A 142641-nucleotide genomic window follows, 5' to 3' on the forward strand; every position below is an offset into this window, starting at 1 on the left:
TATTACTCATGTCTACCACCGTGAAGAGTGATGTGAAGTAATTGCTCAGCCATTTCCTTGTTCCCCACTACTGTCTCTCCAGAATCATTTTCCAGCAGCCCATTGTTCACTTTTGTTTTTCTTTTGCCCTTCATATATCAAAAGAAACTCTTACAGTCTTCCTTTATATTCTTCAATTCCTGTGTGGCTGTTGGCGCACTTCAGGTGTCTGTTTACTTTTCTCAGTGGCTTTAACTTCTAAAGTTTTAGGTGTACAAGGCACACCATTTGTCATTGTCTTTTCCTAATGTGACTGAATGTTCAGAGGTATTCTCCATAAAGGCCCAATCTACCCCAGATGCTTCATTCACTGTTCTGCCTTCAGCTATATCTAGGTCAGTTCTGAAGAAGGATCACTGGACCAGAAACATTAAGGTAAAAGCAATGACTGCAGATGCTGGAAATCAGATTCTGGATTAGTGGTGCTGGAAGAGCACAGCAGTTCAGGCAGCATCCGAGGAGCAGTAAAATCGACATTTCGGGCAAAAGCCTTTCATCAGGAATACACATTAACTCTGATTTCTCTCTACAGATGCTGCCAGACTAGAATTCTTTCAGGAAGTAACAAGAGTTTTTCCTGCTCTTTCTGATCTTATATCCAGGTCAGTATTTGGCACAGTTATTTGTGGATCTTTATCTAATTTCCTTCCTAGTAAATTCATAATCATAAGAAATGGAGAGCATGGAAAAAATCCCCTCAGTCCAACTCGTCCTTGCCAAACAGATATCCTAAATTAATCTAGTCCCATTTGCCAGCATTTGACTTATATCCCTCTAAACCCTTCCTATTCACATTTTCATCCAGACGCCTTTTAAATATGTAATTGTACCAGCCTCCACTACTTCCTCTGGTAGCTCACTCCATACAAGCACCACCCTTTGCTTGAAAAGGTTGCTCCTTAGGCCCTTTTTAAATCTTTTCCCTCTCACTTTAAACCTATACCTTCCAGGTTTAGACTTCCCTAAACTGTGGAAAAAACCTTGACTGTTCACCGTGTCCATGTCCCTTATGGTTTTATCAACTTCTATAATATCATCCCTCAGCCTCTGACGCTCCAGGGAAAACAGCCCCAGCCTATTCGGCTTCTTACTATAATTCAAACCCTCCAAGCCCAGCAACATCCTTGTAAGTCTTTTCTGCAGCTTTTTAAGTTTAACAACATCTTTCCCATAGCTGGGAGACAGAGATTACTAACAGAAAGGAACATAGACTTAAAGAAAGCGCTGGAAATAGCAGTCTCAATGAAACCAGCAGCCAAGGGAGCTCAACAGCTCAAGCATGAAAGTTCACAAAATAGCACTTGAGAAATGAACACTGACACAGGCTAAAACTGCCATCAATATGGAAAAACAGGTCATGCAGCAGCAATTGCCAGGAAAAGGATATTTTAGTCTCAGGGAGAAATAAGAAAGAACATCTTCACAATTTAGAAGTTACTCTGCAGAGATTTGAAGATGATGGCCTAAGAGTGAAGAAAGACAAATGAGAACTTTTAAAATCTTCTGTCCAATATGCAGGCCATGTCATTAACACTGAGGGACTACACTAATCACCTTTGAATATAAAAGCTAGAATTAAAGCAGCAGCACATGAAAATATAAACCAGCATCAGTCATTTTTGGGGGCTTGCTAAATTGTAATGGCAGGTTTGTCCAAAATCTTACAACCATTCTCAAGCCATTGCACAATATAGTATGTCAAATCAAACACTGGAAATGGGGGAAGATCAAGATAAAACAGTCTTCATACAGGACAAAGAGGCTTTACTAAAGTCAAAAGTTTTTACTTATTTCAACCCAAAGATATCACTGAAACATGTGCTGCATCATTGTATGGTGTGGGTGCAGTTGTTTCTCACATATTACCCAATGGTGAAGAGAAGCCAATAGCAGGATTGTTGCCCAAAGCAGAAACGAACTATGCACAGATAAAGTAAGGTACTCTAGGAATCATTTTTGGCATTAGACAATTCTGCCAATACCTGTATGGCTGAGAATTTACCTATTAATAGACCACTAACCACATTTAGGCCTCAAATAGGGGTATCTTCTCTCGCAATGAGCCAATGTGCAGGGGTAGATGTTGCTGCTATCAGCTCATATTTACATAGTGAAGTATCAGCAGTGCAACTTAGATGGGAATGCTGATGGGGTCTACAGATTCGGTGGGTTAGGTTTGGGTTAGTTCTTATGTAGACATTTTAAACTTTAAACAAGTAGAGAACAATGCAGTAGTGGCAGGAGAAGTTAAAAAGTACTCTAGAAATGATTCACTACTGTCAAAGGATCACAGAACAACCACAGAAGTGAAGCCATATACCAATGGAAGGTGTTGGTGAAAAATAGTTCTGTAGGACCCTTTTGACCCTTTTGTAGGTTCATAAGTTTTCAAACCTGGCTCATCTGGATGAATCAGACTCCTCAGGAGATTGAAATTTCTTTTCCATAATACTCGGAGTGCAGGGATGACTATCTCTGCTTCAATTTTGTTAGCTGAAACAAAATAATGGAATCTCTCAGTGTAGGAATTCTCACTCTCTGTTTTCATCAATAGGGTCCAATGCCACCAAAATGTCCTCCTTTTTAAATGTAAATGGAAGGGCCTGCACAGCATGATGCACCACATGAAAAACTTTAGCACAATCTTGCTTATTCTTGATTAGAATAAAGTATTCCTGAGGTTGGTGTTATGAAGGTGTACTGTACCTTTAAGACAGAGAGGAAGCTAGCAAGGACTGACTGAAAGCACAGTGTGTGCTGAACAGTTTAAAAATGTAATACTTGGCTGAAACAAATAGCTGGAGTTGTGTTGCCATGGAACAAAAAACAAATTCAAATTTAGCCAATCAGTTTAAATTATGCTCTATATACCAAAATCCAATTGAATTTGAATTTTACTGTTTGGGATGACATCAAACCAACGAAATGATCTGATGTTTTGCGGTATAAAACTGGACATTTTGAACAGTCTGGGGGAGAACTGCCAAGCACTAACAAGTACACACTGCTATCCAAATAGCTCTCTGTAAGGAACCTATCCATAAAAAAAGTAATGCAGCAGAATAGCAAACAAGAGATGACCCAGGCAAACCTACAGAGGAAAATTGACAAAGCTGACTGGTTTTGAAATGTGATTTTATTTTGTAAATCTTAATTGGGGTTTTTATTGGACCAGTATTGAAGAGTGGGAGGTAAAAGATAGATTTAAGAGAAAATAGCTGTAAATATATATTTAATGCTCTCCTTTGGACTTAAAGAATAAGATTGTTAATTTTTCCTTTAAATTATGAAATCTGGGATAGTTCTGTGCCTCTCAAAATTTAACAGATTACAGCACAAGGTGACCTTCTCTGTCTGTTGGGTTTAAATTAGCAGAGGGGTTTACCCCATGTCATAACACTGGCTGTTTCTTTCCCAGTCTACACCCTAGTTCAAAACTTTTCCTTCCATTTAGGATACTTGTTACTTGTTAGGATATCTCTTAAGGGTTTAGCACATGGCATGTTTTTGCACTGTTCACTTCTCTTTTTTTTTGTTGATTGCATCTTCCTTGGTGCAGCAATGGTATCTTTTGGTTCCTTCTTTGTATCAAAGCTCCTCCAAGATCTGCAGTGATGACCATGACTTTTTTTGATGAATCAGTGAATTGATGTGGTGGATCACAAAACTGTCTTTATCCAGTCCTCACCACCATGTTTCTTGTCTAAATTTCCAAAACGTGACCAGGAGGCTGAAGGGTTAAATAAAAGAAGCTTCATTGCTGAGGTGCCTACATTCCACGCAACAAGGTTGGACTAAGCTGTTTCCCACCCAAAATGGCTGATGATGACATTATTCCCTCACATGATCAGACTCTTAAAGTGACAGTCCACAGTACTTACAAAAACACAACAATGGCGAGCCCATATCTTTTGGGTCCACACACAGATTTTCTCTGAATTTCTTGATGGGCCATATTCTTTCTCTAGTTATTCTCTTGCTGTTTGTATATTTCTTTTTGAAAAATCTTATTGTATTTCCTTTATTCTGCACCAATACTTTCGTATTTCTTTCCTTTCCTAATTTCCTTTTCAAATTCCCCCCTGCACTTTTTATTCTCCTCTAGGGAAGCTGCCAATTTGAGCCTTCAGTATTTGCCATAGGCTACTGTTTTCTTCTTAATCTTAACCTTTAGTTCCATCAACATCCAGGTCTTCCTCCCACCCTTTGTTGTTATGGGATTCTACTTCCTCTAAACCCTCCCTATTTACTCTTTGAATGCTTTCCACTGCTCTGACACAATTTTATCTGTGCCCAGATCAGCCCTTCATCAAGGCTTATGCCCAAAATATCGATTTTCCTGCTTCTTGGATGCTGCCTGACCAGCTGTGCTTTCCCAGCAACATATTCTCGACTCTGATCTCCAGCATCTACTGTCCTCACTTTTTCTCATGATTAACCTTGCCCCAATTTAGAATATTTATTCCTGGTTTGGTCCATCTTTATCCTTGTCCATTGGGATCAGATCACTTTTTATCAGGTATTATAGCAGTTGGCATTGTTGGAGTAACAGCAATAGATGAATAAAGCTAAGGAATGCCTGAGGAACAGTTACAAAGAGTTTCAGATGCAACTTGAAATCATTAGCTGATAGATTGCCTAAAGTAGAGCAGCAGGGCTTTCAAAGCAATGCGTAATGCAGAATTTGGAAGATGATATTAATGATCAGTTTGAAGGCATTATACTAAAAAAAACTTTAGTCTTGTAATTACTAATTTACTTAATTGTGCCATACTGGAGTGTAGTTGCACTTTGACAGTGTATGGATGAGTAGGAAGGATCAACTTGTGGTCAGTAGTGTAAAAGTTCCATTTAGTTTGGGGATGACAATACATAGAGGTCCTTAAAAAGAGAAATGATTCCATGTAAGATTGTTGGAATAAGCTGTTTAATAGCATTGATGCCACCTCTGGTGAAATACTGTTGCTCCTAAGAAAGCCTTGCATGATACAGGCATAGATTAGAAAAGGGCATGGAACGTGATAAAACAATTGTTTTTGGAAAGTCAGTGGGTCTAGATCTGTAGTTTAACCCAATGAGATCATTATTGATTTGGAGATGCCAGTGTTGGACTGGGGTGGACAAAGTTAAAAAGATCATTATTGCGTCCTTTTAACAAAACATGACATTTGTGTTCAAAATGTGAAAGAAATGTAAATAGCATTGTTAGGAATGTAGTGGAATGGATTATCCATATTCATCATTTAATTTTAACACACAAGATTTTCATGGATGAAAAATGGATTGTAAAATGACAAACACTGACTTAACGTGGCCTCTGTGAATACCTGACTAAGTTGAACCATGTTCATCATAAAAAGACTGAGTCAAAATTAACATTGTTATTAAAAAAAACCGAAACACAGATCTGTATCTCCTAGTAGATAAAAGATTGCCTGTGTAATATTTAGATGGGGAATTTGAGTACACTCAGGAACGTTCAAATGGATCTTTATAACAGCAGCAGAAGACAGATAAGGAAAAATGGATCTGTGAACAAAAATTGGAAAACACACTCTCTATCCCTCAATCTTCAACCCAAGCTCAAAGTGCCTGGTGAAAAAGCAACATGAAACAGTAACCCATCACTGAGATCAAGGTTATCTCCATGCTTCACCACTCGAGAGGAAACAGGACAACAGCTGTTGTCGAGAGGAAAAACTGACATCCAGGTTTCACTCTCACAACTCAAAACAAAACTATTAACTGCAACTATCTTCACCTTTCTGTCTGGAGCAGATATTCCTTCCCTACCCCCTCCCATCCTTTGTAAGCTTATTGCAAGTACTTGTGTGTCTGTTTGTTGTTGTTTGTTTTGAAGTGGACAAAACTTAACTCTGCACTCAAAGAAAAATGTTTGGGATTGGTTCTCCTTAATTTTTGACCGGTTTAATTAAAGCTAATTGAAGTGTTATTGCTGCATGCTAGAAAAATTGAAAAGACAAATTGTTGTGACTGATCAAGAGAGGATTAAAGAGAGAAGGAAGCAGTGATCCTCCTCCTCACCCGTTTGTAACAAATCTGGGACTTGTGACAAACAAAAGAATTGGAGTGAGGAAATAGATTCTTCATTTAGCCCACAAACCCATCAATGCACTAAAACAGCAGCGAATGAACTTGAAAGATCCTATACAGACAATGAGCAAAACTAATGTCAATTATAAAATATCATGCAAGAACTGTAACAAACACTACATTGGACAAACAGACAGAAAACTAGCCACCAGGATACATGAACACCAACTAACCACAAAAAAAATGACCCTCTCTCACTAGTATCCGGATGAGGAAAGACACCACTTCGACTGGAACAACACGTCCATCCTAGGACAAGCAAGACAAAGACACGCATGAGAATTCCAAGAAGCTTGGCGTTCCAACCGGATCTCTATCAACAAACACATCGAGTTAGACCCCATCTACCACCCCCTGAGAAAAGGAACAGGAAGTGATTTCACCACAGGAAATAATATCACCACTGGAAATGACATCACCAACCCAAAGAAACCCAAACATATAAATAGAAAGCAGGAATTTTCAGCATTGCTTCGCCTGAGGCCCACTGAAGATATTACCTAGTAGGGTAACGAAACATCTGGAAATGACCCTTGCATGTCAGCAAGCAAACCTACATCCAAAGCCTGTTTCTGCTTTCCCAATAAATGCATATATTCAATTTCGAGAAAATGTTCATCCCAACTTTAGTGAAATATCACAATGATTTCATAGTAACATGGAAATACCAACTGTTGGAATGTGATTGTGTATCCTTTATCCCAGAAAGCAAACCACAAACCGATATAGTTCTGTGGATGTTACAAAAGTGAAACACAATATGACTTCATCACTCAGTAGATGCTGCAAATGAAACTTAGCTAGATACCCTGCAGCCTCTAGTTTCACAAGAATAAATGCTATATAGGAAATAAAATATGCATCAACTGTTTAATCTCGTACAACCTAAACAAAACCATGCCATTTCACTATAGTTTGATGTACCATTGACACAGTCCTGGAATGTTCCTGAAAGATCAATAACTTTCAATTCTCACATTCCTGCAGTTTCTTCTGTTGTGTGCATCAGTATGCTATAGGGAACTGACATCTATGTTCCTAGATTAGCATTGTGTTAGCTTGTTACACTCATAGAATCATACCTTACCGGCAATGTCCCACACGTTACTATAACCAACCCCAGCATTAGAACCCTCACTAATTTTTCATTAATTTTATTTTTATTTTATCAACTTTGAATTGTGATCTGGAAATAACTTGTTGACTTTAGGACAGCTTGCACTAAAAAGAAAATAACAGACCAAACAAGCATTGTTTGTGAGGCCAGGCCTGGAAGTTAATTGTAGGCTGAGCCTTGATTAAAAAGGTTCCAACAGATGGAGCAACCCTGGGGAAAAGTATTGTTTTAAACAAATAGCCGAAGTTGGCTATTAATGAGGTCAGCACCTGGGAATTGGTTCCAGCAAGTCTGGAAGAAGTCCTTTGTTCAAGCAGATGGCAGTTGTTGAATGATAATTAAGGTCTCGGGAAGAGTTGATCAGTCAATCAGGGCAGAACTAGAATTAAAGTTGTTTTCTTGAACTATGTTTTCTGAGAGATGGTTCTGGGCTGCTGCTAATACAGAATGAACATTTGAAAGTTCCATATCTAATCTAATACACCAGCTTCTGAAAGTCTCAAGAGTAGAAAGCTGAGTTAGGAGTATTGCTGCCTTTGCCTGAGTAAACAGGGAAAGTGATCTGAATGAACATTTCAGAAAAGCAGCCACAGAGTGAATGGTTAAAGCAGTGAAACAATAAATCATAAGTAATTTAAGGATTTAAGCAAAATTTCTTATTTTCTAATACTTATTGATTGACTGTGTTTGTTGGTTTGCCTGTTTTTTGTGTAAATGGGAGCTAAAAACAAATATTTCGGGTAAAGCACAGACATTAATCAGCCTAACATATTGCTAATTTTCTCTTGCTAAAGGTATTATATATTTAATAAATAATTAAGCCTTTTGTTTATCATATAAAGTTGGTGTCTAGAAATTAATTATTTGCAAACTGGGACAGGCTATTCAAAAGTCTGGTTAGGGACCATTGGAGTGATTATTTGGGGGTCTTTGAGGGTTAAATTTTACAGGTGTTGTAAATATGGAGGTGGAATGGCTGATTTGTTGCCTACTTCCATGTCGTAATATCCAGTTATGCTGTCCCACAGGCAAGACACACTCACAAGAGGTAGTCATAGAGTCATAGAGATGTACAGCACAGAAACAGACCCTTTGGTCAAACTCGTCCATGCTGACCAGAAATTTTAGATAAATCAATCCCATTCGCCAGCATTTGGCCCATATCCCTCTAAATTCTTCCTATTCATATACCCATCCAGATGCCTTTTAAATGTTGTAATTGTACCATCCTCCACCACTTCCTCTCGCAGCTCATTCCATACACTCAGCAACCTTTGCATGAAAATGCTGCCTCTTAGGTCCCTTCTCACCCTAAACCTACGCCCTCTAGTTTTGGACTCCCCCAACTCAGGGAAAATGCCTTGTCTATTTACCTTATCCATGCCCCTCATTATTTTGTAATTTGGAGATACTGGTGTTGGACTGGGTATACAAAGTTAAAAATCACACAACACCAGGTTATAGTCCAACAGGTTTAATTGGAAACACTAGCTTTCAGAGTGCTAACTATCAAGAATTGCATAAATCCCTGTGAGACTCATTTTTTAGATTAGAATCAGTCTAAACATTATGGCACAGACAGCAGCACACAGGGGGCTAACACCTTCAACATATTATTTGGGCTGACACCAATTGTTAAAGTTAACATGAGAATGTAACTTTTAAAAAACGTTTTGTAACTTACATATGAAAGAAGTGAAAGAACATGGTCATTCTAACAGATGAGAGACTTAACAAACAATCAAGGCACTTTTCAATGTATAATTTCAGTTACATCACACTGTAAACTTTTGCTATAAATTCTATGTCTTACGATTGTGTGCTCTATAACCCCCTGATGAAGGAGCAGCGCTCGGAAAGCTAGTGCTTCCAATTAAACCTGCTGGACTATAACCTGGTGTTGTGTGATTTTTAACTGTGATTTTATAAACCTCTATAAGGTCACCCTTCAGCCCCCGATGCTCCAGGGAAAACAACCCCAGCCTATTCAGCCTCTGCCTATAGTTCAAATCCTCCAACCCTGGCAACATCCTTGTAAATCTTTTCTGAACCCTTTCAAGTTTTACATCCTTTCTATATCAGGGAGACCAGATTGTGCACAGTATTCAAAAGTGGCCTAACCAATGTCCTGTACAGCTGCAACATGACCTCCCAATGCACTGACCAATAAAGGAAAGCATACCAAACGCTTTCCTCACTATCCTATCTACCTGTGACTCCACTCTCAAGGAACTATGAACCTGCACTCCAAGGTCTCTTTGTTCAGCAACACTACCCAGGACCTTACCATTTAAGTGTAAAAAGCCTGCTCTGATTTGTCTTTCCAAAATGTTTATCTAAATGAAACTCCATCTGCCACTTCTCAGCCCATTAGCCCATCTGATCAAGATCCTGTTATACTCAGATGTTACCTTCTTCACTGTCCACTACACCTCCTATTTTGGTGTCATCTGCAAACGTACTGACCATATCTCCTATGTTCATATCCAAATCATTTGCAAAAAATGACAAAAAGCAGTGCACCCACCAATGATCCTTGCGGCAAACCACTGGTCACATGCCTCCAGTCTGAAAAGCAACCCTCCACCACCATGCTCTGTCTTCTACTTTCTAGCCAGTTCGGTATCCAAATACATGTAGCTAGTTCTCCCTGTATTCCATGTGATCTAACCTTGCTAACCAGTCTATCATGGGGAACTTTGTTGATCGCCTTACTGAAGTCCATATAGATTATGTCCACCATTCTGCCCTCATCAATCCTCTTCATCACTTCTTCAAAAAACTTAATCAAGTTTGTGAGACATGATTTCCAACACACAAAGCCATGTCCTTGCCTTTCCAAATACATGCAAATCCTGTCCCTCCAGATTCCCTCTAACAACTTGCCCACCAACATGTCAGACTCACTGGTTTAATATTCACTGGATTTTCCTTACCACCTTTCATAAATAGTGGTACAGAGTTAGCCAACCTCCAGTTTTCTGGCACTTCACCAATGGCTATTGATGATACAAATATCTCAGTGATCACTTCCCTAGCGTTATGACGCAGAGGTCAAACCCCTTTGCTAATTAAAACCCAACACCCGACTTGGCAAGATGGCGGCGATTCTGTAGAACTACTGTGGACAGCTTTGCCTAACAGTCAAGGCAAACTGGTGTTTTTTGCCACCCCTGGCCAACTTATGTGGTGGAATTATTAGTTTAAAACCTTACAAAACACATATTTGTTCATATTTGGGAGTGGAAAGGATGCCAAAGGGAAAAGGAGTGAGCAAGCAGCAACAGCAGTCTGTCCTGAACCCCCTGGGGACCTGACAGACTCGCAGGAATCGGCTGCGGCGATAAACTAACCTTGAAAGTTGGGGCTGCGATTGAGGAGATCCGTGGGGAGATTCGTGCCCAGGTCCAACCTATCATATCCATGCTGCAGAAGCATGAGCAGGAGATCCAGGGCCTTGGGGAGAGGCTGGAGAAGGTGGAGGGTCGAACTAAGGGTTCAGAAGCTATGAATGGAGTCCAGTCGGATCCAGGTGCTGGAGCGAGAGATGTGGGCCTTGCGAGACCATTTCGATGACCTCGAAAATCGAGATCAGAGGATAAATCTCTGAATTGTCGGGCTCCCCGAAGGTGAGGAAGGTGAGCATCCAGTCAGCTTCTTTGAAAACTGGCTGCCGAAGCTTTTGGGCCTTCAATCGAGTCCAGCAGGCTGCAGATTGAAAGGGTTTATCGGGTTACATTGCACAGGTCAGGGCCGGTGCAGCGCCCCTGCCTGGTCTTAGTGTATTTCCACTCATATAAGGACAAGCAAAAGGTGATAGAAGCTTCTAGATTACTGTGAAATGATCTGAAGGCACTGCTATACAAGGGGTCAAAAATCATGTTTTTCAGGATTTCTCAGCAGCTCTAATTTGAAAGAGGAAGTCCTTTGATGAAGTTCAAAAGAGGCTGAGGAACCTGGGCATCCAGTACTCCATGAGATACCCAGCAGTGCTTCGTTTCAGCCACAAGGACTCAGTTTATACCTTTGACTCAGCGAATAAAGCTAAAAGCTTTGTAGACACTTTAAGTAGATGGACTGGCCTGAAGAATACTGTTAATGTTTGTTTTCTTTTCCTTCTTTCCCCAGGTTTTCCCTTCTTTTTTTTTATTCCTTTCTTTCTCCCTAATAATTTCTTTTTTGGAAAGGGGAAAAAGTCTTGGATTAATTGTTCCTTTTTTTATTAACTAGATTTTCTGATGGGAAATTTTATGGATGTTCTTTGTTGTCTCCCTTTTTTTTGTTTGTTCTGTTTCTCTTTTAGTCACAAGTCGGGGTGACATGAAACCAGGGATGGATGGAGTGCTCATCCTGACCTTGTCTTTTTTCTGTTGATTTAAGGATCATCTTCTTGTTTTTTTTCTGGCCTAAGGCTGGGGCACAGTCTGGGTTTGAAGGAGCTGTGAAGGAAGGGATGGGTAGGGTGAGTGCCCCCTATGGGCAGGGGCAAGAGTCTTCCAATCAAGGTTTTATAGTTAGTTTTCTTTGTAGTTTTTTGGTAGTAATAGTTGTTTATAGCTACGATAGAGTAGTTTTTGTATATATAGTTCTTCGACTCTATGAGTCTTTATTTACTTGTGTTCGGTGCTTCGTAAGCAGGGTTCTCGTTCCCAGGGGTTCAAGGGTCTCTGAAAGGGGATATGGCTAAGTGTCTTACTAAATTGTGCACCTGGAACATTAAGGGAAGTCATTCGCCTGTTAAAAGGAAAAATGTGCTTTCTAGCCTTAAGAGGGAAAGGATTGATATCACTTTGTTGCAGGAAACCCATCTTGATGATGGGGAACACCTGAAATTACAATGGGGGGTTATGACCAGGTATTCTTTTCATCCTTTACTACTAAAAGTAGGGGAGTGGTGGTACTTATCCAGAATAATCTTCCGTTCACATTGTGAGAGCAGGTGAAAGATGAGCAGGGATGGTTTGTGATACTTAAAGCCCTGATACATGGGAAAGAATATGGCATTTTAAATGTCTACTGTACTCCGGCACGTCCCCTCAAATTTTTGATTAATGCTTTCTCTAAGCTGAATGCTTTCAGAACATGGCACATTATTATAGGGGGGGATTTTAATTGTCTTTGGATATGACAGTGGACAGGATGCCTTGTGGGCCCCCAACTATTTCTTCCCAGGCCAAGTAGGTGGTTGACTTATGTGAGGAGTAGGGACTTCACCTTTTTTTCAAACCCACATAAATGTCACATGAGGATTGACCTCTTTCTGGCTCCCTCAGCCCTTCTGGATTCAATTATGGTTTGTAAAATTGGGAATATAGCTATCTCTGATCACGCGGCAGTATATTTGGAGGTTAAGGTCAAGAGTGAAGGGCTAGGTTTGCGGCACTGGCATTTGGACCCTTTTCTCCTTTAGGATTCCAAATTTGTGGAATACCTTTTGAAGGAGTTTCAGGAAGTCTTGACTATCAACTCAGGCACGATTAGTAGTCTGTCCATGCTATGGGAGACTGCTAAGATCTTTGCTAGGGGATTAGCTATTTCCTATTCGGCTAGCCGGAAATGACAGAAGGAGGGTTCAAACTATGGGCAGCGAGAGGAATTTCTAGTTTGGGAGATTTGTTTGAGGGGGAGCTTATGATGTCTTTTGAGCAATTGAGCCACAAATATGGGTTACCCAGCAGAGGTCTTTTCCGCTTTTTTCAGGTTAGGGATTTCATCCAGAAGAAGACTGCACTCCTCACTAAGCCCTATAAACCCGATACTGAGAGGTTGTTGCTACGTTCCACAAACACCCTTTCGGTTAGTGCCCTCTATCGCTTGCTGGGTGGCAGGGCTTGGCAGGATATTAACCGGTTATGTGAGGTCAGGGAGCAAGAGCTAGGAGTGAAGGTTTCCTCTGAAACATGGGAGAATGCCTGAAAGATCTCAATCTATAATAGGACATATGCTATGCAGTTAAAAGTTCTGCACAGGGCTCATCTGGCACCAGACTGTCTGGCGATGTTTAAAAAAAGGGGCATCTTCAGTGTGCCCCAAATGTAAAATAAGTGTAGGTACTCTTACCCATTGCTTTTGGATATGGCACAAGCTCCGAGTTTATTGGAGCACCGTGGCGGGAGAGATAGGGAGGGTATTGAGGACTGAAGTGAAAGTAGACCTGATATCTCTCCTCTTAGGTTTACTGAATTTACCATCTTTAGATGGGCATGGGAAGAAACTATTTAATATTCTGTGCACGGAAGAAACTGTGAACTGGGTGTCTGAGAACCTGTCGGGCTTGCTGGGTTGGCAGAAATTAATTATGGAGCACATTCCCTTGGACTTTTTTACAAACAACAGACCATTTTTATAAGAGATGGCAGCCCTACTTGAGTTATTTGGATATAGATTTGTCAGCTATCTTAACTAGGGCATTTGTTTCACCAGGATGTTTAGGTTTGTCAAGCCCTGGGCCCTGGAGGAGGTCTTCTGAGTTAATGCGGGTATATGTACAATGCTCCCGTTCCTTTGTTTGGGAGCTTTGTGCCGAGCATAGCTGTTCTGTATTTTGTGGGGTTTTTTTGTTTTTTTTTTGCTTTTCTTTCTTTTTTTTGATCTATTAGTTATTTACTTATTTATTGGTGTCGCTTTGCACAGTGTTAAAGTTTGTTTTGTATTATAGGGTAGGTTAGCAGACAGTAGTTGTTTTGTAATTTGTGTTTTGTTTTCTTTTTATTATACTGATATTTGTTATTGAGTGTATTTTTCAATAATTTTATATGTTTGTAAAGTTTAAAAAATTTGCTAATAAATATATTTACAAAAAAACCCAACAGCCAGAAAAGCTCACCTTACATCACCTCATAATCTACTAACAGTGCGAGTAAAAGAGAACTCCTAATTTCCACTACTTAATGAAAAATAACAATTTACTTTCCTGACTCTAATAGTGAACACTAAACAAATACAATTAACAAATTTCTTAATTAGACCGAAGGGTCTGTTTCCATGCTGTACATCTCTATGACTTTATGACTCTAATTACTACCTGACCCCAATTTTATAAAAATGCTGCTTTAATAATACAATGATTAAACATTGCATTAACTTAATCTCAAATCTGCACAGTCTTTTATGCTGTCTTCCTTCTGGATTTCTGAATCTGTTACTTCTTTCTGGCCTTCCAAATCTGCTGTCTTCTCCCTGGGTTGTCTTCTTACTTTTTACTGCTTTTACAGGAAATTGTACTTTTTGATGGATAATGCCTTCTGAGATTTCTTTGAGAGCAAGATGTTTATTTCTTTGGATGACAGTGGCTCTCCAGCTCTGCAGCAGTTTCTCTGATCAGTTTTCAAAATGCCCTTGCACTTCATACCCCTCAATATTGTTCCCGGTCATTGATCCAATGTTGTCAATACAATTAATTCAAACTCAATTGGGTTTTAGTATCCTGGGCATAATTTAAGTTAATTGGTTAAATTTGAATTTTGTCCAAACAGCAACCAAAACTCAGGTATCCATTTAACAGCCATTTGTAACATGTCTCTGTTTTGAACTGTTCGACTCTTAGCTGTTCTGTATTTAAATTTGGTAAATAGGATTAAGGAAAATTCAAGAGCAGGAGGGTAGCTGGAGAATGGGTCCCCAGGACCTGATGGAATCTATTGGAGAATGTTACGGGAGGCACATGAGGAAATAAAAATCCAAAAGAACGGTGGATGCTGGAAATTAGAAACTAAAACAGAAATTGCTGGTAAAGTTTAGCAGGTCTGGCAGTATCTGTAAAGCAAAATCAGAGTTAATGTTTTAGATCCAGTGACCTTTCCTCAGAATGCAAGCACAGCCAATTTTCATCCTATCAGTCTGCTCTCGATCAGAAAATTGATAGAAATGGTTGTTGACTGTGCTGACAATTACACTCAGTCCGTGTTCCTGATATGCTTAATGTCCTCAACCCACCATCACCAGTTGCTTCATTAATTACCTTCCATTCAACATAAGGTTAGAATGGGGCTGTTTGCTGATGATTGTGAAATTGCCAGTATCATTCACAACTTTTCAAATAGTGAAGCTGCTCCTGGATATATTAAGCAAAACCGGGACTGGATTCGGACTTGAGCTGATAAGTGGCAAATAGAATCGTAGAATTCCTTCAGTGTGGAAGCAGACCATTTGGCTTCCTGAGTCCACACTGACCCTCCAAAGAGCATCACACCCAGATCCCCACTCTATCCCTATAACCCTACATTTCCCATTGCTAAACCACCTAGCCTGCACATCCCTGGATACTTTGGGTAATTTAGTTTGGCTAATTCACCCAAGCTTCACATCTTTGGGCTGTAGAAGGAAACTGGAGCAAACCTCCATGGACATGGAGAGAATATGCAAACTCCACACAGACAGTTGCCCAAGGCTGGAATTGAACCTGGGTCCTTGAGGGCTATGAGGTGGCAGTGCTGAACACTGTGCTACCCCATAACATTTGTGCATCACAAGCACAGGGGAATGATTATCTGTAAAAAGAGAGAATCTAACCATCTCCCCTTAATATGCAGCAGCGTTATTATCATAATCCCCCCACTTTAAGAGTTATCATCAGCCGGAAACTGAACTGGAATATCCATCTAGATGCTGTGGCTACAGGAGCAGATCAGATGCTGGGGATTCTATGAAGAGTTTCTTGACTCCTTAAAGCCTACCTGCCACTATCAACAAGAAACAAATTAAGAGTGTGATTAACATTTTTAAAATTTATTCATTTTTGTGGGATGTGAATGGCTGGTGAGCATTTATTGCCTGTCACTAACTGCCTTTTAGAAGGTGGTGGTGAGCTGCCATCTTGAACCGCTGCAATCCACCTGCTGTGGGTTGACCCACATTGCCATTAGGGAGGAACTTCCAGGATTTTTACCCAGCGACAGTGAAAGAATGGCAATATATTTCCAAGTCAGGATGGTGCGTGGCTTGGAGGGGTACTTGAGGATGGTGGTGTCCCCATGTATCTGTTGCCATTGTCCTTCTAGATGGATGTGGTTGTGGGTTTGGAAAGTACTTTAGCGACCTTCTGCAGTGCATCTTGTAGATAGTACACACTGCTGTTACTGAATATCTGTGGTGGCGGGTGTGGATGCTTGTGGATGTGGTGCCAGTCAAGTGGGTTGCTTTGTCTTATGATGATGTCAAGCTTCTTGAGTGTTATTGGGACTACATTCATCCAGGTAAGTGGAAATTATTCCGTCACGTTCCTGACCTATGACTTGCTGCAGTATTCCTAGCCTCTGACCTTCTCTTGTAGCCACTGCACTTATGTAGCATGTCTAGTTGAGTTTCTGATCAACGATAACTTCCAAGATGTTAATAGTGGGGAATCAGTGATGGTAACACCATCGAATGTCAAAGGGTGGTCGTTAGATTGTCTCTTGTTAGTGGTGGTCATAGCCTGGCATTTGTGTGGCACGAAGCTTACTTGCCACTTGTCAGCTCAAGACTGGGTATTGTCCAGATTTTGTTGCATTTGGACACTGACTATTTCAGCACCTGAGAAGATGCAACTCAGACTGAAATGACAACTCTGATCCTGAGACCATGTCTCCTGGTTCTTGAACCATCTCACCATCTCCCAACAAAAGAAAACATCCTTCCTACACCTGACCTTGTTAAGCCCTGGAAGAATTTTGTATGCTTCAGTGAGATCTCCTCTCCTTCACATAAAATTAAAGAATAGAGGCCCAGTCTCCTCAATCTCTCAAAATATTAGAGCATATCCTACCCTCAAATTGAGTTTCTCAGCTTGCTTTTTGGACTGATTAGTATCATAACCAATGTACCAGTCAGCTGCTCGACTTGTAACAGGCTGATCAATTCTGCAATAGTTTGAGGGAAAGAACTTTATTTGTTGTCTGTAGCACATTCAGTGAGGAGAGAGCATGCAAAACTGAAAACACAGATCACTTAATATCTATTTTAAAATGTGATTGAATGTATTCAGGATGGATTAATACTTCAAGAACATGCGTCCAATGCTCCAAGGGTAGAGATAAAACAAAATCAGCCAGGGCTTGATGATTGAGTCATTGGGGTCAATACATATTATAGAATTTTGTTTAATTTTGGGCTATGGAAAGAAATTTTGCAGGCTGTTTTCTTAAGCACCATTTAGATGGGTGAGAGGAGGGCAGTAGTAGACATGATATGTTATGGTATTTTAATGTTCTGTTTCTATTAATACTGAAATAAGTATAATCAGAAGGTACTTCCTCCACTTTCTCTTTCCTCGTTCTGTTGTTCAGACATCCATGGAAACCTTCATGATAAGTAAGTTAATATTCTTCTGATTCTTGGAGAATATTTTTCCCCCCAAAATACCATCTAAATATCAAGTTGGTTAGATGAAGTGGATTGGAAGGAAGCTTGAGTGGAACACAGTCACCAGCAAAATCCAGTTGGGCTGAATGGTCTATTTCTGTGTTGGAAATTCTATGTGAGTATTGACTAGCTGGTCCTCTGTTTTTGTTGTGGAATCTTACCGCATACAAAACAGTTGCTGCATTTGTCAAAATGATATCAGTCACTGCACATACTTACTTATGCACTTAAAAATTGCAGAAAAAAAATTGTCAAAGCTTTTCATCTTGACCTCATGAGGACAATTAACAAGCAATAACATGCACACATGCTGTGCCTTTTTTAACTCAGCAAAATAGCCATACGAGGGTTCATTTGTCAGGGCAATATCTTGACCAATCAGAGTCAACTTAGCTGATTTAAAAGTTGAACAAAACCTAGTAGTTGAGTGTCAATCACCATTAACTGGTGTATTATCCACAGCAACACCTCCACCAATCACAGTCGACTTGCCAACGAATCAACCCTCTCTTCTCCATCTGTGTAAAGGTTGATTTTCTCCTTATATTGGTTTTCTTGCAATTTGTCTTAATAATTGCAAGGTTAAAGCCTTCAAAAAAATCTCTTTTCAGCTACAGATATGTTCAGTACTACCAAACAACAACGGTGGCTCAGTGGTTACTACTGCTGCCTCACAGCGCCAGGAACCCAAGTTCGATTCCAGCCTTGGGCGACTGTCTGTGTGGAGTTTGCACATTCTCCCTGTGTCTGCATGGGTTTCCTCTGGGTGCTCCGGTTTCCTCCCACAGTCCAAAGATGTGCAGGTTAAGTGAATTAGCCATGCAAAATTGCCCATAGTGTTAGGTGCATTAATCAGAGGGAAATTGGTCTGGGTGGTTTACTGATCACAGAGTCGGTGTGGACTTGGTGGGCTGAAGGGCCTGTTTCCACACTATAGGTAGTCTAGTCTATTTACTTAGATGCAGTTCCTCCACTCCCTTGTGGGACAGTGGGCAACAAGCGCCACAATCTCCATCCATTGAAATCTCTATTCCTTCAGTCAGGTGGGCTTTTAAGATCAAATAAAAATATCATTTGCCAGGCCTTCTTTGACCACCTCCATGAGTGTTTTTCCCATCTAGTGTTTTCTATTCAATTTCCGCTCTGGCAGGGTATGCAGGACATCATGACAAAGAGGTGACTGACACTGGCTGGACATGTACTTCACCTCCTGGATAGCAATGCAGGGGGAGAAGTAATTAATTTAAATGTCTCAGCAAAACAAGGTGAGATTATGTTAATATTTGTGTGTGTCTCTTTAATATTCTATATGCCTGTCATGTCTCAAAGATACTTTCAAAACCAACTCCATACTTGAGTATTTTGCTTTTCTACAGGTAAAAGCTAATGTAGGCGATTTTACTAAAAGGTTGATGATTCTCTTTGTTTCCTCAATTCCCTGTAATTGTGTAGTGGTGTTATTTGTGGTTTTTAAACCAAAACTCTCCAAATTGCAGGATATATTCCGGGAAAAAAGGCAGGCTGTTTCTTTTCCAGAGGATCTTAATGGCTTCCAATAATTTCACATTGCTAACTTGTTTGTTAGGGTAGTAAAGTCATGTTTTCTTTCTCTCTTTCTGGTTGCTTTCACTTTTTCAAAGACAAAGAACAAGGAAAGTCAATTCCAAGAATTAGGCTTTTCTTCTGATTTTTTTAGAAGTCTTGTGCAAACAAACAAGAATTCCAAGAAGTCTAAATCCATGAAATGGTATTTTTCATAAGGCTGGATGGGAACTGAACCATGCTATTTAGTTATCACAGACTCTTACAATGAGGGTAACTCTGCAAAGAAGAAGGCTTTTCTTCCAAAAGCTGTTTTTAAAATTAAATTAGGCTTCTTGTAAACAAAACTTTAATAACCTCCAGCTGTGTTTTGACATGGAATGAATTATTTTGGCTTATTGGTCCAGAATAGGATGAATGCACCTAATGATAGGGATGGGTAAACTGTTTGGCCTAGTGATTAACCTATAGTGAGAGAATAGATTACATATGGAAGGGAGTGTCAGCCACGCCAGCTACATATTTGAATAGCATGACTTCCTGGCTGCTGTGCCATGACCTTGCTGGTAAGGGACAATGCCAAATTGCCAAAACATGTCCAGGTGAATAGTTGTGTCTCAAACATGGTGTGAGTGCCAGGAACACTGGGCTTTCAGCAGATATCCGTTGAGTGACAAGCTGCTCTGCAAATGACATATGGTAAGATGGGGTGGGAATCAGATGTGATGGATGCTATTGGGGCTGTTAATGAGGAGAGTTTGGTAAGATATGGTGAGAAAACTCACTAAACGTCATGGTAGAAATACCTCCAAACATCTTGACGCAGCTTGGATTTAGCCAAAAAAATGTAAAATTCAGCCAAAGGACATGCTAAACTGTGTGGAGTGGGGATGGGAGACTAAGGGCAAGTCAAAGTGTGGAAGACTGGAATAAATTTAAAAAATGTATTAACAGACTTGCAAAATGAGCACATAATTGCTAAATGAATTTCAGTGTCGATAGCTGGTCAGTGATGTATTTTGGTAAATAAGGTTACAAATTATGTAGAAAATAAGAGTCTAAATATTCTCATGCATCTAAAGAGACTGAAGAGTACAATATATAAATCATTAAAGGTAGTAATGCAGAGAAACAAAATTACAGCCAAATCAAACCAAAAACTAGCATTTATTTCAGAGGGTTAGAATTGATAAGTAGAGAAGTTGTGCTAAATTTGTCTTGAATGTTGGTTAGACCATACTTGGAGTATGATGCATTTCCAAAAACAGAGAAACTGGAAAGGATACAAGGAAGATGAATAAGGGTGATACCGGAACTATGTGATGCCTATTAGAAAATGATGAACAGCTTGAGTCTCTTTTCTATTGGAAAAAGCAGGCTGAGAGGTGACCTAATAAAGATTTCTAAAATTATGAAGGACTTTGCTCGAGTAGATATGGAGTGTTTCCCTTGTGGGGAGAGAGTGAAAACAGGTCAGTAATTAAAGAAAATCAAAATATTAAAATGGCAGTTCGGAAGGAACTTCTTTACGAAGATGGCGAGAATATGAAACTCGCTACCACAAGGAACAGTTGAAGCAAACAATATACAGTAGATTCATTTAAACTAAGTAAGTACAAGAGGAAGAAGGGAATAGAGGATTAGAGGAAGGAGTCATCATTTTTGTTTCAATGTTCACAGGCTGCATGAACGTCAGCTTCATATGATAAACTATATTCACAGCATCATACCACACAGAAGGCTCAAAACATGTCATAAAACTTAGAAATGTTCAGGTCTTGTATTTCTTTAATATTTTACTGAAGAAAACAGCTGGCAGTAAGCAGTGGGAGAAGCGGGGATCTATTGACAGCAACACAAGTGCCTCATGATATTAAACAGAAGAGACGTGTACAAAGTTAAAAATCACACAACACCAGGTCATAGTACAACAGGTTTATTTGGAAGCACTAGCTTTTGGAGTGCTGCTCCTTCATCAGGTGGTTGTGGAGTAAGGTGCAGTGCTCAAAACGTTAGTGCTTCCAAATAAACCTGTTGGACTATAATCTGGTGTTGTGAGGTTTTTAACTTTGTACACCTCAGTCCAACACCGGCATCTCCAAATCAGAAGAGACGTGGAGTGTAATGAAGAGTATAAATAGAGGTAAAACTGATTTAGCAGTGGCTATTTATAGAAAAACAGTACGCATAACCCTGATATCAAAATGACCTTCAAATGTGGGTAACAAAACCAGGAAACAGTCAGCCTGTCATTGCCTCAGGTATGCCAATATCATGTATACATCTTCAGTTATCCAATAATGTGTTACGTACTCCAATTCCCCACTGAACACTTGAAGGATAATACCACACTTATCAGAACCAGTTAAATGATCTCAACAGCTTAAAATTTGATGCTGCTGCAAATGTTTATTCGAAATAAGTTCTAAAAAGGCCAAGCACAGCATCAGTTCTAGTGACCAGTTAAATAAAGTGATACATTATCACATTGATAAAGAACAATTCCACACATCATTCAGAATTTATCAGTTAAGAATTAACAAAGGTGAAGATTAATATTTGATCTTCAGAGTCAGTTTCTATTCAGAAATATGCTAAATAACTTTGCTTAATAGCAGCTTCCAAACCATAAGATTGAACCAATTGGCAACAACTTTCCTCAGTACTCACTTCAGGCTTTATGCTCACATCACTAGTTTCTTTCTCTTTTCAGCATATTGAGTTGAAAGCAATGTTCTGAAATGCACTTTAATTGCGTTTCTACATGAAGTCCAGTATACAAGTCAGTGAGTGGTATAATATTTACTTTAGAAGCTAGTCTCTCACAAGGCCAAATCTTGTTGCTGCTTCAATGGCCCCTTCGGTATCCAAGTGGCAGTTCTGATTTGTCAAACCAGGGTCTCCATCTCTGCATTAGAATATCCAGGTTCAAGTCCCACTTGGTCCAGAGGTATGTCATACGTCTGAACAGATTGATTAAGAATATCTCTAAGTCAAGAAAGACAAGTCACAGATGCAGGTAGCATGGATGAGAACACTTGTTAATTCAGAATGGAAATCATTTCCAACATCAGATGCACAATGATGTACTGTTTTATCTGCCTTATTCTTTAACTCACTCATTGAAAGACACATATCCCAATCCACTGAAGATTTGTTGAATTAATGTATGTGAATTTCTGCTTGATGTTTGAGTCAGGGGTAAATATAGGGGAATGGGTCTGGGTGGGATACTGTTCGGAGGGTCGGTTTGGACTTGTTGGGCAGAAGGGCCTGTTTCCACACAGTAGGGATTCTAATTATAAGGTCAGGAAGAGGGAGATGTGATGCTGCTGTCTGAAACCAGTTTTTTTATCTCTCGAAAAAGACATGTCGCAAAGAATAATATTCATAGAATAGACTCATAGAATCACTACATTGCAGAAAGAGGACTCTGCACCAATATTCCAAAGAGCACCCCACCCAGACTCTTTCCCCCACCCTATCCCCATAACGCCAGGTTTATCATGGCTAATCCACTTAGCCTGCATATCCCTGAATACTCGGGGGCATCTTAGCAGGACCAATCCACCCTAACCTACACATCTTTGGACTCTGGAAGGAAATTGGAGCACCCATTGGGAAACTCACGTAGATATGGGGAGAAAGTACAAACTCCACACAGTCACCCAAGACTGGGTGGATTTGTTGTACAGGACCTCCTGACTAGATCTGATTCCTGTGATGAATGTTTGCAACTTTTCAGATGCTTTAGTGATCTTGAAAGATGAGCAGAACATTCAATATTATCTCTCTTTAATGAGATTACTGAATTGTAGAATGCTTGCTGGGGCATTTCAATTCACAGCCATTTTCTCCTATTGACTAATTCTGCTTTAAATATTGACAGTCAAGCTGCTTGACTGTCTGCAGGATCGGAGGGATTGAAGATATATCAAAGAACATATTATTAAGAACAGTGGATAACATTAAATTTAATTTTTATATTTTGTAATTTTGTATTAAGAAGATGGAGATGTGGTAAAGTTTAATGTTAGAGTGAGCTTGTGAGCTGATGCTGAACATTCTGGAGGCCTGTAGTAAAGTTTTAAACGCTTGAGGTGAACAGTTCACTGCATTAAAAAAAAAGAGACAAAGGTGCTGTTGGTTTGTGACAAGGGTCGAATGACACAAGAGACAGAACAATCCAGTAAGTCAGTCAATTTGTGTGTGCTTACACACTATAGAGCAGATAACTGAAATATTACCTGGACACTTTGCTCCAGAGCATGGTCACACTCTTCAGATTACTTAATACAAAATTGGCTTGTGATCAGGAACCCTGGGAGGCTGTGACTACTGGTAAGGGAAATATAAGGACTAAGGGGATTTAAATTAAGGAGCCTTGACCCTGCTTTTACAAGGTTCTTGCAAGCAATGTGATCATATTGGGGAGACTGCAAGGAGGATGAGCAAACTGGGTACAACATCTTGGTACAAGGAGCCATTCCAATGGGGAAAGGAAATAGGAAATAAGTTGTGGTAGAGCACATGAGCAGGAGAACTGAAGGCTGCGTTGCCTAGCCAGTGCCAAGGTGAGGGAATCTCCTTATAGCCGAAGAAATTCGAGAGGGAGAGGAGGAATCCAATAGTGTTGTCCATGTTGGTTCAAACAACATTACTAGGACTGGAGATTTAGCTGCAAGACTTTGAAAAGGAACAAAATCAAAAAGCAGAACTTCCAAGGTAATAATCTCTGGATTATTAGTTGAGCCATGGGCAAATGGCACAGGGTAAATAAAGTCAAAGAATTACATGTGTGGCTCAAATATTGGATGGAATGGGTTTCAATTTCTGGGGCATGAACACAGGGCCATGAGGGAGCTGTTTTGGTTGGATAGGCTTCACTTGAATCATCCTCAGACCAATGTCCTGGTGTTTCAAATAACTAGGGCTGTAGAGATGGCCTTAAACTAATTGGGGAGGGAAGGAGGAATTGGGAGAGGTGAAATGATAATACTCAGATTGGGACAGAGGATGCAGGTATAGAAAGACAGCAGTAAATAGGGTCAGCAGGGGGTCCAACACTAAGATTGATTCATTGGGTTACTTATCAACGGAACAAATTGAAAAGCTTTGACATTGTGGGCATTTCAAGGGAATGTGGATGTAGCTGACAAGACCTGAATTTATTGCCCATTCCTAACTGCCCTTGAGAAGATGCTGGTGAACTTATTTGAACCACTGTAGTCTTTTGAGTGTAGGAACACCCACAGTGCCTCAGGAAGTAACTGAGAAAAAAGAGACAGAGCTTTTCAGCTTTATTGAATTGCAGGCTGTTCCAAAGTTGAGCTTAGAATCATGTTTACCCAGGTTTCTTTGCAAGCTTCATTAGTAAATCTCCTCAAAAGGAAAGACTTCCATTCTTGAACATTCGATTGTGTGAGACGACATGCAAAGGGAGATTGGCTCAAAATTATCACAAGGTTTCATAATTCAATTCTTTTTGCAATCTCTAAGTAAGAAAATTATGTTAATGGATGGCTTCTAAGTGATAAAGCCAAATGCATGCTCAAAAAGATAGAATGTCCTTCCTAGTAGATCACTCCTTTCATGAACTGCTATTGATGTCATGGGCAAACAAGTGTCTGCTGTAGTTCAGTTTGCTTTACTTTTGAATCATAATGGACAAGTTTCAAGTTCCAAAACAAAAGTTGACCATGAAAATTTAGGTGGACACTCCGGTGCTATTTTGAGAGAATCCTAATGGAGATTTCACCTTCCAGACGAAATGTTAAACTACTCAGATCAATGTAAAAAAAATCCATGGCACTATGCTGAAGAGCAGGATGTCCCAGCCAATATTTGTCTGTCAATCAACATCACATAAAAAAAGAATAACTTGGTCATTATCACATTTGTGCCAATTAGCTGCCACCTACATCACATACACTTTAGAAAAGGAAATTGTTACTCTTACCTGGTCGGGGACAAAAAAAATCTACAGATGCTGGAATCCAAAGTAGACAAGCAGAAGGCTGGAAGAACACAGCAAGCCAAGCAGCATCAGGAGGTGGGAAATCAATGTAAGGGTTATACCCAAAAGATTGACTTCTCCACCTCCTGATGCTGCCTGGCTTGCTGTGCTCTTCTGGCCTCCTGCCTGCCTGCTCTTGCCTGGTATGGCCCTCATGTGATGTTAGATTTATAGAAATGTGGTTGACTCCTAATTGCCTTCTGAAATGGCCTAAAACAACTTTCAACTGTATAACTACTTCAAAGTTAAAGAAAATAATGAAACCAGATGGACCATGTGGCATCAACTAAGGCATCGGAAACTGTAATGGTAAACATGACTCTCTCAAACCTGTAAAATCTATGTTGCCTAGCTTTGGGGTTTACTGCCAAATTTTAAGAGCTGTGTCACAGACCAGTCAAGCAACTGTCTGATCTAGCCATTTTTATAGAATCATACCTTACAATGTCTCTAACAAAGTCATCTTCACAAATAATATCTTCCATTGTGATGTGGAGGATATCCTCATCACTTTGCTAAATGAGTTAGACTTCAAACAGATCTAGATATTTAAGACTGGACATTCAGGACGTGCTGTGCACCATTATCAGCAGCAGAACTATACCTCAATCCAATCTGTTTGTACGACAGAATCCCCCACTATACCATTACCCGCTAGCCAGGGGATCAGTCTGGTGTAATGCAGTGTGCAGGACAGAATGCCAGGAGCAGCACCAAACATATCTAAAAAAGAGGTATCAACCTGATGAGGTTACAAAACAGGACTAATGTGTACCAAACAGCAGAAGCAGCAAGTGATAGGCAGAGATAAGTGATTCCACAAACAATAGATCAGATCTAAGCTCTGCATTCCTGCCACATCCAGTCGTGAATGGTGGTGGACAATTAAATAACTCACTGGTGAAGTTCCACAAATTTCCCCATCCTCAATAATGAAAGAGCCCAACACAGTACAAAAGAAAAAGGTAAAGCATTCAAAATAATCTTCAGCCAGAAGTGCTGAGTAGATTATCCATTTCAGCCTCTTTCAGAGGTCCCCGGCATTGCCTTCAGCCAATTCAAATCAATCCATGTAATATCAAGATACAGCTGGTGCCCTTAGATATGGCCAAGCTGTTCCAGCATAACTATACCATTGGCATCTATCCAACAATGTGGAAAATTGCCAGGTATGTCCCATATACAAAAAGCAGGAGAAATCCAACTAGACCAATTATGCCCAGTCTACTCCGGGCTGAAAATTGACAAGTGACATTCACGCTGCACAAATGCCAGGCAATGACTATCTTCAAAAAGAGACAATCTAACCATTCCTGCTTGACATTCAATGGCATTACCATCACTGAATGCACCACTATCAAAATGGTATGGTTAGGTTGAGTAGAAAGTGAACTATGTTAACTATATAAATGCAGTGAGTACAAGAGGAGGTGAGAGGTTAGAAATACACCAGTGAGTCATTCACCTCCTGACTCTCCACAACCCGTCCACCATCTACAAGGTACAAGTGTGATATGAGTGCTGCTCCAACAACACTGAGAAAGCAGGACACCATCGAGGACAAAGCAGCCCACTTGATTGGCATCACATCCACAAACATTCACTCCCACCACTCCCAATGCTGAGTAGCAACAGTGTGTATCATCTACAAGCTGCACCACAGAGATTTTAGATTTCATTATCATATGTAGTTCAGTACAGATGTACAGGAGCTCAGTGAAAAGTGTATAATGTTGCTATAAGTACCAAAGTACCTAGGTACAAAGTAGTAAGAGAAATGAGTTAAAAAGTTAAGCATTATTTCATTGAATAATAGACAAATAAACAAATAAGTTATTAGTTTACGTTGAAGTCTTTCATAGTTTAAACTAGGGAAATAAAAGAATAAGCTAAAAGTTCACCAGTCTTCAATGACTCCTCTGCCCATCTCACTCTCTGGGAGACCTCAGCTGCCTGTTCTTGAAGAAGCTGCCGCAGATACCATTGTTGCTGCTGAAACTGCTGCCTATCCATTCTCCGCCGGTACCTCGGGAATATGCCCAGGCAGGATCCATTTACATGCTACCGGAGACACCACCAAGAGCTGCTAAGAGACAACCAGCATACTCTGAGAGACCAGGCCTGGGATCTGCCGCGAGCCACTGAGGGACCAGGCTGAGATCCGCCATGAACCACTGATACACCAGGTCAGAACCAAGCTCCTCTGACCGCACCATCTAGAAGGAGAAGGGCAACAATTACATAGCAACACCACTGCCGCAAGTTCTGCTCCATGCCACTCAGCATCCTGATTTGGAAATATACCGCCATTCTTTCAGTGTCCCTGGGCAAAATCCGTTATGCACTGCTTGTGTACCTACACTAAATGGACTGCAGTGGTTCAAAAAGGTAGCTCACTACCACATTCACAAGGGCAATTCGGAATGGACAGTAAATGCTAGCCCAGCCAACGAGGCCTGCATCCCATGAGTGAATAAAGAAAACAAAAATGACTACACTTTAAATCCAAGGAAGAACTTTGAGATGTTTGGTGGGTGTAAAAAATGCGCTATGATTATGAATCTTTCAAGTCATTATTTGATTAAAAAGTAGGAAAGGATTAGCCAATTCAATGACATCAATTAAAGCACAGAGAGTAGCTTTGGTAGTTTATGGGTTTTGCTGTTTTCAGCTGGTGCTTTGGAACATACAAATGGCCCTAGCTCTCAGGATGGAACAAACAGAAATAATTTAATGAAGAGTGGGGAAAAAAAGATGTATAAAGATTCACTAACTCCTGTCAATTTTAATACACTGGGGGTGCAATGTATGCTAAACAGTAACATAGGTGAGAGATTTTACATACCCATTCATTTTTCTTTTGCTACTCTGTGGTAAAGAAAGTCACGCCAAGTGTAAATGGAATACCCAATTGGCTATCACTCATTATTTGTATCTTCCCCATATGCTTTCAGTAAATGTTAATAAAAAATCTGCTTGATTTGACATCAGGATTTCTTTGGACTTCCAGTTCACTGATCCTCTGCTTGGCATATCTGAAATCAACTGTTAATCAATGATGGCATGGTGGCTCAGTGGTTAGTACTGCTGCCTCACAGCACCAGAGACCTGGGATTTGATTCCAGCTTCAGGTGACTGTCTGTGTGGGTTTCCTCCCATGGTTCAAAGATGTGCAGACCAGGGAGGTTAGCCATTGGAGACGAAGGGTTATAGGGGTAGTGTAGGATAGGTGGTGGGTCTGGGTGGGATGTTTTCAGAGATCAGTGTGGACTCAATGGGACAAGTAGCCTGCTTCCACACTGCAGAGATTCTAGAAACAAGCAGTCGGCTGGCACAACTCCCATGGTCATACCAATTACCATCATTCAGATAGAGATATTTAGGAATGCAGACTTGAGATCATAATCAGATCATCCATGACCTTATTAAAAAGTAAAGTGGGCTGAATGGCTAACTCTGACCCCTGATTTGTTTGCATGTGAATAGGGGAGAACAGAACACTTGATATGCTAATACAAAAGCAATGTACCATTTGCTGTATACATATGCTAGAAATTTGAAATTATAAATAACTATACTGAACACTCAGATCTGAAATGTTAACTTTGTTTTACACAGATTTTGGCATGACCTGCTGAGCATTTTCTCTTTTTAATTAAAAATCACCTGGGTATAGTCCAACAGGTTTATTTGGAAGTAAAAGCTTTCGGAGTGCTGCTCCTTCGTCAGGTAGCTAAAGGAGCAGGATCACAGGACACTGAGTTTATCGCAAAAGATCATAGTGTCATACAACTGATGCGATATATTAGGCAAAGCTAGATTGCTGTAAAGTCTTTCATCTTTTAGAATGTGTTACAGGTTTCATTAATTTGTAAATCCCAGAATTTCTTTCAAGTCAAACTTCCGAGATAACTTAAGGCTTTAATTTTTAATTACTCAGCCTACAATCTTCCAGATATTGGCTGCTACAAAGTATGGCTGTTGTCTCTCAAGAATTTAATGATCTGATTACTGAGTGTTCGATCAACCAATTTCTGTGACCAGTAAGGACAGAAATCCATGGAACTGGGCCAGCTGTAGTTCACTAACTTGATACTTCCTGTTGCAAGGACAGACAGCATCAAATACCAGGCTTTCAATCAGGATTTCTTTGGACTTCCAGTTCACTGATCCTCTGCTTGGCATATCTGAATCAACTGTTAATCAATGATGGCATGGTGGCTCAGTGGTTAGTACTGCTGCCTCACAGCACCAGAGACCTGGGATTTGATTCCAGCTGCAGGTGACTGTCTGTGTGGGTTTCCTCCCATGGTTCCCGCTATATCTGTGTGGGTTTCCTCCCACAGTTCAAAGATGTGCAGACCAGGGAGGTTAGCCATTGGAAACGCATCAGGAGTGTGAATAAGGCATAAAAAGAAAAACTTCATTTATATTGCACTTTTTATGACCACTGGATGTCTCAAAGCACTTTACAGCCAATAAACTATTTTTGAAATGGAACCACCATCATCACGTAGGAAACTATGACAATACTATAGCTTTAAGAGGTGCACTTTGTGTTTTCCTTTATGAAGAAAGGTTGAGACAGAGGTGTTGAGTGGTTTGCTCAAAGCCAGTAAACAGCTTCTGAAGGCCTGGGATTTTGTTTTAAAAGTTGGTAGGAGTAGTTTGGTTGAGCTTTTTGCAGTTGCTGGGTTCTTGAAGCTGAATGTGAAAGCTCTTCTCTCTCTGTTACAGCTAAAAGCTGGGGTTTTCTTCCTGCTGTTTGTTTCATGTGCAATTCAATCTATTTTACTGATTTGCCTTTGCCAAAGGTGTGTTTATGAAATGTTACTATTTTGGAAAAGTTAATTAATATATATTATTTTCTTTGGCATTTCGGATAAGTTACAGCGAAGCCAATTCTTTTCATTTTGTCTTTATTTTAACTGCAGTATAAAAATAGTGTGTTTGACTTATAGTCAAATAGTTTGACCAATTGAATTACATCTGCAAGCACTTACATTTACCTTTAAAATTAAAAAAATACATGGTCCAGGCTATCTTCTAAACATAGTTTGATGGGTTTGGTCTAGTCCATATCTAATTGGGGGCTCTTGTTGGGATCAAAATCCCTAATTCCACGTTGGTTAAGGCTCATTAGACTCGATGACAGCAAGTGGTGAGTGCTGTTTTTTTGGTATTTTCAGGTGTTGCATTAGGTTGGTTTAAAACTTATAATCATTGAGAAAAGAATAATTTGATTAGGGATAGTCAGCACTGTTTTGTGAAGGGTAGGTCGTGCCTCACAAACCTTACTGAGTTCTTTGAGAAGGTGACCAAACTGGTAGATGAGAGTAAACCGGTTGATGTGGTGTATATGGATTTCAGCAAGGCATTTGATAAGGTTCCCCACAGTAGGCTATTGTACAAAATGCGGAGGAATGGGATTGTGGGAGATATAGCAGTTTGGATCAGTAATTGGCTTGCTGAAAGAAGACAGAGGGTGGTGGTTGATGGGAAACGTTCATCCTGGAGTCCATTTACTTGCGGTGTACCGCAAGGGTCAGTGTGTTGGGTCCACTGCTGTTTGTCATTTTTATAAACGACCTGGATGAGGGCGTAGAAGGGTGGCTTAGTAAATTTGCAGACGACACTAAGGTTGGTGGAGTTGTGGATAGTGATGAAGGATGTTGTAGGTTACAGAGAGACATAGATAAGCTGCAAGCTGGGCTGAGAGGTGGCAAATGGAGTTTGATTCGGACAAGTGTGAGGTGATTCACTTTGGTCGAAGTAACCAGAATGCAAAGTACTGGGCTAATGGTAAGACTCTTGGTAGTGTAGATGAGCAGAGAGATCTCAGTGTCCATGTACATAGATCCTTGAAAGTTGCCACCCAGGTTAACAGGGTTGTTAAGAAGGCATACAGTGTTTTAGCTTTTATTAATAGAGGGATCGAGTTCTGGAACCATAAGGTTATGCTGCAGCTGTACAAAACTCTGTACGGCCGCCCTTGGAGTATTGTGTACAGTTCTGGTCACCGCATTATAAGAAGGATGTGGAAGCTTTGGAAAGGGTGCAGAGGAGATTTACTAGGATGTTGCCTGCTATGGACAGAAGGTCTTACGAGGAAAGGCTGAGGGACTTGAGGCTGTTCTCGTTAGAGAGAAGAAGGTTGAGAGGTGACTTAATAGAGACATATAAGATAATCAGAGGGTTAGATAGGGTGGACAGGGAGAGCCTTTTTCCAAGTATGGTGACGGCGAGCATGAGGGGGCATAGCTTTAAATTGAGGGGTGATCGATATAGGACAGATGTCAGAGGTAGTTTCTTTACTCAGAGAGTAGTAAGGGTATGGAATGCTTTGCTGCAACGGTAGTAGATTCGCCAACTTTAAGTACATTTAAGTTGTCGCTGGAAACCAGATTCTGGATTAGTGGTGTTGGAAGAGCACAGCAATTCAGGCAGCATCCAAGGAGCAGTGAAATCGACGTTTCGGTCAAAAGCCCTTCATCAGGAAACCTGATGAAGGGCTCTTGCCCAAAACATCGATTTCACTGCTCCTTGGATGCTGCCTGAACTGCTGTACTCTTCCAGCACCACTAAACCAGAATATGGACATACATAGAATAGTGTAGGTTAGATGGGCTTCAGATTGGTATGACAGGTCAGCGCAACATTGAAGGCCAAAGGGCCTGTCCTGCGCTGTAATGTTCTATAAAATAGGATGGGCTTGTGTAATAATGGCTCTTTCAGGCACTAAGCGATTCTTGCAGGTGGAAGAAGTCATTTAGGGAGTTTTGCAGAAATCGAGCAAGGCAAAACTTTTGGAATTGACATACAAGCGGGAGTTAGGGTTGCCTTTATCAGTGTGAAAAGGGGAGGTAATTGCAGCAATAGCTCAATGTTTACAATTGACAGGAATGTTTCATAATGATCAAAGCAGGAGTAGGCCATTTGGCCCAATGAGCCTCCTCTGCCTTTCATTAAGATCATGGCTGATCTATCATCATCTCAGCTTCTCCTACCCGAATTATTCACGTTTTCCTTAATTCCCGACCATACAAAAACCCATCCAATTGTGTCTTGAACATATTTAATGAAGCTGCCTCTACTGCTTCATGGGACACAGAGTACCATAGATTCACTACTCTCTGGGAAAAGCAGTTCCTCATCGCTGTCCTAAATCTATTCCCCCTAATCTTGAGGCAGTGTCCCCTACTCCTAGTCTCACCCACCGTGGAAACAACTTGCCTGCCTCTATCTTATCTATCCCTTTCATAATTTTATATGTTTCTATCAGATATCCCTTCTCATTCTTTTAAATTCTAGTCAATAGTCCCAGGTGGCTCAACCTCTCCTTATGGGGTAATCCCCTCAATTCCGGATTCAACCTGGTGAACCTCCTTCGCACTGCCTCCAAAGCTAGTATATCTTTCCTCAAGTAACATAGAACATTACAGCACAGTACAGGCCCTTTGGCCCTTGATGTTGCACCGACCTGTGAAAACAACCTGAAGCCCATCTAATCTACACTATTCCATCATCATCCATATGTTTATCCAATGACCATTTAAATTCCCTTAAATTTGGTGAGTCTACTAATGTTGCAGGCAGAGTGTTCCAGGCCCTTACTAGTATCTGACATCTATCCTATATACTGGGCGGCACGGTGGCACAGTGGTTAGCACTGCTGCCTCACAGCGCCAGAGACCCAGGTTCAATTCCCGACTCAGGCGACTTACTGTGTGGAGTTTGCACATTCTCCCCGTGTCTGCGTGGGTTTCCTCCCACAGTCCAAAGATGTGTGGGTCAGGTGAATTGGCCATGCTAAATTGCCCGTAGTGTTAGGTTGTAGGGGCATGGGTGGGTTGCGCTTCGGCGGGTTGGTGTGGACTTGTTGGGCCAAAGAGCCTGTTTCCACAATGTAAGTAATCTAATCTAATATCTACCACCCCTCAATTTAAAGCTATGTCCCCTCGTGCTAGCCATGTCCACCCTATCTAATCCTCTGATAATCTTGTATCTCTTTTAAGTCACTTCTCAACCTTCTTCTCTCTCATGAAAACAGCCCCAAGTCCCTCATAAGACCTTCCCTCCATACGAGGTAACATTCTGAGAAACCTCCTCTGCACCCTTTCCAATGCTTCAACATTCTTCCTATAATGTGGGAACCAGAACTGTATGCAATATTCCAAGTGCGGCCTCATCAACAACTTGTACAACTGCAGAACCTCCCTGCTCTTAAGTTCAATCCCTCCAGCCACAAAAGCCAATATTCCATTTGCCTTTCTGATTACATGTTGCACCTGCAAATCAACTTTTAGCGATTCATGTACGAGTACTCCCGAGTCCCTCTGCATAACAGCTTGCTGTAATCTTTCACCATTACAATAATATTCTGACCTATTTCTACTTCCAAAGTTGATAACCTCATCTGTTGATACCAACATTGCACTCCATTTGCCAGACCCTTTCCCACTCATTTAAACGATCTAAATCTCTTTGCAAACCCTCCACATCCTCTGAACAGTTTGCTTTCCACTCAACTTAGTGTCATCAGCAAACACAGATACATTAACACTCGGTCTCCTCTTCCAAATCATTTATATATACTATGAATAGTTGCGGGCCCAACACCGATCCCTGCACCACCCTGCTCACCTTTGATCTCCAATCAGAGAAACACCCATTTTATCCCAAATCTCTGCTTTCTATTGGTTAACCAGTCCTCTATCCAAGCTAGTACATTTCCCACAATTCCATGCATTATTATTTTATGGAGGAGTCTTTTATATGGCACCTTATCGAAAGCCTTCTGGAAATCCAAAGATACAACATCTATCTGTTCCTCTCCATCCAGTGTGCTTGTTACATCATCAAAGAACTCCAGTAAGTTTGTCAAACACGACCTTCCCTTCCTGAATCCATGTTGTATCCATTAAGATGCCTCACTATTTCTTCTTTAATAATAGCGTCCAGCATTTTCCCAACTACAGATGTTAAGCTGACTGGCCTATAGTTACCTGCCTTTTACCTACACTTTTTTTTAAAAAAACAGCAGTGTGGCATTCACTGTCTTCCAGTTCACCGGGACCTCCCTGGAGTCCAGTGAATTTTGGTAAATTACCACTAACGCATCTATTATAACTTCCACCTTTTCTTTCAGCATCCAGGGATGCACTCCATTAGGACCAGGGGACTTTTCTTCCTTTTGACCCTCATGTTTGCTCAACACTATTCCTTTAGTGATAGCAACTAAATTGAGGTCTCACCTGCCATCACATCCTGAATATCATTCTTTGGCATGTTAGGCACATCTTCTACTGAGAAGGCAATGCCATTGGAAATTGCTAAAACTCAACTACAAATAAAGCAGCTTTAACATGAAAATGACATGAACAAGTTTGAATTATGATTGAAAGCAGAGAAAAAAAAGCAGAAAGTGAGAATATCACAAGAGGAGGAAAAAGAAAAGGTAAGCATAACCCTGACAGAACAAAAAGAAAAAGGAAGGCCCTAGTAGAAAGGCAGAGTTTTTGAACTTCAGAGGTTGAAACTGAAAACTCAAAGTCAACTTAAGATGGAAGAGGTAGAGCTAAAAGGTAGGACAGTGACGGAGAACAATCCCAATGTAGTCAATATGTTTAAATATGTCTAAGCATTGCCAAAGTTTGATGAGAAGGATGGAGAAGTCTTTTCATTTCATTTGAGAAAGTGCTTAAACAAATGAAATGGCCAGTGGCGACATGCATATTGTTGATTCAAACAAAGGTAGAGTTAGTGGGGTATTTGCATCACTGTCACGGGAGGTATTTGACTATGATGAGATGAAAAAAGCCATTTTAAGTGCTTCTGAGATGGTACCAGAAGCCTTCAGATAACATTTGCGGATTTTAAACGATCAAACAAAGTAATTTTGAAAGGTGGATATAGGCATAGAGATGGTTATTTTGAAGGAGTTCAAAGTGAGAACTCATGGAAGAGCAGAGAGTTATGACTGCAAGATTAGCAGAAATGTCAGATGATTATGAGTTGGTTTTTAAATCAAAGTTTGGCTTCTGACATCAATTTTAGTCTGTGAGAGATAGAAATTGGGGTAAAAAGAAAACCACCCATGAGGGGTAAGAGAAGTCCAAAAGCTCAGGTGTTTTCATTGTAAGAAAATATGCCACATGAAGTCAGTATTTAGAAAAAGCACTGGGAAGACAGGTGTGGGAGAACAGGATAAGCCATTGAGCTTTGTTGAACTGGTAAAGTATAGTCAGGATTTGTTTGAGACAGAAGTGCCAGACATCTTTAAAGAATTTACTTGCAAGGGTAAAGTTTACTCATGTGCCAGAAGGAGTTAGGTAAACAAATTTTGATTTCAATGAAATGGGAGCAAATCAATCTTTTATGGTGAGAGATGAGGAGATATGTAATTCAGGAGGAGTGTTGCCAAAAAAAGTGGTAATATGTGGAATTCATGGTAAGAAGAGCAGTATTCCATTACATAAAGTGAGGTTGGGCTGTCAGGTGAAAAGTGGTGAATTGGTGGTATCCTTGGTAATGATATTGTTGAATTACAGGGAGTGGTGATGCCTCCTGCAATTGAAAAGCCAGTGGAAAAATCAATCCTGAGGTGTTAAAGGAAGTATATCCTGGGAATTTTCCTGATTGTATGGTAACAAGGTTCCAAAGTCACAGGTTGAAGTAAGAGGAGAAATCAAGGAGTAAATATAAGGAAATTGAAATTCTATTATCAGAGACTATTTTTCGATTAAATGGTTGAGAAAAAAAAACAAGAATAGGTGGAGGATAAAATGGATATTTTTAGTTCAGAGAAATTAGCTGAATTAAACAGAAAGATGAAAAACTAAAGCAGTTGTATCAAAAAAAGCATACACAGAAAAATCTGAACATATCCAAAAATGTTACTATCTTAAAAATGAGGTCTTGATGAGGAAATAAACATCATCACATATTCAAGCAGAGGAGTTATAGGCAGAAGTTCATCAAGTTGTACTACCGGTCAGTTATAGAAAGATGATATTGTGGGGTTAGAACATGAATTACCAGTCGGAGATCATTTGTTTGGAAGTGAAACTCAAGCCAAAATACAAAAACATTTTTATTGGTCTGAATTGCGTAAGAACATGGTTGACTTTTTCTGGACATCAGGTAATTGGAAAACCTTTAGCAGTGATAAAACCAGCACCCTTAATACCCATTCTTGCATTTGAGGATGGTTTTACAAGAGTCTTAATTTATTTTGAAGGAGCCCTACCTAAAACAAAAAAAGTGGGAAACACAATTCGTTGACCATAATAGATCTGTCTACTAGATTTCCAGAAACTATTCCATTACGCAGTATCATGGCTAAAAAGATTGCAGAAGAGCACTCAGGTTTTTTGCTGTTTTACCAGATATGAAATATTCACATAATTCAATTGGATTTTGTCAAATTTATTCAAAGAAGTTATGGTTATTTTACAAATAAAACATAAGTCCACTGCATACCATCCAGAATCGCAGGGAGCATTAGAACAGTGGCATCAAATTTTAAAGACCATGTTGAGGGCTTATAGTCAAGACTAACCAGAGGTTTGAAATAAACGAAATCCATTTGTACTTTTTGCATTCAGGATGATACCTAATTAATCAACTAAATTCAGACCATTTGAATTAGTTTCTGGGAGTGAGGTGAGAGCGCCACTGAAATTAATTAAGGAAAAATTGAGTCAAGAGACCACATATTTGAACTTTGTCAGATTTTAGGAAAAGATGAAACAAAGCAGGTGAGTTGGTAGACAGCATTTGAAAATATGATGAAACAGAAAGAGAAGAAGAAAGCAAAAATTTGTAATTTTGCTAATGGAGATAAAGTGTTAGTGTCACGCCCAGTGGTAGACAAACTTTTAAAGACAAGGTTTAGTGGGCCTCATCTAATCGGAAGGAAATTGAGTGAGGTGAATCATTTGATAACAATGGAAAGAAATCTCACACTGTGTCATGTGAATCTGCTCAAAGGACATTTTGATAGGGAAGAAAAGCAAAAGGAGAATGTGTTACTGGTTACAACACAGACTGAAGAACCAAGTTCAAATGATTCTGAATTGGACATTCTTCAAATTAAACAATGAGAAAGTTCTCAAAACTTTTTTGTGATAAACTATGGGTTACCTTCCAGAGGAAAGTCAAAATGATCTGAAAGAGTTATTACAACCACGAGGTGATATGTGAGAATAAGCTGAGAAGTACTAATGTGATTATGTATGATGTAGATACAAAGTCTGATTCAGATCCTATTCCATGTTTGCAAGACTGTATTGACAAGGTGGGAGAAGTCACTTGTATTTCAAAGCTGAATTTACTCAGACGATACTGGTAGGTAGCTTTATCAGAAAGATTGAAAGAAATTTCAGCTTTCACGACACTAAATATACCAGCTTAAAGTCTCTCCATTTGATATAAAAACACGCCAGCTACATTTCAAAGACCATCCAATAAAGTCATTTCAGGATTACCCAATTATGTAGTGTACAATTGACGACCTGGTGATTTTTATTCACATATGGAAAGAACGTTTGTAGCATCCATTGGAATTGTTTGATTGACTTTGAAGGCAGGACTAATGTTAAGTCTGGCTAAGAATGTGTTCACAAAAGCCCAGGTCACATTCTGGGCCTTGTCACTGGACATGGACAAACGACCCCATGGGATACGAAAACAAAGGTTATTGGGGACTTTTCCATACCGATGATGAAGGAAGTACTACAATTCCTGGGACTGACTGGGTTTTTTTTGGAAGGTCGCACTGAATTTTAGCAGTGTGATTGCTCCACTAGCTGACTTGTTGAAGTGCAGAAAATTTCAGTGAATAGAAGAGAATGTCAGAAGGCACTTGACAGCCTGAAAACTGTGCTAACCACTACCCGATATTAGCCACACTTAATTCTGCAAAGCCATTCAAGGTGGCTATTGATGCAAGTGATGTGGGTATCAGTGCTGTACTCTTGCAAGAACACAAGATGAAGATAGAAAGACCTCATGGGTACTTTTCCAGAAAATTGAATGCCCATTAACATAAATGTTCTACAATTGAGAAGGAGATATTGAGTTTAGTGTTGGCATTGCCACATTTATATTGCCAGTAATGTGTAGGAGACAATTGTACATACGGATCATAACTCCTTAAAGTTTTTGGAAAAAAATGAAGGATAAAAATTCCAAACTGTTTAGATGGAACTTTTTATTGCAGCTGTTCAATTTGAAAATTATATATATGGTGGGACGAGAGAACATAATTTCCGATGCATTGTCATGAACAAAGCCAGAGGTGTTGGATGGTGGGGAAAAAGGGAGGCTGAAATGGATTGTAGCACTGAATATTGTATGCTTACAGTTAATGTAATATATATGCATTATAGTGTATTAATAGTATCAGGCTAAAAATTTTTAAAAATGAGCCCATCTTTGGATATTGATGGGGGCAGGTGATGATACTATGGCTTGAGACATGCATTTTGTTGTGTTTTCTTTTTATGAAGAAAGGTTGAGACCAAGGTGCTGATTGGTTTGTTCAAAGCCAAAAAAGTCAACAGTTTTTGATGCCTTGAGGAGTTTTTTTTCCCAAGTAGGTTGGAACAATAGAAGCAGCCTCAATGTTTCTATGGGATTTTACTTGATTGGAACAGTTATATATATTAAAAAAATATATTATTTTATTCAGCATTTCGATAGATTACAGTTAAGCTAATTCTTTTCTTTTTTATTTTGTCTGTATTTTAATTGTATTGCAAAGATGAAGTGTGTTTTGCTTAATGTTGAGCAATATGACCAATTGAACTGCACCTGGAACACAATGACTTACACTTACCTTCAAAATGAGAAAAAGTTTGGGTCTCGGCTCCCCTAATATATTTTGAAAAGGTTTGGTCTAGTCTGGTCCATAACAAAACAATCTAGCCAATTTGCGCACAGCAAGCTACAATGGTCAGAACAACAGGGACACTCCTTTACACAGAGCTCTTTTGCATCTACATTAGCAGAATGGATGGGGTCTCAGTTTTGTATCTCATCTGAAAGGCACCAGGATCCCTCAGTACTGTATAGGAGTGTCAGCTTTAAGTTTTGTGGTTAAACTGTGGAGTGAAACTTGAGATGCTACTAAATGAACCATGGCATGGGTCTGTAGTAGGTACCAATGACGCTGCCTAAATTTTTCACTGATGTCTACAAGGTTCCTACAAACAAAATCTGTGCATTTGAGCCATGCCAGTCAGCTGCTTCATATCCTCAGACAGTGATCATAAAGCTAGCACATATCAGAATATTCTTATTTTCAGATGCGTACTCAAGAATTCTGGTTTTCAGGATTCAAAAGCCAAGTGCAATGTGACACTGCTTCTGCCTTCAGCAGTTCAGAGATAGGGGAGGAAAGAAAATTTCAGATTTACTTGTACAAATTGTTGACCAGTTGTTTCTGCTGGGAACACCTGTGCAAAGATATTAGATGATTATGAGAATGCCTTGAATTTCCCAAAACTCAGGGCACACCTGTGACACTATTTCCAGCTAAATATCAGTAGTTTCAGCAGGGAATTAAGCAAAAGTACAGAGGAAAAAGAAACAATTGCTCTACTGAAGACCACCAAATATCATCCTCCAAAAGAACACATGCACAAAGTAATTCAACAAAGATTATCGAAGGCAATGGTTTCAGAACATTTGTAATATATACTCAGAAAGTGGATTAGTAATAGCTTTGAAGATGACCTACAAAGACTCTTACATAATTACTAGTAAAATATATCAAATTATTTAATGTAAAGCCAGAATTAAAGCTGATCATGTGAAATTAATGGAAAAATAAATGCAGTTATAGTAGTCAAATGATTTGTGGGGCTCCTGAATTTGTTGCATGTCCTTTGTTGGACTTTCATTTCCTCGAGCAAAGTTTGTCGATTTCCTTCTCAACTTGTCACATTTGCATTGTTTTCAATTGACCCTCTGTATTTTCTCAGTTCTGAGGCTTTGAATATGTATGGATTTTTTGTGCATCCCATCCCATCCCATCTCAATCTTATTCAGACAGGATTTTGTTTTCCTGATTTTTGTGTTTCCTCTAAAGAAAAATCACTTAGGATGATTTTTATTTACCACAGCTAAATTCTGGCTCACAATATAAAATCTTACATTAAAAAAATCGTATCTGTTGTCTTATGCCAAAATTCAAAAAGTCAAACCCCAAGTTAAATGTGAGCACATCGTATTCTGGACACATGCGCAAAACTACAATAATGCTACTTGTCTGAAAGCCTAATTCACTGTCCCTTGTAAATGTCTTTGTTTGAGAAAACTTGAAGAGTACAATCATTTCACAGCTGCAACAGTTGATAGAAAAATCAGGAACATCCAAGGTCAATGCTACTGCATGGTTGCAAAGTATTAAAACAGATGCCCCAAATATTAATGGGCAGGCAAGCATCAAGAACCTATATATTTGTTAAGTATACATTTATTGTTTTGACATGAGCTTCTGGTTTCTTTTAATCTTTTCTTCTGTGATTTCTTGCTCTTTCTGTCCTTGCAGCTGTTTGCAGCATATGCACATGAACAACCATTTCTGGTTAATGGAAGATTTTGAAATTCTCCAGCTCTGCAGCTTTCTTCTAACTAATCAGCAGTGGTTCATAAACTGCAAAGTAACACAACTGCCAAACAATGACCATTTTTTAAACAGAGAGAATTCAATTATCACCCCATGACATTCAATGACAGTACCATATTTGAATTCCCCATTATCACCCTTCTGGGGGTTACCATTGACCAAGAAACTGAACCAGTTCCTCAAATAACGTGGCTACAAGAGCAAGTCAGAGGGTGGGAGTTCTTCAGTGAACAACTCTCTTCAAGACTTCACAAAGTTGTCCACCATCTACAAATCAGAATTGCGATGAAACATTCTCCACTTGCCTGGATGAATGTAGTTTCAACTCAAGAAATTCAACACCATCTGGGAAAAAGCAGTCTTCTTGGTTGGCATCTCATCTAATACCTTCAACTTCAATGACATCAGCGTGCACCAAGGCTCCTTAGACGCCTTTCAAATCTGTGACCTGTACCAAGTAAAAGGACAAAGGCAGCAGATACATGGGAACCCCACCACCAGCAAGTTCCCTTCTAAGCCACTCACCATTCTAACTTGAAAACTTATTATTGTTCCTTCACTCTAGGTCAAAACCTTGGACCTCATTCCTCAAAAATTCTGTGATACACCAACAGCAATTGGACAGCTGTCATTCAAGAAGGCAGTGCACCAACACCTTATCAAGGGCAGTAAATGTGGCCCAGCTAGTGAATTAGACATTCCCCACCATTGTTTTTGCAATTTGGTTAATCTTTAATTGCCCTCTGAAATGCACTAGGAAGCCATTCTGTTCACGGGCAATTGGGGTGAGCAACGAACACTTGTCAATGACACTCATTTCAAAAATGAAGTGCTGGAAAAAGTGTGAGAGAAGCACAAACATCGAGTGACCAGTTGAACCCACTGTTACCGACTTAGGAATTGATCTTTCATATATTTGGAGGCATCGTGAACAGCGGAAAAGATTACCTTAGATTACAACAGGATCTTGATCAGATGGGCCGAGAAGTGGCAGATGGAGTTTAATTCAGGTAAATGCGAGGTGCTGCATTTTGGGAAAGCAAATCTTAGCAGGACTTATACACTTCATGGTAAGGTCCTAGGGACTCCATATTAGAGTTGATCTTTCTCTGCACCTCCTCTGTGGCTGTAATACTATATTCTGCATTCTGTTCTATTATCCTAACGTCCTTATACAAGCTCTGACTTGTCTAGTTAGGATGCAAAACAATACTTTTCACTGTATCTCAGTACGTGATAATAATAAATCAAATGGTCTGTTTTCAATTTTACTATAATGTGACAGTGCTCGCTACTGGCTTTAACAAAACTACACTCAAAATTAGCAACCTTTGTGGCATGGATTCCAACTTCCCAGCTGCTATTTTGATTCTGCCAGCAACTAAACAGGATCACCAGCATCCACCAGCAGTAACATCACCCAGCAAACTAACAATGAATGACACTGAAGAACTCTTAGGCAGCAAGCCAGAAAACAAAGTGAAGATTATCTGCCATTTTCTAAATATTTTACCAAGAACAAAACATGCACTGGAGCATGCACAAGGGGAATCCAGTGATCGAAATCTCAAATAAAGATATTATTAATTGTATTAAAACTTATTAAACTTCATCATTGGGAAGACATTTTATAGAATTAGTTGTTTTCTAGGACTAGGGAGGGTGTTCAGAAATAATTAAGAATGCAGAGTTCTGCTAAAAACCAACTTACACCTCATTCCATAACGTTTAACTTTGTGGTGAGTTCTTTGCAGCAAAGCTTTAGTGTCAATCAACTATAGTGATTTCAAAAGATTCCCATCTGTTGAAACTTCAATAGTGCATTCTGTGGAGTAGGTAACCATTGATATCAACGTCTGAATTTTTACTTTTAACTACATGTGGACACCGGAAGTAGCTACCAAGTTGAGGTGTAATGAAAACAAACATTGACACCATCATCTGCAATGCTGTATCTACAAGCACAAAACTGAGGCCAAAGTTAGAAACCTCCTCCCAGCCTAATTTTGTCCTCTCAATTTGTATCTCGTTATTTGCTTAAAAGAATAAAAGTTTTTGATGATCACTCGATTTCTTAAAGCATTATAATGGACAAAAATATTTTTTGAAATGTGATTGCTATTGTACTGTCAAATGTAGCAGCCAATGTAAAAATTCATAAACAGCAATTAGCGAGTTTTGAGATTTATAGCTTAGGTTGAGGTTCTGGATGTAAGTTTTTTTGCTGAATTGGAAGGTTCATTTTCAGACATTTTATCACCATATTAGGTAACATCATCAGTGAGCCTCCGGTGAAGAACTGGCATTATGATCTGCTTTCCATTTATGTGTTTGGGTTTCCTTGGGTTGGTGACATCATTTTCCGATCTTTTTCTCATAGAATGGTAAATGGGATCCATGTCGATGTGTTTGTTGATAGTATTTCAACTAGAACTCTATGCCTCTAGGAATTCTCTGTTTGGCTTGTCCTATGGTGCATGTGTTATGCCAATCAAAGTTGTGTCGTTCCACATCTGTATGTAAGGATACTATTAGAGCGGGTCATATCTTTTTGTAGCTAGTTGATGTTCATGTACCCTGGTGCCTGTTTGACCAACAGGGTTTATTACAGTTCTTGCAAGGTATTTTGGTAAATGATGTTGTTTTGCTTGTTGTCTGTATTCGGTCTTTTAAGTTCATTAGATTCCTGTTTCAGTGTCTTGGTGGGTTTGTGGGCTATGATGTCAAGAGATCAGAGTAGTCTGGCAGTCATTTCTGAGATGTCTTTGATGTAGGGAAGAATGGCTAGGGTTGCTGGACACTTGTCTGCTTGTTTGGGTTTGTTGCTGAGAAATCGGTGGACTGTGTTCATTGGGTACCTATACACTGTATACGTGATTTTCCTCTGCGCTGCAGTGTGTGGTGGCTCATTGAAATAATGTTCTAATGCAACTTGGTTTGTGGGTGTTGGGATGATTGCTTCTGTAGTACAGTATTTGGTCCATACATGTTGTTTTCCTGTAGACGCTGGTTTAAAAGGTCTCCATTGGCTGTTCGCTCTACTGTGACATTTATGAACTGCAGTTTGTTGTTGAATTCCTCTTCATTTGTGAACTCTATGCTGGTAAGGATATTATTGACAGTTGTGAAGGTTTCCTCTAACTTACTTCGTTTAGTGATGACAAAGGTGTCATCCATGTACCAGACCCAAAGTTTGGATTGAATGGTTGGCAGATGTTTGAGTCTCTGCATTACTGATTCTGCTAAAATCCCGGATAGTGGAGATCATAGGGGCATTCAGTTGGTTGGTCTGTAAGTGTAGTTATTGAAAATGAAGTGGGTGGTTAAGGCATAGGTCCACTTTTTTGACGATGCTGTCTTTGTTGATGAAGTTGGTGGTGTCTGATGTGTTTCTTTGATTCTTCTAATAGTGTAGTCACCTGTTTCTTTGGCCAGGTTGATGTTGATGGTTGTGAACAGGGCTGTTATGTCAGAAATGACTACAACTACTCAGACCTCCTGGCATCATGGAAGCCCATAAATCCATCAACACACTAAAATAGCAGCTAATGAACTTAAAAATCAGACAAGCAAAACAAACATTTACAAAATACATTGCAAGAACTATAACAAACACGACACTGGACAATCAGGCATAAACTAGCGACCAGGATACACGATCAACTAACCATAAAAAGACATGACCCACTATCACAAGTATCCTTCATACAGATGAGGAAGGACACGACTTTGACTGGGACAACATCCTAGGACAAGCCAAACAGAGACACACATGAGAATTCCTAGAAGCATGGCATTCCAATCAGAACTCGATCAACAAACACATCGGCTTGGACCCCATTTACCGCGCTGAGCAAAAGAACAGGAAATTACATCACCACAGGAAAGAACATCACCAACCTCAGGAAAACCTGAACACAAATAGAAAGTGGGTCATAATGCCAATGCTTCACCGGAGGCTCACTGATGTTAGTTAGTTTGTCACCATACTATCTGAAAAGGAACCTGCCAGCTCAGTGAGCAAACACTTCCAGAAACAGCAACATATTGACTTATAAGCATTTAATTGAATGACAAATATTGGACTGAACACTGGGATAACCCGCTCGCTCTTCAAAATACTGCCACTGAATGTTTTACATTCACCAAAGCTGAAATATAGAGCTTTTTTGATCAAGTACCTCAAGAAGCGCAACAGTCCTTGTATACTCCTACACCAGAGTACGAGCGTAGATTTTTGTACACAAGCTCTGAAGTGGGACTTCAGCCAATGATTCAAAGGACTGTGCTACCAACTGAACTATGTCTGACACTCCTGCATCAAATGGTTCCTTAACGCAGACAAATTTGCTTTAACCAATTCATTTAGCAGGTCAGTTACGCACTGTCACAAGTCTGTGAAAAGAAGTTCCTCCAAATTGATTTAGTTAGTTTGAGAGTATCTATCACTTAAATGTTAGAGTGCAGGAGGATGTAATTTGGCCCATTGTGTCTGCACCTGCTCATTCAATGAGCAGTAACCTAATGCCAATCTCTTGGCTTTTCCATATACCACTGGACATCAGGTTTGTCTAAGTTATCACCCGTGCCCTCATGAATGCCTCAGTTGAACCAACCTCCATCACACTTCCAGGCAGTGCATTCTATACCAGTACTACTCACTAAGTGAAACATTTTTTCTCATTTCACCCTTGTTTCTGATTTATGCCCATGTGTTCAGGTCTCATCAACAAGTGTCATAGAGATGTACAGCATGGAAACAGACCCTTCGGTCCAACCCGTCCGTGCCAACCAGATATCCCAAACCAATCTAGTCCCACCTGCCAGCACCCAGCCCGTATCCCTCCAAACCCTTCCTATTCATATACCCATCCAAATGCCTCTTAAATGTTGCAATTGTACCAGCCTCCACCACTTCCTCTGGCAGCTCATTCCATACACGTACCACCCTCTGCGTGAAAATGTTCTCCCTTAGGTCTCTTTTATATCTTTCCCCTCTCACCCTAAACCTATGCCCTCTCGTTCTGTACTCCCCGAACCTAGGGTAAAGACTTTGTCTATTTACACCTATCCATGCCCCTCATAATTTTGTAAACCTCTATAAGGTCACCCCTCAGCCTCCGACGCTCCAGGGAAAACAGCCCAAACCTGTTCAGCCTCTCCCTATAGCTCCAATCCTGGCAACATCCTTGTAAATCTTTTCTGAACCCTTTCAAATTTCACAACATCTTTCCGATAGGAAGGAGACCAGAATTGCAAGCAATATTCCAACAGGCCTAACCAATGTCAATACTCTGACCAATAAAGGAAAGCATACCAAACGCCTTCTTCATAATCCTATCTACTTGCAACTTCACTTTCAAGGAGCTATGAACCTGCACTCCAAGGTCTCTTTGTTGAGCAAAACCCCCTAGGACCTTACCATTAAGAGTATATGTCCTGTAAGATTTGCTTTTCCAAAATGCAGCACCTCGCATTTATCTGAATTAAACTCCATCTGCCACTTCTCAGCCCATTGGCCCATCTGGTCCAGATCCTGTTTTAATCTGAGGTAACCCTCTTCGCTGTCCAATACACCTTCAATTTTGGTGTCATCAGCAAACCACGAACTGTACCTCATATGCTTGCATCCAAGTCATTTACATAAATGATGGAAAGTAGAGGACCCAGCAATAATCCTTGTGGCACTCCACTGGTCACAGGCCTCCAGTCTGAAAAACAACCCTCCATCATCACCCTCTGTCTGCTACCTTTGAGCCAGTTCTGTATCCAAATGGCTAGTTCTCCCTATATTTCATGAGATCTAACCTTGCTAATCAGTCTCCCATGGGGAACCTTGTCAAATGCCTTACTGAAGTCCATATAGATCACATTTACTGCTCTGCCCTCATCAATCCTCTTTGTTACTTGCTCAAAAAACTCAATCAAGTTTGACAGACATGATTTCCCACGCACAAAGCCATGTTGACGATCCCTAATCAGTCCTTGCCTTTCCAAATACACGTACATCCTGTCCCTCAGGATTCCCTCAAACAACTTGCCCACCACCAAGATCAGGCTCACTGGGCTATAGTTCCCTAGCTTGCCCTTACCACCCTTCTTAAACAGTGGCACCACGTTAACCAATCTCCAGTCTTCCAGCACCTCACTTGTGACTATCGATGATACAACTATCTCAGCAAGAGGCCCAGCAATCACTTCTCTAGCTTCCCACAGAGTTCTAGGGTACACCTGATCAAGTCCTGGGGATTTATCCACCTTTATGCATTTCAAGACATGCAGTACTTTCTCGTCTGTAATATGGACATTTTTCAAGGTGTCACCATCTACCTTCCTACAGTCTATATCTTCCATATCCTTTTCCACAGTAAATACTGAAGCAAAATACTAATTTAGTATCTCCCCCATTTTCTGCGGCTCCACATAAAGGTCACCTTGCTGATAAACTTTGAGGGGCCCTAATCTGTCCCTTGTTACCCTTTTGTCCTTAATGTATTTGTAAAAACCCTTTGGATTCTCCTTAATTCTATTTGCCAAAGCTATCTCATGTCCCCTTTTTTGCCCTCCTGATTTTCCTCTTAAGTATACTCCTACTTCCTTTATACTCTAAGGATTCACTCGATCGATCCTGTCCATACCTTAGATATGCTTCCTTCTTAACCAAACCCTGAATTTCTTGAGTCATCCAGCATTCCCTATACCTACTAGCATTTACTCAAACAAACCACTGAATGTTTTTTTGAAAGACCTCTGTTAAATCTGCTCTTCTTCTGTGAAAGAATCTGAGCTGATTGAATCACATCTGTGTCCTCTCAATGTCAGGCAATATTCTTGTGAATACATTCTACACTTTCCAAATTCAATACTTTGAGCAGAGACCATTTCATGTTCTGACAGATCCCTGCAGTTTCAATTTCCTGACAGTTTTGCTAAACTTAAACTGGACCTGGCTTTGGGGGTGGAAGAAATGTATGTAGAATTTCGCCATGGTATGCAGCCAACCCAAATTCCTCATCTCACAATCTCTTGATCTTCCAAAGCAGCTACAAATATCCTTTTTTCACTCATGGGTCTGTAACCCATTAAAAAATTTAAACAAGCTGCAGGAAAAGGTTTGCCAACTCTGGCTGAATATATTCTGGGAGATGCTATCACATAACCATGCACCTTCAATTCCATCACCCTCCCCCCCCAACCACCACCAAAAATGAACTCTTGCAACTGGTTAACGAACACATCAATCAGCACATGTCCCTGTTTACCAATGTATCCTGGTTTGGACCTGATCGTGCCGGTTCTCCGCAGCAACAATCCGACTTTTTCGGGTCCCCTGCTTTCCATGGAACTCTGCCAAAGTATTTCTCGCCCCACATTGCTGCTTAACTAACTCCCTTTCAGTGACCACAACCGACTCTTCAGAATCTATTTCCACCACACTCTTAGACGTCTTTTCCAGATCGTCAGCCACTCACTGCGAAATTACCAAAAAAAACCCCATTTTTTCCAACTTTGGCCGAGAACATCCACACGCCAGAAACAAATGGCAGACAGAAAATACGTTTCACTGAAAAATTAAGTTCTCGATGTCGGCTTATAGTTCAAACCGACCGCTTGGAAAAGACCGTTGCCCCCAGAAACACCTGGCTGGATATTTTCTACAATGGACGACCAGCAAAAGTCGTCTCATTTGAAGGCGAGTTTCCAGCCCTCACCAACGGTCGACTGTGGTGTATGCTGGGAAGGGCACGTGACGGTGGGAGGACCAGAGGAGTCCACCCTCAACACGACCATCGGAATCATGTGACCACGGGAGGCTTTGGGGTTTCAGCGCGTGACGGTAACGGTCGCAGTGATGGGGTCTGTGGTGGACATCAAGCTGAAACGGGCGAATAAAGTTTATCATGAGGGGGTGAGTGACTGAGTGCAACGTCTTGCTGCTTCTTACTGTATGCAATACTTGCCGTATTCCTTGGGTGAGTGAGGGAAGACCACTGCATCGTCAGTGGGGTATGTTTACTTTGGAGCTATGCAATAATCTAGTATGGAAGAGGCCACTCAGCCCATCGAGTCTGCATGGACAGTCTACGCTGAGTTTAGTCCACTCTGAATTTCTTCCGCTTCCACCCCCAGAAAAACCATTCCATTTTCATATCATGCATAGTGTCACTCTGTCTCAGGGATGGATGGAACACTGTGTCAAAGTGAGGGCTGTAGATGCTGGAAAGTCAGAGTCGAAAAGTGTGCTGGAAAAGCACAGCTGGTCAGGCAGCATCCGAGGAGCAGGAGAGTCGACTCTGACAAGGTGTACTGGGTACCTGCTGATAGATAGCTTACAGCCCTAGGCATTTGCGGGTTCTAAAAAAGTAAAAGTATTGCAGATACTGGAAATCTGACATCAAGAGGGAAACTTGGTAAGGTCTGGCAGCATCTATGGAGTGTGAAATAGAGTTAATGTGTTGGGTTCATGATGGTTTGGAACTATGATGCATCACATTGAGCTCTGAAATGTTAACTCTATTTCTCACTTCAGGGATGCTGTCATACCTATAGAGTTTCCCCAGCTCTTTTGTTTTATTGCTGAAACTGGAGTGGATGAGGTTGAAATGGTTTCCTCCTCTTCATCATTCCGAAGAAAGTTTTTACATTTAGCTGAGGCTCTGGGGAAAAATAGATTTGCATTTGTGTAATTCTTTCTCCCCACAGCCACTGAATGTCTTAACACTTTGTATTTGATGAAGTACGTTTTGAAGTATATTTGTTACTGTGTTGAAAATGGCAGCAATATGCATACATAGCAGTGTGATCACTGGACACTTTGTTTTTCAAATGATTTGAGGGAAAACTATTGACCAGTGAACTAAGGATAATTCATATTCTTCACAACATTTGAAATAGGGCAGAAAGCCCATCGACCCTGCTCCCCTATTCAACATGGTCTTGCCTGGTTGTCTATCTCTGTGATTCTCCTCCATAACTTGATGCCTTTTATATGTTTATTTCTTTTTGAATATATCCAGTGACGTCACCCCTTCACCCTTCTATAGTAGAAGTTTGCTGCTCCTGAGTGAAAATGTTTTTAATAGGAGATGGCAATGTAAAGTTTTTTTTACATTGTACCTGCAAGACAGAGAAACATACCCACCCACCTATCCCCGGGCATCCAATTTCTTGAAGGCCAGTGGAGCAAATTAACCCCTTAACATGTCAGTGAAGGAGAGCTGGAATGCACTGTAGGGATAGTTGAGATGGGACATCTCACAACCTTCGAACGAATATTTGGATAAGTATGCCATAACATTCAAAGTTACGGGATTACGGTAGACTTAGTGGCTTTGGTACAGACTAGATTAGCTGAAATACACCCTCAGTACAGTATAATTCTATGAATGGTGTATTTTCTGACTGTGGTCTTCATTTAACACTTTGTTAATATGGGTTATAGTGCGATTGAGTTGATCACCTCTCACAGTGCAGAAATCAAATTTATTAGAGCAGAAAGAGCTGAAAATTAAGTTAGCTTTAAACATCCAACAATGCAAGCTGAAATGTTTGAGCTGAGAAGTTGTTATTACGTAGGTCATTAGCTCAAGAAAAATAGTTTAGCAAGTAGATGCAGGGATCAGATGAACATAACTTTTTATTAAAATGCATGTCATTTTTTCTACCTGATAAAGGCTTGGTTGTTTGAATGTTAAATGTTTATATGTAAAAGTTATTGAATCATTTTGAAGAGATCAGTACAGCAGATTGGTGGGGATTGGGGAGAAGAGAGGTATTGGAGTGGAGCTGATGCATTTCAGAGTCGGTCATGTGATGTCATGCTTGAAATCGTGATTTGTTGGTGTTAAGTAAAACAGATGAAACTGAAGTTTAAACCTTTATATGTTCTTATGTTGTGAGAGCTGTGGTTCTGAAATGTTTGTTTTCCATTGACCACTTGTATCCTGCAGACCATCTGTGGATCATACCTCACCTGATTTGCTTGTCAGCCAGTGTGTTTTTTGTAGGAAGAACTATGCTTTTTGTGAGATATCAGGAAGGTGATTGTTGAGTGTCCTGTTCCAAATTAAAGCCTTAAATCTCAAATGGGCCTCCAAATTCTGCCAGTTCCTCTTGGTTCTCAGTGAAAATGAAATCTTGAGGCTATATGATCTAACATAAGTTTATATACTTGCTGCCATGCCTCAGGTCTGGGTTCACCTGTCCTGGAGTTGTCACAATATATCTGAGTGAGTTGATGAAAATAACTGAGACATACAAGGCTATGGGCCAAGTGCTGGAAATTGTGATTAAAATAGTTCGGCGGTTGTTTTTAGCCAACGCTGATGCAATTGGCTGAAGGAACTTTTTCCATGCTGCAGATCTCTGTAAACCACATCTTGCTTATATTGTTACACATTCTTTGACATAGAGAAATAATTAAAATAAACAATTTCAAGGTCAGCGTTTGTTGTTCATCTGTATTTGCTGATAAATTGAGTGGCTTGACAGGTTATTTCAGAGGGTGAAATTGCTATTGGTCTGGACCCATGTGGGCCATATCGGGTAAGGATGTCAGATTTCCTTCCCTAAAACACATTGGTAAACAGATGGCTTTTTAAAAATGACAATTGGTGTTATTTTCATGGTCACTAACACTGAGATGGGTTTTCAATTCCATAATTTATTTAATAAATTCAAAGTCCATCAGCTGCTCTACATTGAACATATAACAGTATGCTGTAGTTGGGCATTTTGATTATGTAGATTACTTACAATGTGGAAACAGGCCCTTCGGCCCAACAAGTCCACAACGACCCTCTGAAGAGCAACCCACCCAGACCCATTCCCCTATATTTACCCCTTCACCTAACACTACGGGCAATTTAGCATGGCCAATTCGCCTAACCTGCACATTTTTGGACTGTGGGAGGAAACCGGAGCACCCGGAGGAAATCCACGCAGACACTGGGAGAATGTCTCCACGCAGACAGTTGCCTGAGGTGGGAATGCAACCTGGGTCTCTGGCGCTGAGAGTCAGCAGTGCTAACCACTGTGCCACCGTGCCGCCCATGGAGTTGAGCCCTTGTCACTCGTCCAGTGATGTTGCACCACTGGTTTGTTCTATCATGTGGCGGAGCACTACACATCAGTGACTTGCATCTGTACCAGTCCATGGAGTACCTGGTGGACCCTTGCAGACCATCAGTGGTTCCCAGACCACACTTGGGGATTTACAGTGTTAGATGTAACGCTATAGCATATCTCTCCTTTCCCTACTCTTGACCTTTTATTATGTTTTACCACGTTAAAAACAAGTTATGCTTTTGGTAATATCATCCAGGGGTGATGAGACTGAGGGGTAAAAGTGATGAGGAACTATAAAAAAGATTATAATGTTATTCTACTCAAATTTATTCAAGAGGTTTTTAAAGATTCATTTGATGCAAGAGATTGAGAACCACCCAAATCTGATATTTAGGTATTGTAAACTCTTAATTTTTTAACTGGATTACTAATACATGCCAGAAAGATGGATTCTCCAGGGATACATTATTTGGAGGCCAAAGTGCACCAGTTAAGTCAAATCAGTTGGAGTCTTTTATTTGAATTTGATGACTGAGTCTGTAGCTGGGTTATTTTATCACTATTTTTGTACATTACAGTAAATTCTATCAGGGATCTTAACTCAGCTCAATCCTGCTTTCAGCTACATAATAGAAAGCAAAGAACTGAAAGTGCTGGAAAATCTGAATCAAAATCGGAAATTGCTGGAGAAACTATTGCTGCATCTGTGGAGAGAGAGAAATCGAGTGAATGTTTTTGAGTTCAATGACCCTGTTTCAGAACTGCTTTCACCTGATGTTTCCATGCTTGCACTTTCTGGAAGGAACTATTGAATACCAATTAGGAATGGGAGATTTAACTGTTTCCTGCTCCTTTCTAATCCAGAGATATTAAAGATAAGTGGTTTTGTAGCAATCTTCATACAGAGAAAACACATTGACACAGGCAAAGTTCTCAATGAGGATTGATAAGATCTGGTTGTTACTTTGTCAGCATCAAGGGTCTGACCATAAGAAATAGATACAGGAGTAGGCCATTCAGACCTCAAGCTTGCTCCACCATTCAACAGGATCATGGCTGATTTGGCACTCCAAGTTTCCAGTCCTTTCCTGATTACCCTACAGTTCAATAACCTCTATCTTCCTTGGCCTTAAATATACACAGGAAGTCTGTCCCCACAGCTCTGTAACAAAGATTCAGCCTTCTGTGAGAAGAAATTCCTCCTCATTTTAGGCCACTGTTGGAATATTGCTTGCAATTTTGGTCTCCTTCCTATCGGAAAGATGTTGTGCAACTTGAAAGGGTTCAGAATAGATTTACAAGGATGTTGCCAAGGTTGGAGGATTTGAACTACAGGGAGAGGCTGAACAGGCTGGGACTGTTTTCCCTGCAGCGTCGGAGGCTGAGGGGTGACCTTATAGAGGTTTACAAAATGATGAGGGACATGGATCAGGTAAATAGACAAAGTCTTTTCCCTGGGGTCGGGGAGTCTAGAACGAGAGGGCATAGGTTTAGGGTGAGAGGGGAAAGATATAAAAGAGACCTAAGGGGCAACGTTTTCACGCAGAGGGTGGTATGTGTATGGAATGAGCTGCCAGAGGAAGTGGTGGAGGCTGGTACAATTGCAACATTTAAGAGGCATTTGGATGGGTATATGAATAGGAAGGGTTTGGAGGGATATGGGCCGGGTGCTGGCAGGTGGGACTAGATTGGTTTGGGATATCTGATCAGCATGGACGGGTTGGACAGAAGTGTCTGTTTCCATGCTGTACATCTCTATGACTCTGTGACTCTATAAGACTGTTAATTCTGAAACTGTGCCTTCAGGTCCTGTACTCTCCCACGAGAGGGAACATCCTAACAGCATTCATTTTCTCAAGCCTCTTACAAGTCCTATATGTGGGCGGCACGGTGGCACAGTGGTTAGCACTGCTGCCTCACAGCGCCAGAGACCCGGGTTCAATTCCCGCCTCAGGCGACTGACTGTGTGGAGTTTGCACGTTCTCCCCTTGTCTGCGTGAGTTTCCTCCGGGTGTTCCGGTTTCCTCCCACAGTCCAAAGATGTGCAGGTCAGGTGAATTGGCCATGCTAAATTGCTAAGGGGTAAATGTAGGGGTATGGGTGGGTTGCGCTTCGGCGGGTCGGTGTGGACTTGTTGGGCCGAAGGGCCTGTTTCTACACTGTAGAACTTCTTCTAAAGTTCAGTGAGGAGAATCCCAACCTGTTTAACCTTCCCTGGTGAGACAATCCCTCTATGCTAAAGATCATCCTAGTGATCCTCCTCTGAATTGCCTCCAATACAATAACATCTCCCCTTAAATAAAGGGACCAATACTGCTGGTATTGGTTTATTCACCATAGGAAATTAATTTTGAAATTTTGACGGATTTTCAAATTTTTGTTCTGTAATTTAAAATCTACACACTGAATATATTTTTAACTTTCTAATTTTGAATTTTCAACCAATCTGATGAGGAAGGATTGTATGCTAGGAATGGCATAATACCAGCAGTTCTAACTCTTCTCTTTAATTATAACTATTATTGTTGTAAAATTAGTTAACAGGTAGGACTAGAAAGATGTGCAATCTTAAACTGTTTTGTAGTTGTAAATATTGAATGATCTGTGTTTATCACTAAAACAACTGCTTTATTATTTTACAGTGAGGAGATCCTGAATCCATGCTTCCATTACTTTTTTTGTTCTGCTATTTCAAATCCTTTGGTTGGAAGAATATTGAAGGACAACAAAAATAGGGTGCGTAGTTCTAAAGAGGGTGCATAAGTTCTTTAGAAGTTATCTGAAGGAGTACAGATGACTAGACAGGCAGAGATAGTAATTAATAAAGTTTAGTATTCTTGGCTTTAATAGGAGCACAGAGTACAAGAACAAGGGAGGTGGTAATGGTCTTGTACAAGACACTTGTTAATTCTGTGTACTTTGTAGGTGCCACATTGTAGGAAAGAATGGATTGGAGAGAGTGCAGAAGTGATTTACAAGAATTTACAAAAATCCAGGTGTGAGGAACTTGAGTTATGAGGATAGATTGAAGAAGTTGTGACTGTTCTCCTTGGAGAGAAGAAGGCTGACAGGAAGTCTGATAGAGGTTTTCAAAGACGGAGTACATAAGGCGAAGCTGTTCTCTCTTGTAAAAGGAACAAGAACGAGAGGACATACATTTTAAAGTGACGCACAAAAGAAGCAAGGGTGATGTGAAAAAAAGCTTTATTCACATACTGAGTTGTTAGAATAAGGAATGTAGTTCCTGGAAATGAGCTTGAGACCCATCAGCTGAGGCCTTCAAGAGATAGTGGATAAAAATTGAGTGACGAACAAAGGCTAAGCAGGTTGGGATTCCACTCACTGGAGTTATGAAAAATGTGAGGAGTCTCATTGAAATATTCAGAATTCTTAAGAGGCTTGACAAGGTAAAAGCTGAGAGGATGTTCCCCCCCCACTCATGGGAGAGTCTTGTACCAGAGGGCATTCTCTCAGAATAAAGGGGTGTCAATTTAAAATTTAGGTCAGCCATGGTTCTTTTGAATGGTGGAGCAGGTTCAAGGGAATAAATGGCTTACTCCTAACAGTAGTTAGCACTACTGCCTCTCAGTGCCAGGGATCTGGGTAACCTTCGATTACTATGTGTGAAGTTTCCATGTTCTGCATGGGTTTCCTCCAGGTGGTCCAGTTTCTTCCCACAGTCCGAAGATATGTAGGTTGGGTGGATAGGCCATGCTAAATTACCCTGGAGTGTCCAGAGATGTGGAGGCGAGGTAGATTAACCATGGTAAATGTGGGGTTACAGGATCTGTGTGGGATGCTGTTCAGAAGTGCAGACTCGATAGGCCAAATGGCCTCTATCTGAACTGAAGGGATTCTATGATTCTATTTAACTTGAAATGTTAAGCAAAACTACTTTTTGATTTTCATCCCTCAACAGAATGATCAACTATAAAGTTTGGTTTTCTCAGATATTTGAAGAACAACTGGCTCCTATCTTTGAACATCTTTTGAGGCAGTTTGCTCTTTGGGCATACCTTGTCAATGATTGTTTGATCTTTGGAGATTCAGTCATAATTCCTGTGGGTGACACTGTAATACTTGAGTACTCAGTCATTTTCTGTTGTGTCTGTTTTCCCCCACATAAGCTTTAGTCATGAGGATCTGAAATCTGAATACAGGCGGAGGTAACTAGTTGTTGTCAGGAGCAACTGCTTAACAGATGTTCTTAATAACTTAGGTGGCAATAAGATGGCTTCTCACTGCAAATAACATGACAAAATGGCTTCGAGGCTACAAATTGACAATTCTGCTAAAAGCTGCATAAAATGGCTTTTAAGTTACTAACTGTTAATTGTGCTATAGCTGAATAATTAACTAACCAGTCTGCTTCAATAGAGATTAGCAGACAATGCTCCCTTTACAGCATAGAAATAACAAGACTAGATAAGACATTACTGGCCATCCTAACTGACCTTCAGATCCAGGTGCAATGGCTCGGTTATTGAGATAAGGGTGGCCTGAGTGTTGGAAAACAAAGTTGGTTCCCAGGAAATATTATTGGACCAAGTAACTGTCAAATAAAGCAATATCGGGTATTGATTGGTAATTGTCTGAAGGTACTATATGATCGTAGCTTGTATCTTTAGAGTCATAGAGATGTACAGCACAGAAACAGACCCTTGGATGCAACCCGTCCATGCTGACCAGATATCCCCAACCCAGTCTCGTCCCACCTGCCAGCACCCAGCCCATATCCCTCCAAACCCTTCCTATTCATATACCCATCCAGATGCCTTTTAAATGTTGCAATTATACTAGCCTCCACCAGTTCCTCAGGCAGTTCATTCCATACACGTACCACCCTCTGAGTGAAAACGTTGCACCTTAGGTCTCTTTCATATCTTTGCCCTCTCACCCTAAACCTACGCCGTCTAGTTCTGGACTCCCCCGCACCAGGGAAAAGACTTTGTCTATTTATCCTATTCATGCCCCTCATAATTTTATAAACCTCTATAAGGTCACCCCTCAGCCTCCAACGCTTCAGGGAAAACAGCCCTAGCGTATTCAACATCTCCTTCAACCCTGACAACATCCTTGTAAATCTTTTCTGAACCCTTTCAAGTTTCACAACATCTTTCCAATAGGAAGGAGACCAGAATTGCATGCAATTGGTGTCCTAACCAATGTCCTGTACAGCCGCACCATGACCTCCCAACTCCTGTACTCAATACTCTGACCAATAAAGGAGAGCATACCATACACCACCTTCACTATCCCATCTACCTGCGCTTCGACTTTGAAGGAGCTATGAACCTGCACTCCAAGGTCTCTTCGTTCAGCAACACTCTCTTGGACCTTACCGTTAAGATTAGATTCCCTACAGTGTGGAAACAGGCCCTTCAGCCCAACAAGTCCACACCTATCCTCCGAAATGTATAAGTCCTGCTAAGATTTGCTTTCCCAAAATGTAGCACCTCGCATTTATCCAAATTAAACTCCATCTGCCACTTTTCAGCCCATTGGCCCATCTGATCAAGATCCTGTTGTATTCTGAGATAACCTTCTTCGCTGTCCACTATACTTCCAATTTTGGTGTCATCTGCAAACTTACTAACTATACCTACTGCTCATTCTGTAAGAAAAGTATAAAAATGTCTTTGTTTTGAGCTATGTGCACAGCTCCTCCAAGGAACAGGAAGTGTATAACTTCTGGCTTTAACCTGGCTAATGTGAAAGCTGTCAGGAAAAGTATTTCAGAAGTCTGGAAGAGCAAGAAAACAACAAAATGTTCTTTGAGCTTTAGCAATTGAAGTGGCAATTTCAGTTCAGATTTAAATCTCAGATATTTGTGGGAAACAAATGCTGAATATTTTAAAATAGGTTCTTCAAATGGAACTTCCCAAATAACACAGTCGGAATTACAGTGGCAACTTTGTTCGAACTCAACATTCTTTGAATTTGCAATATGAAGAGGGCCAATGAAGCCGAAACAATAATTGACAGAATTTAAACAGCTCAGCCTCAAGTTCCGATACTCTCCAGAAAAACGTAAAGCATCAAGCGAAAAAATATTTTGTGAACACTCTGCATTGAAAACATAGCAGCAAAGATATTTTAATACAATACTCTCATCTGGCTAAAGAATGACCCCTGACCCAACTGTTTTTTTTATTGAAACAGACATTGCAGAATTTGAAACAAATCAGGGGCTCAAGACACTCAATCAATTTGTTTTAAGGTTACCAGTTTAATAATTTTAAAAAGAATGTAATGTTGTACAATTTCAATGTAAAAACAAAATCTGCCCCATGACATAGCCCACAAAACACATGGAATTGAGATCCTGATTCAAATAAGGAAAAACAGTTATTTGAAAAGGATTTTCTGAACCAGCACTTTAACAAACCAAAATTTTGAAACATCAAACATTCAAACTTTCCCTTTTCAACCCAAGTATTAGTACTACCTTAGTTTCAGCGTTTCTCGTTTTTATTTTTTTGACCAGACCTAAACGTTGAAATTTTAAATTGGAGAAAGGCCAATTTTGATGGTATTAGGCAACAACTTTCAATAGCTCTTTGGGGGTAAATGTTCGCAGGTAAAGGGATGGCTGGAAAATGGGAAGCCTTCAGAAATGAGATAACGAGAGTTCAGAGAAAGTATATTCCTGTTGAGGTGAAAGGCAAGCTGGTAGGTATAGGGAATGCTGGATGACTAAAGAAATTGAGGGTTTGGTTCAGAAAAAGAAGGAAGCATATGTCAGGTTCTAGACCGGATAGATCAAGGGGAGCCTTCAAAGAATATATAGGCAGTAGGAGTATACTTGAGAGAAATCAAGAGGGCAAAAAGAGGACATGAGATAGCTTTGCAGAAAGAGTTAAGGAGAATCTAAAGGGTTTTTTATAAATACATTAAGGCCAAAACAGTAACGAGGGACAGAATAAGGCCCCGAAAAGATCAGCAAGTTGGCTTTTGTGTGGAGCTGAGGAGATGGGGGGAGATACTAAACGAGTTTTTTGCATCCGTATTTACTGTGGAAAAGGACATGGAAGATATAGAATGTAGGGAAATAGATGGTGACATCTTCAAAATGTCCATAGTACATAGGGGGAAGTGCTGGATGTCTTGAAACGCATAAAAGTGGATAAATTCTCAGGACCTGATCAGGTGTACCCTGGAATTCTCTGGGAAGCTAGGGAAATGATTGCTAGGCCTCTTGCTGAGATATTTGTATCATCGATAGTCACAAGTGAGGTGCTGGAAGACTGGAGATTGGCTAACGTGGTGCCACTGTTAAAGGTGGTAAGGACAAACCAGGGAACTATAGACCAGTGAGCCTGACGTTGGTTGTGGGCAAATTGTTGGAGGGAATCCTGAGGGACAGGATGTACATGTATTTGGAAAGGCAAGGACTGATTAGGGATAGTCAACATGGCTTTGTGTGTGGGAAATAATGTCTCTCAAACTTGATTGAGTTTTTTGAAGAAGTAATGAAGAGAATTGATGAGGGCAGAGCAGTAGATGTGATCTACATGGACTTCAGTAAGGTGTTCGACAAGGTTCCCCATGGGAGACTGGTGAGCAAAGTTAGATCTCATGACATACAGGGAGAACTAGCCATTTGGATATAGAACTGGCTCAAAGGTAGAAGACAGGGTGGTGGTGGAGGGTTGTTTTTCAGTTTGGAGGCCTGTGACCTGTGGAGTGCCACAAGGATCATTGCTGGGTCCACTACTTTTCATCATTTATGTAAATGACAATGTGAGCATAAGAGGTATGGTTAGTAAGTTTGCTCATGACACCAGAAATTGGAGGTGTAGTGGACAGCGAAGAAGATTGCCACAGATTACAACAGGATCTTGCTCAGATGGGCCAATGGGCTGAGAAGTGGCAGATGGAGTTTAATTCAGATATATGCGAGGTGCTGCATTTTGGGAAAGCAAATCTTAGCAGGACTTATCCACTTAATGGTACGGTCCTTGGGAGTGTTGCTGAACAAAGAGACCTTGGAGTGCAGGTTCATAGCTCCTTGAAAGTGGAGTCGCAGGTAGATAGGATAATGAAGAAGGCGTTTGGTATGCTTTCCTTTCTTGGTCAGAGTATTGAGTACAGGAGTTGGGAAGGGGCTAGTAATTTTTGTTATAATCATTGTATGCTATGTGTCAGTAACTTGGTTAAATGCTGGCTGTCAGTTTTATGAAAGCTCGTAATCCATCTGGGTGGTTATCATTGAAATGATAAAAGGAGGGAATGAGTGTTTATAGGGTATAAGCAGGCAGGGAAAGAGCTAAGTTCTGATTTCTATGAAACAGGTTGAGCTAAGCATGACTCAGATCAGGTCAGAACTTAGAGATAACAATGGGGTGCTGCAGGCAAGGGTAATAGGTTAACAAAGTAGAAAAGCATTCGTTATGTAGAGCCATTTAACACTATTGGAAGAACTCAGTATGTAATGTCAGTTAATAAGGTGAAAAGTATTCATTGTGTGAAGTCAGTTATTCATTGTGTAAAGTAGATGGCTTAATCTTTACTGTTAATACTTGTTGATTGTAATGGTCACCCAATTAATACACATGTTGCCTTATCTGGATGCTCCTCCTGTAAAATGACTATATAGTTCATTGAGAAACTGCTGTTCTAGAGGACACCATGAACTCTTGTCTCTATGCACATGGATAATCATTCTTTCTCCTTCCAGAACCTGGAATAAAGGTATGCTGTGTCTCTGAGCTTTTTCTTTCTACTGAGGGTGGAAACAGGAGGACAATATTTAAACTGTATACACATTCTCACCAGTGAAGTAAAACACAATCTTTCTGTATGTCAAATCTCATTACACATAGAGAATGGAGTTGTAAAGTTGGAGGATGACTCTGAATTGACTTCAGGTGTAAACTTGCAGTGTATTTTTAAGAGGGTATTAAAATTAACTATCAGTTGATTTTTTTCATGGCCTACAGATCAAGTATTGCACAGAAGAGTACAACCTTTCCTTAGGTAAGAGAGCAGAACTGTGCACTGTGTGTTGTCATCATAGCTCAGAAACAGAGTCTCTTTATATCTGTTAGCATTCCTGAATATCCGGGCACTCTGGCTGCTGTTCTCTTCGATCTCTGTGCTTTGTTTAGGTATTCCACATTACGTGAACAGATTGAAAGGCTAAGATTGTTCTGCTAGGTGATGAGAAGGTTGAGTGAAGTTTTGTTAGAATATTTGAGTGTAAACAGAAAACATAGAGAGAAAGTATTTCTGTTAGCATTATAGGTGTTGGGATGTCATGTTCATAGAATCATTGAATCCTTACAGTGTAAAAGCAGGCCATTTGGCCGATCAAATCCAGACCGACCCTCCAAGGACCATCCCATCCAGACCGCTCCCCCAATCCCTGTAACTTTGCATTTCCCATGGCAAATTCACCTAGCCTGCATATCACCAGACACTATGGGCAATTTGGCATTGCCAATCCACCTAACGTGTATGTCTTTGGACTCTGGGGGGGAAACCGGAGCACCTGGAGGAAACCCACACAGACACTGGGGGGAATGTGTAAACTCCAGAAAGACAGTTGTCTGAGAGGGGAATCAAACCAGAATCCTTGGTGCTGTGAGGTAGCAGTGCTAATCACTGAAGCACCTTGCCATCCTTAGGGTGCTTGGCAAACTCAATTGTGAATTTAGAAAGGGAATCATTCTCCTACACACTCTCAAATAATACATTCTTGAAAAATCATTTGCTATGAATATTTTTTCCTTCATGTCACAGTTAGTTCTTTCCACAATCACCTTTAATTGACATTGTTGTACAGGAGACTGAAAGTGAGGACTGCAGATGCTGGAGATCAGAGCTAAAAAATGTGTTGCTGGAAAAGCGCAGCAGGTCAGGCAGCATCGAAGGAGCAGGAGAATCAATGTTTGGGCATTCCTGCAGAAGGGCTTCTGCCCGAAATGTCGATTCTCCTGCTCCTTGGATGCTGCCTGACCTGCTGCACTTTTCCAGCAACACATTTTTCAGCAGGAGGTTGATGAGGCCACTTCGATGTACTGTGCACAGTCCTGGTCACCATCCTTTAGGAAGGATATTATGAAATTGGAGAAGGTTCAGAAAAGACTTACAAGGATATTGTCAGGACTGGAGGATTTGAGCTATAGGGAGAGGCTGAATAAGCTAGAACTCTCTTCCACTGGAGCATAAGTTGAGGGGTAAGCTTATTGAGTTTATAAAATCATGAGGGGCATAGATAAGGTGAATAGTAAAGATCTTTTCCCGAAGGTAGAGAAGTTCAAAACTAGGGGGCATATTTTGGAGGTGAGAGGAGAAAGATTTAAAAGGGACTTGAAGGGCAACTTTTTCTCATACAAGGTAGTTCATATGTTGAATGAACTGCCAGAGGAAGTGGTAGATCCAGGTATGGTTATAACATTTAAAAGATTTTTGAACAGGTACTTGAATGGGAAAAATGTACAAAGGTTTGGGCGAACTGCAGGCAAGTGGAACTCGTTTAGTTTGGGGAAACTTGGTCAGCATGGGTGAGTGGGACTGAAAGATCTATTTCCGTGCTCGATACTTTTATGGCTTTGAAAAAATGTCAATTAAGGTAATTGTTGAAAGAACTAACTGTGGCATGATGGAAAAGAATATTTACAGCAAGTGAATTTATCTGGGGTGTATTTCTTGTGTGTTGAAGAGAGATTTTATTGTGAATTTAGAAAGGGAATTAGCTAAGCGCCTGAAGGGAGAATTTATGGGGTTACACGGGAATGGTAGGAGAGACATTTATCTCCACATTCCTTGTTTTGCGATCACTTTTGAAGGAGCTGACAATAGGTTTGAGTATAATTGTCACAGATGATGGCCCTGCACTTTCACCTCAAGTAAGGTATCCCTTTCCTTTGTGCCTGAATCAATGCAAAGCTACATTGGGAGATTTGTGTATATTATAGTGGGTTGGAGAAGGAACTGATGTTGTGAGTGGGGAAGGCACTGCAGTAAAGATGAGCCAAATTTTAATTTCTTTGGATGTCACCAGATAAGAACAGGAAGCTGGCTGCTGGAGTTGGAGCTAATCTGGTAATTACAGACCAATTAATTTAACATCTGCAGTTTAGAATCTTTCATTACACCATATTTTAGGTAAATTTAGAAACAACCAGCATAAACTTCAAAAGATTTGACTGTGCTTAATGGGCCTCATATAATTGTTTGAATTGGTGCCAGACATAGCAGATAGGGGAAAAACAATGTACCTGGACTTTAGAAAAGCCTTTGACAAGATATGACTTGGGAGAATATTAGAGAGGATTATGGAGTAATGAGTAATTTTTTAAAAATTAGCAAACTAGATTAAAAATTAGCCGTGGACTTAAGGGAATATATTCAACTGTTGAAAATGGGTATTGGTATATCAATTGGTTCTGTTTCAGGAGCACTTCTATTCACTGTCTGTGAATGAGCTGAGTATATTCCTGGAGAATGGTATGAACATTTTTAGGTCATGGGAGAAAGGAGGTGTAGTTTACTCTTTAGAACCTAAAGAACATTTGAGTAGAATATTGCAGAAATGTGCAATATCTTGGGATAAAATGTGCATAAAAAACAAAGTGCTCAGACCTCAGCAGGTCTGGCAGCATCTGTAGAGCAAAAAACCGAGTTAATGTTTTGAGTTTGATATGACGCCTTCTCAGAACTGACTTGCTGGTGTGGTAGACAAATCCTGAGAGTGGAGGCCTTTAAAATAATAAACTGTGGAATGAGTGAAGAGAAACTGTTTCTAATGGCAGAAAGGTTGATAATCAGAGGAAGCAGATTTTATCTCTGGTTCGTTTGACAAATAGGGAGATATGAGGTGATCGAAGAATTATAAAAGAAATCAAGGCATTGGTTAGACTGGAAGATAATGTATGTCAAAGAGCATAAGGTAACAGGAGAATTGGATTTTGTGTGAGTTGACTGTATCTTAACAGATTTGGATGAGCTGAAGTTTATGAATGGTGGGAAGTTGGCAAGTGAGTTGGAGCCAGTGCTTAGAGACTAACATTTGTTAGGAAGTGCTGGAAACAATAGCTTCAATCTTCCTGATACTTCGTTGGAAAAATGTTAATTTGCTTCTGCATTAGAGATAAGCAGTGTGATAATTTTTAAACAGTAGAGGGTTCAATAGAAGTGATTGTAAGTTCGGCTATTTGGGTCATCAACATGTGTATGTGTAGAACCTGATGTTTTGTTTTTGGATGATGCTGCTGAGGCTGAGCATTTGAGTGAGAATTAGGAGCCAAGGATAAGTCCTTCACAATGCCACAGATGACAGGAGCAGGAAAATAATATGGAGACAGTCAGGACTGCAGATGCTCGAAGTCAGAGGCAATAAAAAAATGGAGCTGAAAAGGCACAGCAGGTCAGGCAACATCGGCGGAGCAGGTCAGGCAACATCAAATCGGTCTGGATTTGATCGGCCAAATGGCCTGCTTTTACACTGTAAGGATTCAATGATTCTATGAACATGACATCCCAACACCTATAATGCTAACAGAAAATTGGCGTTTCAGATTGGGGCCCTTCATCAGGTTCCTTTGATGTGGTTGACTCAGTTGTTTTATGATTTGATTTACTGCCGAGGATTTGTAGGAGCTTAAGAGTCAGGGATATCAGTCTTGAGATTTGTTGAGAGAAGGATTTATATCTCTATGTTGAGGAAATCTGTCAGCATGTTGTTGAGATCCAGCCGCTTACTGCATGGTGGCTCAGTGGTTAGCACTGCTGCCTGACGGTGCAAGGGACCTGGATTCAAATTCCGTCTTTGGTGACTGTGTGAAGTTTGACGTGCTCCTCATGTCTATGTGGGTTTCCTCCAGGTGCTCCAGTTTCCTCCCACAGTCGAAAGATGTACAGGTCAGGTCAATTGGCTGTGCTAAATTGCCCAAAGTGTTTGGTGCATTAGTTAGAGGGAAATGGGTCTGGGTGGGTTAGTGTTCGGAGGTGTGGACTTGTTGGGCCAAATGGCCTGTTTCCACACTGTAGGGAATCTAATCCAATGAATTTTGGCTTGGCCTCCCATCGATTCCTTTTATCTGTTGGTTAAGGTGATGCAGTTAATCCTGTGGCTACAGCAACATAAGAATGGAACCAACAACTTCAGTCTCACCATCGTGACAGTGGATAGACATTGAAGGAGGATTGATAGTAAACTGTGTCAAAGGTTGCAAACAGATGTAGAGCATTGCATTACCTTGACCTGAGCATGTAATTTGTGAATAAAAAACTGAAAGAACTGCAGATGCTGTAAATCAGAGACAAAAATAGAAATTGCTGGAAAAGCTCAGCAAGTCTGGCAGCATCTATGGAGAGAAATTAGAGTTAATGTTTTGAGTCGAGTGACCCTTCCTCAGAAATTTTCATTTCTTTCCACAATTGCTGCTAAACCTACTGAATTTTTCCAGCAATTTCTGTTATTGTCTCTGAAATTTATGACTTTGAGAAGAGTCGTTTCAGTATTGACGGAAGCAGTAACCTCATTGGATGGATTCAATCAAAACATCTTGGGAAGGGGGCATGTACATTTGCCAGGTAACGCACATTTGATGACTTTGGAGAGAAAAGAGAATTGGAGATCAGGATTTTGAATCTAACCTGGGACCCCAGTCCAAAATGGACAGCGGAGTTTAAAATTAAAAATATACTTTGTGGGCTGAATGGAAGATCAGCTGACCTGCATATTGCATGAAATGATACATGAATCAAGGGTTGACACCATTTATTTTTCTTATTTCTTAAATTAACTGTTTAAAAGACTGATACTTGATAATTTGCTTAGCTGTTGAATTTTGTTGGAAAGTTGCTTTATAATATCAATAAGTGGCAGATGCTAATTAGCAGAGCTGCTAATTAAAACAGAAGCAAGTCCTCATGAATCTGTCTGTAGCTTATGTAATGGGTGACGCTTACGGACTAGTATCACCTTGAAAATTACCCACTCCTGACATAACATTGCTTGCTTATCACTACTGCAGGACTAAGAAAATATTGAGTTTGGAACTGAAGAAAAATGCTTTGATCACCTGGGAGATTAATAATTGGGCAGAAACAAAAAAAAGCTTCACCCTGTGCAGCAAAATAAAATCCTTATTAAAGAAATCAACTGCATTTTGTACCAATCCTAACATAATCTTATTTGAATAGTTTTTGTGTTTCTGAATTGATCTAGTTTGCTGTGCAGTTAATAGTTTTAAATCTGTTTATAGAGTTGAAGCAGATACCACAGGTGAACTTTCTCATTTTTAAAAATGCAGCTTGCCATTCAGATAGCTCAAAAGGCTTACCTGTTAAGGAACTGAGCCATCCAGACTGCAATGGTTGTCAGTGTAACCTGCTCTGTGCCCATTTAACCAGTGTCAATAGACAATAACAGTACAAAGATTACCCTGGATGAGGTTGGATTCCCTCTCCTTCTCATCATTCAGGAAGTATGTGTCAACAAAACTGGTGAGTGTGGGACTGGACTCTGCTGTGATGATTTCCATGGATGAAATAGTACCCTGTTAAGCCTCGTGCTCTATGTAAAGTGAGCACATTGACAATGAACTAAATGTCTTGTGACGTCAGATTCTAAGTTGGAGGTGAAGAGAAAACATGGAAAACATTAAGCTGCATAAAACCAATGAGCCCCTCTGATGTTATGTTACTAATTCTGTGCAGGTAAAGTACTTTACATGGAGTTTATTTTTCCTTGCACCATGTAAGCTGTAAGGAAATGCAGGTTTTCGGTCTCTTGATGTTTTACCCTTGTCACACTCATTCATTTGCTGCAATGTGCATAAGTAATGAAAGATTAGACTTTCAGTTACATTGCGATGGGAAGTAGTGAGAAGAGACCCTTTGGGCTGTCAGGATAGTTTAAAACTCAGAACTCCTGTTCAATATTTGCATCAAGTCAGCTTCAGTCATGTGCTGAAGTTACTTTGCAAGAGGTTGCTGGATGCTTTGTCTTCTAAGGAATAATGGGATCACTTCCTTCCCCTTCCTTTGTCCCCATCTTGCACTCTTTCCTCAATTTCCTCCTTGACCTGAAATTAATGTGTTCTATTGAACAAGTGGGGAAGGGTTGGTGGAGTATTCGTGTGATCTCATGGGGACTGACAACCCTTTGTTACTGTGCCTCCTGTAAGTTGCCCTGTAGAAAGTTCTGAAGTTGATGAACGTTTTTGTACATTTAAAAAATAAATGACTTCTGTGTAAAGAAACTAATGGGCTTAAAATTAAAAAGTTTAGTAGGCATGTCTTTGCTGCCCTCTGGTGATAGGAAAATGCAATAACCACTTTGGTATGCAGCACTCCGAAAGCTCGTGCTTCCAAATAAACGTGTTGGGCTATAACAAACCTGGTGTTGTATGATTTTTAACTTTGTCCACTTTGCTATAGATAACCTTGGAAACTGGACCTGATCAGGCAGCAAATGATGCAAACTCAGGTTGGAAAATGTTCGGTTATTTCAGGATGGGAATCTTTCAAGATAACATTTCAACATATTTGGACTTTTGTGTTTCTAGTATCTATGGACCTATATTACTTGCAATTTTCTCCTATTTTATGGGTATTGTGTTGGAAAACTGAAGAATGCAAATCTGTGCCTTCTAAATGTTTCCTTTTGCCTTTGGATACTCCATTAACTGCCTTCTCCTAAGTATATCTTATAAAAACAGTTCTGATCTTCTGTCAATGAATTAAGTCTGATTCTTGTATCCGGTAGCTTGATTGACTTGGTGGCCGAAACACATTTCCATTGGTAGTCTTTCTTGGCTTTGCTACATTTATTTTTCATATTGCTGGTTCTTTGAAATCCAGTCGTTGGGAGCTAGTGCTGTTCACAGGTATGTTGTCGGGGTAAACAGCTGTAAATGATTTTACTGACCATGATTAGATACACATTGGCTACAACCACTGTGATGCTAAAGCATTTGGTTGTCAAGATTAGATTAGATTCCTTACAGCGTGCAAACAGGCCCTTTGGCCCAACCTGTCCACACTGACCCTCCGAAGAGTAACCCACCCAGACCCATTTCCCTCTGACTAATGCACCTAACACTGTGGGCAATTCACTGACCTGCATATTTTTGGACTGAGAGGAAACCGGAGCACCTGGAGGAAAACCCACACAGACACAGGGAAAACGTGTAAACTCCACACAGACAGTCACCCGAGGCTGGAATCGAACCTGGGACCCTGGTGCTATGAGGCTGCAGTGCTAACCACTGAGCCACCATGCCACCCAATCATTACTTTAGAGGTTTTAGGCCAAGCAAGTACTTGAATATTTATTCTCTTGTCTAAAGAACCTACCGAAATCAGAAGATAAACATGTTTATGATCAAGCAAACATACTCTTTTGACACAAGATTTTCAAGTTCTGGAGAAGTCATATTCGACTCAATATGAACTGTTTCCCTTTACTTAGATGCAGCCAGACCTGAGTTCCTCCAGCATTTTCTGTGTTTTTTTTTCTCAGATTTTCACTCTTGGATGTTGATCTTTCAGCTGCCATGCCCTTAGTTTCCCAAATTATTTCTGAAATCTAAATGTTTCTTTTCAAAATTTGCAACTCTTTAATTCAATTAGCCTGTCTTTGTTTTCTCATTCTTCCACAGGATGGGCTACTCTTTACAAAGAAGAAGAGAAATTGCTGGAAAGGCTCAGCAGGTCTGATAGCATCTGTGGAGAGAAATTAATTAACGTTGAGTGGCCTTTCCTCAGAGCTTTTCCAGTAATTTCTGTTTTTGTTTCTGATTTACAGCATCCGCAGTTCTTTCGGTTTTTATGGGCTACTCTTCATTCTCTTATACATATGGAATATATGCAAACATTCCCCTTCTTATGAGAGGTTCTGCAGGTGGTTCTGTTTGGCTTTTTCTTCATAATTCTAGTCCATATCTGTGGAAATTGAGTACCAGACTGAGATTCAGTGATGTAGAAGACTTGAACTTAAGCGAATCCTCAGGTGTGATTCTTTCTTGTGATAACCTGGTGGTGTAATGATGATTTGGAGATGCCGGTGTTGGACTGGGGTGTACAAAGTTAAAAATCACACAACACCAGGTTATAGTCCAACAGCAAATGCTGGAAGTAACTAGCAGATGAAGCAGCAACTGTGGGGAGAAGAGAATGCTAATATTTCAGATTGTATGCCCTTTCATAAAATTTACGTAAGCTATTTCCTCTGGGTGAATTCAAAACATTGGAGGTAACCCTTAAAACTGGAGCTGTTCTATTCAGGTGGTGGTGTCAAAAAGCATTCTTTCACCACAGGACACAGGAACAAAGCAAGCAATTCAGCCTATCAAGTCCACGACCTTACTTGATGAGATCAGGTTGAACTGATAATCTTCACTTGCACTTTCATGCCTTTTTTTGCAATGTCTAGCAGTATAAACACCGTCTGTCTCAGCTTTGAATATATTTAGCAGCCCAGTCTCAACCTTCTGTTGTAAAGAATTCTACAAATTCACTACCCTCGGAAGAAATTCTGACTCATTTCTGTTTTAAAAGAGTAATCACTTATTCTGCCTTCTGGTTCTAGACATTCCCACAAAGAGAATCGACCTTTCCACATCTACCTTGTATGATACAATGAAGTCACTTTTCATTCTTCTAGATTACAAAAAGTACAAGGTCAATCTGCTAAAGCTAAAACAGAAATTTCTGGAGAAACTCAACAGGGTTGGGTGCATTCATCCAGTGAAAGCAGACTCTGTTTTGGGTCTGACAACCCTTCCTCAAACTCCATCTGCTGAACCTGTCCTTATAAGGCAGGCCCTCTATATTTGGTATTAGTGTAGTGAACCTTCTCTGGACCGTCTCCATTGCCAGTATATCTTTGTTTTGATAAGGGGCCCAAAACTGCTGTAGTCTGACTTGTACCTTGTATAGCTTTAGTAAGATTGCCCTGTTTTTAATGTATCATTCTCTTTGAAATAACAGCCAATATTCTCTTTGCCTTCTATTATCTGCTAAACTTGTATACTAGCTTTTCTATGATTATACACAAGGACTTCCTCTGTGCTCCAGCTTTCTGCAGTCTTTCTGTATTTAAGTAATATTTAGCTCCTCTAACCTTTCTGCCAAAGTGCACAGCCTCATATTTTCTGATATTATATGGGAAAGTTTTATTTTCCCTATAGACTTAATCTGTCTATTGACTACCTGTATCATCCTCACAACTTGCCTTTACACTCATGTTTGTGACAGCTGCAAACTTAGCGGTAGTACATTCACTTCTGTCATCATAAGTCTTTAATATGTATTCAAAGTAATTGTGGCCCCAAGACTGATTCATGTGGTGTTCCATTCTTTACAGGTTGCTATCCTGAAAATGTCCGCTTATTCCAATTCTCCATCTATTATTAGATAACTGATATTCTACCCATGCTAATATACTACCTACAAAACCATGAGCTCTTATTTTATTCATTAGTCCACCTGGTAGTAATTTATCGAACTCTTGAAAATCCAAATATGACATTCTCTACTTGCCCTTTATCTATACTGTTTGTTACCGCCATAAGAAATGCTGACAAGTTTGTTAGGCATGATTTTTCCTTTGTTTGATCATGCATATTTCCAATTGCTCTGCTATTACATCCTTTTATAATAGACACCGATGTTTTTCAATAATGGATGTTAAACTCATTGGCATATGGTGGGGGGCTAACCTGTTTGTCTCCTTCCCTTTCTAAACAAGGGTGTAATAAATGCTGATACATTGGCAAATTGATCCATCAAGAATGTTCCATGGGCTTTTATTCCCATAGTTTTTGATTCCAAAAGCTTGCAATGCTGGGATATGTTCCTTTCTCCCTGCAGAGGACAGGTCCCTGCCTATGAATATATGTAATTTCTCAGAAGCATAAATGAACCAATTACAAGCTTGAATTTTAATGTTAAGTTGGTTGTTGTTGTAATTCCTGGCACATTCTAAGGGTGTCTGCTGAAAATTTTGTTGAAGGAAGATACATGCTGCCGATGCTTTTCCCATCGCACTCATCAGGACGGACACAAGAATTCCGGATGTCACAGGGAGCAAGAATTTATGCAAAATAAGTTTTAAAAAAAATGCTCATTAATTGGCATGTTGACTGATTAAATAATTAGACATAGTTTTGATTGGTCTTGAAAAGAACTTCTTTCAAGAACTTCTTTTAAGTTCATTGAAGAAGGTTGATGCAAGTGGCTTTATTCCGAATGATAATATGCAAAGAACTGAATTTTAATGATTGCGTTAACACGTTTATACTAATAGTGTGACTGGTTGAGTAGTGGGGCTTGATTATAAGTGATTTCCTCTGGTCAAGCTTTTAACAAAGGCAAGTGTCTTTAATTAACCTGTTCGGACATGTTATGACGCATCTAGGGCAAGTGGAATTTGAACCTGGACCTTCTGGTTCTGACAGAGGGACGTCAAACTGTGTCAAAGACTCTTAAATTATTGTTTAAACAACCAGTTTAGGTATGTTATATACCTGCTGGGGCAGTTCGGAATTGATCTTGGGTCTTCATTGTCTCTATAAATGTGAACATGGGTAGGTTCCCAATTAATTTTCATTATCTGAATAAAAGTAACAACACCCAATTGTTGTATACAATTTACAATGTTGTGATAATTAAACAGGTGACAAATCTCTGCATTCATTGAGCTGTCTTTCTATATGCCAGGAGAATTTTTTAGCACTTGTTTTTAAAAGAAGCGTACAATAAAATGGTTTGCTGATGGATGGGGCAAGTTAAATGGTGTGAAATGGAATAAATAACGGCAAGATTTTATGATCAGTGCTATGGCTCTATTGCAGGAAACTCTGTCTGGAGTCGTAATTTTATCCAGTAAAGAAGCCATTCAGCACCAGGGAATCACCTTGGCCATGGATGGAGTTGTTAGCCTGCAACTCAGTGCAAAGAGTGTTGGTGTATTTGAAGCTTTCTACAACTCTGTCAAGGTATGCAAGGTTGTCCCCACTTCTTTCCTCTTTAAATTAGCTAATGGTGACAATAAATTTTTGAAAAATTATATTTCTCTTGCTTGGTGTCTATTGGAATAACTGAACTAATATCGCAGCACTTAACTGGGAATGTTTACCATTTTTGGAGGAGAGCTGTACACCACTTTGCTTCTGCAATAACCTTCCAGTTTTGTGCTAGTTTGCTGTGCAATGCAAAGAACTAGATTACTAATGAGTGCAGACTTAGGGGATCACCTTCAATGTTTCCTTTCCAAGAAGAGACAACCAGCATATATTCAAAGGTCTGTTTGTTCCCCAAGTATGAAATGTGCATTATGTTTATTGTTTTACACAAAGATAAAAGAATGTGGAACATATAGAGTTCACAAAGATGTTTTACTTCTAGGATGGAGTGTGCTGTTCTGAGCTTGGATGTGTTGCAGGTTAATGAAATTTGCAATCTGTGTTCACTGCAATGGAACAGTATCACCCACCATTGGAGCTGAGTTCTGGGACTTCACCTTCTGCATTTGAACTGTGAATGTGAGATACACACATGTCTCACACTGAACCTTAGCATTTCAAGACTACTCCCCAAAACATTACAAACTTTGTGGCTTAACTTGTTTTGAAGTTTCAGCACTGACTTTTGCTCTTTCCCCAGCCGATCCAGCTCATCAGCAATAGCATAGAGGTAACCAAGGCGGGAAAGCTTCCAAGTGGCCGGACAGAAATTCCTTTTGAATTCCCACTGAAGGTTAAAGGCAGTAAAGTTATGTATGAGACATACCATGGAGTCTTTGTAAATATTCAGGTAAGTGACAGCAGTGTGTATTAGGTTTAGATCGTGTTCAATTAATTATTACAGTGTCATCATTTTTGCTGTAACTTAATTGGGGCTGGACTTGGATGAGTCAGAAGCGAGAATTTTCTTGTCTGACTTTTATAATGTTCCATTCCCCTTTGAGTCCACCAGAAGCTGCAATCTTTAGGAATAACTGGAACATTTATTGGAATATAAGGGATTATATTAGATTTACTATCCATTAAGCATCTTGTCTAAATTTGCTTTCTGTTAACCTCAGCCTCCTATGATTTACAAGTGGTGCACTTTAGCTTACTGGTATTTTAAACTCTGAAATGTTGAGATTTAGGGGAATAAAAGCAAGCTGAAAGGTTCTCTTCCAAAAAAAATTGAGAATAAAGAATAAATGCTTCTAACAAAATGCAGTAAGCCATCGCAAGATATGAGTTGCTGTGATATGAGATGCAGTAATAGATCAGCATAATACAGCTTTAAGTAAAGTGGTGGTCAGAAGTTCAGAAGTGGTCTTCGACTCTAGCTACTTGTAAATATAAAGCAATCATTGCATTTATAATGTGCCTTCGATGACATTTGAATGTGCCAAACCCTGTCACATTTGAAGTACCTGAAATGAAATAAATTTAAAGTGTTAAAAGGGAAGGAAAAGTTGCTGACTCTACATTTTATTGGCATAACTCAGAAAATTGTGTACAAATTTATTTTCATAACTTTTGAAAGCTTAAAATGGCTGACTCTTGCTGTTTTCTTCAGATTTTTTTGCTCTTTGGCATCTAACTGCGCACTTGGTTGATGCAAATTTTCACTCTTGTTTGTAGTAACTGCGCAGTCTGCTCGTTCTGAGCCTTACTGCTGTTTTCTTTCTCCATATTGCCACACTCCTCCTTTCTCACTCTCTTCCTCTTTTGTCATCCTAATCATCATCTCTTTATGCTCCTTGTCCCTCACTAACCTTGCAGCCCATTTTCCTTTCCCGGCCTCCTCACCATTCTTCTCCCAATACCACTACCCTCCCTGCAGCTCATCACCTGCCTCTTTTGCTGCTGCTACCCTCCTTGTCCTTTCACCCCAGTACCTTGTGTGCTCCAATTTGCTTTCCCATTGCAAACGCAATCAAATTCAAAACTAATTAAATGCAATAAGAATGAAGGGTCAGGTGGTGTGTTGTTTCTGCATAGTGTGGGAGCAGGTGGATCCCGCTGTGGTTCCCAGTGACCTTGTTTGTAGTAGATGTTGGTTGCTGGAAGAACTCTGGCTCAAGGTTGATGAGCTGGAGTCCGAGCTCCAAACACTGCGATACATCAGGAAGGGGAGGAGTTACCTGGATATTGTGTTTCAGGAGACAGTCTTAGACTAAATAACTTGAATTTGGCTAATGGTCAGGGACAGAAGGGTGTGGCAGTGCGTGAGGCAGGGAGAGGGATCCAGGAGGTACAGTTGCAGGAGCCTCAGCCCCTGTCCTTGTCCAACAAGTTCAAGAGTTTTGTTCCCTGTATGGACAGGAATGGGGACTGCAGAGAGGATGAGCTGGCTGACTGCAACACTATGGTACAGGGAGTCATTCAAGTGGGGGTGGGAGGGGAGAAGAGAAATATTGTCGTAATTAGGGATAATATAGTTAGAGGCATAGACACTGTTCTTTGTGACCAGGATCGAGAGTCCCAAAGGTTGTGTTGACTGCCTGGTGCTCTGTTTTGGGATTTCTCATCTAGGCTGCAGAGGAACTTCGAGTACAAGAGTAAAGATTCAGTAGTCTTGGTCCATGTAGGTACCAACGACGTAAATAAAACTAGGGCAGAGGTTCTGCTAAGGGAGCATGAACAACTTGGAGCTAAATTTAGAAAGCCAAATCAAAAAGGTAATCTCAGGATCGCTACCTGAGCCACAAGCTAATTGGCACAGAGTCAATAAGATTAAGCAGGTAAATGCATGGTGCAAAGATTTATGTGGGAGAAATGGGTTCGAATTTATGGCACATTGGCACCAGTACTGGGGAAGAAGGGAACTGTTCCGATGGAGCAGTCTTCATCTGAACTGTGCTGACACCAGATCCTAGCGAATCACATAATTAGGGCTATTGGCAGGGCTTTAAACTAAATGTGTGTTGGGGGGGGGTGTGGGGTAGGATGGGATATGATTGGATGATTTAGTTATTGGGGAAATTAGAAAACTTTAATGCAAGAAGGAGGTAAGAGTGTAGAATTCAAGAGGGCTTCTTAAAATCTCCAGCAAAACACAAATAGGATAGTGTTTGGAAAGGGTTAGCAATCCAACTTCAAGCACACTTGACAAACGAATGACCACGAGAAGAGGAATGGTTAATACAGGACTGAAGATGTTCTATCTGAATCCACACAGTATAAGGAATAAGGTAAAAGCTTGTGGCGCAGGTTAAAATTGGCAAATATGACATGGTCGAGTGTGTGGTGCTGGAAAAGCACAGCAGGTCAGGCAGCATCCGAGGAACAGGAGAATCGATGTTTCGGGCATAAGCCCTTCATCAGGAATGAGGCTTGTGGGTTGAGGGGCTGAGTGGTAAATGGGAGGGAGTTGGGGCCTTGTAGAGAAAGGAGGAGAACTTCTTCAAGGTAGGCATCCACTCCTCCTCCCATTTACCTCTCAGCTCCCCAGCCCATAAGCCTCATTCCTGATGACGGGCTTATGCCTGAAACGTTGATTCTCCTGCTTCTGGGATGCTGCATGACCTGTGCTTTTCCAGCACCACACTCTCGATTCTGATCTCCAGTATCTGCAGTCCTCACTTTCTCCAAGGTATGACATTGTGGGCATCATGGAGATGCGGCTGCAAGGGGTTCAGGATTGGTAGCTGAATATTTAAGGATATGCATTCTATCGAAAATACAGAGGGGTGGGTTTGCCTTATTAGTAAGAAACAAATTAGGGTCAGATTGTGTAGAATCTGGGTGGGTAGAATTGAGGAATCGCTCAATAGTTGGAGTTATATACAGGCCTTCAAACAGTAGTCAGGAGCTGGGACTCAAGATACACTAGGATATAGAAAAGATGTGCAGGAAAGGAAAAGTTACAGTGAACATGGAGTTCAATCTGCAGGTGGACTGGAAAAATCAGATTGCTGGTGGATTGCAAGAAAACAAATTTAAGAAATGTCGGTATGATGGCTTTTTGGAGCAGCTTGTGGTGGAGTCCCACTAAGGAACAGGCAATACTGGCTTTAGCGTTGTGCAGTGAGGCAGACTTGATAAGGGATCTTAAGGTGAAGGAACTGTTTGGAGGCATTGATCATAATATGATTGAATTTACCCTGCAATTTAAGAGGGAGGAGATAGAGGTAATGATATTACAGCTGAATAAAGGCAACTACAGAGGCATGAGGGAGGAGCTGGGTAGAATTGACAGGGAGAGGAGCCGAGCAGGAAAAACAGTGGAACAGCAATAGCGGGAGTTTCTGGGAGTAATTCAGGAGCCACAGCAGAGATTCATCTTAAGGAAAAAGAAACATGGTACAGGGAGGATGAGGCAACCCTGGCTGACTAGGGAGGTCAGGGATAGCATAAAAGCAAAGAGAAAGCTTATAATTTGGTGTAGGGTAGTGGGAAACCAGAGGGTTGGGAAGCTTACAAAGACCAGCAGAGGGCAATTATTAAATATGAGGGTAAGCTAGCCAGTAATATAAAGGAAGACTCTAAGAGTTTCTTTAGATATATAAATGGTAAAACAGAGGCAAAAGTGAACATTGGACCATGGGAAAATGACGCTGGAGAGATAGTAATGTGGAACAAGTAAATGGCTGAGGAATGGAATAATTTAGTCTTCACAGTAGAAGACGCGAGTAATATCTCTATTCAAGAGAGTGAGGGGGCAGAGCTGAGTATGGTGGCCACCACCAAGGAGAAGGTGCTAGAAAAACTGAATGGTCTGAAGATGGATAAATCCCCTGTGTAACATCCCAGAGTTCTAATGGAGGTAGCTGAAGAGATAGTGGAAGCATTAGTGGTGATATTTCAGGAATCACTAGAAACAGGGAGGGTCCCAGAGGACTGGAAAATTACTAATGTGCCACCCCTATTTAAAAAGATTATAAGGCAAAAGACAAAAAATTACAGACCTATTAGCTAACCTTGGTCATGAGTAAGATCCTGGAATCCATTGTGAAGGATAAGATTTCCGAATCCTTGGAAGTGTATTGTAAAATAGGCCAAAGTCAGCATGGTTTCATCAAGGGGAGGTCAAGTCTGACAAATCTGCTAGAACTCTTTGAAGAAGTAACGAGTAGGTTAGACCAAGGAGAGCCAATGGTTGTTACCTACCTGGACTTCAAGAAGGCCTTTGACAAGTTGCCGCATGGGAGGCTACTGAGTAAGATAAGGTCCCATGGTGTTAGAGACAAGTTGCTAGCATGGACAGGAGCTTGGCTGTCTGACAGAAAGCAGAGGGTGGGGATAAAAGGGCCTTTCTCAGTGACAAGTGGTGTTCCGCAAGGCTGTGTTGGGACCACACCTCTTCACTTTATACATTAATGATCTAGATGAAGGAACTGAGGGTATTCTGGCCAAGTTTGCAGATGGTACAAAGATAGGTAGAGGGACAAGTAACATTGAGGAGGGGGGATGCTGGAGAAGTATTTGGACAGGTTAGGAGAGTGGGCAAAGAAGTGGCAAATGGAGTGCAACATGGGAAAGTGTGAGACCATACACTTTGATAAGAATAGAGGCATAGACTATTTTCTAAATGGGGAGAAAATTCAGAAGTCTGAAGTGCAAAGAGACTTGGGAGTTCTTGTCCAAGATTCTTTCAAGGTAATCTTGCAGGTTGAGTCAGGAAGGCAAATGAAATGAAGGCATTTATTTTGAAAGGACTTGAATATAAAAGCTTTTGAGGCTCTCTGAGGCTCTGGTCAGGTCACGTTTGGAGTATTGTGTGCAGTTTTGGGCCCCATATCTCAGGAAGATGTACTGGCTCTGGATAATGTTCAGAGGACTTTCATGAGAATGGTCCCAGGAATGAAAGGCTTAACGTATGAGGAACATTTGAAGACTCTGGGTTTATACTCCGAGTTTAGAAGGATGAGGGGGGATCTAATTGAAACATACAGAACACTGAATGGCCTGGACACAGTGGACGTTGGGAAGATGTTTCCATTGTTCGGAGAGACTAGGACCCGAGGGCACAGCCTTATAGTAAAGGGAAGACTTTTTAGAATTGAGATAAGGAGAAACTTCTTCAGCCTGAGAGTGGTGAATCTTTGGAATCCATTGCACAGAAGGCTGTGGAGGCCAGGTCATTATGTACATTGAAGACAGATAGGTTCTTGAGTATCAAGTATTACTGATAGAATGATTGAACGGCAGAAAAAACTTGATGGGCTAAATGGCCTAATTTCTGTTCCTATGTCTTATGTTCACTCCTTGCCCCTATCAACCTGATTCTTGAACACACTACTGGAATGCTTCCAGCAGCTATTAAGTTTTTTTTAAAGTCCAGTGGCTGCTCCAGGGAGAGAGGGAAAGAAAGTATTCAGTTCCAACATGTGATTCCATTGTGGAATCACCTTACTGAGTTTAATATGTGGGGAGCTAACTGTATTCAGATACTTTTATTTCTGTCCTGAGATACAGTGCTGAATATAGGGTAATCTTGAGCTGTATAAGCCAAAATGTGCATTGCTTCTAGTTTACAATAATAATTGCAGTATGAAGTTTCTTTGTCTTTTTAATCATTGGAAATGAATTATTCCCCTCCCACCAAAAGCAAGGTGAAGTGGCTTACCAGATTTGAAACAAATGTGTGTTCAGTTCGTTCTTAAATTTATGGATCCAGTTTACACATTTAGATCCGGAAAAGGCCATTTGGTCCATCTAGCCTGTTCTACCAATTAATAAGATTATGGCTGATTTGCTTTTTGCTTCAACTCTACTTTCATGTCTTCCATCATACCTCTGACTCACTTGTCAAGCAATTTATCTGTACAAACTATGAGTTAGGAGCAGTAACAGTTCATTCAGATTATCAAACCTGCTCCATCATTTGATTAGGTCATGACAGATCACATTGTGGCCTCAATATCATGTGCAATTTTATTGAGCTTGTATTTATACCAGCTGGAACTAAGTGATGCAGCAGCACTGCAGTTTTTATTTTGACAAACTATGTGAAAGTGCCTTGCTTTTATTCCCAAATCTTTTAATAATGTCTTAATTTGGAATGAAACATGGTATTTTCAAGAAGCAACTTGTCTATTCTTTCAAAGCTGTGTTACTTGCTGTTTGAGCTTTGTTTATCTTTTTGTTTTGTTGTATTTGTCTCATCTGATGGTGCACATTTTGTTCATGTTGCAGTGAGGTTAACTTGCATTGTTCTAAGTTGACTTTTCAGTAGAATACTAAGTTTATATTAAAAAAAACTTTGAAGTTATGACTATGCTTCAGATGAAATGTTCGATTTGTTAAATCTTGGTGCTGAACCATGATTAAAATAGGCATTAAGGAACATGAATAATATGGATTATTGGTCGAGGTGACTCCCAGCTGGAGATGAATTTTTTAGCTTGGTTGTAAGGTCAATTATCCAAAACTGAAGGTCAGCAGCAAGTGATGAAACCTATATTTCAGATTTCTGATTACTGATTATCAAAGATTTGGTATTCTCTGTTGTAGTGTCGTTTGAGGTCAAGCTATGGCAAATAAACTTCTGTCATCTAAGGTATCAATAGCTAGAATTCTGTAACCTTGGATTCCTGGAATGCCATTTATCCATGCTTGACACCAAAATTGGAGATGTAGTGGACAGCAAAGAGGGTTACCTCAGATTACAACAGGATTTTGACCAGATGGGCCAATGGGCTGAGAAGTGGCAGATGGAGTTTAATTCAGATAAATGCGAGGTGCTGCATTTTGGGAAAGCAAATCTTAGCAGGACTTATACACTTAATGGTAAGGTCCTACGGAGTGTTGCTGAACAAAGAGACCTTGGAGTGCAGGTTCATAGCTCCTTGAAAGTGGAGTCGCAGGTAGATGGGATAGTGAAGAAGGCATTTGATATGCTTTCCTTTATTGGTCAGAGTGTTGAGTATAGGGATTGGGAGGTCATGATGTGGCTGTACAGGACATTGGTTAGGCCACTGTTGGAATATTGCTTGCAATTCTGGTTTCCTTCCTATTGGAAAGATGTTGTGAAACTTGAAAGGGTTCAGAAAAGATTTACAAGGATGTTGCCAGGGTTGGAGGATTTGAGCTATAGGGAGAGGCTGAACAGGCTGGGGCTGTTTTCCCTGGAGCATTGAGGCTGAGGGTTGACCTTATAGAGGTTTACAAAATTATGAGGGGCATGGATGGGGTAATTAGGCCAAGTCTTTTCCCTGGGGAGTCCAGAACTAGAGGGCATAGGTTTAGGGTGAGAGACTTATGGGCCAACTTTTTCACACACGGTGGTACGTGTATGGAATGAGTAGCCAGAGGAAGTGGTGGAGGCTGGTACATTGCAAAATTTAAAAGGCATTTGGATGGGTATATGAATAGGAAAAGTTTGGAGGGATATGGGCTGGGTGCTGGCAGGTGGGACTAGATTGGTTTGAGATATCTGGTCAGCATGGACAGGTTGGACCGAAGGGTCTGTTTCCATGCTGTACATCTCTGTGACTCTATGACTGTTGTAGATCTGGAATTTATTGTAATTACAGTGCGCTCTGTGATTGACCATTTTGCCCTCTTCCAGTACACCCTCCGTTGTGATGTCCGTCGACCACTGCTTGCCAAAGACTTGACCAAGAGCTGTGAGTTCATTGTACATTCACTGGTAAGTGCAGACTAACTTTTTGAAGACAAGATTTGGAAGATGTGTTTAGTTCTGACCTTTAGTTAATCTCCCGAGGGCTCACTGGAAGTTACTGTTGAAGCCAGCAGTTGGATATGTGAAGGACAAAGATGATAAATTGGTTTGATGTAAATGGAAATTGGGGAGAAAGCTGTGTCAGAACTTAAGAGTGGGAAATTGATGCTCAGAAGTTAAAGCTGGGCCTCCGTAGGGACAAAGGTGGTGTGAAAATGATATGACTGAAAATTTAAAAGTGTAAAAAATTAAACAAGAGACATTGAAGTTATGAACCTGTTTAGACATTAATGTTGACAGACTACAGAATTGTGCTGAGGGGCCACGGTTGTGGAAGGTCATTTTTATTTTGTCTAGTTTATAATAACTCAGGACACATGACTAGAAAGGAATATCACTTATTGTTGAACACCAAAATAGACCCACTTCTTTGGTGTACATAGGCTCGTCCCAGCCTGGGACAGAGTTCTGCAGACCCATCCCTGGGTCTGTTTTATTTATATATTTTTTTAACATGTTAACATGACCGGCACTAGCTTTCAATTTCAGATTTTTAATCAACCTATCCAGCGATGTCATGAATAATATTATTCTGGAGCAGGTGAGACTTGAACCCAGGTCCCTTGGCCCAGAGGTAGGGACACTGCTATTGTGCCACTCGTGCCCCTGGATGTGCTTTATACTTTTTAATTGACTTCAAATTTATCATTTGACATAGTAAGATTTGAAACAAGGTCTCCAGAACATTAACTTGGTCACTAGGTTAATAATCTAGTAATAATGCTTGCCTGCATTATCTAGCAATCAGCTTTGCCTGGATCAGTTTTATGGAACTTAGGCAACCTGTTCAGATTTATTTCGACACATTTCCAGAACAGGTGGGACTCGTACGAAGGTTTCCTGGCTCACTTGGTCTGATTTATAACATTTTCTGATCAACCTTCTCATGGATGGCATTATACACCTCAGGAGTAGGTGGGACTTTAACCCAGGCCTCTGGCTCCAGGGATAGGAAGACTACCGTTGTGCCACAAGAGCTCCAGTAATCATATTTTTTCTTTTTGTTTTTATTTAACCTATTTCTCTATTTAACCTGTTCAGAGGTGTTCTTACACACCTCTGGAGCAGGTGAAACTTGAACTTGGGCTTCCTAGCTCAAAAGTAGGAACATTACTGCCGTAGCACAAGAACCCATTTATTGAGTCTGTTTTTTTCTTTTCATTTCGGGAACTATTTTCCCACCACTAAATTGCTGTGACTTTTTTTGTTTTTAACTATCAACCATCTGTGTAGCCAATTAGAAAATCACATGCAAAGCCCATTATGAACAATGCGAATCATTGGACCTGATTTAGGTATTTTAATTAACCTGTTCAGCGATGTTATTACGCACTTGTGGAGCAGGTGGGACTTGAACCCAAGTCTCTTAGCTCAATCGGCTTTATAATGGGCCTCGTTGACTTCCAGACGGGCACGCTGTTGCTAGTTACCCAGGTACTTCATATTCAGTGAGCTTCAAAGGAAGTTTAATCAGTGATTGGCCACGGATGTTATTGGGGTCACCATACCAGTAAAGATATCTTCTGCATTATGTGCCCATTTTGCTCAGTGTGCACTCCAGGTATGGAGCCTCATTTGTTAGGACAGCATGTTGAGAAATAAATAGAAAAGAGCAGGGGCCTGAAGCTTTCTCAACTTGCCATCCCAACAGATGTGCTATTGTTGGGAACTTGTGACTTTCTAGTATTTGTGTAAAATTCCATCCATTTCCAAGTTGTGAAATATGTATATAATGAAGGTAGGCTACTGAAATGTAGAGGAGCAATGAAGTTTGAAGTGCAAATTCATAGATTCTTGAAGGTGGCTGGGTGTTTTAAAAAATTCTCAAGGTCAGGTTCGTAGGAGAGTAGTCTGACACAGAACAAACGACCAAGAGGCGAGTCTGCTAGAATATGAGCATTTTATTCCCCGCAGCGTCGCCACAACCAGGTCTCATACTTACAACGGGTCTGGCTTATACTCACTCTACATGTTACCGGAACTGGGAGCCGTCAGTTCTCGTAGAGCGGTTGCCAACAACCCACGCTCGGCGGTTAAACGTAACCCCGGAGCAGACTCACCGAACTGGAGACTTTTCCAGCTGATATACTCTTTTCCAGATATAAACATTCATGTGAACAGCAGAGCAAGGCTAAAAAACACATTCCATTCTGGTTACATACAGATAAGAAGATTCACACGGGGAGGTGTGTAATAAGATTCACACGGGACTAAGCAACACCTCCATTCCGGTTAGATTCACACATGTATTGGGACATAATTTTAACCCTTTCACCACACTGGGCAATTAGATAATGTGATAAGAAAGGCATAAAGGATACTTAGCTTTCATAGTTAAGTCATAGAATTTCAGACCTGGAAACTTAACGCTGGAGCTGAATACAACACTTTGTTGGCCACAGCTTGTGTATTGTGCAGAATTCAGTTTTACTGAACTGCAGGAAAAATAGCATTGCTCAAGGAAAGGTACAAGGAAGGTTTATAAGGATGTTTTCTGGACTGGAGAAGTTTGAAGAAAGGTTGGATGGACTGGAGTTTGTATTGAATATCAGAGGTTGAAGGAGGGACCGAATGAATTAGGGAGGATCTAGATATAGTGAGAAGGAAGAGCTTTATGCTTTGTCTCTAACCAATGAACCTAGATTTCTAAGAGGTAATTTAGTAGGGATTTGAGAAAAATTATTTTCATCCAGAAGACTGTGGAGATCTGGAATTTACTGCCTGAAATGGAGGCAGAGCTAAACAAGGAAAAAAAAAACCCTCAACATTTTAAAAAGCACTTGGTAGTGCTGTAACATACAAGACCAATAATCAAGTGCTGGAAAGTGGGATTGTGTTGGGTCAACTTTGTTGATTGGAACATGCGTGATGAGCTGAAATGCTTTTCAAACTGAATTTCTGTAAATTGCTTTTTAAAAAATGTTATTTATTTTCTTTTAAAGCCTCAAAAGGGGAGGCTAACCCCCAGCCCTGTGGATTTTAACATCACCCCTGATTCTCTACAAAACATCAAAGAGGTGAGTACCACAACTGATGAAAGCTGTGCTTGGGTGTGTCATATGTGGTTAGCAGTCAAGGAAATGAGAATAATCTGTAGCCAATCTTGGACACAAATCAACAGGGTTACAGCCACAAGTTTTGGTTCTGGAACATTTCTAGATGAGACTGCAGATCTAAGGAATGTTTGACCTCTGAAATCAACAAAAATGAATGCTCATTTCTGCTGGCATCATTGTGATTGGATCCAGCATGTATACTAGTGCCTGGGTCACACGATCATTCTCTCAACTTGGTTTTTAATCACAACAGTGATTGATTGGAGGGTGGTCTCTGCTGTCTCAGATTCCCTTAATGACTAGATGATGATCATTTTGAAGGTAGTTTGACATCTTCATGAACTAGCAAGTATGGAAGAACCTGTTTTCCTTCATGGAAAGGCAACAGTTCTTGTGTATCACCTAGAGGATAGAGATTTTGTTTATTAAGTTGTGTAGGCACAGAACGAATATGTTAGCTTTGATTTCCCGGATGGCTCAAAACTGATGGAATGAAAATTAAGATTATTGGCTCCACAGGCCTGTTCTGTGGTGTCGTAACACCAAGCAGCTGCAAAATACAAATGTCTGGTGGAAATCATTTCGTTTGAGTTAGATGGTCAAATATTGGATTGAAACCTGGAAAAACTTCAACTCTTTAACTTAGAGTCTTGCATTCAAGGTCATAAACAACCGATTAGATTCTGCAACACTTTCAATAGGAATCGTAGCACAAAGTGGAACCAAATATGTTCAGTGCTCAGTTATCCCCTAACACATGATATGTCAATTGTAGCAAGAATTCATTTGACGTTTTCAGACCAACTTCTATTCACAATTATTTTGGTTCAGATTCCAATATCTGCTTGAGTTGGTTTGCCTCCCTTCCTTCTGAGTCAAATAGACAAGGAATCTAATTCCAATCCATGACCTGAGCACAAACTCTTCAATACAGTATTTGAATGTTGAGTCATTTTGACTGACAGAATAAAATAGCATTTTATTCTAACTCTTTACTTTCGTGTGTTAGTTGTCCTTGACTAGTTTGCATTATTCGAAAATCACTGAGTGTCTTGTATTATCCAAGCAGTCACTAGATTCCATCTGTAATATTAAATTCGGTCACTGGCAAATGTGACCATTATTCAAAATGCTTTAAACCAGGTCAGTTAAACTTTTTTTTGTGTGTGTAAAACAACAGGGTTGTTCTGTTGGGTTGGTGAACTACAAGTCCTTGTGTATTTGATTTGTCATTTGAAAATTCTGTTATGAACTCTCCCTATGGTCAATCCGCGTATGGCAGCAGTGAACTGTTGTTTCCACAGTATAAGTGTTCTAAAGTGTCCCAAGTTGAGTAACATGCTTCTCATGTTGCAATGACTCAAGATTAAACTAGTGACTGAGTAATAAGTTGCCAAGTGAATGCATCCCATGATCATCTCAGAGGAGAAAACCCGTGAAACAAAGGAGCAGAAGTCGGCCATTCAGCCCATTGAGTCTACTACATGATTCAGCACAATCATGGTTCATCTGATGATCCTGAACGCCACTTTCCTGCCTTTTCCTCATAATCCTTGATTCTCGTACTGGTTAAAAATATGTCTATCTCTGTATTCAATATACTTAATGAACTAACCTCTACAGCTCTCTGTGATAAAGAATTCCACATATTCTTTACCCTCGGAGAGCCAACATTCCTCCTCCTGTCTGTTTAAAGGGGTGACCTTTCCTCTGAGAGTCTCCCACAAAGCAAAAAACTCTCTCGGTATCTACCTGTCATATCCCCTTACAATCTTGTATTTCAATAAGGTCACCACTCACTCTTCTTAAATTCCGATGTGTGCAGGCCCAACCTACTCAACTTCTTTTCCATAAAAAGTCCCTCCAAACCTGGGATCAGCACCGTGAGCCTCCTTTGGGCTGCTTCCAATGCTGGTACATCTTTCCTTGGATAAGGCAACCAATACTGTTCACAGTATTCCAACTGTAGTCTGACTAGTGCCTTCTTTTAGCAAGATTTCCCTTTTTTAATGCTTCAGTCTGTCTCTTTGAAATAGTCAAAGCTCCATTTGTCTCCCTTGTTATCTGACAAATGTGGATGCTGACCATGCATGAGGACACCCAAAAAAAAACACTACTTCAGCTTTCAACAGTCTTTTCCCATTTATATGCTTTCCCTTGTGTAATCTTCCTACCAATGTATATACTTTCACATTTTTGCACATCATATTCCATCAAAACCTCCTGGTCGTACTATCATTTGTAATTGCTTCTTTGACATTTGAGTCCAATTGATAGCTTAGGCTGTGTTGATCAATGTAGAAACATCATGATTGTTTCAGTGTAGAACTTGTGCATCTTTGGCATATGTGCACTTTGAAAGATGATGTCATGGGTCACTCCCTATAAAGAAGCTGTCCCCTGCTGAGTTTGTTCCACTTTGATTTTTTTGTGGAGGGTCTTGAAAGCAACAAGAAAACAGTGACTACTTTATTTGACATATGTCATCCATATAGCCACAGTTCTTGAAGGGGCTTATATAATTCACTTCATTTTAGAAATGGAAAATTTGTGTTTTCATATTTCACAACTGCAAAACATTCCAAAAACACTTTGCAACCAATTGAGTGTTTTTGAAGTAGAATTCTGCTGTAATGCAGGAACAATAGCAGCCAATTTGTGCACAAGCTGTCACATGCAAAGTTATTTCAGCCAACTAATCTAATTGTTAAGATGTTGTATAAAGATGACATTTGTCAGAGATAACTCCCTATTTTAATTAAAATTGAATCTTTTGTATCTACTTGAGAAATTAGGTGGGGCTATCAGTTTTAATATCCTGGCCAAAAAAAGGTAGTTTCTCCAACAAAACAAGACTTCCTCAGTATTGGATTAGAGGGCTAGCTGAAACTATTTTGCCCAAGAGTTGTGTTTTAACCCACAATCTTCAAATGTAGAGGTGTTTGTGCTATAGCTGAAGGAGCAGCATTTGATTAGGTTCCAGGCACATTATGCAACATAAGAATGTATTATACTATTTGCCTGCGCTATTGTGACATTGTCAGACGTATTATGTATTGTTTGCATGTATACTCAGTATTGTTTTCCCTTAATGCTTGGTTATACTGCACTGCAACATGTGGATTGTGTGCTGTACAAGGAACCTGATTTCTGATTAATAACTGTTTTTGCTTGATTTATCATTTCTTATCCACAAGCCAAATTTAATGCACTCACCATCTGTGCGATGCAAATCTTGTTGATAAGCAAGAATAATTATTTGTGAAATGGAATAATTATTTGGAACTTGTTGCACTTGTGTTTTGCTATGAGTTCTCACCTTATTGTGCATTCGAATACAAGTGATGGCTAGTTCACCGAAAGGTTCTATGTAATATCAAGTGCAGTGGCAGTAAACTTGATCAGGTTACACGTTTGTTCAGAGCTGTGCACATCAGTGACTTGCCTCCCTAATACTGCAGAGGAAGTCCCATTTTAATTACTTTGTCCTGGGTTTTCATTCCATAAAGTGATAACAGGAAAGCAGTGTGTATAGACATAGGTGGCTTTGGATGAGGTGTATGTGTAGTGAAAAAAGACCAAGAACTGTGGAAACTGGGAATCAGGAACAAAAACAGAAATCCTCCTGAAGAAGGTCACTGGACCCATAATGTAACTTTGCTTTCTCTCCACAGATGTTGCCAGAACTTGCTGATTTTTTTTTCCCCAGCATTTGTTTTTGTATGCACAGTGATCTTGTTTATCTCACATTTGGATTCAAAAATGATTTGTATTCTTTTTAAAAAAACCTTGTCAAAATCAGCTTTTGATATTGCTGAAGTTTTTTTTCTTAGAATAACAGACTTGATTTTTTTATCACAAATTGGGTGAAGTTTGTTTAGGTTTTGCTAATTCTTATTGAGTTGACTGGCATGGCAGGCAATACAAACTTTGCTGTTTGTCTTTCAGTTCATATCTGATCAGCATGGCATTGTCACAACCTTATTGCAAATGTAGGGTTGATGGCTGAGTATTTTCTACTGTGATAGCAAGACAAGTTTCTTACTCCTCTTCAACAGTGAGATAGATGATATTTCTGTTTAGCAGTTTGTCTACATTCTGACAAATAGTTGCTCATTCTTATTGAAGGGGAGCATCAGCTGAGCTTGGAATAGATTTTGCACCAGCAACCTTTTTGATCCAGAGGTGAGATTGTGACCAACTTAGCCAAGTGAACGTGTGGCTCCTGGACTAAAAATTGCAATTGATTTATTTTGTGATTTATGTTGATTTTACTTTTATTGTCTCTTCCTAAGATTCTGCATAAAAAGCTAGGCTGTGATGGTAAGAACTTAACAGCTGGAGCATTTGGTTGGTTTGGACTTCATCCCAAATATCCAGATTTATCTTTATAGTGTTAAAGTGAAAGTCTGGAGTTAAAGATATCAAAAGCCAATACTTTGCAAAGAACTTTCCTTGGAGTTAAATGACTTCATTTATTCAGTTCTAGATAATGAATTGCATTCTGTGTTTGCATAGTTAGACTTAGCCACTCCAAGCTGGTGCGACATGAGCATTGGTGGCTGGGCCAACATTTATTTCCCATCCTAAGTTGTCCTTGGTGATGAGCTATCTTCTTGAACTGGTGCAGTCCATTTGATGTTGATACCCACACAGTCCTGTTAGAAAGGCAGTTCAGGATTTTGACTCAGGAACAACTGAAGGAACAGTCAGGATGGTGAATGGTTCAAGTGGATCTGCCAGCTGGTCGTATTTAGATGATCTGTTGCTCTTGTCCTTCTAGATAGCAATGATCGAGAGTTAGGAGGTTGTTGTCTAGCAGCATTGGTGAATTTCTGCAGTGTATCTTGTAGATGGTACACGAATAAACCTCTCTGCAGAAATGATCATCAATGGCCAAGTAGAAACCACTTAAAGGATCTTGTTTTATATTTGCAGTTAAAAGAACGCTAGACAACAACAATCTTAACTAAACAATGGCTGTAAATGAAAATAAAATCCACTGTTTCCATTGGCATTAGAGACGAGGATCAGAGAGCATAGCCTTCGAGTAAAGAGAAGATAGAACGGAGATAAGAAGAAACTTCTTTAGCCAGAGTGGTGAATCTGAGGAATTCATCACAGAGGGCTGTGGGGCCAGATCATTGAGTATGTTTAAGACAGTTAGATTCCTAATTGCCAAGGAGATCAAAGGTTACAGTGAGAAATCAGGAGAATGGGATTGAAAAACCTATTAGCCATGATCAAATGGTGGAGTGGACTTAATTTCTGCTCCTATGTTCTTATGGATTGAACTGTTAAAGTGGGCAAGTGATGGCTGGCAAAATTGAACAAGTCTGAGTCCATGTCTTCACAACTTTCCTTTTGTATTAAATAAGCAATTATCTAGAATTGCTAGAAATGCCCAGGGTCACTGGATACAACACTAATGTTCTTTTCTCCAAAGAATATGATTGATTACATTGTGGGAAAGTGTCTCTTCATGAACACTTGGCATCTATTGAGATAGAATAAGACAAACAGTTCTGTGATGGGCAAATTATTGGAAAAAATCTGAGCAAAACTATAAATTGTCATTTAGAAAATAAGATGAGGGAGAGTATGACTTCATTTAGAAAGGCACAAATTAATCAAGTACACTGAGGATGGATTTATGAAAGAAAGTTATGTCTAGCTGATATCACGAAGTTTTTTGAAGCTGTAACAAGGAAGATCAATGTGTAACATTACTCATTTCACAGGATAAAGGCTGCACCATCCTTAATAATCAAATCAGTCACCTCCTTAAACTGCTAAAATCTGTGAGGTAAGATGTGTTATGAAGAGTTCAAGGATTTGACTCAGCAACAGCGAAGGAATGATATAATTCCGAGTCTAGGCTGTGAGACCTAGAGGTGAACTTGTACCTGGTGATCTTTTGGAAGGACAAGAGCAGCAGATACCAGGTGGCAGAGGTGTGGGTCGGGAAGGACTCCTTGTGAATGGTACATATTGCTTACATTGTTTGAAGGAGTATACACATCAGGTTTATCTGACAAGATCTGATAGGTAGACTGGTCAGAAAATTAGGAGCTCATAGGATCCGAGGGTAAGAGATAAGATGATGTCGAGACTATCTCAGTAGCTAGAAGAAAAAGATAGTTTATTGTAAGGACTTGGAATGTAAAAAAGGGGAAGTTTTAGTGTAGCTATGTAGGACTTTGCTGAGACCACATCTGAGGAATGTACGCTGTTGGGCTTTTTATTTGAAAGTAATGGAGAGATTATGGTGTAGTGGTAATATCACTGGACTAGTAAAGTAGGGGAAAGTGAGGACTGCAGATGCTGGAGACCAGAGTTGAAAAATATGGTGCTGAAAATGTGGTGTTGTGCTTTTCCAGCACCACGTCTTTCAACTCTAGTAAAATAGAGGCCCAGGTGAACACTCTTGAGGTATTGGTTCAAATCCCACCAGAGCAGTTAGCCAAATGTAAACTAAATTTAATTAGTTAATCTGGAGTTGAAAGCTAGTTTCTGTAACAGTAACCATGAAACAATTGACTTGTCGTAAGCAACCATCTGATTCGCTGATGTCTTTTCGGAAAGGAAACCACCATCTTTACTTGATCTACTGTATGAGAGATTCCAGATGCATGTCATTGTGATTGACTCTTAATTACTTTCTGATATGGCAAGCAAACTACTAAGTTAAAGAGATGAGCAACAAATGCTAGCCCTGCTGGAAATACCCATATCCTGTGAAAGAAGTTTTTTTAAAAAAGTGTCAAAACAAAATACTCAGAAAAACAAAATAAAGAAGTTTGGATATGGCAGTATCTGTGGAGAGAGACATGAAGTTAATGTTGTGTGTCATTTTGGATTTGGATTCTTTCTCCAGAGATGCTGCCAGACCTACTGAATTTCTCTAGCACTTTCTATTTTCATATTGAAAAGACATGATTGCGTTAGAATCAATTCTGAGAAAATTCATTGACTCATTCCTCAGACTAAAGGCTTGACCTTATGAGAAAAAGGTTGACCAACTTTGCCCTATACCTGATGGAGTTCAGATTAATGAGAGGTGATCTTAGCATGCCTGCAAGGTCCTGAGACAACTTTGTAGGGTGGGTACCAGGACGACGTTTCCTCTTGTAGAATAAGCTAATATAAGGGTCTGCAGTTTGAGTAAGAAGTCCCCCCTTTTCTGATGGAATCGAGAACATTCTTCTCTGAGAATCGTCAGTCTGCACAATTCATGTTCCCCAGAAAACATGAAGGCTTGGTCATTGAATATATTCAAGGCAGGGTTGGATATTTAATAGACTGGAAAGTGGAGTTGAGACCACAATCAGATCAGCCATGATCTTATTGAGTGGTGGAGCAGGCTTGAAGGACCAGATTCGTACTCTTGCTCCCAAGTCCCTATGCTCCTAAGACGTATTGAACCTTTGACTAGAAAGCTGTTTCCAAACAATGCTAAGCCTAGCAATGTTTGAGAAGATTTTGTAGCTCAGGTTGATGATAAATATGTAAGTTAGCTCGCTGAGCTGGAAGATTTGTTTTCAGACTTTTTATCACTGGACGAGGTAACATCATCAGTGAGAGTTTATGGTGAAGCGATGGTGGTATGTCCTGCCTCTCTACTTCTAGGTCTTGGTTTCTTAGGGTGGGTGACATCATTTCCGGTATTTTTGTTTTTCAAGGGAAGGTAGATAGGATCTCAATTGATGTGTTATTGATGGAGTTCTGGTTAGGATGGCATGCCTCTAAGAGGTTTCATGCGTGTCTTTGTTTCACCTGTCCTATGATGTGTGTTGTCCCAGTCAAAGTGGTGTCCTTTGTCTGTATGTATGCAAACTAGTGATAATGTGTCGTGTCTTTTGGTGGCTAGTTGGTGGTCGTGAATCCTGGTGGCAAGTTTCCTGTTTGTTCGTCTGACGTAGTGTTTTTTTTACAGTTTTTGTATGGTATCTTGTAAATGATAAATTTGCTGGTAGTATCTAATGGATCCTTTAATTTTATTAGTTGCTGTTTAAGTGTGTTAGTAGGTTTTGTGGGCTACCATGATGCAAGGTGTCTGAGTAGTTTGGAAGTCATTTCAGATATGTCTTTGATGTAAGGTAATGTGGCTTAGTTTTTGGTTGTGTTGTGTCTGCTTGTTTGGGTTTGTTTGAGGAATTGGTGAATTGTGTTTATTGGGTATCAATTTTTCTTGAAAATATCGTATAGATGTTATGTGTAAAGATGCTAAGCCTCTTTATTTTCTGGTATATATTCACAATTTCATCTTAATATAGGATTCACTGTACAAGGCATTTACCTTTTGCCAAATCCAATGTATGGTCATGTGTCCAAGTTTATTAATGTTCAATTTTTCTGTAATAACTTGAATAACTGTCTTGGTGAATCATTTATATTATAGGTCTGGAAACACCTATCAGGCTGGTAAAAGCTTGGCAGATTCACCAAACAACACGCGAACCGATGGAGTTTCATAATAATTTAGTTTCTATACTCAGGTTTTTTTAACTTCAGACTAATTAATTAAAATTGACATCCAATATTATTAGTACTGAAATTGCTATCTTTTTTCAACAGTATTTACTTAGAACCTTATCCCATGCTTTTCACCCTTCCAATATGAAAAAACCATAGCTGTTGTGTTGAGTTAGCAGTTGTATCTTTGGAACGTTAGTCTGAGCCACTGGTTTAGTAGTCCAGCAATATTGCCATTGCCACCACCTCTGGTAGTCATGCCCTCCATTCAAACGTGCTCCATTATAGTCAGCATCTGGAATCCTCCAGGGTTCTCCCAAGAAAAGGTGTATGGGCAAAATATAGAATCATGTAGTAGAGAAGGAGGTCATTTTGTCTATTGATACCTGTTTGAATGATACTCTGCTAGTCTTTTTGCAGGAGAAAGTGAGGTCTGCAGATGCTGGAGATCAGAGATGGAAATGTGTTGCTGGAAGGCAGCATCTAGGGAACAGGAGAATCGACGTTTCGGGCATTAGCCCTTCTTCAGGAATCTTTTTGCATTAAGTTGCATAAATTGAAGTAAATGTTAAATACGCTAATTTACTTTATCAATTTATGTAGTTAAAATTAATCTTCACTTTTATTTTTAAAAATGTCTTCTATAATTTCCTTTCTACCTCCAATAAATTCACAGCCAATAGCTTCCTACGCTTAATACTCTTAGGCCTCTAGGCAGTTAGGCATAAGAAGAATGAAATGATAGTCCTGTTGTGCGTCTTTTATTTTAATTAATGTTGGGATCAGTTATGTGCCTGAGCCCCCCAAAATGTTGTAGTGCTCATTAGATGCAAAAGAGACCATCTTAAATTATCCTTTGGGGAAAGAGATGTGATCAGAATTTTCTGTAATCGGAACATCTTGTCAGTATTCCCTGATTTTATACATCAAGTTGCGACATGAGCGAATGTTGGAAGGTTACTAGCACCTGTGCAGTTATATTGCAGTAGGCAACATGCCTGTTGGTCAGGACAAGGTAAATCAGTAGTAGAATATGGATTAAAGAAAAATTATTAATAACAGGAAGTAACCAAGAAAGCACAGCACCAGCGCAAATAGTATTTCTCAGATCTTAATGTTGGTTAAGCCATTGTTGTGAGGCGGAGCATATTTTGGAACATCTTTATGGAAATTATGATTGTATACTGTGCTACATTGTAGTTAAAAAATCTTTTCATATTGACAACAAAAGCTGCATTGTACTGATGTTTATCTTTTCAATGGGCCCTGTGTACAGCTGGGAGCACTTGTCTGTACAATACAGTCCAGGGTTTGTTTTGTAACTGTGGCTTGTGTGAAAGGAAGTGATGTCACGATCTATAGAAACCAAGGATAGTTGCCAGCTTCTTTTCCCACATTCTACCATCACTTGTCTGTGGTATCAAGGGTCGAACCAAGTCGACGCTGCTTTTTTAAAATTTTTCCTCCAAAATCAATGTTTGCTTTCTCCCTCAATTTTTCATCCTATTCTTCTGACTAATTCCACAGGTCCTGGCCATTCTCCAATGCAGCATCTAAGAGAGTATTGTTCATTTGTGAATCTCATGGCCAATGCCCAGTGTGGGTTTTTGGACCGGCGATGGCACTTGGAAACTTTTTTCGTTCTCCTATCATGTCTCCAACTAACTATGCAAAGGTGGAGACTTGAGCCTCGCATCTTTCTGTTTTACATAATACTATGTAATGGATTTTGATCATTAACCAAGTCATTGGGCAGCCATTTTCTTTACACATTTGCCAATCATGTTATGTGTTAATTCAGTAATGCTGCTGCACCAAATAAATAGATGAAAATAATAAAAAGTTCTCTTTGCAGGTATATGATGTTACTCTGCATCTTTGCCAAGGACAGTTATGTGGAATCGGCTATTCAAAATTGCTGAACAGTCAGGAGTGACCAATTGGATTTGGGCAAATAGGATAGCTCCTCGTTCAGATTGTTTGCAAAACATTTCTAACCTTTATTGAAAGAGAATTAGAAAGTGACATATTTAAGGATTTTGTATACAAATGGTTGTTTCCTTACTAAAATCTAAGAAGTGAGCATTTAAAAAAAAAACTTATGTCTTAATCAGAAATGATGTCTTTTCCCCTGCTCACATCACTAAATAGTAGAATGTGTATGTAACTAAAATGGTTTAGTTGCAAGATTATAATTTACCTCAATTTGCCCAGGGCATTATGGATTGTAAAGAAACATTACCTGACTGCAGGTGAGGATAGGTTAGGAGACTTGGCAATAATTATTCAATACAAACAAATATGAACTATTGTGTTCTTGGGAGAGAGGATGGTGTAGTTTGCAGGGGAGGAAGCTGGAAATGTAACTTAAATGGTGGAAATTGTAAGATGGAAGAATGAAGATTTAGAAGTTTGCATATTTTTAAAAACAGTATTGCTGGCAAAATGAGTTTTGAATATGAAAAGCAACAATTCTGAAGCATTCTTTTCCGGGGTTGATGTTGGAACTTTGAAAAACTGCAATATAGATTAATAGGATGAAGTCAGCCTTTGAACAATACAGAGAAAGCATTTAGTTCATATTCAATAGAACATTAAATTTTACAAAAAAAAAATTAGTTGTTTAAATGGAAGATGGTCATTTCTGCTGGTCAACAAATTAATACTTTTTTGGAGCAAAGTATGGGATCAGTACATATTATTTTCAAAAACTGAATGACTGCAATGACAATTAAGCCAAGTACAAATTTAAGTGATTGCTCTTTCCTCAAATTTTTGAAATACCAAGGAAGTAGGATGCAATGTGCAACTCCAGTGTGGGGTTAACGGTGAAATTGGTGCGCTGGGTCCCAGCCATTTCTTTGAACGTTAATCTAACCCCTGACATATTCACCTTAGGCTGCTGTGTGCCAGCTCAGAGATCTTGAGGCCAATTGTAATATCCACTCTGCCCTTTTAGGTGATATATGCTCAGCATCCATTTAAAAGTGAACAGTCAGTTTTGCTGGCCATATGACTCTGTTCTGTCTATTTTTATGTCTTAAACCTTTTTGTGAGACTTTTTCAAACTGCCTTCCAGAGAACAATGCTGCCTCGATTTGCAATCCGTGGCCGCCTTGATTCCACAAACTGTGTCGTCACACAGCCACTCACTGGAGAATTAGTGGTGGAAAACTCGGAAGTACCCATCAAAAGCATCGAGCTTCAGCTAGTACGTGTGGAAACCTGTGGTAAGTGTTATGTTTCAGAAATAGCTGAGTATATGGTTTTTCAGCGTCGCCAATTTGAAGGCAGATTTCAGATTTGACCATACTCAGCGCGGCAGGTATTCTTAATATGGATGCTTCTTCAAGGTGCTGAGTGTTGTTCTTTTACATAGTTTTAGTATACGTGCTTTGTATGAAACACATTTAAAAACTGTTTTCATGGGATGTGAGCATCATTGGCATGGCCAATATTTATTGCCCATTTTTAGTTGCCTATCAAAAGTTGGTGGTGAGCTGCTTTCTTTCTTCACCAATTGGAATTGGTGATATATGTGCACCTACAGGTGCTGTTAGGAAGATCCTGTTTTTTGATTCAGTGCCAATGAAGGAACAGAAGTAGTTATGCAGTTCCTGTGTTTGAGTCAGGATTGTATGTGGCTTGGAAAGAAACTTGCAGGCAGTGCTATACCACTGTACCTGCTGCTTTAGGTGGTAGAGATTGTGAATTTGTAAGGGGCTGGATAAAAACGCTTGGACAGTTACTGAATGCATCCTTAAATGGTACATCTGCTATTGTGTGTTGATTGTAGAACGAGTTAATGATAAACTAAGTTAAATGGTCGACTTTGTCCTTCGCTGCCTCCACCGCTAAACTCTATCCACCTGATGCCTGGAGGAAGAAGGCCTCAACTTCTGCATTGGGACCCTCCAACCATACGTGATCAATGCTGATATCACCAGTTTCCTCATATTCTCCCTCCCGCCTCTTTTCCCCCCCCCCCCAACCCCAGCCTTATCCCAGATCCAACCTTTCAACTTTGCACTGACTTCTTGAACTGTCCCACCTGTTCATCTTCCTTCCCATCTATCCACTCCACTTCATCTCTGACCTTTCATCATTCCCAGCTACCTCTACCTCCAAATAAAACTGAAGCATAAATGTTCTTTTCTATGTCCTAACCGAAGTGTTTTTCAATCAGCTTCATTAAACAAATTAGATTTCTGGCCAGGATAACATTGTTGTTTGTGAGAGTTTGCTGTCTGCAAATTGGTTGCCGCCTTTCATTATATTAAAACAGTGGTAGTACTTCAAAATTATTTCATTGGCTGTAAAATGCTTTGGAATATCCTAAGATCATTAAAGATTGTCTTTTTAAACCACCTCTTTCCTTGACCATTGAAATAGGTTGTGCAGAAGGTTATGCAAGAGATGCCACAGAAATTCAGAATATCCAAATAGCCGATGGCAATATATGTCGAAGCCTTGCCATCCCTATCTACATGGTGTTTCCTCGACTTTTTACCTGCCCTACACTGGAAACAACCAATTTCAAAGTTGGTGAGTGATTTCCCAGTTTCTTTTTTCCTGAGAGAAGTGACAACTGCGTGATAACTGGAGAGAGTTGTAAGTTGTGGCTTTTTTAAGCTAGGCACTGATAATGAAAACTCAGCTCATGTCTGGCAGCATGAACACTGAATAATGACAGATAGCATGGACAATATCTGTTCCGCTTGGTCTTTGATAGATTTAGATTAGATTTAGGTTTTATTATCACATGTAATCCAGTACAGGAATACAGGAGTACAGTGACAAGTATACAAAGTCACTATTGTCTGGCACCATTTTAGTATATAAAAGACAGGATTAAAAGAAAAAAAAACAAAAGAAAAGGAAATTTCTAAATGACTCCCTGCCAGAAAAAGCCACAAAGTTCATCCCTTGGTCTGTCCAAGACCCTGCATACCACTGCAGCTGGAATGCATCGCCTCCACTGTCAGATCGCTGGGCCCAGCCGTGGCCTAGATCCGTACTACCACCACTGGAACAATGTCATCATCCTTCGGCACCATCTTACCTCCACAGATGTCGCCACTGCCATACCCCCTGAGCAAATCTCAGCAATGCAGCACAGCTGCTAATGTCATTATAGTTTTCATCGAGGGAACTTTAAAAAGTGTTTTGAGTTTGTTTCACATTCACAGTCCCTTTCCTAACTTTGCTAGTTTTGGTTATATTGCTTTGGACAAAACCTTGAGCAGAAGCCAGCGTTATTCCTTGGATCTCACTTGAGGAATAATTAAAGGCTTAGAAGTATATTCTTCTCTTTCTTGAGTACTCTGAAAGATGGACAGCATAGTTTAGCTTAAATAAGTGGAAAATCCAGGTTGAAAGTTGAACTTTGGCTGTTTTTTTCTAAACCTTGTTGCGCAGCTGCTGTTGTTTTTATGATTTTACGTCAGATATGGGTTTGGCTTCAGCATTGCCCCGTTATCAGATTTTTCAACCCCTGTGAACCAGTGTCTAAGTAAATATGACAAGGTCCAGAAATGAAATATAGAACTCTTACTGTATACGCTGCCATGTAATCATCTCTTCAATACCCAGATAAATATCCATGCCATCAGTTTAAACAGTAAGTAGAGTTTCCTTCTCAACAGTATGTTTGGAGTAATTATGGGCTGTATTATTTTCAAAATTTCATTACTAAACAAATTCCTGTGCTATTTGCATAAATTTGAGCCATGTAATCCTAACCTCTGATGTGGCAAAGTGCCAGCCAGCAGTTACAGATTTTGATCCAGCCTCCCTTTGTTCAGGCCAACATTAGACCATGCAGCTATCTGTAACCATCACGCAGAGTCCTTGGAAGATGTATTAAATTATGTTTGCCTCAGCTACATTGAACAGAGGAGATATAGGAGTTGAATAGATTGGCTAGATTCAAAAAGCTGTGTTGTATTTTGATCCACTGCACAAGTTCCTTTCAAGTACTACAGTTGCTGCAATTAGTATATTCACCAAATGTTAACTGCAGTGTAAGCAACAGTACCTAGCCCTCAGTGTGAATTTGGACCAGAGTAAGCCATTCAATGGCTAGAGCTTGCTTACATAGGTAGCATTGTGATCTTTAACCATTGCGTCAAGTAGCCAACAGTAAAGAATTCAATAAATGAAACATGGTCAAAAATGCATCTCTTTTTTGTTAGTTATACTTTGGAAAGTATGGACACACTCTACACCTGTTCTTTGCATTTGGCTGTAATGTACACCTGCTCCGTCCCCCTAGGATGCACTGTGTTTTCCATCCCCATAGGTTATATGTCTGCTCACCTACTCTGTCCTATTGTACTTAAATGCAAAAGATAAAAGCAGTAAACCACATACTCTTCATTCCACATTGTCTACATAGTGAAGATGTCGGCCCTCACTGTGTGCTGTAATATATGGAACATGTAACAAATTAAAGATTGCAGAGTATTCCAAGTTAGATCATTTTATATTTGTAAGAGGCTTGAGTGTGAACTGATCTATTCCAGTCCTGAGAGTAGATTACTGTATCTGAGAGGGCTTACTTATTGCTTGATTATTCATTTTTTACATTCTCTGTGCTGATTTGGCAGTGTGATGTCTGTTTGCAACCTTGTTGTCACATTTGATCCTGAGTTGAATATCCTATTTGTGTCATTACACAGGCTGCCTATCTTCACCTCTGTAGCATGGCCTCCCTTTGCCACTGTCTGCACTGATTTGCTGCTGAAATGCTTATCAATGACTTTATCTCTGCAGGTAGCTTGGTGGTTAGCTTTGCTGCCTTACAGCACCAGCGACCTGGGCTCAATTCCACATTCTCCCTGTGTTTGTGTGGATTTCCTCCCACAGCCCTAAAATTTGCAGGCTACGTGGAATAGCTGTGGAAACACAGGGTTACAGGGTTAGTGTAAGACTGTGCATCTGGGTAGGATATCATTTGTTTAATCATTGTTAACATTTTAGTCAGTGTCACACTTTGTTTAGAGCCTTGTATTCTTTTAATACATTAAAGGCACTATGTAAATATGTTGTTGAAGAGTTATAGTTGGACTGAGACCAGACAGAAACACTTCCATTTTTTTCGAAAGAAAGGTGAAATTCATTCTCGAACGCCATTATCTATTGTTTACAAACATGAATTATTCTGTTTGCACTTGACTTCTTTTGTACTTCCAGATTTTTTAATCATGTGATGAAGGTGTCACTGACTATGCCAGCAATTTATTGCTTATCCCTATATTGTTGTCATTTTTCTTTATTTCCCAAACCTGCTTATCTTTAATTTACAAAATTCAAGTTAAACTCCAACTCTCATAGCTTTATAATGGTTGAGTTAATTGGTTCATTTGGAAGGATTATAATGTACAATGCAGTTGATGTCTGTTCTAATTGCACCTTTTCTTTCAGAATTTGAAGTGAACATTGTGGTGATTCTCCAGGATGACCATCTGATCACTGAAAATTTCCCGCTTAAAATCTACCGGTTTTGACTTACAAAGAGAAATGAGTGACAGTCAATGACGTGATATAAAGATGAATGATTTTGAATTGTTGGAAATGACTTCACATTCCATTTTGAAAAGCCCATTTCCCATGAAACTTAGCCAGTGGTTTATTGGCACGGACCTTTGAGAAATGGAGATTTGTCTTGTCTTAAAAAATAAACATTTGCACATTGCATTGTGTTTCCTATGTACAGTATTTGTATTTCAGAGCTGTATGCTGTGTGCTTATTGAACACAAAATTCAGTCAGCTACGTAGAACTGCATTTGTAGTACAGTTTTAATAGTGGAGAGTGAAGTAATTTTGTCAGGAAGGTGACCTGAGGATGAGATTAATATATTAGTCAAGGTATGTTGATAGATTCACTAATAATATTGAATAGTGCCATGCAACATACATGGCTTTGAAATGGTTTACTGTTGGGAATACATCAGTGGGCACCTACGGTCAGAATATATGGAGCCAGAGGCCAATTAGCCAAATGGATAGTAAGTTGACTATAAGACAAAGTAGATGTTGAAAGTAGTTATCTAGATGATGGGTGTTGGAACTACTATTGTTCACCAATTATATACATAATTTTGATTCTAGAATTCAAAGTACAACATTAAATTCTGTGGTTGACACCACATTTGCAATAGAGTTGTTACTGGTGAGCACTGTGACTGGCAAATACAGAAGGATATAAATCAATTTGCAGTGGATGTGAACTTGACAAATGAATTTCAACGTAGATAAATATGGGGTGATATATTTTGATAAGAGGAATGAGGAAGTCACTTTATCGTACAGCACTTTGAATAGAGTACACATACAAAAGTAAGAAGGAATACAAGGTCCAAATTATTAAAGGTACGAGTAAATAACTTTGGTTAATTTCTAGAGAAATAAATTGGGAAACAGAAGTCATGCTAATTTGTAAATAGCCTTGCTGTGATGGCATAGATTACTGTATACAGCAAGACTCCATTGTCAGTACCTTCTAAACCCCCAATGTGTACCATCTAGAAGGACAAGGAAAACAAATACTTAGGAACATTACCTGCAAGTTGGAAGTATGTCATTGTTCCTTCATTGTTGCTGGGTCAAAATCCTGGAACTCTTTCCCTAACAGTACTGTAGATGTCTTACATGACATGGACTACAGCGGTTCAAGTAACTCATCATAACCTCCTTCAGAGCAATTGGGGATGGGCAATGAATGTTGACCCAGCCAGTGAAGTCCATATCTCCTGAATGAATAAAAATAAAAGGATATATTGAAGCACTGGAGAAATTACCATTTCTTTATAATTTTTGTTGGCACTATCAATGTTAAGCGGGTACAACTGTCAGAAGAAGGAATAAGCCTGTGTTCCTTTCTCTAGCAAAGAGCGCACACATGATTTTATTTGAAATTAAAGAATGGTTCATAAAGTAACATACAGAATACGTTCTAAGCTAGTGCATTAGATGGAAGATGGTTACTAAAAAAAAATCTCAAAGAATTAGAAGGAACATATTTATGCAAAAGCTAGAAGGTGGCGTGATGTGTGGTTGTGGTTAATAGCCTCAATACATTTAAGGAGGTACTGGGTATGTGATAGAAGGATAAAGGGATATGAGGATATGTTGAAGGGATAAGAGAAAATAAAGTGGGAGGAAGCCAGTGTGCAATGTGGTCCTATTGAGCTAAATGACTAGTTTCTGTACTGTACATTTGAATGTTTTTTTCATCTTAGTGTATATAATTTTGAGTTTTCACAGCTCTGCTATCTGTAATTATCATTGAAGTTGCATTTTTTTAACTCCTTTTGAAATACATGCAAACCTATTGCTCAGCTAGTGATCCTTGTGTCAATCGTATAAATATCAAGATTTAATTTGATTTACTGTCACGTACTGAGATAGTGAAACGATTGTTTTGTGTGCTAACCACTATATTTGCCACCATTTGAGAAACAACTTAGTTTGGCAATGGACTGAAACATCTACCATGTGTAGATTTCTAGTGAATGTTCATTCTTGAACTATTGATTGTAGTCCTTTCTATACAATGCTGAAAAATGTGTTGCTGGAAAAGCGCAGCAGGTCAGGCAGCATGAAAGGAGCAGGAGAATCGACGTTTCGATAAGCCTTCAGGATCTCCAGCATCTGCAGTCCTCACTTTCTCCTTTCTATACAATGCCCTGATTTTATCTGAGTCTTTGTTGCAAGTTGCTTATGTAAACAATTTTCTTTGTATAACCCTTGACACCTATATTTATACAATAGGTTTTAGATACTTGTTCTCAACTAAAACAGTAAATGATCTGCAATGTTCATGACCCAGGCTTGCACACAGTCTCCATCAAAACCTGTTGTTTAAGTGTTGGTTTGGAGCTGTGTACTGAAATGCAGTAATACTTTTTTTTAAAACAATAGCAGTGCTATTTATAGATTGGAAACTGTTAATGAAAAAAAAATACAGAAAATTTAGGGAATTCTCACTCGTCTAAACCCCAAATGCGCAGCCTTGAAAAACCCACTACTCATTGCAGGAATCCAAATGTCAAGAGTTCTATATACCCCAGGCATTATTAATTCATCTCGCACTTTATCCAATGATTCATCTCAATATGGACAATCTACAGTTCTTAAAAGTGTTTAACTGAGTACTTTATGATGCTTGGATAGCGGTTGCATGTTGGAACATCTTGATTCTCTGCATTTCTTTTTAAATGTATTGAAGCTATTCACCTGCCAACATGCAATGTTCCAGCTCATCATCACTCTGGTTCAAGAAATCGCTCCCAAATTCTTCATTGGATTTATTAGCAACCCATCATATATTTACAGCTCTAATTTTGGATAACTTCTAGCCTCCGTCTCCCCTGTTAAACCATTCTATGATTTCCATCCCCGTTATCCTTAAACATTTCGAAACAAAATTTTCTTGGTAAGAAAGAATGCAGTTATGTAGCAGCTTTCATAACTCCCAAAATGCTACAGCTAATAAAATAATTTAATTGAAGCTACTATTGTAGGGAAATGTGGCAGTCATTTTGTGCAGAGTAAGATCCAACGATCAATGAACTGTTAATTTATGATCATTGAAAGAGAGAAATTGTAACGAGTTTAGTTTGAGATACTGAATACTTTCCTAAATAGTTATTAAATGATCACTCCTTTTGGGGAAAAGAAAATCACTTTCTAAAGAAACAATGATTTCAAATGCCCTCCCATTGCACTTTTTTTATACTGGTGTGCTGCAAGTGAACCAAAATCTCTGCTCTTTAAATAATTGACACTCATAAACTCAAATTGTATTGCCATTTGTGACTAACTCAAACTTCAGAATGATCATATCACTGACTAAGATACTGGCCCTAAGTCATTAGTCCCAAACTTAGGTCTAAATTTTTATGCTGTGGCTAGGTTTGCTGACCTGGGCATAACTGTTGGGAGCAAGCCCATCCTTCGCTTGAGTGGGACATTTGCATTGCTCCTCACCCTCAAAATGATCCCAGTTGATGGTATCCTGGATAAGTCAGATCCCAGAATGAATCATGGTTTGACAGACCACAGAGATCTTAAAGTTTTACTACATTCAAGAAGTAAAAAGATCATAACTATGTTATACTATTTCAAGACCAAGAACTATTTGAAACAGTCATTAAAAAGGTGTTAAAAAGACTAAGCCATGTTGAAAGTGTTTGCATTATATATGTATAAATATTTTAAAGCTTTTTATGGATTTCAAAATAGTTGCATATGGGTGTTAGTTACTTTTGTAAAGGGTTTAAAAAATGAACTGGTCAGTCAGTCATCCTAGATCTAATCCAATTGAGTGTTAATGGAAGCAGTTTTTTTCTATTACTAATGTTCTGGGTTTATGACCAGCAGTATAAACATTGAGGGCCATTAGCTTATTTTTGGTTTTGCATAATCAAATATTTGAATTTAACTTTAGAAACTGTGAGATTAGTAGTTTTAACAATTTTAGAGGATACCTGATTGGTCAGAGGCACATATTTCTCTCCTAGAAAGGAGCATAGACTAGTTCAGAGAATAAGTTACCTTAATAGAAAGTGAGTTTTGTGTAATTTTCAGACTAGGAGTGTTTGATTAGATGTTTGCAGCTTTTGAGAGTATTCGTAAAAGAAGACTTCACAGCTCACAGGACAGAACTGAAAGGTAGCAATTAAGTCAGACATAAAGATATGATAGAGAAGGATGACTTCTCTGGACTTTGTAAAGTGATGGTGTTCAGGAATAGATGAGACTTTACCTGAGGGGTGGCACGCTGGCTCAGTGGTTAGTGCTGTTGCCTCACAGTGTCAGGGACCCAGGTTTGATTCCATCCTCTGGCGACTGTGTGGAGTTTGCACATTCTCCCTGTGCCTGCGTGGGTTTCCTCCGGGTGCTCCGGTTTCCTCCCACAGTCCAAAGATGTGCAGATTAGGTGAATTGGCCATGCTAAATTGCCCATAGTGCTAAAGGATGTGCAGGTGAAGTGAGTAGGGGAATGGGTCTGGGTGGGTTACTCTTCAGAGGGTAAGTGTGGATTTGTTGGGCTGAAGGGCCTGTTTCCATACTATAGGCATTTTTAAAAAAAAAGCTTGCTGCGTTTAAGATCTTTTGAACCGCTTATATCTAGATATTTTTATTTTATTGTTTTCCGCTCCTGCAATAAACTTTGGTCTTACTGTTCAAGAAAGTTTGCAACCTTTGTTCCTTTATATTTCATTGAACAGCATGTTAAATAAAAATAAATGATCTGTCATGCCAGATTTCATTTTAGGATCTTATTTGCCCAGTATTAAAGTCAGCTGGGATCGAAATACAACTTTTTTACCATCCACAGCAATCTTTCAAACATTTAAACCTCAGAGAAGGGTCATTCTACAGCTCCTTCCTCAGATAGCACAACTGTAATCCGTTTCTTATCGACAAGTTTCTGCATTCACTTGCTGTTTTATTTATTTAATGTCTCTTCTTGAGACCCTTACATTAAATAATAAATGAACAGTGTTGTAAATTCAAATTCTTTTAATTCATTGGCACCACACCGTTCTGCTTCTGGGATTTTCTTCGAAGCAATGCTGGGCTTTCCCCCAGCCCTGAATGCATTTGTTACCACTTTTTTCTCTAGTCTGTACATTCTGAATCTTTGGTTTTGTGTCACTGGGAGTCTGTAGCTCGGTATCTTTTTATTCTTCTGTCTTTTTTTGTTCTGATACTGAAATGTTCCACTCCCGTATTTGAATAACTTTAAATGCATGTGAATGAAATAAGTCTCTAAGTGCCACAACACTGCTCCCTGTGCAGCTCACATGGCACCTAATTTTACTGCTTTCCTCTCCACCCGGTTTGCCATCCTGTCTTGCCCACCAGTGACCATAAAAATTACAGCCACAAAGTCTGAACCTGAGCAGCTAGCTTATAACTATTATAGTTGATGGATCTAGTATTTACCGGAGAATAAATACATAATTTTAATAATCCAGAGCAAAGTGGTAAAGTATATATGAAGAGATCTGTGCTGTTGTAACACGGGTATCTGTGTAGTTGGAGCTAGTACAGTTTTTTGACTTACAATACTTTCTAACTGGGAAATTGAGAGCTCCATTCCTTTGCTTTTTATTTGCCCAGAAAAAGTTAACAATGAATAATTCTCCTGACAATTTGCAGACCTGTTATTAGGAGCTGATAGTCTCCTGAGCTGTCAGATACTAAAACCTTTCAGGAGTTAACCGGTTTGATTAAGGAATATAACAAACACAAGTCTCCAATTCGGAGATGCTAAGGGTTTTACAGCAGTTTGAGAACCAGGAGAATCTGCGTTGGGATTTTTGATGAGGTTAAGATGACTGGCAGAGGCATGTGACTTTGGTTTAACCATTAATGAGGGTTTGTGGGATGTGGGATTTTTGTTCTGACCATGCAGAAGTGCCTACTAGCTGAAGCCCAACTGGACTTCAAACAGTCACTACAACAGGCTTTGTCATTAGAAAATGCAGCAAGTGGAGCATGTAAAATACAAAGTATGCAGATGGAAGTGGATGCCCTCGACAGACGGACTGAGCTTGGAGGATGCCACTTGAGTGAAGGCAATTGCAGAGCCTCACTCAGGACATATCCTGAACAGAGGGACTCTAGGTCAGCCGTCAGCAAAACTCCGAAACAAAGCCAAGCCGTGGCCAAAAGGTTTTCTTCAGGGTCCAGGCCCGCAAGCTGCCGATATGCAGACTTGAAGCCGCAAAAGAGTCCAACTGGGCCCGCGTGGAGTAGGAGAACTTGGAGGTTCTTATCCAGGAGAGCATGCACCCTGGAGAGTTAAATTCCTCAGCAACATCCAAATCCAAACCAGTCAAAATGAATGTCTGGTTAAATAGTCACCAGATTCAAATCGAGGTTGATACCTTCATGACTGTATCAGTGATTGCTGAACCAGACTTTATTAAAGTTTCACTCTGGATTCCAATCCTTAAGTTTATGTAAGACCTCAGCTAGATTGAGAACCTTTATTGGTGAATCTTTACAGATTAAGGGTACAACTTTGGTTCCGGTCTCATATGAGAAGCTGTTGGTTTAGTTACCGTAGATGGTAGTAAAAGGTTTGGGCCCAAGCCTGATGGGATGAAATTGTTTAAGAAACAATCACCTTGATTGTCTCAACATTTTTCTATTAGATGACTGTGTAAGTGAAGTCCTACTTAAATACCTGGAGATTTTTCAGAAAAGTCTAGGGCCTATCAAAGGAGCCAAGGCAACATTATAGGAATCAATTCCACATTCTGCCTGGCCTGCCCAGTGCCACTTGTTTTACGTGCAAGAATAAAGGCAGAAAGCTGGAAAGCAAAGATTCCAAGCAGGGCAGTTTACGGAATGAACAGCACCAGTTGGACTGATTGTGAAGCGTGACAGGTCGATTTGCCTTTGTGGGATTTTAAACAAATGGTAAATTGCTTCTTGCAGTTGGATAAACATACAATCCCTCATGTAGCTGAATTATATGCAAAGCTGGTGGGGGGGGGGGGGGGGAGTGGTTGTCTTTCACACAGCTGGACATGAGGCAAACATACATGGTTAAATGAGGATTCCCAGAACTCTGCTATAATTAATGCCCATAAGGGTTTGTACCAACATACGATACTGCCATTTTGGGATATCATCAGCCTGTGCCATTTTTCCGCCAAAGCTGGAGAGCATTTTACAAGGTCTACCCCAGGTTGCCATTTATCTGGATGACATGCTAATAATAGAAAGATGAATAAAGAGCACTTACAGAACTTGGGACATAGTCCTTAGACATTTTTCCAAAGTGAGTGTATGCCTTAGAAGGGAAAAATATGTTTCAGGCACCCTAAGTGATAGAACATTACAGTACATTACGGGCCCTTCAGCCCTCAATGTTGTACTGACCTGTGAACACAATCTGAAGCTTATCTTACACTATTCCATTCTCGTCCATATGTTTATCCAGTGACCATTTAAATGCCCTTAAAGTTGATGCGTCTACTACTGTTGCAGGTAGTGCGTTCCACTTCCCTACTCTGAGTAAAGAAACTACATCTGACATCTGAATTTAAAGCTATATCCCCTCGAGTAAGTCATCGCCATCCAAGGAAAACTGCTCTCAGTGTCCACCCTATCTAATCTTCTGATTATATATCTCAATTAAGTCACCTCTCAACCTTCTCTCTAATGAAAGCAGCTTCAATCCCTCAGCCTTTCTTCGTAAGACTTTCTCTCCATACCAGGCAACATACTAGTAAATCTCCTCAGAACCCTTTCCAAAACTTCCACATCCTTCCTATAATGTGGTGACCAGAACTGTATGTAATACTCCAAGTACAGCTGCACCAGAGTTTTGTACAGCTGCAACATGATCTTGTGGCTCTGAAATTTGATCCCTCTACCAATGCACCTTAACAACCCTATCAACCTGGGTAGCAACTTTCAAGGATCTGGGTACTCTGGACATCGAGATCCCTCTACTCATCTATGCTACCAAGAATCTTACCATTAGCCCAGTTCCTGTTACTCCTTCCAAAGTGAATCACCTCACATTTTTCCACATTCAACTGCATTTGCCACCTCTCAGCTCAGCTCTGCAGCTTATCTACATCCCTCTGTAACCCATAACATGCTTTGTCACTACATACAACTCCACTGACCTTTAGTGTCACCTGCAAATTTACTAATCCATTCTTCTACACCCTCTTCCAGGTCATTTATAAAAATGACAAACAGCAGTGGACCCAAAACAGATCCTTGCGGTACACCACTAGTAACAACTTCAGGTTGAATATTTCCAAACATCACCCTCTGTCTTCTTTCAGTCAGCCAATTTCTGATCCAAACCGCTAAATCACCCTCAATCCCATGCCTCCGTATTTTGTGCAACAGCCTACTGTGGGGAACCTCATCAAACACCTTACTGAAATCCATATACACCATATCAACTGCTTTACCCTCATCCATCTGTTTGGTCACCTTCTCAAAGAACTCAAGAAGGTTTGTGAGGTATGACCTCCCCTTCACAAAACCGTGCTGATTGATCTACTTGGGCTGCAGAATTGACAATACTGAGTTAAACTAATTAGAAGATAAAGTGAGGGCGATTGAAGGTGCTCTAGTCTCATGTCAGTACTGGACCTCTGGTGTCTCCTTGGATTGGGTGAATTATTACAGAAAGATCAGCCTTCTAAATGACCTCCTAGCTAAGTCATAGCCTTTAGGGAAGCAAAGAAGCAGCTATCGTTGTCTTAGGTATTGACACATTATGATCCCAAACAAGAACAGGTGCAAACATAGAATGGCTCATTGTATGGTAATGGGGTAGTGTTAGCTCATACATGGTCCAATGGAGAGGAATGCCTGACAACATATGCGTCCCAGACTTTGGTTAACACAAATACACTCAAATAGAGAAGGAAGGCTTTGTGTTCATCTTCGGTGTGAGAAAGTTCTACTAACGTCTTTACAGACGTAAATTTGTAATAGTAACAGTAACAGACCACAAACCCATCCTACGGGACAAGGTGATGCTCCCCATAGCTTTGAGTTGAATTCAGCAGTAGGAGTTAATTCTAAGTGCACCCAGTTACAAATTGGAACACTGGCTGGGAGGCCAGCAAATGTGGATGCCTTGAGCTGCCTCCCACCGGCAGATACACCACTCGTGGTGCCGCTGCCAGAAGAGTCCATTCTGGTTTAAATTTTTTTGGATACTAATATCACATAGTGAACACAAATAAAGATCTAATCCTGGTGAAACTGAAACAGCTGGTGGTGATGGAGGGAACAAAAGGGGCTTCAAACCAGAATTGTACCCTTTCTGGAGCCGGTGAGACCAGATCACCCGAGAAAATAGTGTTTTATGGGGAGCAAAAGTGATTGTCCTGAGCAAAGGTTGCTGCCAGATACTGGCAGAACTCCTGGGTGTTCAAAATGAAGATGTTGGTGAGAGGTTATGTTTGGTGACCAGGAGTGGATGCAGGCATAGCCATGTTGGTGGGGCAGTGCCCAGAATGCCAGCAAAGACAAACACTGTTGCCAGCAGCTCCTCTGCTTTGGTGGGAATGGCGAGGTAAACCCTGGACTTGGTCACGCATTGACTATGCCTGCCCTTTCAATGTTCTTAGTCATTTGTGGACACCCACTCAAAGTGGTTGGACATGCATAGATTTCATTGGTCAAACACTGGGATGATGATAGAAAACTTGCAAGCACCGCATGCAATATATGGATCCTGGTTGTGTTGGTCATGGACAATGTACCATCATTTGCCAGCAGGGAATTCAAGTATTTCCTAAAGTCGAATGGCATTCTGCATACAAAAACAGCTCCATGTCATCCATCATCAAATGGTCTGGTGGAGAGAGCAATCCAAAGTTCAAACACAGCTTCATTTGATACCAAACAGTTCCAGTTTCTATTTGATTTTTGGACCGCCCTCATGCAACTGCTGGGATAGATGCAGCAGAGTTGCTAATAGGGAAAATACTCCATGCCAAGTTAAATCTGAACTTCCTGGACCTGGGGGTGGAGGGTATAATGATGCTGCGGCTTTAAGAGGTGTGTTTTGACCTGGTTTCTTTTAGAGAGAGATTGGGGTAGAGGTGTAGAACTGCCTATGAGAAGATAAACAACTTCTGAAGCCTTATCTTTTTTCTAAGTTCGAACAATAGAAACAGCCTGAATGGGTGTGGATGAGTTCCTGTAGAACTGGGATTTTTTTAGCTTTAACTTCCAGCAGCTGCTGTTGGGGTCTTGAAGAAGTGAAAGTTATTCTTTCCCTCTCTCAGTTACAGCCAAAAGCTGGGAATTATCTGCCTGCTACAGACATTGCATGTGAGGCAATCTGTTTTCTGAATTTGCCTTATGCTATGGGATGTTATTATGTTAGAACAGTTAATTAACAATAGTTACTGTGTCTGTTATTAAGTTTTCCAATAAAGTAATGTAATTCCAAGTTCCTCTTTTTCTTTTATATTTTAACTATAGTGTTTGAATAAATTGTTTTGCTTAATGTTGAGTAGTTTGACTAATCAATTTGCATCTGGAGCCAGCACCTCACGTTTGCCTTTAAAATAAGAGATTGTTAGGGTCGAGGCTACCTTCTTAATACATTTTGAGGGGATCTGGTCTGGTCCATAAAAGGGTGAAATGGCATCAGGAATACCAATGCCACACACAAGGCTCCTAGCCAAGAAATGACCCTGCATGGGTAAGAGGCATGTTTAATATGATGTCAGATCCTGTGATGTACAAAGTACAGGTAGGTGAGGCAGTCCTGAACAAACACACGGACCTTATGAAAGCTGCAAACAGGGCAGGAGTAAAACATACCCAACCCCTCAGAACAGCCGGAACACCTAGTGTTGAAGAAACCCCACAATCTGAGATGGTCTTGATGGATGTTGCAAGGTCAAGAGTCTGATGCTGGAAAAGCACAGGTCAGGCCACATCTGAGGAGCAGGAGAGTCGACATTTTGGGCATGAGCCATTCCTGATGATGAGCTCATGTCTGAAATGTCGATTCTCCTGCTCCTCGGATGCTGCCTGACCTGCTGTGCTTTTCCAGCACCACACTCTCGACTCCAATCTCCAGCATCTGCAGTCCTCACTTTCTCCTCCAAATCTTGACACCTTTACTATCTAAAGAGGAGGATAAATTTCTTCTGAGAGGCTCCGGGCACAAGAAGTGGGCCACACTGCAGTACACGCTGCCCGCCCACATCTGCGCTATGTCAGAAGATCTGGACGTGGTGCAAAAAAGCCCCAGGAGAGGCTACAAGAGAAAACAAAAAGGCCTGTGTTCCCTTGGGGGGAGGGATGTAATGTTTGTAACAAGCCCAGCTCGGTGGACCTCATAAAATGAGCTCCCTGATTTGGGGCTGTTAATCAGGTCCACTCAGGGAACCCTGGCTGACAGTTATAAACAGGAGTGTCAGAGGTTCTGTTCATTCTGAGAGCTGGCTCTGAGGGAGGTGGACCAGTGTCAAGGACTCTCCGCGTGTGAATAAATGGTAACTTGGTGATGGGATACTGGCCTCTATGGAGTTGTTTCTTGCACACCTTGTAACAAGCACTGCCTAATTCAAGCACTAATTCTATTTGACAAGCAATTCAGCAATTTAGAGGTTTGAAAGAACATTTTGTTTTCATCAAAATCTCCCCAGTACATTGCTAGGAATGATTTAACTTGGGAAGGGAAATGGACAGCTTTTTCTGCAGTTGGAGAAATCTAAAACAAGATGAGATGGAGCAAATATAGACAGAAATTGGTGGAGAAACGCAGGTGTGGCAGCATCTGTAGAGAGAGAAACAGAGTTAACATTTTTCGAGTCCAAAATGATGACTTCAGAATTGAAGACCACTCATATTGGACTCATAACATAAACTCTGTTTCTATCTCCACTGATACTGGCTGACCTACTTAGTTTCTGCAGCACATTTTGTCATCTTTTCAAATTCCAGTATCAAAATCAGAATCCCTACAGTGCGGAAACAGGCCCTTCAGCCCATCAAGTCCACACTGACCCTCCAAAGAGTAACTCACCCAAACCCATTCCCATACCTATATTTATCCCTGACTAATGCATAGTTCTTTGCTTTTTAGATATTTTTCTAGCAATCTGTCACAGATGTTATTATATACTTCTGGCATAGTTGGGACTTCATCCCAGGGCTCCTTGCTCAGAAGTAGGGACACCACCACAGCACACAAGAGCCTGTTGTTATTTTTATTGTGATAGAGTAAAATTGGTTGAAATGTTTTCAGGAAATTCTTCATGCAAAAGTTTGTGGCAACATCGAATGTATTTTTTTTTCAGAAGGCCATTTAGCACTGAAAGATTGTTTAATTCACTGCTAACTGAAAGTCAGAGAACTCCAGTAAATGCCTCCGTGAATAGTGCTGTCATGCAAGCACTATTCACATTTAATCGCCAGCAGATTGTTTTCATCTGATACAATAAAGTGAAGATTTCTAATGTTAGTATTTTGCTGCCCTTCTCTGTGATGTTTATGAAAGCCAAGCATAGGGATAATCAAAGTTAACCAAGTGGCAAATGGTTATGAATACATTCTCTGAAGGAGTCCAGTGCCTGTTGCTGAATTTGAAATAATGAACAAATTATTCCTGCAAACCAAATATTACAAGAGTGTCTTCTCAGTGCTTCATGCAAAAAATGAGTTACGGAGAACAATTCAAGAGAGGAAACTGTAAAAGAGAGTGATGAAACTGAAATCTGGATTCACTACATCACAATTGTAGAATGATGTAGCATAGATTTGGTCTACTGTGCCTGAGCTACCAATGGAAATAGTTATTTAATGAATACCAATTAGCCATTCTTAATGAATCATGGTTTGTACAAAATTCCTACTGTGTTACCTTCTTTTCTATATTTTTTATTTTAGACTGCTTTGCTGTAACTAGATACAAAGGATATTAGCCGAAGGAAATTCGGGGTGTTTAATTAGTCACAATTCAGTGTGATATAAAATAATGGATTAACTGTGATTACATTTCAAAAAGTAAATAATTATATTTAGGTATGGAATGTTTCATGGTGCCTTGAGTATATGATAATAGTAGTAATTAACTCATTTAGATTCATGAATTTTGTTTTTCCGATTATGCCCCCTTCAATATTAATGTAATATTTAAATGGTTCTGAGGCTAGGCAGTTAATGAAGAATTGATGATTCAGTACTTAAGTTGAGAGAAACTTTGAGATGATGGACAGAGGCTGCTGGTTTGCTGTGTAAATCACAGTTCACAACTCGCCAACGCTTGAAGGGCAATTAGAGATGGACCATAATTGCTGGTCCAGTCAGTGATTCTCACTCCCATGAACAAGTTTTTTAAGAAGAAGTGTTGATCATTATCATCATCATTAGTCTAATGCGGCTATTACTTTTCTGGTTCGTAAAACATAAATGAATAGTCATTTCGTTGTTATGCACAGTTTGTGTGCTGCTGAAGAAAGAGATGTACTGACAAAGCTTTGTACTCAACAGGCCAAACGAAGAATGCCACATTTCAAAGGGGACCATTTATATGGTGTAATAAAGGGATGTTAATTTTTAGGAAAGTTGATTCTGATAGTGCACTAAAGAGCTATTACACACACAGCCTTCTTTAATTCATGAAAGGCACAATGGCTGGACACATTCCTTCTTCCTACAAAGGATCCTTGCATAAGGAGATACGTAACTTCTAGCAAGCGAGAGTGCTAGAATTCCTGGCTGATAAACTGATTGTGAATTTAAGTCTTGGCATGTTCTTGATCATTTAGCAAATACTGTCCAATTACAAAACCACGTCTAATGTTAGGCATTATGTTCTGAGTTTTGTTTGCATAGACCGAGTACAAGCAGTATTGTGCCTATTGTGAATAGCTGATGGGATGTGCAGATTGATATAATCCACTAGATTTTGGGACATGTGGCACATGGCACCTCATGAGTACTGAAATTCAAATACCATCTTACACATTTATGTAGTAAGTGGAACATCTGGCTTGACCATTGCATTCTGTCAGTGTTGAATGTAATCAGGATGACACACACAGTAAGTGTAAAACAGTTAGCTTCATCTGTTGCTTTTTTTTTTCATTTGCTGGATGTAGTAATTTAAGGTAGACTGGCTTTTCCGGTTTGGAAATGGTGGCCTTTGGTCTACTCATGAGCATGTGTCATACACAGGGAGTAATTAACTAACTGGACAAGCCATTATCCTGCAGGATATCTTTGATATGTCTTACTTCAGTGTCAAACTTATACTGTAAGCAAATAGGGAATGGGACCTGTTATAGTGTTGCCAATAGATCAACCTGATAGTATTTAGAAATGTGGCACATAGTAGTACATTTATCTCTGCGCTAAGAGGCCTGGGTTCAAGTCCTGTGTGCTCCAGTGTAATATCATAATATGTCTGAACAAGTTAATTAAAAATCAGTTAGCTCAATTGGCTGGGTGGCAGAGTGATACCAACAGCATAGGATCAATTCCCACACTGGCTGAGGTTACTGTGAAGCACTCTCCTTTTCCACCTTTCCCCTTCCCTGAGGCATGGTGATTCTCTATTTAAAGCACCACCAGTCATTTCTCTAATGATATTCTGATGACTTTACGTTTCGTTTTACCTAACCCTCTGTACTTCATCATTTTGTCAAATCTGCAGAAAAATTAAGATGAGTGAGTGTATTAGTATTTTAAAATTATTATATGCTTTCTATTTGTTAACTAAATGTACACATGAAACATTTATTTTTATTGTTTAAATGCAAGGTAGTTTTCACTAAAATTAGTGCATGTGGCTACAAAAGTATTATGCATTTTGAGATGCAGGAGTTACTGGTGAGGCCAGCATCTGTTGTCTATCCTAATTGTCCTGGAACTGAGTGACTTGCTGGGCCTTTTGAGAAGGCAGTTAAGAGTCAATCGCATTGATGTGGGTTGAATCACAGGTAGGTCAGACCAGGTAAGGATGGCGAAACCTTTCCCTAAAGTGAACCAGATAGGGTTTACAACAATTAATGTTGTCATTAGGTACATTTATTTAAAACAAAGCTTTATATACCATAAAGATTAGTTGAATTTAAATTCCACCAGCTGCCAGGATGAGATATGAACACTCATCTTAAAGCATTAGCTTGGGTCTCCAGCTTTATTGGTTCAATGGCATGACTTCTGCATTGCCAGCTTCCCCAGCTTGTCAGAAATTTCAATTATTTGACCCTGATATATAACAGTATGAATTTTTAATGCAAGCTGATCCTCTGCTGGTGAAATAAAAAAACTACTTCAGTTATTTTCAATCTATGCAAGTCACTTACATCCCAAAGCAATTAATATTTTAAAGTGTAGTCACAATTGTAATGTAAATGAAAATATAAAGAAATAATTCAAACTGTCAGTGATAAAATGATTTTAGTTTGTTGCATTACATTGTTCAAAATAACTATGCTGTGAGTGGGAGTTTGAAATTTTTGGATATTTTTGCCTGAAAGAATTGATTTCCTTGTTTGTGATATTGGGAGCAATATCATTCTGGAACATTCCTGCCTGTTATGGGTGTTGACAGCAGTTCTGTAATTCCTGTTGACTGAATACTGCAAATAAAACATGAATTCTATCATTAGAGGTTAAAGTGCAAGATTATGGGTGGCACGGTGGCACAGTGGTTAGCACTGCTGCCTCACAGCGCTGGAGACCCGGGTTCAATTCCCGCCTCAGGCGACTGACTGTGTGGAGTTTGCACGTTCTCCCCGTGTCTGCGTAGGTTTCCTCCGGGTGCTCCGGTTTCCTCCCACAGTCCAAAGATGTGCAGGTTAGGTGAATTGCCCGTAGTGTTAGGTAAGGGGTAAATGTAAGGGTATGGGTGGGTTGCGCTTCGGTGGGTCGTTGTGGACTTGTTGGGCCGAAGGGCCTGTTTCCACACTGTAATGTAATCTAATCTAATCTGACCTCCAAAGATGTGCAGGTCGGGTGAATTGGCCATGCTAAATTGCCCGTAGTGTTAGGTAAAGGGGTAAATGTAGGGGAATTGGTGGGTTGCGCTTCGGTGGGTCGTTGTGGACTTGTTGGGCCGAAGGACCTGTTTCCACACTGTAATGTAATCTAATCTAATCTGACCTCAATACACAGAATATTTTCTGACTTTATTTGCTAGATTAGTAGTTAGAATTACATTTTGTGTGGCTTCATTTTAAGGTGCCATTTTGCCTGGACAATGATAGCTCCAGTGAGGAGCTGGATTAACCTTCGACTGGCTAAGGTTTTACTGTTTGTCAATTTATGCACCTACATGTTGAAGGGATGTATTTGACAAAAATGATAAATATGAGGTTTGGTTGGCTTGGCTTCAATTTCTTCAATTCAAGGGATTGTTCGATCAAGATGTTAAATATTAAAGAGTGGATCAGACATAGGTGCTGTTATATTGGGTGATTATTCCAGAAGGAATGCATAAGTGGAAGATATAGAATGTAGGGAAATAGATGGTGACACCTTGCAAAATGTCCAGATTACAGAGGAGAAAGTGCTGGATGTCTTGAAACGCATAAAGTGGATAAATTCCCAGGACCTGATCAGATGTACCCTAGAACTCTGTGGGAAGCTAGAGAAGTGATTACTGGGCCTCTTGCTGAGATATTGGTATCATCGATAGTCACTGGTGAGGTGCCGGAAGACTGGAGGTTGGCTAACGTGGTGCCACTGTTTAAGAAGGGTGATAAGGACGAACCAGGGAGCTATAGACCAGTGAACCTGATGTCGGTGGTGGGCAAGTTGTTGGAGGGAATCCTGAGGGACAGGATGTACATGTATTTGGAAAGATACCAACTGATTGTGGATAGCATGGCACTGTGTGTGAGAAATCTACCCACTTCCTCTGGCAGCTCATTCCATACACGTACCACCCTCTGCGTGAAAAGGTTGCCCCTTAGGTCTCTTTTATATCTTTCCCCTCTCACCCTAAACCTATGCCTTCTACTTCTGGAATCCCCCACCCCAGGGAAGAGACTTTGTCTATTTACCCTATCCATGCCCCTCATAATTTTATAAACCTCTATAAGGTCAACCCTCAGCCTCCAGTGCTTCATGGAAAACAGCCCCAGCCTATTCAACCTCTCCCTATAGCTCAAATCCTCCAACCCTGGCAACATTCTTGTAAATCTTTTCTGAACCCTTTCAAGTTTCACAACATCTATCCGATAGGAAGGAGACCAGAACTGCATGCAATATTCCAAAAGTGGCCTAACCAATCTCCTGTACAGCCGCAACATGACCTCCCAACTCCAGTACTCAATACTCTGACCAATAAAAGAGTTATGAACCTGCACTCCAAGATCTCTTTGTTCAGCAACACTCCCTAGGACCTTACCATTAAGTGTATAAGTCCTGCTAAGATTTGCTTTCCCAAAATACAGCACCTTGCATTTACCTAAATTAAACTCAATCTGCCACTTCTCAGCCCATTAGCCCATCTGATCAAGATCCCTTTGTAATCTGAAGTAACCTTCTTTGCTGTCCACTACACCTCCAATTTTGGTGTCATCTGGAAACTCAATAACTATACGACTTATACGCACATCCAAGTCATTTATATAAATGACGAAAAGTAGTGGACCCAGCACTGATCCTTGTGGCACTCCAATGGTCACAGGCCTCCAGTCTGAAAAACAACCCTCCATCACCACCCTCTGCCTTCTACTTTTGAGCCAGTTCTGTATCCAAATGGCTAGATCTAACCTTGCTAATCAGTCTCCCATGCAGAACCTTATCGAACGCCTTACTGAAGTCCATATAGATCACATCTACCGCTCTGCCCTCATCAATCTTCTTTGTTACTTCTTCAAAAACTAAATCAAGTTTGTGAGACATGATTTCCCACGCCCAAAACCATGTTCACTATCCCGAATCAGTGCTTGCCTTTCCAAATACATGTACATCCTGTCCCTCAGGATTCCCTCCAACAACTTGCCCACCACCGACATCAGGCTCACCGGTCTATAGTTCCCTGGCTTGTCTTTACCGCCCTTCTTAAACAATGGCACCACATTTGCCAACCTCCAGTCTTCCGGCACCTCACCTGTGACTTCGATGATACAAATATCTCAGCAAGAGGCCCAGCAATCACTTCTCTAGCTTCCGACAGAGTTCTCGGGTACACCTGATCATGTCCTGGGGATTTATCCCCTTTTAACCGTTTCAAAACATCCAGCACTTCCTCCTCTGTAATCTGGAGATTTTGCAAGATGTCACCATCTATTTCCCTACATTCTATATCTCCCATGTCCTTTTCCACAGTAAATACTGATGCAAGACACTCATTTAGTATCTCCCCATCTCCTGCAGCTCCACACAAAGGCTGTCTTTCTGATCTTTGAGGGGCCCTATTCTCTCCCTAGTTACCCTTTTGTTGTAAATGTATTTGTAATAATCTTCTGAATTCTCCTTAATTCTATTTGCCAAAGATATCTCATGTCCCCTTTTTGCCCTCCTGATTTCCCTCTTAAGTATACTCCTACTGCCTTTATACTCTTCTGAGGATTCATTCGATCTGTCCTGTCAATACCTAAGACCATAAGACATAGGAGTGGAAAAAAGGCCATTCGGCCCATGGAGTCCACTTCACCATTCAATCATGGCTGATGGGTATTTCAACGCCACTTACCCACACTCTCCCTGTATCCCTTAGTTCCTTGCAAGATTAAGAATTTATCAATCTCTGCCTTGAAGACATTTAACATCCCAACGTCCACTGCACTCCATGGCAATGAATTCCAGAGGCCCATCACTCTGGCTGAAGAAATGTCTCCTCATTTACATTCTAAATTGACCCTCTCTAATTCTAAGGCTATGCCCATGGGTCTTTTTGGAAACAAATTTCCAGGGTCCACCCTTTCCAAGCCATAAATTATCTTATAAGTTTCTGTTAGATCTCCCCATAATCTTCTGAACTGTAATGAATACAATCCCAGGATCCTCAGCTGTCCATCATACATTAGGCCTACCATTCCAGGGATCATCCATGTGAATCTCTGCTGGAGATGCTCCAGTGCCAGTACATCCTTCCTGAGGTGTGGGGCTAAAAACTGGACACAGTATTCCAAATGGGGCCTAACCAGAGCTTTATAAAGTTGCAGTAGCACATTACTGCTTCTACATTACAACCCTCTTGAGATAAATGACAACACTTGGGAAGCATGGACTGGGAGCAATTGTTCCATTGAAAGGGCACTATAGATATGTGGAGACTGTTTAAGGAACAGATGTTGCGAGTGATGCATAAATGTGTTCCTCTGAGACAGGCAAGAAGTGGTAAGATAAAGGAACCTTGGATGATGAGAGCGGAGGAGCTTATCATCAAAAGAAAGAAGGCAGCTTATGTAAGGTGGAGGAAGCAAGTGTCTTGCTCAGCTCTAGAGGATTACAGGTAGGCGAGGAAGGAGCTCAAAATGGTCTGAGGAGAGCCAAGAGGGGCCACGAGAAAGGCTTGGCAGGAAGGATTAGGGAGAATCCAAAGGCATTTTACATTTATGTGAGGAATAAGAGAATGATCAAGGAAAGAGTAGGGCCGATCAGGGATAGCATAGGGAACTTGTGTATAGAGTCTGAGGAGGTAGGGGAAACCCTAAATGAGTTTTTTGCTTCTGTCTTTACAAAAGAAAAGGACCTTGTAGTGAATGAAACCATTGAGGAGCAGGTAAGAATGCTGGAACGGATAGAGATTGAGGAAGCTAATGTGCTGAAAATTTTGATAAACATGAAGATTGACAAGTCGCTAGGGCCAGACCAGATTTGTCCTCGGCTACTTTGGGAAGCAAGAAATGTGATTGCTTTGCCACTTGCGAAGATCTTTGCATCCTCGCTCTCCACTGGAGTTGTACCTGAGGACTGGAGGGAGGCAAATGTAATTCCTCTCATAGGGAAATCCCCAGAAATTACAGACCAGTCAGTCTCACGTCTGTCGTCTGCAAAGTGTCAGAAAGGATTCTGAGGGATAGGATTTATGACCATCTGGAAGAGCATGGCTTGATTAAATGCAGTCAACACGGCTTTGTGAGGGGCAGATCATGCCTTACAAATCTTATTGAATTCTTTGAGAATGTTACTAGACAGGTTGATGAGGGACGAGCGGTAGATGTGGTGTATATGGACTTCAGCAAGGCATTTGATAAGGTTCCTCATGGTAGGCTCGTTCAGAAGGTCAGGAGGAATGAGATATAGGGAAATTTAGCTGTCTGGATACAGAATTGGCTGGTTGACAGAAGACAGTGAGTGGTAGTGGAAGGAAGTGCCTGGAAGTCAGTAGTGAGTGGTGTTCTCAGAGCTCTGTTCTTGGGCCTCTACTCTTTTATTTTTATTAATGACATGGATGAGGAGATTGAAGGATGGGTTAGCAAGTTTGCAGATGATACAAAGGTTGGAGGTGTCGTTGACAGTATAGAGGACTGATGTAGGCTGCAGCATGACATTGACAGGATGCAGAGATGGGCTGAGAGGTGGCAGATGGAGTTCAACCTGGATAAATGCGAGGTGATCCATTTTGGAAGGTCGAACTTGAAAGTTGAGTACAGGATTAAAGACAGGATTCTTGGCAGTGTGGAGGAACAGCGGGGTCTTGGTGTGCAGGTACATAGATCCCTTAAAATTGCCACCAAGTGGACAGAGTTGTTAAGAAAGCATATGGTGTTTTGGCTTTCATTAACAGGGGGATTGAGTTTAAGAGCTATGAGATCTTGTTGCAGCTCTATAAAACTTTGGTTAGACCACACTTGGAATACTGTGTCCAGTTCTGTTTGCCCTATTATAGGAAAGATGTGGATGCTTTGGAGAGGGTTCAGAGGAGGTTTACCAGGATGCTGCCTGCAATGAAGAGAGGTTGATTGAGCTCAGATGCTTTTCATTGGAAAAAAGGAAGAGAGGGGACATGATTGAGGTGTACAAGATAATGAGAGGCATAGATAGAGTTGATAGCCAGAGACTTTTTCCCAGGGCAGAAATTGTTAATACAAGGGCTCACAGTTTTAAGCTGTTTTGCAGAAAGTATAGAGGGGATGTCAGAGGCGGGTTCTTTACGCAGAGAGTTGTGGGAGCATGGAATGCGTTGCCAGCAGCAGTTGTGGAAGTGAGGTTATTGGGAATATTTAAGAGACTGCTGGACATCCATATGGTCACAGAAATTTGAGGGTTCATACATTAGATTTACTTTACATGAGGATAAATGGTCGGCACAACATCGTGGGCTGAAGGGCCTGTTCTGTGCTGTACTGTTCTATGTTCTATTATATTTGCTTTCTTAACCACGGACTCAACCTGCAAGTTAATCTTTGGAGAATCTTGTATTATCACTCCGAGATCCCTTTGTACATTGGCATTACGAATTTTCTCACCATTGAGAAAATAGTCCATGTCTGTGTCCTTTTTTCCAAAGTGCAAGACCTCACATTTGCTCACGTTGAATTTCATCAGCCATTTCCTGGACCATTCTCCTGAACTGTCTAAATCTTTCTGCAGCCTCCCCACCTCCTCAGAACTACCTGCCTGTCCGCCTAACTTTGTATCATCGGCAAGCTTCGCCAGACTGCCCCAGTCTCTTCATCCAGATCATTAATATATAAAGTGAACAGCTGCAGCCCCAACACAGGACCCTGCGGGACACCACTTGTCACTAGCTGCCATTCCAAAAGAAAACCTTTTATCCCAACTCTCTGCCTTCTGTCAGCCAATCCTCAATCCATGCCAGTAGCTCACCTTGAACACCATGGGCCCTCACCTTACTCAGCAGCTTCCTGTGCGGCACCTTATCAAAGGCTTTTTGGAAGTCTAGGTAGATAACATCCATAAGACCATAAGACCATAAGACCATTCGGCCCATCGAGTCCACTCCGCCATTCAATCATGGCTGATGCGCATTTCAGCTCCACTTACCAGCGTTCTCCCCGTAGCCCTTAATTCCTCGAGACAACAAGAATCTATCAATCTCGGCCTTGAAGACATTTAGCGTCCCGGCTTCCACTGCACTCCGTGGCAATGAATTCCACAGGCCCACCACTCTCTGGCTGAAGAAATGTCTCCGCATTTCTGTTCTGAAATGACCCCCTCTAATTCTAAGGCTGTGTCCACGGGTCCTAGTCTCCTCGTTTAACTGAAACAATTTCCTAGCATCTACCTTTTCCAAGCCATGTATTATTTTGTATGTCTCTATTAAGTCTCCCCTTAATCTTCTAAACTCCAACGAATACAATCTCAGTATCCTCAGCCGTTCCTCATATGTTAGACCTGTCATTCCAGGGATCATCCGTGTGAATCTCAGCTGGACACGTTCCAGTGCCAGTCTGTCCTTCCTGGGGTGTGGGGACCAAAACTGGACACAGTACTCCAAATGGGGCCTAACCAGAGCTTTATAAAGTCTTAGTAGTACATCTCTGTTTTTATATTCCAACCCTCTTGAGATAAGAGACAACATTGCATTCGTTTTCTTAATCACGGACTCAACCTGCATGTTTACCTTTAGAGAATCCTCGACTAGCATTCCCAGATCCCTTTGTGCTTTGGCTTTATTAATTTTCTCACCATTTAGAAAGTAGTCTATGCTTTTATTCTTTTTGCCAAAGTGCAAGACCTCGCACTTGCTCACGTTACATTCCATCAGCCATTTCCTGGACCACTCTCCCAACCTGTCAAGATCCTTCTGCAGCCTCCCCACTTCCTCCGTACTACCTGCCTGTCCACCTCACTTCGTATCATCGGCAATCTTCGCTAGAATGCCCCCGGTTCCCTCATCCAAATCATTAATATATATTGCGAACAGCTGTGGCCCCAGCACCGAACCCTGCGGGACACCGCTCGTCACCGGCTGCCATTCTGAAAAAGAACCTTTTATCCCAACTCTCTGCCTTCTGTTAGACAGCGAATCCTCAATCCATCCCAGCAGCTCACCTCGAACACCATGGGCCCTCACCTTGCTCAGCCGCCTCCCGTGTGGCACCTTATCAAAGGCCTTTTGAAAGTCTAGATAGACCACATCCACTGGGTTTCCCTGATCTACCCTACTTGTTACCTCTTCAAAAAATTCCAACAGGTTTGTCAGGCATGACCTCCCTTTACTACATCCATGTTGACTTGTTCTAATCAGACTCTGTTCTTCCAAGAATTTAGAAACCTCATCCTTAATGATGGATTCTAGAATTTTACCAACAACTGAGGTTAAGCTGATTGGCCTATAATTTTCCATCTTTTGCCTTGATCCTTTCTTGAACAAGGGGGTTACAACGGCCATCTTCCAATCATCCGGGACCTTTCCTGACTCCAGGGACTTTTGAAAGATCTCAACCAATGCCTCTGCTATTTCCTCAGCCACCTCTCTCAGAACTCTAGGGTGTATCCCATCGGGGCCAGGAGATTTATCAATTTTAAGACTTTTTAACTTTTCTAGTACTATCTCTTTCGTAATGGCAACCATACTCAACTCAGCCCCGTGACACCCTTTAATTTTTGGGATATTACTCATGTCTTCCACTGTGAAAACTTATGCAAAGTACTTGTTAAGTTCTCCTGCTATTTCCTTATCTCGCATCACTAGGCTTCCTGCATCAGTTTGAAGTGGCCCAATGTCTACTTTTGCCTGTCGTTTGTTTCTTATGTACTGAAAGAAACTTTTACTATTATTTCTAATATTATTGGCTAGCCTACCTTCATATTTGATCCTCTCCTTTCTTATTACACTCTTTGTTATCCTCTGTTTGCTTTTGTATCCTTCCCAATCTTCTGATTTCCCACTGTTCTTAGCCACTTTATAGGATCTCTCTTTTTCTTTAATACATTTCCTGACTTCCTTTGTCAGCCAAGGTTGTCTAATCCCTCCCCGGTTAATCTTTCTTTTCTTGGGAATGAACCTCTGTACAGTGTCCTCAATTATACCTACAAACTCCTGCCATTTTTGCTCTACTGTCTTCCCGGTTAGCCTCTGCTTCCAGTCTATTTTAGTCAGTTCCTCTCTCATGCCCTCATAATTACCTTTATTTAACTGTAACACCATTACATCCGATTTTTCCTTCTCCCTTTCAAACTCCAGACTGAACTCTACCATATTACGGTTGCTACTTCCTAAGGGTTCCCTTACTTTAAGATCTTTTATAGAGTCTGGTTCATTGCAAAGCACTAGGTCCAGAATAGCCTGCTCTCTTGTGGGCTCCATGACAATCTGTTCCAAAAAGCCATCCTGTAAGCATTCCATGAATTCCCTTTCTTTAGATCCACTAGCAACATTATTTACCCTGTCCACCTGCATATTGAAGTCTCCCGTGATCAATGTAACCTTGCCTTTCTGACATGCCTTCTCTATTTCCCGGTACATGTTGCGTCCCTGGTCCTGACCACTGTTAGGAGGTCTATACACAACTCCAATTCTGTTTTTTTTGCCTTTGTGGTTCCTCAATTCCACCCACACAGACTCCACATCATCCGACGCTATGTCATTCAATATCATAGATTTAATTTTGTTCTTAACTATCAAGGCAACCCCACCCCCTCTGCCCACCTCTCTGTCTTTTTGATAAGTTGAAAAACCATGGAGGTTTAACTGCCAGTCCTGATCCCCCTGTAACCAAGTCTCTGTGATGCCTACTACATCATAATCATTCACTATTATCTGTGTCATTAGTTCATCGGCTTTGTTATGTATGCTACGAGCATTCAGGTAAAGTGCCTTAATGCTAACTTCCTTATCATTAGAGATTTTGGAAGTCATATGTCCTAAGTTATCCTTGCTTTTTACTGCATTCTCAGTCTGCCTCAATTTTAAATCCGCCTGGAAACATTCTATCCTGCTGCTTATCTTGCCATTTATCTCCATACTCCCTGTCGCTTTCACTTTCCCTTCCCCCCAACTCAGAAGTTTAAAGTCCTACTGACCACCCTATTTATCCTCTTCGCTAGAACATTGGTACCTGATCGGTTCAGGTGGAGACCGTCCCAACGGTACAGATCCCCCCTGTTCCAAAACTGATGCCAATGCCCCATGAGTTTCCCTGGTCTAACCTACTTGTTACCTCTTCAAAGAATTCTAACAGGTTTGTCAGGCACAATCTCCCCTTACTAAATCCATGCTGACTTGTTCTAATCCAACTCTGCACTTCCAAAAATTTAGAAATCTCATCCTTAATGATGGATTCTAGAATTTTACCAACAATCGAGGTTAGGCTAATCAGCCTATAATTTTCCATCTTTTGCCTTGATCCTTTCTTGAAGAAGGAGGTTACAACAGCGATTTTCCAATCATCTTGAATTTTCCCTGACTCTAGTGATTTTGGAAAGATTACAGCCACACCTCTGCTATTTCTTCAGCCACCTCCCTCAGAACTCTAGGATGTAGCCCATCGGGCCGGGGGATTTATCAATTTTTAGACCTTTTAGCTTTTCAAGTATTTTCTGTTTTGTAATGGCTACCATACACAAATCACAAGGTTCCTTCTTTTTCTTAACCAAACCCTCAATTTCTTTAGTCATCCAGCATTCTTTATACCTACTAGCCTTTTCTTCCACCCTAACAGGAATATACTGTCTCTGGATTCTCGTTATCTCATTTCTGAAGGCTTCCCATTTTCCAGCCATCCCTTTACCTGCGAATATCTGCCTTCAATCAGCTTTTGAAAGTTCTTGCCTCGTACCTTCAAAATTAGCCTTCCTCCAATTTAGAACTTCAAATTTTAGGTTTGATCTATCCTTTTCCGTCACTATTTTAAAACTAATAGAATTATGGTCACTGGCCCCAAAGTGCTCACCAACTGACACCTCATTCACCTGCCCTGCCTTATTTCCCAAGAGTAGGTCTAGTTCTGCACCTTCTCCAGTCGGTACATCCACATATCGAATCAGAAAATCTTCCTGTATACACTTAACAAATTCCTCTCCATCTAAACCCTTAACACTATAGCAGTCCCAGTCTTTATTTGGAAAGTTAAAATCCCCTACCATAACTCTTCCAGATAACTGAGATCTCCTGACAAAGTTTTTTCTCAATTTCCCATTGAGTATTGGGGGAGTCTATAATACAATCCCAATAAGATAATCATTCCTTTCTTATTTCTCAGTTCAATCTAAATAAATTCCTTTGATGTATTTCTGGGATTATCCTCCCCGAGTACAGCTGTAATGTTATCCCTTATCAAAAACGCCACTCCCCCTCCTCTCTTGCCTCCCTTCCTGTAGCATTTGTATCCTGGAACATTAAGCTGCCATTCCTGTCCATCCCTGAGGTAAAAACAGTGACTGCAGATGCTGGAAACCAGATTCTGGATTAGAGTGGTGCTAGAAAAGCACAGCAGTTCAGACAGCATCTGAGGAGCAGGAAAATAGACGTTTCAGGCAAAAGCCCTTCATCAGCAATACAGGGCAGAGCATCCCTGAGCCATGTTTCTATAATTGCTATATCACATCCCAAGTTCCTAACCATGCCCTGAGTTCATCTGCCTTCCCTGTTAGGCCTCTTGCATTATATAAATGCAGTTTCATGTATTAGGCCTATCTTGTTCTGTTTTGTCCCTGCCTGCCCTGTTGACTCGCTTCTTTTCTCAACTGTACCAGTCTCAGATTGATCTCTTTCCTCACTATCTCCCTTGGTTCCCACCCCCTACATTACTAGTTTAAATCCTTCTGAGCAGCTCTCGCAAAGCTCCTTGCCAGTATATTAGTTCCCTTCCATTCAGGTGCAATCCGTATAGGTCACTTCTACCCCAGAAGAGATTCCAATGATCCAAAAATGTGAATCCTTCTCCCATACACTAGCTCCTCAGCCACGCATTCATCTACTCTATCCTCCTGTGCCGACCCTCACTGGCTCGTATCACTCGGGAGTAATCCACATATTACTACTCTCGAGGACCTCCTTTTTAAATTCCTGCCTGATTCTATGTGTTCTCCCTTCAGAATCTCATCCTTTTCCCTTCCTATGTCATTGGTTCCAATGTGGACAATGATCTCCTGCTGGTCCGTCTCCTTGAGAACATTCTGCACCTTCTCTGAGATATCCTTGATCCTAGCACCAGGGAAGCAGCATTCTGATTTTTTGCTGCTGGCCACAGAAGCATCTGTCTGTGCCTTGGACTAGAGAGTCCCCTAACACAATTGATCAGTTGGAACCCCACGTACCCCTCATTACATCAGAGCCAGTCTCAATACCAGAAACTTGGCTGTTTGTGCTACATTCCTCTCAGAATCCATCACGCCCGACATTTTCCACATCATCCTTGTTTGAAATGTGGATAGCCACAGAAGACTCCTGCACTACCTGCCTACCTGTGTTACCTTTCCAGGAGTTAACCCATCTAAGTGACTGCATCTGCAAGTTTTCTCCCTTCCTATAATTGCCATCCATCGCACCCCCTTGCTCTTGTAAATTCTTCATTGCCTCGGTCTCACCAACTGATCCATTCGATCTGATAGAATTCACAACCAACGGCATTTATTGCAGATATAATCCTCAGTAACCCGCAAACTCTCCCGAAACACTCACATCTAACAAGAGCACATCACTCTACTAAAGGCTATTTTTGCTTCTTTCAATTTACAGACCCAGAAAATAGCACTCTCTTATTCCTCTACAGAATACTGCTCCAGGTTAAAGTAATACTTATGGCTTATGTTTTTAAGTTTAATCAAGAGACATAAGACATATCTCAATAAAACATTAATCAAGAACCCCCTCTACTCATTACTGCAGACTTACTGTAAGGTCACACTTAAAAAAAAAACTTATGTTTCTGTGCTGTGATCAAACAGGTTCCTCCAAGATCAGTTGTGAATTTCACTGTTTGTTCCTTTTCCCAGACACACCCCAATGTCCAGTGATCCATGAATTCAAACAGCAAAGGCAGTAACTGCGCAGGTTCACTGCTGTGTCAGTTAGCAGTATGGATTTCTTTCTTTCTATTTTTTTTTTCTCTCTCTCCTGCACTGACCTCACCACATACTGCCTTTGTCTGTTCCTCTCCCTTTTCAAAGTGCTGTTGTTTTGATTTTTTCCTCCAAAGTTTCAAAACAATGCAACAGCATATAAAACAGTAATTGCTGCTTCTGGAATTTGAGGAAATCACCTCCAACACCTAAAATACCTCAATAAAAAAGAAGCAGCCTGTTACAGTCAGAAATTTTGCCCATCCTCCATTTTGGATTACCCAGAAGCTTTGTTAAGCCTTTTCAGTTCTGTTGAATTCCTAGACTGTGACCTGCTTTTGTAGTCACGATATTGGTATAAGAACAAAGAATTATAGCACAGGTACAGGCCCTTCTGCCCGCCAAGCCTGCGCCAATCCAGATCCTCTATCTAAACCTGCTGCCTATTTTGCAAGGATCTGTATTCCTCTGCTCCTTGCCCATTCATGTATCATCTTAAATGACGCTATCGTGCCCACCTCCGCTGGCAACGGGTTCCAGGCACCCACCACCCTCTGCATAAAGAACTTTCCATGCACATCTCCCTTAAACTTTTCCCCTCTCACTTTGAACTCATGACACCTCGTAATTGAATTCCCCACTCAGGGAAAAAGCTTCTTGCTATCCACTCTGTCTATACAGATTTTGTCAACCTCAATCAGGGTCCCCATCAACCTCTGTCTTTCTAACGAAAATAATCTTACTCTACTCAACCTCTCTTCATAGCTAGTGCTCTCTATACCAGGCAATATCCTGGCAGACCTCCTCTGCACCCTCTCCAAAACATCCACATCCTTTTGGTAATGTGACAACCAGAACTGTATGCAGTATTCCAAATGTGGCTGAACCAAAGTCCTATACAACTGTAACATGACCTGCCAACTCTTGTACTTAATACCCCATCCAATGAAGAAAAGTATTCTGTATGTCTGCTTGACCACTATCAACCTGCATTGCCATCTTCAAGTTACAATGGACCTGAACACCCAGATCTCTCTGTACATTAATTTTCCCCAGGGCTCTTCCATGTACCGTATAGTTTGCTCTAGAATTGGATCTTTCAAAATGCATCACCTCGCATTTGCCTGGATTGAACTCCATCTGCCATTTCTCAGCCCAACTCCCCAATCTCTCTCTCTCCTGCTGTATTCTTTGACAATCCCCTTCACTATCTGCTACTCCAATCTTAGTGTCATCTGCAAACTTGCTATTAGATCACCTATACCTTCCTCCAGATCATTTATGTAAATCAGAAACAACAGTGGTCCCAACACAGATCCTTGTGGAACACCACTGGTCACAGTTCTTCATTTTGAGAAGCTCCCTTCCACTACTACTCTCAATCTCCTGCTGCCCAGCCAGTTCTCTAACCATCTAACTAATATAATCCTGGACCCCATGCGACTTTACCTTCTCCATCAGCCTACCATGTGGAACATTATCAAACACCTTACTGAAGTCCATGTATATGACACCTACAACCCTTCCCCCATCAATCAACTTTGTCACTTCCTCAAAGAATTCTATCAAGTTGATAAGGCATGACTTCCCCTTCACAAAACCATTTTGCCAACACTGATATGCCCATTTTCTTCAATATGGTTCATCCATAGCTAATCTGGTCAACAGTATCCCCCAGGATGTTGATAGTGGGGGCTACAGGGATGGTAATTTGATGGTATTGTGTGAGGCCAATGCTACTTACCAGCTCAAAACTTGCTACGTTTGGGGCTGCATGACTTAGCACTGCTGTCTCACACCACTAGGGACCTGGGTTTGATTTCAGTCTTGGCGACTGTCTACTTTGAGTTTGTACATTCTTCCTGTGTCTACATGGGTTTCTTCCAGGTGCTCCGGTTTCCTCCCACAGTTCAATGATGTGCAGATTAGATGGATTGGCCATGGAAATGCAGAGTAATACAGTAGGAGGGTTGGTCTGGGTGAGAAGCTCTTTGGAGTGTAAGTGTGGACTCACTAGGCTGAATGGCCTGCATCCATAGTGTAGGGACTCTATGATTTGGAGACACACTGCTTCAATATCTGAGTCATCAATGGTGCTGAACATTGTACAATCAGCAGCAAAGATCCTTACCTCTGACCTAGTGATGGAGGGATGATGATGTGTGAAGCACATGGTTGGTCCTACGACACTAATTTGATTAATTCCTTCAAAGATGATTTGGGGTCACAATTAACCAACAACCACAACCATCTTCCCGTTCATATGACACCAACCAGTGGAGAGTTTAACCCCTAATTTGTGTAGTTTTTTTTGCTAGGCCTCTCCCAGCCCAATTACATGGGTGCCTGAAGATGCACTTAGCTTTATTCATCCATAAACACTTCAGTAAAGTTAACCAAGACTTTCTGGAATTGTAGTCAAGAATGTGATGCTGGAAAAGCACAGCAGGTCAGGCAGCATCCGAAGACCAGGAGAATCAACTTTTCAGGCAGAAGCCCTTCATCAGGAACCCTCTGATCTCCAGCTTCTGCAGTCCTTATTTTCTCCGATCTGGAATTACAGCCCAGAATTAATAAGCTGCTTATCCCCATTCCCCCACCTTATTTTCTACACATAAATCGACATGTTCCTAGCTACCATCATTTGAGGAAGGGCAACTAGACCCAAAATGTTAACTCTGATTTCTCTGCAGATGGTCCCAGACCTGCTGAGCTTTTCCAGCAATTTCTATTTTTGTTTCTGATTTACAGCATCTGCAGTTCTTTTTGTTTTTATTTTGTACAAAGATAAAAATAGGTTAACCTATTAACAACATAAAGGATACACATCTTAAAGGCTCATTGTCTCTTTTAATGTACTGAAGAAACAAGGACTATTGGTTTTATACAATGTTTAATACACCATCACCTCAAACTTAGTTCATAAGGTCAATACAACATTATAGGGTGGAAACATGGTGTGGGCAAAATTTTCTCCCACAGACCCACACCATCCACACTAACCTTTCTTACACAATCAAATTAATATTACAAATTATTAACCTGAACAGTTGAGCCTTTTCGCTCTCCACAGATGCTACCAGATCTGCTGAATATTTCCAGCACTTTGTATTTATTTTTCATTCAGTAGCCTCTTCCACGACCTCACTCCATCTTCAAAATAGTGAAGAGATTTTAAGTGAGGTTGACACAAATCTGAATACTAACTGAACCCACCTTCAAAGCAAAGTAAAAGAGAAAATGCTGGAAATACTACAATTCTATGGTCAGAAATTATGATTACTGATGACCAAAGATTGCCCAATTGATTCAGGCCTATGGAGTTGGAAAACATTTTTATTCTTAGTTGTCAGAATGGTGGCTTCTGTAATAAATGTCTTATTCAATGAGATTGAAGGATTAAGTAATAATCAAAGGAAGGACTGAGGAGAGGGAGGAAGAGGGAGAGTGGGTTACTGAGCAAGAGTCCAGGTTGTACTAGCTAGATATAATAGTTATCTCCTGTAATAAGTGTCTTTAACATGATGAGTGGTGGTATGAAAAAAAAAATCAATATGGCACATGATGGTGCAGAAGGCTTTGACTTATATAGAATATTCAGCTGTTTTTCCATGAATTAAAAGAAACTTAAAATATTATATTGTATAAATATTAAAATTGCAAGCTTATATTTATAACACAGCATTGCTTTGGAAATGAAGAGCAAGGATGGTTGGGATTAGCTCAAGAGAGAACAATTGAATTAGGTTGTCCCCCTTCCACGATCACCACATCATTTTCAATATGGTGTCACACTGATGTCCATCAAGAAACTTCAGAGTTCTCAATAAATAATTCTGTTGACAAATCCTGAAAGACTCTTCTTTTATTCAACCCAAGCGTCATTTAATCCTGACGTTAAAAGACGACACTTGAATTGCTCCAGCACAGAAGGATGTCATTATGTCCATGTTCCTTCTTCAAATAAGCAATGTCCCTGCCACCTTCTCCCTGAATCCTGCATGTTCTTCCCTTTTGTTTTTAAATGCTATCCTAAAATCGCAAACAGCTTCATGAAAATAAAAATAAAAGTTGCAAAAAGTAATGATCAAAATAATTCTGACAATTATATGTCAATCCCCTCTTAGATCACGTGCTTAAAAAGGATATGTTTGTATATTTTTTATCATTCCAGACAGTTCAGGAAAATCTTCAGGCAGGAGAGCATGAACCCGACATGTTGGACAAGTGCTGTTCTCTTTTAGCCATTTCTTGATACACTATGGGAGAGCAAATCATAAAAATAATATTTACAGAACAGCTTGAAATAATACTGTATCTTTAATAAGATAAACAGTCCAAGGTGCTTCACAGAAACATTAAAGCAAGGTCTGCCATTGATCCATATGAACAGATTGAAGCAGATAGTCAAAAGCTTGGTCTAAGAAACAGGCTTTAATGCAGTCTCAACTTCACAACACTTTAAATCTACCATGTGCAGAAATTGCAACAATTACCCTTTTTCCAATACATTCCACTTGCATTTTCCAGAACTATCTGAACAGTCATTGGTCAAACAGAGCTTGAGTATCACTTAAAAAAAAGCATTTTGTTGAAGCTTTGAGTGCAAGTAAAAAGCTTTGACAAAATGTGCATTTTTTTCAGTGATACAGCAATCTGAATCATAATTTTATTTCAATGAACGGTAGCCTTTCAATTTTTGGAAATCTTATGAATATCACATAATACTGACAAGGAGAGAATTATACAAAAATGTGCCATTCTTGCAGTACTTTAAATGCTCTTGTATTTATCAAAATATCTTGTCTTTTGTTTTTTTTGCGGATTGTGGGGGCCTGGCGCTGGACAAATTGGCTGTTATTTTCTGTATCACAACACTAATCTCAAATGCGCTTCCTGGATAAAAGACAATTTTTTTTGAGTCACAGCAAATTTCAATTGTCCTCCCTTGCTGATGAACATGAAAATTCAATTTAATTTTTTTAACAGATCAGAAATAGCTTCGTTGACCCTGGTTTCACTGTGTGCAGCAAAGAATTGGTTCTATGACCATTCTTCCCTGCACACACGTTGTTACCACCCAAGCAGGCCATTTCTTATAACTGATGAATGATGAAAAATGAGATGAATTGACAGCTATGCTTACCATTTTATGGAAGTGATGTTTGCATTGAAGCACACACATAGTGTCTGGTGTTAAATCTTCATGACAAATAATACATGGCTCATCATCAAATGTCTGTGAGAAAAAATAAGGAAAGTTTTTCAAAGACTATTAAAAACTATTTTAAAAACATCTTGCTCATTATGCTCCATCTAATGACCTTAGCTCAGCTATAGGTCTGTCTTCTGACCTTCTTTCCACTAGGAATACATTATGCTACATGGGGAAGTGAGGAGACTTGACATTGGCAAAGTTTGTCCTATCTTAGAATGGAAACATCAGCTGGAATTTAATTTTTAACTGATGTGGAATTTACTGCAAAGTGGCATCTCAGGCATCTGTGTTAAACTTGTAACTGCATCCTTCAGTTTAAATGTTTTCATTGTAGACCCCCGAAGTGTGAACTGGTGGAAGACAACAGGATATCTGGGACCTTACTGAATCAATGAGATTGAAGGATTAAACGATAATCAAAAGAAGGACTGAGGAGGAGGAGGAGGAGGAGGAGGAGGAGGAGGAGGAGGAGGAGGAGGAGGAGGAGGAGGAGAAGGAGGAGGAGGAGGAGGAGGAGGAAGAGTGGGTTACTGCACAAGAGGTAGCTGTTTAAGTTGTTTAATACCTGTAGACTTTCTCTGCAAGAGGAACTGAGTTTGTCCTATTCCTCCACATGTTCCACTTGGCTTAATTCTTTTCTCTTCAGAAATTGTCTAATTATCTTTTGAAATCCATAAACTGACCTGTTTTCACTATACTTACAGGAGTTGCATTTTAGATCATAACCGTTTACCGGGTAAAAAGTATTATCCTCACATCATATAGAGGCATAAAGGTCTCCAAGCAGCAAAAATGGTCTTCAGCCCATCGAGTTTGTTGGTACCTTAACTCAGTGTCCTCAGGTTTGTGACCTGTCCACTGACAGGAACAATTCATCTCTATCCTCTCTCAGATCTCTTCTCCTGTGAAGGTTAACAGCCCCAGCTTCTCCAATCTATGCTTCAATCATCAATAGAAGCATTCCAGTAAATCTTTGTTTTTATGAATCCTCTTTACCTTCCTATCGTGCCTGAAGCATGGTGCCCTGAATTAAATATAATATTCAAGTTCCCAGATCAGTGCTTCATTGTAACTTCCTTGCTATTGCACTCAAAGCTTCTATTTATAAAACTACTTTGGATGTTGGAAATCTGAAATAAAAATAGAAAACGCTGGAAACACTCAGCAAATCTGACATCATCTCTGGATTCAGAAACAGAGTTTCAGGTTGATGACCTTTAATTTGAAATGATTAAGGTGAATAAACTGAAATGTTAATTGTTTCTCTCACCGCCACTCACTCAATTATTGAAACTCTATCCTCTTCACACTGGCTCAGTGGTTAGTACTGCTGCCTTACAGCACCAGGGTCCCACGTTCAATTCCAGCCTCAGGCAACTGTCTATGTGGAGTTTACACATTCTCCCCGTGTCTGTGTGGGTTTCCTCTGGGTGCTCTGGTTTCCTCCCACAGTCCAAAGATGTGCACGTCAGGTGAATTGGCCATGCTAAAAATTGCCCATAGTGTTAGGTGCATTAGTCAGAGGGAAATGGGTCTGTGTGGGTTACTCTTTGGAGGGTCAGTGTGGATTTGTTGGGCCGAAGGGCCTGTTTCCATACTGTAGATAATAAAAACAAGATTTGAAATTCAGCCCTGTACTCGAGTTTTATTTATTCATTGATGGGATGTGGGTGTTGCTGGCTGGCCAGCATTTATTGCCTGTCCTTAGTTGCCCTTGAGGTGTTGGTGCAGAGCTGCCTTCTCGAACCACTGTAGTCCAAATGCTGCAGGCAGTCCCACAATGCCCTTAGGGAAGGAATTCCAGGACTTTGACCCAGCGGCAATGAAGGAACGGCAGGATAGACAGTCTGAGGTCTTTTCTTATCCCTACCTTTTTGTTGTAAGGTATACTTTACTATCACTTACTGGAGGAGTGCTTTCATGCCATTGTGAGGCAGTCTGAACTTTGTTCACTTTCCAAGGCTGTGACCGGGCATTTCTAGCAGCTGAAACAGTAATTGGTCTCAAACCTTCGCTTGATGCTGCAGGTAGTGTGTGTGAAGCACCAAAGTCTGACGTTGGCTTTTGTTGAACAAGGGTTGCTGGCAGTTGAAAGGTGGCAAGCGCAACCTGGACCTATAAAATGAAAGATAGGGAGAAAGAAGCATACGTGCACCATGAAACTTCTTCAATGAAAATAATGAGTCCTGACAACAGGACGGAGGCACGGTGGCTCAGTGGTTAGCACTGCAGCCTCACAACACCAGGGTCCAAGGTTCGATTCCAGCCTCATGTGACTGTGTGCAGTTTGCATGTTCTCCCTGTGTCTGTGTGGGTTTCCTCTGGGTGATCCGGTTTCCTCCCACAGTCCAAAGATGTGCAGGTAGGTGAACTGGGCATTCTAAATTGTCCACAGTGTTAAGTGCATTATTCAGAGGGAAATGGGTCTGGGTGGGTTACTCTTTGGAGGGTTGGTATGGACTGGTTGGGCCGAAGGATTTGTTTCCATACTGTAGGGAATCTAATCTAATCATTTAATTTTGAATTTCCCATCATACATACATTTCAATTACAATTTTTAACTAACTACCACTTGCAAATAACACAGCAGAATTAAGCCTAGTTTTTTTTTCCTGAGTTTAATATTTAGCTTTAGCTGCTTCGATCCTAATTCCCTTTCTAAGCCTCTCGCTGCAAACTAACTAACATTAGCCATTGAAGGGGCTGGTGGAATGCATGAAACTTTTGGGAACTAGACCTAGTTCCACTGAAAGTGACAGGTCAGCTCCTGGTGATCACTGTTGGAAGATGAGCAAGAACTGCCTTTGGTGCTCAACTCTGCAGTTTAAGGAGTGTTCAGCGAAAACAACATACTCCTATGACAAAGAATGGATTACCAAAATGTTGTGGAGGGGTGGACAAGGTCAGAAGTCACACAACACCAGGACCTAGTCTAACAGGTTATTTGAAATTACAGGCTTTCAGAGTGCTGCTCCTTCTTCAGGTGAATTGAAGAGGAGCACAAAAGCACAGATTTTTTAGGCAGAAAGATCAAAACGTTGTACAAGTGATGTGAATGGAGTGTCAACACGTTGAATACCAAATCTCTGCAGGTGATCACAAATGTCTGATGATATGAGTAGAACGCCACCAGCTGAATAGCAAGTGAAGGGATGATCTATGATCTGATTATTTAAATAATCAGATATATAATTACCACAAGTTAAAAATAAGGCGGCGCTGGAGACAAACCAAATAGCTGGAATAACATGCGAGGTATAAGAGTCGCGTACTGAGGGTCTAACCAAAGTAACAAATAATCCAAAACTGTACAAACTAATTAAGGTAGAGCGATCATAAATTATCAACATGGTGTCAAAACTGGACAGTAAGGAAGATTTTACAAATACGACCAATAGAATACCCTTTGTCTCCAGTACTTCTCCGGAGCAGACAGATTATGCTATGTTCTTTGCAGCCTTCAATATGTCATCAGTGACAACGAACATCTCGCCAAGATCATCCCTACACCTCCACTTCTCACCTTTGAACAACCACCGAACCTTAAACAGACCATCATTTGCAGCAAACTACCCAGCCTTCAGGACAACATTGACCAGAACACCACACAACCCTTCCATGGCCACCTCTGCAATATCATTAACATGGATACCACCATCACTCGTGCAAACACCAACCAGCATGTACATGGCAGAGACAATACTGGCTGAATCACAGGAGTATATCTCATACGCTGCTAGCAAGGATACTCCAAAATATGGTATATTGGCGAGACCATGCAGATGCTATGTCAATGGATGAAGGGACACTGTGCAACAATCGCCAGGCAGAAATGTTCCCTCCCAGTCGTGGAACAGTTCAGTGGTCAAGGACATTCAGCCTCTGATTTTCAGTAGGTGCCCTCCAAGGTAACTTTCTAGATACACAACAGCACAGAATCGCTGAGCAGAAACTAATAGCCAAGATCTGTAGCCATGGAGACGGCCTCAACCGTGACCTTGGGTTCATGTCATGCTACATGTAACCCCACCATGCAGTTCTGTACCTGTGAGGTCTCCCTTACTGTCCAGTTTTGACACCATCATGTTGATAACTTTTGATCGCTCTACCTTTGAACGGCTTTGGATTACTTGTTACTTTGGTTAGACCATCAACACGTGACTCTTATACCCAGCATGTTTGGTTTGTCTCCAACACCATCTTATTTTTAATTTTTTGTAATTACTCCCTGCCTCAATTGATTGGATCACAGGTCATCCCTTCACTTGCTATTCAACTGGTGACACTTTACTCACACCGTCTGACACTTCTGATTATCTGCAGAGACTTGTTATTCAACTTGTTGGCATTCTACTTACACATTTTGTACAATCTTTTGATCACTCTGCCTATTAATTCTGTACCTATGTGCTTCTCTTCACTTCACCTGACAAAGGAGCAGTGCTTCGAAAACTTGTGATTTCAAATAAACCTGTTGGATTATAACCTGATGCTGTGTGACTTCTGACTTTTCCAAAATGTGTTACCTCTGGAGATAGTACCCAGAGAGGTTGTAAAATGAGCTAGTAAATCAACAGCTGTTGTGTCATGATGCTGAGGTGATGGAGAGAGGTCAGTGAAGAAAGGTAGAACAACCAGCTCTTCGCAGTGAGATGGGGACTCTTGGGTTATGGTTGACAGAAGGCTGCACATTTTGCTTGGAATTGGGGCCATTGTCAGTCTTGTTCACAGCCCAAAGATAAAAGTAGATCAAAGTGAACAAGTCTGTGTTTTTGACTTAAATCTCTACACATATGTTCAGATGGAGGTATGGAAACTTTTATTTCACCACATCCTTCTCTCTCATACATTATGAGTAAACCTTCAAAAACTTGGGACCACACCTCCATCCTTTGAAACAGTAAACAGGGATAACTGAGGCATCCAGCTGTTGAGTTTTCATCATTTAGACAATTTTCAGATTCTCACCTTTGTTTTGTCCTGATGATCCAAAATGAGTTCTGCCACTCGATTAATTATTTCATCGCATACTAATCCAGAAAGGGAACCGCCATTTGCATTACGAACCTCTCTAATGAAATTAGTCAGATGGGTGCTGTAAAGCAGAGTGAACAGTTTTGATTCAGTATTGGCTGTAAACAGTCATTACTGACTTTATTATTCTAGTCGACAAGATGAGAACCTATGTTTAAGCAAAGGTGGCTCATCATAATAGAAATATTCATGTAAGATTACATAAGTGTAATTGATTTGGCTTCAAACCTACCTTGAATAATGAGGAAACATGGTCAAAAGACGGCTGATGATTTTATCAAAGCTGCTTTTGGGTTGCAGAGATGTTGCATTTGCAGGTTGACTTGTTGAATGCAGAGTATCAGGAGACGTTGCAATTTCTGGTACAATGTGTGTGCCTGATCTATTATTTACTGGTATCCAGGCAGACTGTGGCTTTGTCAAAGAACTGTCATGTTGAATTTGGTTTAAGGAAGACTGGCTTTGTAAGCTGAATGTTACAGATGTTACAGGTGAAGCCTTAGCCGTTGCTTCAGCAGTCCTTGGGGCTGCTTGCATTAAAGCCGCCAGAGGTTTCTGTGTTGCAGCAGCTGAGGCTTGTGCAATAGACGCAATCTGGTTTTGTATCTGCAACTCTTTACTTGCAGAAGAGAAAGATGCTATAATGGCAGGATCATCATTCTCCAATAGCATCTAAATTTAAAACAAAAACATCTTTCAATGGGAACAAGATAAATATAGGTTTTCTCTGTATACTTATGTTATGAATTCTGTTACAATGTTACTTTATACAAACCATGTAATCAAACACATTTTTTGACCCATCACCAAAGGATACTTCTATTCCCAAAACAGGAATCATCTCCACATATGCCCCCCTTACTGTTGAAACTGCCTCCTCTCATTTACACAGTCACAGTCTTACGAAATGGAAATAGACTCTTTGGTCCAACTCATCCACGATGACCAGACATCCTAATATGACCTAGCCCCATTTGCCAGCATTTGGCCCATATCCCTTTAAACCCTTCCTATTAATGTAGCCATCCAGGTGCCTTTTAAACGTTTATGCATGAATTTATTCGTGAATTTATGCATGAATTTATGTAAAACTCTGTTATTTCACTTTTTAGATTGGAATCAATCTAAACATCAGGTCATAGACAGAGAACACAGGGGGCTAACACCTTCAACATATTGTCTAGCTATCACCATTGTTAACAGCTAACCCGAGAATGCAACTTTTAAAAAAAGGGTTTTGTAATTTACACATGAAAGGAGTGAAACTATCAATGTATTCTAACAGATGAAAGGCTTAACAGACAATCAATTCTTCAATGTATAACTTCAGTTACAACACACTGCAAATTTTTGCTATAAATTCTGTGTTACGATCGAGCCCTCCACAATCACCTGATGAAGGAGCGTCGCTCTGAAAGCTAGTGTGCTTCCAATTAAACCTGTTGGACTATAACCTGGTGTTGTGTGATTTTTAACTTTATCCTTGAGGTGGCAGTGGTGTGTTGCTTCCTTGAACCACTGTAGTCCAGTGCTTTAGGCTGTGTATTTGCTTGTGCATTCTGTGTCACAGCAACATAGTTAATGACAATCTGAACATCTGGCCTTTTCTGCTAGTTTAAGATGTTCAGTATTCTTAGACCATTTGCCCAGGACCGAATTAATAATTTTTTAAAAGTGTAAGGATTAGATGTAGTGACATATTTTGCGAGTTTATACACACACCCTGCAGATAAATTCTGAAACATGACTACAGCATTTTCTTCAGGTTCTATGATTTTGAATGGAGTAATCTCCAATTCTATATAATTTGAATAACCTGTAATATAAATGACACAAGATGCACATTCTTCAACAGATTGTATCAGCATTATGGTTTCAAACATGTAAGTTTTTGTGATATGTTTCACTAAAAATCACTTACGCTAGAGTTTGGAGGTGCTGGGAGACTTGGAATAGAGATCGGTGGAAGGCTGCTTAGATGAGCTCCATTCTTTAACCGAGTGAACTGGTTATTAAGGTCTGTCTGTAAAGGTGAATACTTACTGTTAGTACTCAATCTTGAGAACCTTTCAATTATTTTCCACCAAGTATTAATGAAAAGTCAACATGGAAAATGTAACTGTAAAAGACTATCAACCATCATCCAGAATACCCGTGGTTGTCTTCGTGCAAATCTGAACCTGAGCATTATTCAGCTGAAGAAAACAAACACAATATTCTGTCTGCTGACACAAGAATTAACTCTTTCTCCATATTAATTAAACAGTATACAAAGTAATCTGTAGAATTCTATGTGAGGTAAACATTGTACCAAATCCAGCCCGAACTCACCTCACTTTGATTGATTTGTTGGTTGATTGTAAATAGAAATGTTTTCCAGGCTGCAACTGACATTTGCCGTTGTGGATTAGTTGGGATTGGGCTTCTGCATGAAAAGAGAACAGTCAAATATCATAAAATTCCCCTGAGAATTGCATGCCATGTTGTTTCCTACACTGATATAGGTCTTGTCAGGATTTTCCTCCAAAATCATATTAGGCAATTTGTATGCACATCTTTGGCTATATTTTGGGAATAGATTTCTCACCACATCGGATCATATACGGAACCCCTGTTTACAATCCCTGTACTTATTATCTGTTTCATTTCTTGATGTTTCCAACAGTGGAAATGCTGAATTTATATCCCATTTCTAATTGCCTGGGTGGCTACCTTTGGAAAGCATTTTTCCATCTTGACTTACTCGTCTAATTCAGAGGGTATTAGGAGTCATGTAGATTAACATCAATTAAAATCAATTAGTGAACCAGTGAGCATTTTATAAAAAAAGAACATAGTTTTGATCGTTACTTTACTGATGGCTGCTCACAAAGTTAGTGATCTGATTTTACAAATTGCTGGAATTCTTGACTGCTGGACTGCCACTGCCATGCTTTGGAAATGAGCACCGACAAACACTAGACAAGCTCAGCATGAAGACTAGATATAATACCAGATTAAGAACACAAAATGGAGCATGTGCAGTTGCAAAGCAAGGGAAAAAGAAATGCAGATCAGTCAAATTTGATGATACTAAACATAATAAGGCTAGCAAGTTTGAAAGAAACATCCTAGAAATTAACAAATGAGCTGGATAGAACATTTAGGTGGACCTTAGATGGACAGGACAATGGTAGAGGAATGGATTGGAGAAAAGCATGAGTGGTGCTCATTGAGCAAAGTATGATGGAAAACAGGTCAAACACACTTCCTCTCCCCTTTCAGTATTCCAAAGGGACCATCCCCTCTGCGATACCTTGGTCCACTCAGTTATGAGATGTAACCCCTGCCTTTTTATCTCTTCTCTGCCCAAGGTCCCAAACAATCCATCCAGTTGAAGCAGCAATTTATGTGCATTTCTTTCAAACTTGTCTATTTACTTTGTGCTCACAATGTGATCTCCTCCATTATTGGGGAGAGTAAACATAGACTGGTTTGTGCAATCCAGTTAGCCTCTGCTTAATGTTGACTAATTTAACCTAGTTAATAAAGTAGCCTCAGTATAACTGTTGAACTTTTGCAGTTTCACTTTAGTGACACGGTCAGACTTGCTATTTTGTGACCTGCATACTCAATTGGCCTTCTCTCCAGCTCCTGTCCTCTCTGTTCTTTATTTCCTTGTGCTGCCACTTGTCCGCAGCTTTGCTTCCAGCCTGGCTCCCGTCCCTAACCTTGGCTCACCTCTCGCTGTCTCACAGAACCTTTGCCCATTCATGAATTTGCATGGGAGATTCTGGCCTCCGTCTAGTGTTAGGAGTTAGACAGTACAGATAGTCCTGGGACTCCAGCTGATGCATGACTGCACTGACTAACTTCTGCCATGAGATGAACCCTGGTCTATATAAGAATACTGCAATATGAGCAAACTCAGCAAACACCTTGTGTTATGTGATTTTTTAACTCTAAACTCAGTACGGAATGCTTTGGAGAAGCCCTAAAGCGTTCACCCTGGACTCAAACATTAAATCTATTTCTTGTTCTTTCTCCACATATGCTGCCAGACAAATGGTGAGTTTCCGCAGCACTTTCTATTTTTATTTCAGATGTCTAGCACCCATAGTATTTTGCTTTTATTTTACTGTATGGCAAGTGTTTGATTGTAACCTCAGCCATTGTGGGGACGGAACACATGGTGTGGGCATCACTCTGCATTGCAAACCACTCATCTAGCCAATGGAACTAATTGACACTCTACTCATCATGACTGGATAAAAGTGTCCAGAGAGTTCCTCCCTTCCCTGAGGCCTGTCATCACTGCACCTTGGAACCCAGGTCAACAATTGTAATGAAATTCCAGATGCAGACATTGCTTGTAAATGTTGCTGTCGCAGACCCCCACAAACTCCCAAAGCTGTAGCTGCAGCACAGCATCTGCACTGCCATATGTATGGAATCTTATTTTATTAGTTTAATTCATGACAGTTTATGTATCTTAATACAGTTTTTAAAAAACTTTTTAAACTGATTATTTTATCTAATTTAAATTATAGGTGGGATAAATTAATTATTTACTCCTGACCTCCCAGCAACATCTTACAATTTTTTCTCCACACCACTGACTCATTAGAATTAAGTCATTGTCACGTGTACTCAAGTACAAAGTACTGTATTTCAGTGAAATGTGTACAATGTTGCCACACAAGGTGCCATCTTAGGTACAAAGTACCTTGGTACAACAAACCTTAGATACTAAAATGGATTAGGTACAAAAATAGAGAAATAAAGAGAAAAGCTATAACAGCACAGTGTACTCTTTTAGGAAATAATTCATTGCATAAAATAATCAGTGCACAAGGTAGAGAAGCCATGACTTGGAAGTGCTGGTGTTGGACTGGGGTGACAAAGTTAGAAATCACACAACACCAGGTTATAGTCCACCAGGTTTCTAAATAAACCTG

At 40.3% G+C, this 142641-nt stretch overlaps 1 protein-coding gene across 1 annotated transcript; it reads left to right on the forward strand.

The window, feature by feature from the left end:
* Positions 1-48572: 48572 nt before the first annotated feature.
* Positions 48573-99744, forward strand: vps26c (VPS26 endosomal protein sorting factor C). The gene is made up of 8 exons (XM_043701352.1): positions 48573-48712; positions 71682-71825; positions 72493-72642; positions 80344-80424; positions 83460-83534; positions 95128-95278; positions 96441-96593; positions 99474-99744. Exons 1-8 carry the CDS (start codon positions 48656-48658, stop codon positions 99554-99556), a joined length of 894 nt encoding a protein of 297 aa, XP_043557287.1. The 5' UTR covers positions 48573-48655; the 3' UTR covers positions 99557-99744.
* Positions 99745-142641: the final 42897 nt, after the last annotated feature.

This window comes from Chiloscyllium plagiosum, chromosome 12, assembly GCF_004010195.1.
Source record: "Chiloscyllium plagiosum isolate BGI_BamShark_2017 chromosome 12, ASM401019v2, whole genome shotgun sequence".
In the NCBI taxonomy this organism is placed as follows: Eukaryota; Metazoa; Chordata; class Chondrichthyes; order Orectolobiformes; family Hemiscylliidae; genus Chiloscyllium; species Chiloscyllium plagiosum.

Excerpts from the sequence above, each read along its gene's own strand:
- vps26c (XM_043701352.1), top strand. The coding sequence starts at position 48,656 with ATGGGGTCTGTGGTGGACATCAAGCTGAAACGGGCGAATAAAGTTTAT. Across the intron at positions 48,713-71,681 it reads ATAAAGTTTATCATGAGGGG|GAAACTCTGTCTGGAGTCGT; the intron begins GTGAGTGACTGA and ends GCTCTATTGCAG. Across the intron at positions 95,279-96,440 it reads AGTACGTGTGGAAACCTGTG|GTTGTGCAGAAGGTTATGCA; the intron begins GTAAGTGTTATG and ends CCATTGAAATAG.